The 144179-nt window shown below is 40.3% G+C and overlaps 7 protein-coding genes across 11 annotated transcripts; 4 read left to right on the top strand and 3 right to left on the bottom strand.

Moving 5' to 3' along the window:
- Positions 1 to 371: 371 nt before the first annotated feature.
- Positions 372 to 7541, bottom strand: phyh (phytanoyl-CoA 2-hydroxylase). Its single transcript, XM_087830770.1, has 9 exons — positions 7385 to 7541; positions 6627 to 6682; positions 6300 to 6410; positions 4646 to 4814; positions 3339 to 3420; positions 2718 to 2899; positions 2484 to 2633; positions 2210 to 2344; positions 372 to 1063 (listed from the first exon to the last, which is right to left on the bottom strand). The coding sequence occupies exons 1-9, from the start codon at positions 7448 to 7450 to the stop codon at positions 1010 to 1012; spliced, it is 1005 nt and encodes a 334-aa protein (XP_087686896.1). The 5' UTR covers positions 7451 to 7541; the 3' UTR covers positions 372 to 1009.
- Positions 7542 to 8501: 960 nt separating this feature from the next.
- On the top strand, positions 8502 to 56293 carry cdk17 (cyclin dependent kinase 17). The gene is made up of 17 exons (XM_006806488.3): positions 8502 to 8810; positions 32461 to 32605; positions 35736 to 35900; positions 42106 to 42239; positions 45582 to 45707; positions 47080 to 47136; positions 47227 to 47341; positions 47630 to 47724; positions 47863 to 47925; positions 48201 to 48324; positions 48415 to 48535; positions 50622 to 50719; positions 50829 to 50934; positions 51142 to 51184; positions 52352 to 52442; positions 52561 to 52638; positions 53287 to 56293. Exons 2-17 carry the CDS (start codon positions 32479 to 32481, stop codon positions 53325 to 53327), a joined length of 1584 nt encoding a protein of 527 aa, XP_006806551.1. The 5' UTR covers positions 8502 to 8810; positions 32461 to 32478; the 3' UTR covers positions 53328 to 56293.
- A 221-nt stretch (positions 56294 to 56514) lies between these two features.
- elk3 (ETS transcription factor ELK3) lies at positions 56515 to 66542 on the bottom strand. Its single transcript, XM_006806489.3, has 6 exons — positions 66439 to 66542; positions 66083 to 66292; positions 62165 to 62412; positions 61343 to 62071; positions 60047 to 60169; positions 56515 to 58489 (listed from the first exon to the last, which is right to left on the bottom strand). Exons 3-6 carry the CDS (start codon positions 62369 to 62371, stop codon positions 58394 to 58396), a joined length of 1155 nt encoding a protein of 384 aa, XP_006806552.1. The 5' UTR covers positions 62372 to 62412; positions 66083 to 66292; positions 66439 to 66542; the 3' UTR covers positions 56515 to 58393.
- Positions 66543 to 69709: 3167 nt separating this feature from the next.
- Positions 69710 to 82390, top strand: hcfc2 (host cell factor C2). Of its 3 annotated transcripts, none has more exons than XM_087830637.1 (17): positions 69710 to 69922; positions 70612 to 70760; positions 70849 to 71009; positions 71095 to 71297; positions 75433 to 75517; positions 77945 to 78048; positions 78212 to 78445; positions 78534 to 78737; positions 78969 to 79003; positions 79577 to 79682; positions 80359 to 80415; positions 80498 to 80553; positions 80635 to 80778; positions 80862 to 81047; positions 81136 to 81433; positions 81521 to 81593; positions 81680 to 82390. In XM_087830637.1, exons 1-17 carry the CDS (start codon positions 69757 to 69759, stop codon positions 81687 to 81689), a joined length of 2271 nt encoding a protein of 756 aa, XP_087686763.1. In that variant the 5' UTR covers positions 69710 to 69756; the 3' UTR covers positions 81690 to 82390. The 3 variants fall into 3 exon arrangements, with proteins under 3 accessions (XP_087686763.1, XP_087686765.1, XP_087686764.1); XM_087830639.1 differs by having other exon boundaries at positions 80865 to 81047; XM_087830638.1 differs by having other exon boundaries at positions 79580 to 79682.
- Positions 82391 to 86105: 3715 nt separating this feature from the next.
- On the top strand, positions 86106 to 97190 carry cep83 (centrosomal protein 83). 3 transcript variants are annotated; one of them, XM_035914666.2, is made up of 16 exons: positions 86106 to 86528; positions 87515 to 87721; positions 87899 to 88049; positions 88225 to 88317; positions 89128 to 89259; positions 89364 to 89615; positions 89734 to 89865; positions 91169 to 91283; positions 91526 to 91670; positions 92661 to 92810; positions 93098 to 93173; positions 93295 to 93452; positions 93895 to 94054; positions 95331 to 95434; positions 95897 to 96086; positions 96743 to 97190. In XM_035914666.2, exons 2-16 carry the CDS (start codon positions 87522 to 87524, stop codon positions 96875 to 96877), a joined length of 2193 nt encoding a protein of 730 aa, XP_035770559.2. In that variant the 5' UTR covers positions 86106 to 86528; positions 87515 to 87521; the 3' UTR covers positions 96878 to 97190. The 3 variants fall into 3 exon arrangements, with proteins under 3 accessions (XP_035770559.2, XP_035770560.2, XP_087686561.1); XM_035914667.2 differs by having other exon boundaries at positions 86107 to 86528; positions 93895 to 94024; XM_087830435.1 differs by lacking the exon at positions 86106 to 86528 and adding an exon at positions 86574 to 87047.
- On the bottom strand, positions 96958 to 127239 carry plxnc1 (plexin C1). Its single transcript, XM_087830434.1, has 31 exons — positions 126153 to 127239; positions 121161 to 121283; positions 120249 to 120383; positions 120074 to 120174; positions 119891 to 119996; positions 119647 to 119812; positions 119292 to 119394; positions 119040 to 119115; positions 118510 to 118551; positions 118256 to 118389; positions 116445 to 116624; positions 115172 to 115280; positions 114873 to 115043; positions 114493 to 114657; positions 113509 to 113617; positions 113294 to 113392; positions 111249 to 111352; positions 111095 to 111136; positions 110876 to 111000; positions 110201 to 110399; positions 107851 to 107997; positions 104963 to 105131; positions 104450 to 104550; positions 100964 to 101039; positions 100697 to 100731; positions 100474 to 100569; positions 99460 to 99623; positions 99229 to 99376; positions 98936 to 99076; positions 98780 to 98854; positions 96958 to 97498 (listed from the first exon to the last, which is right to left on the bottom strand). The coding sequence occupies exons 1-31, from the start codon at positions 127158 to 127160 to the stop codon at positions 97394 to 97396; spliced, it is 4554 nt and encodes a 1517-aa protein (XP_087686560.1). The 5' UTR covers positions 127161 to 127239; the 3' UTR covers positions 96958 to 97393.
- Positions 127240 to 136497: 9258 nt separating this feature from the next.
- On the top strand, positions 136498 to 137639 carry LOC148098005 (uncharacterized). Its single transcript, XM_087830799.1, has one exon. The coding sequence runs from the start codon at positions 136634 to 136636 to the stop codon at positions 137468 to 137470; it is 837 nt and encodes a 278-aa protein (XP_087686925.1). The 5' UTR covers positions 136498 to 136633; the 3' UTR covers positions 137471 to 137639.
- Positions 137640 to 144179: the final 6540 nt, after the last annotated feature.

Genomic DNA, 144179 nt, shown 5'->3' on the forward strand with positions numbered 1-144179 from the left:
TGCTGCTCTGGGAATGTTGTATTCAAATAAATTATATTCGTTCTTCAGATGCCTCTCAGCAATAGAAACATGTCTCACATTGTGCCACGCCAACACACCCTCTGTGCCACATTTAGGTTTGCTGGATCTGGTCACCTTGCTCGGAGCAAACAAGTTAGGGACTATCAGATCAAAACAAACCACCTCAAATGACTCTCCTCTTGAATTCGAGTTAAGTTTCTTGTGTGCTCAACAGAGAAAGTTCTATTTTGTAGGAGTGACTGGATGATTACCGTTCGGTTTAATCCAGTCACTGGAACTTAAATTATTACAAACCCCCAACTTTCTGTGTATGAAACTCAAAATGTAACTGAGAATCCAACCACAGTCTGTTTATATAGCAGTCAATTCTGAGTTTTATTGCTAATATTAGCAAAATACACTACATTTATTACATGAAGATCAAAAACTCCTGTTGAAAGATTAAAAATACCATTAAAGATGCAAAAATAAACATTCTCATTAATTTACAAGGCAGAATGCCGCAAGATTAAGGCACCTGTTAGTGTCAATTCACAAGTGCAACATCACTTAAACACTTTCATTAATCTTTCTTTCCACTTTATCCCTTTTTGAACTTCACACTCTGTCACTCGTAACACACTCGGTTTTCTTTATCAACATGCAAGAATCAATTATTATTTAGAATCCTCATTTGTGTAATTAATGTCTTCTTTTTCTTCCACTTGGCTAAACAACTTTACAGATGGATTTTAGAAGGATCTCTGTGCAGTAAAACCCTGTTAAATGTTGAATTATATGCAGACTAATCCAGTGCATTTAGGTGAAAGAAAATCAGTGACTGTTTTCTCATAAATTAGATAAGAGTGGTTTGAAGCCCTTGCAGAGCCCTCAGCAGAAAACCCCCAAAAACTTTGCTGCAGTGATCCAAAGCCTGTTGCTTCTCATTCAGCCGCTGTGCTGAGATGGTGAAGTTTCAGCTCAGTTTCATCACCCCGCAGCAGCGTCTTCACATCGAAATCTTCTCTCCCTGCACCAGACGACCCCGAATTTCCCAGGTGTCCTGTGAGAGAGGCGGATTTGAAGGAGAGGTTAGCCACAAAAACAAACCCCTTTTATTTTCCTCTGTTTTCATGTTATTCTAATAGCAAATTTTGGAGTTTACAGGAACAGAAATTCCTTTAGCTTTTCATCAGACATCAGCTGCTCATTATGAGCCAGCTCATAATAATAGCAATCTTATTTAAGCCGTGTTTGAAAGGTTTAGCAGATGGTGGTTCCATGTAAGCCAGGTTTGATGTTTTTTATCTTTGTGTTTACATACAGTAAAACCAGTGTGTTGTATTCTGTCTGACTCTGTTGCCCACTTCCTGAAATGTCTGTCAGGTGTTTTGTTCATATAATGGGAAGAATGTGACTTTAATTTCAGCAGGAAAGTTTCTACACAGTCTTTATTCTCAGGTTGTTTTCTCGTTTAGGGCAATTACATCCACCAAGCCACACTTAATTCTAAAGATGCATTAACTGAGTATCTTGCTGCGCTCAGTTTCTGTTTTATATATATATAATGGCATTCCAGGTTGCACGCTTCCTGGCACACATGCTTGCTGCTAAGCAGAGGCTGACCTCGAGGTAAATGTAGCCCATAACAGGATCTTATAACGGGGGCTTGTAAACGATAACGAGACATAGACCAGGGATGTTGTTACCTAACGATGCCACTGTAATTTTAACTTTTTTATAAATTGATTAAAATCATTAAGTTAAGACGTTTGAATAAAGCTCAGGCGATCATTACGTGCATATGTACAAACATTGATGATATGTGGCAGACTACAAAAAGGCTGATTACAAATGTGAAACGTTGATTTCAAAAGATTTTGTTTTGAAGGAGCCTTGCATGGACTACATGACCACAGCACCTGCTTCCTGCTCTGGGCGTCACATGTAATTGACAACCTGTGTCTGACTTTGTTTCCAGTTCCTTGTTATGGTTTAACTTTGTTATTATTCCCTCTTTCATTGCCCAGAGCTTTAACGTGGACACTTTCTGGGATTGTGAGCTATCAGTGCTTAAAGCTAGTGATAAATCAATTGTAAACGTATTTATGTGATTAAAAATATAAGGAAAAGCATAAGAGGCTCCTTTTAATCAAAAAGCAATAATGGAAAGAATAAGATAAATGAAGCTTGGATGTACGTGTCTGACCTTGAAAGTGACTTCATCACCAACACCGTGCCTCCTCGCTACGATCTCCTTCACCTCTTTCTCTATGTTTTCCTGTGTGGTTCCTTTCACGTCAATGTAATAGCAATCACCGCTGGCATAGTGGCAGGAGATGGCCTGTGAAAACACACACACAGATATCACACCTCATTACTCGTATGCAAAAAGAAATACCACAAATAATCATGTGGTTGTATGGAGCTATTTTGCATTAGAAAATATCAGGATCTCAGGTGGACTCTGGGTAATGCAGTACCTTGCGGAAGCCCGGTGTCTGGTTCATGCCAGATCCGTGGATGAGCAGTGGGTGGAAGAAGACTGTGTCACCCTTTTCCATTTCTAGGTGCACCCTAGGGTGCTCTGGGTCATAGTCTCGGACTCCATGGTACATCTTGTTCACCCCGCCCTAAGTACACATGCAATTATTTAAACACTCTGTGTGTGTACATCCTAGCAGGCATGACTGTAGCTGTTACAGTGTTGTGTGTACCTCCCACTCAGGATAGTCATGTTCCTGCAGCGTGCCCTTGTGTGATCCTGGCAGGACGACCAGGCAGCCGTTCTGCCTGTTCACAGTCTCCATAGCTGTCCACGCACAGACGATCCGATCGACTGGTCGAAAGGGAAAGTAATGCAGATCCTGATGCATCGGGTGACGGGACGTCTTCTTACCTGGAATGACAGAAGACACGTTAGACATTACGATACCAAACTCGTTTTCATTTTATTTTCTTCTCACAAATCACACCTTAAAGATACTCTATGTTATGTTTGAGCTTAAGAAATGTATTTGATGCTTCAGATAGATAAAGAACCGGCCATTCAGAGGGAAGATTACTAACACAGTCTAAAAAGAAAAGCGAATAACAATCAAGCACACATCAAGAGTGTTGATGTAATTATGATCACTGCCACAAGAGGGAGCCAAAACTAAGGGACACGTCCAGTTATTACATTGGTTATTATTTATCTGCACAATACTTGTCCTAAAAAGAGTCGGGTACCTAAAAATACTGAATTTAAGAGTAAACCCAAGAAGTACGCAGCATCCAAATAAGTATTAAGTATTTGTGACTTTGTCGGCCAAACATTTTAGTGAGAATTGAAATACCTGCATCAGGAGGTTTGTTGATCAGCATTGTGTGCATTGCCATGATGTTCGGTCCAATGAAACACTCAACATACTTCAGGATCTGATAAAGAAAAGCAAACATTTTTGTTCTGATAGTCTTCAAGCTTGACTTATTTCATTGTTTATCAAAAGAAACAAATTCAATGCCTATACATTTTTTTGTTTGTGAAAAACATTTAGACATTCCAGATTAATGATTGAAGTCCATGTAATGTTTTCTGCCTTATCACCTGTGTGATTACTGATAGCACCTCTGTGAGGCACCAAACCCTTTTTATCAGAATTAATTTGGCAATTAACACAGATAAAACAACCATCCTTTGACAAAACAGTCAGATAAGTCAAACTTTATCCAACTTCTTGCTTCCCCCAATTCCGTACCATTGATTCATTAATGTTGAACTCTCTGGCAGCTGCTCTATTCCCATGTTGTTGCAGTATATTAATGACTAACCTCGTATTGTGGATGGATTATCTCAGTTGTTTTCCTGACTGAAGTTTGGTTCATTTAGAGCAGGGGTGGGCAATTCCAGGCCCTGAGGGCCGGTGTCCCTGCAGGTTTTAGATGTGTCCTTAAACCAACACAGCTGATTTAAATGGCTAAATTAGCTCCTCAACATGTCCTGAAGTTCTCCAGAGGCCTGGTAATGAACTAATCATGTGATTCAGGTGTGTTGACCCAAGGTGAGATCTAAAACCTGCAGGACATCGGCCCTCGGGGCCTGGAATTGCACACCCCTGATTTAGAGCATCCTGCCATGCGATTGCATTTGTCCCTAACCATCAGGAACCTTCACATTAACTTTTATTGAGTGGAAAAAAACTTAGCGTTCATCCTCCAGTTTCACTGTTTATGTTATGCTAACATAGCTACAAATGTCACTGCTGTTTAGTTTTCTGTCCTCATTTATGTTGGAAGTGATACGTGATAGTGTACGTTTTAATTTTTTCAGAAATCTCTCAGTCAGAAGATGCTATATCATGTTTAGGTAACTAGCGAAACTAGCGAGCTAACTTCCGCTAAATTCTAACTCTGTTAAATTCAATAAATTCTGCTTTCATGGATGCCTCATTCTCCGTTGCCGCCATGCTTTTTCGGCCATGTGCATATGAAAACAAAGGCACTGCGCATGCGCGTTTTACCCATATTCTATCACAATATTTTATTTTCTTATTGTTGCATAACATTGTACCGGTATTACTGTAAACGGTATAATATGGCCCAGCCCTACGAAAAACCCTAGTGCTGTGTGTATTGTCTTTGTTTGTATGTGGCGTTCCAGTACCTTTGGTAGAGAGCAGTACCGGAACAGCTCAGGATCCTCCTGAAAGTCCTGCACTTTTGAGACAGCTCTCTGATCTGGGACAAACTCGGACTTTGCTATAGCCACGTCCCTCATCACCACCAGACCGGGAACCTTTATTTGCTGTCGACAGATCCGTTCAAACTCCTTCCTGAAGGAGGCACCAAAACACACACACACACAACAGTCAGGACGGAAACATGTCTCACAGATGTTCTATTGGGTTTAGTAAAGGTGAGTATGGGGGTCAGTCAATGGCATCAACTACTACATCCTCCAGGAACTGACTGTGCATTCTCACCACATGAAGCTGTGCACTGTCGTTCACCAGGACAAACCCAGGACTTGCTGCACCAATGTAGGGTCTGAGACTGAGTCCAAGGATTTCAAGGATGCTGTTGCCAAGCCTGTAGGTCTGTGTCCCTTCATGGATTTGCCTCCCAAGACTAATACTGACTCACCACCAAACCGGTCATGCTAAACAATGTTACAGGCAGCGTAATGTTCTTCACGGATTCGCCAGAGCCTTTCACGTCGGTCATATGTGCTCAGAGCGAACCTGCTCTCCTCTGTGAAAAAAAAGGGTGCCAGTGGTGGACCTGACAATTCTGGTATCTTATGACAAATGCCAAGCAGTGAGCAGTGAGTGCAGGGTCCACTAGAGGACATTGGTCCACCCTCATAAAGTCACATTTCTGATGCTTTAGTCAGAGACATTCACACCAGTAAACAGCTGGAGGTCATTTTGTGGTTCTGAGAGTGCTCAAACTGTTCTTCCTTGCAGACAATGAGCAGATACTGGTCCTGCTGATGGGTTAAGGACCTTCTACAGCCCTGTCCAGCTCTCCTAGAGTAACTGTCTGTCTGTTAAAATCTCTACCATGATCTTGAGACTGTACTGGACTGCTAAACTTCAGGCAATGGCATGTATTGATGTTCCATCTTGGAGGAGTTAAACTACCTATGCAAGATCTGTAGGGTCTCCCCTCATGCTACCAGTAGTGACACTGACCCTAGCCAAATGCAAAACTAGTGTAATAAAAACAGTCAGATGAGCAGGTAAAATGTCACTGTCCTCCAGCTGTAAAACTGTGCCTGTTTTGGGGGTTGTCTCACTGTTGCTCATCTAGTACACCTGTTGTTAATTTCATTAACACCAAAACAGCTGAAATGGAATAACAACCCCTCTGCTAATTAAATGACCAGATCAATATCCCATAAGTTTAACTGACTTGATTCTACACTCTGATTAAAGTGTTCCTTAAACAGTCACTGTAAAATTGGTAGATTTTCCTATGGCCAAACTTTCACATACTGAGTACAGTGCATGTATGAATAATCTCTAAGAGATAAAACGATCGGCCTTTGGACTGCTGTAAATATTTAGTTTTTCTGCTTATGAAAGATCAGATATCCTTGTCTACCTTCTGTGCAAGGGTCAGCCAATCAGAAGAAAGCTAGCTCAAAGGGGATGAAAGCTAAAACTGATTGAAATGATGGGGGATCTGCTGGCATAAAATAAATAATCAATATTTTGAACTGTAACCTATTCAAGTAAAATAATTATTTTATGTGTTTGTGCTTTTTAAAAAGTACTTATTTCATTTATTATTTATTGCCAAGTGTCTGATGTTACCTGAACCTGTCGATGTCCTGCGTGGACACCAGATTTCTGATGAGAAGGAAGCCATTTTCCTCATAGAAGAGCCGCTGTTCCGGGGTCAGCAGGTCATTATCCAAAGTATACCTGCCAAATTGAAAAATAAAAATAAAAAAGCTTGCCTTGCCTTTTGAGCCAATGGCACTGTAGTTACCACTTGCTATTACACATGGAGAGCAGAAAAGTGGGACACTGTGGACCTGATCAATAGAAGAAACTGTGGGAAAGATGAACGATAAACACGAATGATTGCTGAGTGCATAAAAACCTTTAGCCCGAGGCAGAGCTTAGGTGTGTCCTTACCTCAGTCTCTGTGGGTGACCATAGCTGACGGTTTGAGCAGACGTGGGTGCAGCTCTCTTCAGCAAATCAGTCAAGGATAACAAAAAAAAAAAACAAAACCCAAACAAACAAAAACCCAAACAAACCAAAAACACGGGGAAAATGTCTGCTACAGCAGCGAGAGATTATCATTTATAGATTTCAGATCATTTCCAAGATTTTACAGTGAAACATTCTGCCTTTCTGCCAAAATATGTGAAAATGTCTTTTATGTGAAAATCTGCATTGCTGCTGCATATTAAAACCAGGGAAACCGACAACACTTTTTAAAAAAACAAATCACATGTATAAATGTGTAACTAGCTTATCTTTAAGTTGACCTATCTACAGATAGACCTAACCGATTACACCTGTTATTTAACAGGTTGATATAGAAAACAATCCAATAACAGTAGTTTCCGAGCCCTAAGTAACAGTTATGAATGTCTCCAGCTCGCTAGCATTAAAAACGTTTATTGCAAATGATATGCAGTCCAAACAAACACACTTGTAGAGAAACAACGGCGAACACGAAAATAACTAGCGGTGTTAACAGTGCAAGAATAGTTACAGGCATTCAGCTCCTGTCCTGTCCTTGTGTCAGTATTTTCCGGGAGGCCTGCAGTCCACCGCGGGTTCCCAGTAGCGGAGTATCAGTGTTAACGGGCGCTCACTGCTTCGCTATAGGCTAAGAGCCTCCAACAAGCCGATTTATCGCAAATACGAATTAAAAAAGATACAATCCCCGCAGAATGTCTGTCAAGATGGTTGATAATGACTCGGAGTCTCGCCGAAGGACGAGACATTTTCTGTCAAGTAGCAGTGCTTCGTGTCCTCTGTAAAAGTAGTGGAGAAGTGGGTTGTTGTCTCCGCTGACTAGGGCAAAGGCTAGCATGATGACACGCTCTGTGAATGTGCTGTTATGCAAAACACCTACAGTCATTTATGGACCCGTTCAAACACAGCCCAGTTATTATCACAACGCCGTAACAAGTTTAATAGAATCAAAAAATACTTCAATGATTTGTAAGGAAAATTATATTTCCCCTCCTGTGACTAGATGAACGGATCCTTTAAAAATAGCAGGAATATCGCAAAAATGCTAATGGTGTAAACGGGTAAAGAAAAATGAAAACTCTATTTTAGAGTTCAAGCATTTTTATTTCTTTAGCAAACCTTTTCAGCTGTTAGTGAACGTTATTTATTGCAAACAACGGGATTTCATAAGGATTATTTCCAGCATCACTAGTAATGAAAGTTTTATCCAGCAGGGAGCGCCACACAACAATAATTATTCCCATCATCTTTATAATTTATGCTAATTTCGAAGCTGTTGAAACCCTGAGCGCTATTTAACCATTCCATCATTTTTGACATCTTCAACAAACACAGACTATTTTGTAATAGAAGTTGAATCGATGAAATAATCGATCTACTCGTTTAAAGACTGAAATGGACAGTGTCGCATTGTTATAGTGATGAGTTACAAATGAAAAGGAACGGTATGCTAACAAAGCCTCCAGCTGTTTCTTATTTTATCCATTTCCCAACTTTGACAAACTATACTGTACTTAACTTCTAGTTTTACCTACAAGCTAACAAACAAAAAGGCACACAAAATAGCACTTAGAATGTATAATATGCAGTATGTATGTATGTATAGTTGTTGGTGTATGCGTCTATCTAGACGTTTTTCTTTACGTTTTTCAAGTCTATGATGTGGAAGTTGTCTGTACAAAAAAACCCAGCTTTTAGTTTACACACTGACCAGATAGACGTCACAGTGGCTTTTATTTTGGAAATTGCAATAGAACAGACCTTTGTTTTGAAATGTCAGCGGAAGTGCCATTATCGTAATCTACCTTACATGCTCGCACCCCTCCCGTCTCCGCACTCGACATCCTCCAGCCTCTTTAAACTGTCTCCGCTGCCGAAACAGACGACTTTTTCGGGTTTCGGTCTGTGTCTGTTCGCCCGCACACTCGCACACCTTTCTGCTTGTTTCGGAGGATATTTCTTTCTCTGGCGGAGCGTGTGGAGCACAAACCGAGCACAGACGGAGCTGTGTTTCAGGCTACTTCAGTGGGCGGGTAAAGCGGAGGAGGGCATCCGGGCCTGGCAGCTCCGGAGGGTCGGCTTGAAAACGACGGAATTCACCATTTTCAGGTAAATTCGTTGATGGGTCACTTTCAGGTAACGCTTAATGAACAAGCAGGAGGCTAGGCTTCGCCCGGCGACAAAAGACGAAGTCTGAATGGTGGCCAGTGGAAATGGCAAAACAGAGGAAACGGCAGCTGGAGAATAATACAGCCAGACTCTTACTGTAATTCATATATTACTGTTTACCCAGCGCCTTTATCCAGCGCGGTTATACGTGTTGTTTTTGCGCCTCAAACACTGTCCAAGCGTAAAATATCTTATTTCACGGTATGTTTGTTTACATAACGTAGCTCAGGCATCGGCAGCCAGAATGTCACCAGCGATAGAAAGCGAACTGTAGATTAAAGGCTGAAATAATGCATCCTCGAAATCGCCCTAAATCCCAATGAAAGCAGTATGGATCATTGCAGGTATAATGCAAGACCTGTTCACAACATATTCATGTCACCCCAAACCTGCTCACAATACACTGTAGCTATACAATGAGACTTCCCTTTGAAGGAGCAGAGGTGCATTTACCATCAACCGGCCTTCGACTTCATATAAGTGTGAAAGAAATGGCTTTACTTCAGCTTGTGCCACGTTTTTGCTGATGTGAAAGCACTGTGCAGCAAAGTTGGAATACAAACATTATGAAACTGAGTTAAATCCCTTAAAATAACCTCCAAAGAACTCCTGACTTTTACCAAACTGTGGTTGTTCCTGTCAAGTTATTTGAATACGGTTGAGACACGTTGCTGAAAGTGGAAGATAAGAGACATGCCCTTGAAAATAAGTATTATGGACTGATTGTGTTTAAGCAGACACAAGCTCAAGGGTATTTTAATCTAATGCACCAGGAACACACTGCCCTGCTGTTACCCTGAAAACAGTGACCTGATCTTAGGTACACTATTGTCCTTTTTTCTCTCCCAAATCGAATACAAAAGCATAAAAAACAAGCAATTACACAACTAGAAATCCAGCATAAATCATTTCAGTTATTATCACCATTTAATAACATTAGAGCTCTGCCTATATGAAAGTTTAAAATTTCTGATTATGAAATTAGAAAGAAAGTTTGCATTGTTGAAAGGGAAATAGCTGTGCAGTATTGAGCGCTTCTCACCCATCTTTGCCGGGAAATGCCTGTGATGCTTTTAGGCTCTTTTCTATTTCCCGTTTGACCTGCATTCAATTCCAGTGTCCTTCATCTGGAACAACTAGCTGTTCAATTATGTGTATTTGCGAATCTGCATGTGTGCGTTTTGACCCACATTCAGATCTGGGCTGCTGGCTGTGGGAACGATACACCCTGAGAGAACGACATTAATTACCCCGACAGCTCCCGCTCCATGCCCGTAGGCCCGTATAGCAGTGCACATATCGATCAGTCTCTGCATTGTGCCACGATTGTGGGAGGTGTGTGTGCGTATGTGTGTGCACACCCACTCTATGTTTCTCTCTTTTGCTCCTGAGTATGACACATGAGGATGTATATTATAATGATCTGTCTTCTAGAAGAATGTGGGATGTGTCAGTGGTTTCGGTCTGAGAAATCAAAGTGTCTTGTGAAGGACTCACAGCAGGTGTCAGCGATTAGTTTGGAACTTCCTGTCTGAGCGAGTAAGTGACAAATTGGATCAGAGTACTAACTTTGGTGTAGAAGCAAGTATGAGGTTGTTTTTGTTTTGTTTTTTTCTTTTACCATTCAGGGTGACACTGGGCTGTGATTTAAATTTTTCTGTGTCATATTAAAATCAGACAATGTGACTTTGCAGGTTGTTTCCCACATCTCAGAAAAAAATGCTAATGAGATCATCGGGGGATATCCAGCTTAGCTTAGACAAAAAACTGAAAGGACAGAAAAAGACATGTTTGTGTCATTGAAAACATTACCTTAGTATGGGGTGAACAGCTGTCTCCTTGGTGAACAGCTGTACAGCTATCTGTATCTGCTATCTGCAATTTTAACTTGAATCAGTTAGTTTTTGCCTGCATCACTGCCTTAAGGTGGCTTATGTTATGGAGCTCTATATTTTTATTCTACCAGGGTAGCTTTGAGTGATTTACAGGTCAGGGCGGTCCTTACTTTTCTTATACTGTGCCTTGATGCAGCACTTAGGATACATCCTTTCTGAACCAAAACATTTTTTTTAAATTCTCCATTGCGTTAAGCCAGCTTGTTTTTCTGATTGGCTGCCACATTTAAACAGAAGGTTTGAACAGTAGGTGAGTGGGGCTTCTGTCCTTACGGCTAGATGTGACCATATTAGGGACCTGCTGACCATTAACATAGAGCAGGGGTCCCCAATCCCAGTCCATGAGGGCCGGTGTCTCTGCAGGTTTTAGATCTCACCCTGGGTCAACACACCTGAATCACATGATTAGTTCATTACCAGGCCTCTGGAGAACTTCAAGACATGTTGAGAAGGTAATTTATCCATTTAAATCAGCTGTGTTGGATCAAGGACACATCTAAAACCTGAAGGGACACCGGCCCTCGTGGACTGGGTTTGGGGACCCCTGACATAGAGTTAAAAATCTGAATGTCTGAAACACAGCAGTGGGAGCAGTCTGTAGCCGTACAGGGATAAATTATACATCCACTGACCTTAATATTTTAGATTTCTGAAATCTGTAATCTGAGCAGGAACTGCTGTAAGAGTATAAACATAACAGGAAATAAGGAAAAGCTCAGTAGATCCACTGTAACTGCCACAAAGTATTTGGGAAAATATGTTATATTCCATCACATTTTAACTTAGCTGCTGCAGTGATGTAGATGATAATGGCAAGAAAATCATCAGAAAAGTGTTTTGTTTGTTTTTTTCTTCTTTTTACTCGTTAGTTTTTCACAAAACACCTAAATGTTGTGTAGGAAGAAGTGAATTAGCGAATGGTGGCTTATAATAATGGTGGCAATATCCCAACATGCTTTGTAGCCAAGCAGACTGCACTTCCAAAACACTGTTGCTATTGACAACCAGTCGAATAGCTTTCTCTCTCCCTCGTCAAAGGAGCTCGTAAAGAAAAGCGTCTGGACTTCTTTAAGTTGCTTGAAGACGTTTCACCTCTCATCCGAGAAGCTTCTTCAGTTCTAAGGTCAAATGGTGGAGAGTCCCAGATATAAACGTAGTGGGAGTTTCCCCCCACAGAGGGACAAAAGGACCCCCTGATGATCCTCTAATCACCTGAGCCAAGGTGTGAAAGCGGGTGTGGGTCCCAATCAGCCAGGGTTTCGGATGAGCTCATTGTGAAACCTGGCCCCACCTTATCATGTGATTTCCTGAGGTCAGATGGCCCAGGATGTGAGTGGGCGTTAAGGCGTCTGGGAAGGGATCTCAAAACTGGATTATAGATGGCAGACAGTTGGTGTCGTAAACCACCGCCTCTGTTCAAAGATGGTCGCTCACAGTGGACATAGATGCTTCTTTCACTCCTCTTTCAAACCATCTGTCCTCTCTGTCCAAAATGTGAACATTGGCATCCTCGAAAGAGTGACCTTTATCCTTAAGATGCAGATGGACTGCTGAGTCTTGTCCTGTGGAGGTGGCTCTTCTGTGTTGTGCCATGCGCTTGTGAAGTGGCTGTTTGGTCTCTCCAATGTAGAGGTCTGTGCATTTCCCCCTGCACTGTACAGCGTACACCACATTAAGTCTGTGTTTTGGAGTTTTGTCTTTCGGGTGAACCAGTTTTTGTCTGAGTGTGTTGCTGGGTCTGAAGTACACCGGGATGTCATGCTTGGAGAAAACCCTCCTGAGTTTTTCTGATACACCGGCTACAATGTTGTTGCGTCTGTCTTTCTTATCCTCCCTCGCTGGTGTCTGATCTTCTTTTCTGTGCCTCTTTGCTGACTTTAAGAATGCCCATTTAGGATAACCGCATGTTTTGAGTGCTTCCTTTACATGTGTGTGTTCCTTCTTTTTCCCTTCACGCTTAGAGGGAACATGTTCTGCCCGGTGGTGTAGGGTCCTAATTACTCCAAGTTTGTGTTCCAGAGGGTGATGGGAGTCAAAGAGAAGGTACTGGTCCGTGTGTGTGGGCTTTTGGTAAACTTCGATGTTGAGGTTGCCGTTCTCTTCAATGTGCACCGCGCAGGTGATTAGAGGATCATCAGGGGGTCCTTTTGTCCCTTTTTGGGGGGGATACCCCCACTGGTTTTAAATCTGGGACTCTCCACCATCTGACCTTAGAACTGAAGAAGCTTCTCGGATGAGAGGTGAAACGTCTTCAAGCAACTTAAAGAAGTCCAGACGCTTTTCTTTGCAAGCTCCTTTGACTACGATGACCTGGATGACTGAGAACCTTCACAGACATCTTCTCTCTCCCTCCTTCTACCTCTTGTTTATATAACTCCAACTTGTGCCATATTTTCCAATCAGATAGGTGTTTTTGTGTGTGTGTGTTTCTGTTTCCACACCTCTTTCTTGACTCTTTGTGCTTTTTAGAATGTTTCTCCCTGTGAAAAATGTTTGGTGTGTGTGTGCGCGTGCATGCTGTTTCTGTTTAATTCATGATTTTTCAACTCTGGTGTTTGCTTGTGCTTTTTCATCCTTGTTCTGTGTGTGCGCTGAATTTATTAACCCAATAAGCTTTTCTCCAGCACTGCGCAGCTTATTGTTGTGCAGAATTTGACAAAAACTAAGAGGTGGACTTGCTAACAGCCAGGGGGAATGAAAGGCAGGCTGTTACTGTGCTGCTACAGGGTGGGCATGATGTAGGTGAAGTGGTAATTTCTGGGTTCTTTGGGGGACTGACAAAATTGTAGGGCTTTCAAATGAATACAGTTAGTGTGGGCTGGGTGCAGCGCAACTACACACACACACACACACACTCATTCACGCACTCACTCGTAGCCACATGAACACACACAGATGAGAAAGTTATGTGAGCCATGCAAGGAATGTGAATTGGGAGTCGACTGTCTCTTTTACACACACACAGCTTCTTTCAAGCTTCAAAAAGTGAAAAATTTAGGTCATATCATCAAGCATTTCTGTCAGCCCTACTGCTGTGTGTGGGTGTGTGTGCTGTCATCTTGTATGAATGTATTTGGCTGTTAGAGGTCTTGTAGGATGCATGTGTGTTGGTGTTAAATGGATTGAGCAGGTGTGTTACTTCTCTTTATTCTCTTCTGAATAACAATTTTCATACATTGTCTTTTCACATAAACACATTTAGTCTTCTATTATTGCTGTATTCTGTAGCATTATGGAGCCCTGTCCAGTTTCCCCCCCTGGAAGTCTTTTAATTACACTTTCTGATTACACTTTTAATTACACGCACACACTCTCTAGTTGAGCACTCAAAACACTATCTCCTCATTCAACCATTCACACACTGCTTTTTTTCTATGCCTTTAGGTATTATTTCATATTCACACACACAAACTACAATGGGTGCAATCAGGGACAACTTGGGGTTCAGTATTTTATCAAAGGATACGTTGGCATGCAGAATAGAAGAGTCTGGGATTCAACTATCTGACTTCTGATCATTCGATGACCTGGTCTACCTCCTGAACCACTGTCAAGCCAGAACATGGTTCAAAATAAGCTTTTAGCACATTATTATTATTAGTGTATTAGTGGCTTGGTAGTACTTAAAAAAGATTACAAGTGTTGGGATCCACTGATTGAGAACAAGTGTTGTAGTCAGTGTTCATTTTTTTTCTTTCTTTTTTTGGTCACTTAATTTTTCAGAAGAAACAAACTTTTCTTCTTAGTTTGTTTATCACATTACATGTAGCCAGTATAACATTTATGCTGCCATCTGTAAATGTTATTGTTGTAATTATTACAAATTATTCACCATATTTTTCTGAAATGCTGATAGCAATCAGCGAGCTAGAGATCAGTCAGTGCAGCTGTTTGATTTGCCGCTTCCCTACCGAAATGGTGTCCAGGCTAGCAGTTGACATCTGCTATTTTGAGCTTTAAGCTTGATTTAGACTTCTGCGGGACGTTTACATGCTACCTTATGCAGTAACCGGAAACTCCTTTTCGGTTCAAATGGGGGTCCGGTAGAGCAGGGCGATATGACCAAAAATATTTATTATTTAATATACATTTGAAAATTTGCGATAACAATATAACTGATGATATAATTGACACTAGACAAAATACTTTACAACTCCACAACTTTATTAGTGCAAAAAAACATCAATGTATTTTCACTTAAACAAGCAGCTGTTTTTATGTGCATTAAAATTATGTAACAGTGTGAATGCAAATTCCTTGCTGACAGTTTAACCAAAAGGCATTTCCAGTGGAAATTGGCCGACATATCCTCAGCATAACCATGTATAATATCCACAAAACTTAAAAAGAGGTTATACACACACAATACGGTAATATTATGTTGAAGCACAGTACGTATCACTCCGTGAGGCTCCTGCCTACGATAGCCGTAATGCTCCGACAATCCACCAAGCGGTGCGGCTTCGTAGCTTAGCAAAGTCGTACTGAAACATTTGACAGATTTTCGAGCGCCATGCACATAAAATCGTTTCGAGGTCAGTAAACACAACCAGAGTTCATACATAAGGCACGAGGGATTATAAGGGGAACTGTAGATTTTCAGAAAAATCAAAGGATTGATTTGAAGTGTGCCATATTTTCCAAAAAACACGGTAATAACGACGGCCCGCTAGCATGCTCTACCAAAAATAGTGCTTTGTTGTGTATCTGACGGACGAAAGCCAAACCAGTTCCACACCACTGAAGTTGCAGCATTTTTACAAACCAATTCTGGTTCATCCGTTTCATTCAACGATCCGCTTTCACCCTTCTCATTCTCCGCCATGCTTTTCCGCCATGTGCGTATGAAAACAAAGGCGATGTGCATCCGCATTTTTACCCATATTCTATCGCGATATTTCATTTTCTTATCATTGCCCAACATTATACCGGTATTACCGTAAACAACAACAGCTGCTCCAACAACAACAACAGCTGCTCCAACAACAACCAATGGTCCGGTTATGGCGTAAGTTACGGCATAGATCTGAAGCACAAGTATAATTCACATGTTACGCCTTACCTGACAACCCTTTGTCCCCCACTAACTCTTTTTCTCATTGATTGTTTTTTCATTAGAATTATAATGTCATCTAAAAGATCTCTATCCATCCATTTTCACTGCTTCGTCACAGGGACAGGCCCCAGAGCACTGCACTCAGGTGATGACCTAAAAATGGTAAATGGACTGGTTCTTATATAGCGCTTTTCTACTCTTCTGAGCACTCAAAGCGCTTTACACAACTTGTGCATTCACCCATTCACACCCATTCGTACAAGCACATTTCTCTAAGTGCTTTCTAGATAACATTCACACACATTCATACTCCGATGGATGCATCGGAGAGCAATTTGGGGTTAGTATCTTGACCAAGGATATTTGGCATGCAGACTAGGGGAAGCCAGGGATCGAACCACCAACCTTCCGATCAGTAGATGACCTGCTCTACCACCTGAGCTACAGCCACCCAAAAAGGCTACAAGATGAAGAAGTGGGATTCAGACTACTTCCAACGTCTCCCAGTTGCTCTCTGTTGATATAATGGCGCTGTAGCTCAGTAGTCATATTGTATACCATCAGTAAAGCAGAGGTTGAAACATAAAGACATTTAGCTGTTCCGCTTGTCAAGTTGAAATTGGATTTTTGGATGCAACGTTGTACGAGTAGCATATTTGTGCCCAGAGAAAAGTGGCACAGTGTTGATGCCAATTAGTCAGCTGGAGTTGATGTTCTGCTGTTTAGTACATCCCGTCCTACACAACTCTCACCATCTGCCTACTTTTCACAAACAATTTTTCCAACATTTCACATAATCACAACAATGACACGACAGTCGACATTATTCACCATCGGTAACGATTCTCCTTCTTGAGCATCAAACCCGTGAGCTCTTTGAATTTCAAGGTTGTGTAACTGTGTTCTCATTGCCCTCTTTTTAGCCGGCTGCCTACTTTAACTTTAAATTCCACACTCATTCTAAAATTGAGTTTCCCTTTTAATCGTGAGCAGGAATCTCTAATTATCCCGCTTTCCTCTCCTCGGGTTAATCATTGCCTCCCAGATAGGCGTTATCTGCAATCAATGCCAGCAAAGTGCGCCGAAAGTTCACAGGAAACAGACACAGAAATTGGACCGTAGTTGCTTATGAAACCTAGAGCGTAAATACTCAGGCCTTGATGCTTATTAATTTAGCCACTTTTAACGATTCTTCTGTGACATGTTGCTGAAAGGAGTCAAGTTTCGCCGTACTCCTCTTCCTATTTCTGGAGCTGTTCTCTGCATTAGCATGAGCAAGTGTCCCCTTCATCTTTATTTGAGAGGTCAGATGGCTGTGGATGCTGATAATCTTATGTCATCACACTAAAGAAACACTCCACGATGAGTAGTGATACACACTACAGAGTAGTAAAACACAGAAGCTTTTACTGACAGCAGTGGTGTGTACTACAAAAGAAGTTTGACATAGCTTGGCTTTCTTTGTATTATCTAGCCTGAAGAAACCTAAAATCCCAGTCTGAGATAACGGGTACAACTTTCCACAATCGAGCTGTGTGTGGGCTCAATAAAAGGGGCTGTTTTAATGCTTCATTAGATGTGCTTCTCTGTAGAAAATGGACCATCTGCAGAATAACTACTGAAATGTGGCACTTAAGGGCAATTCACACTCTGACACTAAAAACTGGTTTTAGGCTCAACAAACCCATTGATCTTGCTTTGCAGTGCAACCTTCAGGTCTCAGAGAAGTACATCACAGCTGTGAGCACCGGGTATTAAGGGCACAAGATAAAGTCAGAAAACAGTCATCCACCATGAATTTGGCAGAGTTGCATCGAGGCAAGAAATAGAAAATTTGTTCCATCATGTTTCCTGATTGCTGGCAGCAGGGAAAGAAAATGAGGAGTAGCAGGTCTTCAACATTATGTGTTAGGGTAGAAGACATGCAGAGTTATTTTCTGAAAACTGAAGCAGTTATTAGGTACAGAAGGGTGGCAGAAAGAAACGAAAAGCGCATGTGGTTTCTGCAAATGAGTGCATGTCCAAATCTAATCACTGCAGTAGACTCGGATGTGGAGTCTGAAATCTTTAGGAAACGCCGACATAAATTAGTTTCCTTACCATCTCTAGGTACAGTAAATACAGAGCTATCTTCTGCATATAATGTTGGTAAGAGGCTATAGGGGCTTTACAGCAAGGCACAGTAACATGCTTGACTCTTATAACAGAGTGCCACAGAACCTGTGGGAAACCACAGTGCTGTTTTTACAGTTCTTATATGTTAGCTTTTGGCAGAGATGTATGTACCATCCAGCTGTAACATATGACAAGTTTCTAAAAATGTCAGGATGTAGGCATTAAAGATATTGCATATAAAAGTCACACACAAAAAAGATGATTTAATGATGTATTGTCTAGCTTTGATCTCCAGCAATCACAAATTTCAACCATGCTTGGGGCACTGCTGCGACAGAAGTTGACATAAAAAATTCTTTAGCCTGCAAATGTGCATTTTAATCAATTTATGGAGAGTTTTGCATCTCTGGCTGCCTGGTAAATTTTGTAAGTAACATGGACCTCAGGCAGGGAACACCTGTTTCCAAAGGCCTTGGGGTAATGAAGGTGGCTCCAGAAACTGTGTGGGGGGGGATGCGTGACAGAAACCCATACAAAAGACAGAGGAGGAAGAGGAGGAGCAGATGGAAGTAGGAAGGATTAGAGTTCTGTTTTACACATATGAAACGCAACCTCAAAGCTGTCAGCAGTTAAGCAGTGTTTTTGTATTTTGTCATCAGATGTGGGTCACTCTAGCTGCTGTTGCATTTATGCAACTGTGAAATGAATTTAAAAGCTTTAAAATGTGCCTATATTTTGCTTGTTTTAAAACTCTGTGGGACACCGACTGACAGTGCCTAACACTGGTCTGCGACTCATTGGTCAGATAAAGCACTGTTGTTGCATTATTATTACTATGTGCAAATATGTAGCACATATATTTATTTTTGTGGCAGAATAAATCATCATTGGGAAGAATTTTTTTTGTGTGTGTGTTTGTGTGTTGTATTTTTTTTTTTTTTTGTATTTTTTTGTAGTTCTGTTTTTGTTTTGTGTGAGTGCATGTAATCTTAACATCGCATAATTCCCTGTCTTCTCTCTGCTGGAATGTGCCAACCAAACATCCACACAGGAAAATACACATTCTTGAGTGTTGCGTTCATCCAGCTGTGTGCGTGCGTGCGTGCGTGCATGCATGCATGCATGCCAGTTAGACCGGAAGCTTCTTGTTAACCCTGGTTAATCTGGTGAACGTTGAGACGGATGAGCATCACATAGCAGGAGGAATAACAGTAGGACAGAGAAGAAGGAAGGTGTTGTTTTCAAACACATTGTTATTGTGTAGTTTGAAGTGTCAGCATAGTAGCTGGAGGAGCAAATTGAAAAAGAGAATTGACAGCAGGGGATTAGTGTCTTTTTATTTTTTGGAAATACAAACTGATACATTTTTTTGCTGCCTTAAAAAGATCTCCAAGAGTTGAGAGTGAAAGACATGGGGCAAAGCAGGACGGACTCAAACCCGGACCCGCCGCGTCCGGGTTTGAGTCCGTCCAGGTCGCCTGCTCATCCTATTGAGCTAAACCAGTTTTCTCAACAGTACATCAATACATAAGTGAGCTTAAAATGTCTGTTTATGGCTTCCTGTTATACTGTGTAGCAGGCCATAGAAAGCAGAGTTTAAACAAAATTTAAAGCTGTGGTTGGCTTTGGTGCACACTTCTACAAGTCAGTAGTAACAAGTAGAGCAGGGCGATATGACCAAAAATATTTATCACGATATACATTTGAAAATTTGCGATAACGATATAACTGACGATATAATTGACACTAGACAAAATACTTTACAACTCCACAACTTTATTAGTGCAAAAAACCCCATCAATGTATTTTCACTTAAACAAGCAGCTGTTTTTTTTATGTGCATTAAAGTTATATAAAAATTTAACAGTGCAAATTCCTCGCTGACAGTTTAACCAAAAGGCATTTCCAGTGGAAATTAACCAACATATCCTCAGCATAACCATGTATAATATCCACAAAACTTAAAAAGAGGTTATACACACACAATACGGTAATTAATTATGTTGAAGCACAGTACGTATCACTCCGTGAGGCTCCTGCCTACGATAGCTGTAATGCTCCGACAATCCATCAAGCGGTGCGGCTTCGTAGCTTAGCAAAGTCGTACTAAAACATTTGACAGATTTTCGAGCGCCGTGCACATAAAATCGTTTCGAGGTCAGTAAACACAACCAGAATTCATACATAAGGCACACGGGATTAAAGGGGCACTGTAGATTTTCAGAATTGGATTGATTTTAAGTATTTTCCAAACAACACGGTAATAACGACGGCCCGCTAGCATGCTCTACCAAAAATAGTGCTTTGTTGTGTATCTGACGGACAAAAGCTAAACCAGTTCCACACCACTGATGTTGCAGCATTTTTACAAACCAATTCTGGTTCATGTGTTTCATTTAACGATCCGCTTTCGCTCTTCTCATTCTGCGTCGCCGCCATGTGCTTATGTAAACAAAGGCACTGCACATGCGTGTTTTACCCATATTCTATCGCGATATTTCATTTTCCTATCGTTGCCCAAAATTACACCGGTATTACCGTGAACGGTATGATATAGCCCAGCTCTAGTAACAAGTTACCTATTTATGCAAGTACATGCAACAATGAGCTAAACGAGGCCACACAAACATCATTCATGGGAAATAAAACTACTAGTTTCAGATTGCACTAGATGACAATCACGCTCACTACACAAACAAAACAGAGATTGTGTGTGTGAGTGGAAGAGGACACAGCAGCAACACTTACTGAGACAGCACCAGGTGCCTGTTTGGTTTTTTTGTGAACTCAGGAGCAATGTGGGAAACCAGTAGCTGTATTAGGCACCAGCTAATTCTCTGTCATGTAAAGTCGTGTAATAACAGTTGAAAAAATGTGGGTTGGTAGTCATAGAATCCACCCATGAGACGAATGGTTTTTTTGGGAATCCTGACATTTTTGTTGATTGTCCATGAAGATAATGAAAACACAGATCGCATTTGTGGTGGAAGCGGAGCTACAGGGGAGTTTGCATCTGACTTCATTTTGCTTTGCTATTTGAAGAAGTGCCGCCCAAACTTCTGAAACCCGTAGTGATCTCTGGCTTTTCATAATTCTTCTGTTTGTACATTCCCGCTGATCTCAGGATTTCTCACACATTTATCTGTATGATGCTGTGAGGCAGCATCAGAAAATAGCTTCTAGGTGCAAGGCACTATACACACTATAAAAAAAAAAATCACAAAACTGACACACAGTTTTCGTGACCTTCTTTATGCAAGGCTGTAAACATTTTTAATGCCCTTTTGTTGGACATTTTAACATCTAAGTGCACACTGACAAATTCTTTGGAGTCAGCCTCAAGTAGCTGTTAGGGGAACTTTAGAAAGAGACTCTCCCTGTGAAAAATAGTTGTTTAATACAGTAACAAAAAGAGCTGAGTAATTAAATTCATGTTCATTACTATGATGTACATCATCATAGTACATCTGGTAATTGCATTCCTTTTATATGAAAACATTGATGAGTCCAACTTTAAACAAAAAAAAAATACTCTAGAAAATGTGGTTCATTTTCAAGCCGTGCTCCACTCTGCTTACGTCAGTGTTCGTGTTTGTGTTGAATTGTATACAGTTACCTAGATTGCACCAGAGCAGTCTACGTGCTGCTGATGGCTCTGCCACCTACTGAGAGAGAGAGTATGTGTGTGTGTTTGTGGACTGATTACAGTGCTGGTGTGAACAACTGATAAGAGGATAATCTATCCTGCACGCGATCGCCGCTTTGTAATTGGAAGACGGATAAGGTGTATTGCCTTTGGTGTGACCTCAGGCTTACCGGCCTCCCTGCACAGACGTACATACACATGCAGTGTGTTTGTTTCTTTGAAGCTCACCCTCCTCTTGTTGCAAACAGATGACACTGGAGTGTCTGGGCGTGCAGTCAAATCGTGAGTGTGTGCGTCTGTGCATGGATGTGTGTGTCTCTGTCAGCTGAGTTCCTTGTATGTTTTGTGGCCTGTGGGCTTTGTGTTGTTTTGTTTTTTTTGTGTCATGCGGCAAAAAGAGCTACGGGGTAATGGCGCTCTATGTGCTGTGTTAACATATGTTTGTTTGTGTGTGTATTCAGCTGACAGACCCTGCAGCATTTTTTTTTTCACCTAAAATTAACTCCAATGCACTCTTCCTCTCAATCTTTATCTTCATTCTTTCCATCTCCCCCATTATGCCTCAAGATCTGCGTTCTTCTTCTTCCTCTCTTCCTTGTTCTTTCTCTCTCCTTTCAGGATCACATTTTGTTTATGTCTCTCTGTCATAGATTATCACTTAGTTGTTTTTAATGGAAGCAATTAAGCGTGGACTGTTTTGATACAGTAGGTAGACACTAGAAGCATAAACCAAACTGAGATATTTGTCAGGTACACTTTCACATCCATTTAACTGATATGATCACATTTGATCATTTTGTATGAACTGTTTTACTCTTCTTGGGCGAAAAAACAATACAGTATTTTTTTTGTTTCTACACTTAAAATTTTAAATTTGTTAATGTAAATCTTAGTGGCCTACATGTAACTCTTTCTCGAGGATAGCCCATGCCAGAAGGGATATGTAATCACACCTGTTAGTAGGATTGTCACGATGCTAGAATTTCAAACTTGATACCGATACCCAGGAAAATACTTTATCACTGTTGATACCGTGGGAAAAATTTTGACCCCATCAAAGTTCATCGTCTTGTCTACATCTCCCAACAGCCTCTCTTACTCTCTCATCCAATCCTCACACTGCTCCGCCTTAGTCTGCAGCTCTTCAGCCTTGAAATCAATCTAATTCTGCTGCCCTGCTCCAGATTTCACTCTTTATATGCTCAGATTAGTTCTCCACACTCTGGACTCTCTGCTCTGTTCAGGTTAGGCTGTAGCTGAAGGTCATAATGAAGATCACTTAGTAAATTGAAGCTTCATCTTCGGGCTTAATCCTGTCTCACTTGGATTACTGATGATGTCAAAGCTATGTGAATGCCATGCTTCATCCTATGCTGCACTATACACAAGACCTTGATAAACACAGTGTTTAAATTGAGGGCTGGGCAGTGGGGAACAGAAATTATAGCTCAGTATTTTTAGATTGAATGGCCTTACACAATACAAAAATGACACGTGAGATACGAAAATCACTTTGTTTAAACATGCTGGTCAAAAGCAGTTGGTGTGTCAGTCAGGAGCAGCTGCACTGTCAGGAAAATCTGTAAAAACCATCTGATGTTTAAAATATCCTGTTTTTGCTCATTTGGGGGTAGTTTTATATCTTTGCAGTACGATTCTGAGCGGTAAGTTACTTACAGTACAGGGCTGCAGGTAAGACCCCAAGCAGACAGGAGCAAAATAGATTAGAGCCACCTGAAAGAATCAATACTGGTTTAAGTGTACACTATATTTAGAACATCTATCACTTTACGTAGCGTCAGACAGCTCTTTCCAACAAAGAAGTAAAGCTGTTAGATACCTCCAGACCCCAGTGACAAACAAGTCACTTTATCTCATAAAACACAGCAGTTTTCTGCTACTGCTTCCTCTGTTATTAGTTAGGTGGTGTTATTGTGTGGCTTTGGTATTTTAATTGGTTAGTTGACTAACCAAAGCCACACAACTGTGCAAAAGTGAAAACCTACAATTTCTTCAAGGTCTCCTATTTTTTATTAACAACGTCTGGTGGATTTGAAAAGAGCAACACTTACAATTTTAACATTAATTTAGCTTATAACTCCAAACTTCCTCATTGTTGCCCCAGAGCTGCGTCTCCCAGGTTGCTGCAGGAAATCTGTAAAAGCAAATTTAAGTTTAAGGAAAATGTGGATCTGTCTGTGCCAGTTGAGGCCTGCAAAACACGAGAAGACTTTATTGCAACATCAAACTTCCGTTTATATGTGCAAACTTTTCTAATTATCAATTGAGAAACGGTGCTAAGGTGGACCTGAGAGGTCAAATACACTGTAACTTAAGAAAACATCTGCACATCGAAAAAGTGTTGCAAAAGCACCCAAAAAGTTGAATACAACAAAATGGAAGTAGAAAAAAAAGCAAATCTCAAAACACAAATAAGGTTTTATTGGGGAGACGATAACGTGACGGGACAGCTGTGAAAGTGGAGGAAACTGGTTTCAAAAAAGGAGAGGGTTGGTCAGTGTATGATGCAGGTAATGGGTTTTAATCACACACGTCACATAATACTATAGATCAGGGGTAGGAAACTTGAGGCCTCGACTGCCGGTGTCCTGGGATTTTAGATGTGTCCTTGATACAACGCAGCTGATTTAAATTGCTAAATGACCTCCTCAACATGTCTTGAAGTTCTCCAGAGGCCTGGTAATGAACTAATTTGATTCAGGTGTGTTGACACAGGGAGATATCTAAAACCTGCAGGACACCAGAACTCGAGGCCTGGAGTTGCCTGCCGCTGCTATAGATACATATTTACTGTTAGCTTCACACATTTTTTTTTTTGTTTTGTTCTATTGAGAAAACTCCTTATGAGAAAGCACTTGGTGACAGTGGGAAGAAAAAACTCCCTTTTAACAGGAAGAAACCTTTGACAGAACTTGACTCAAAGAGGAGCAGCCATCTGCCCCAACCTCATTTGTTCATGTTATTGTGCTGAACTGAAATTGTACACAGCATCCTCTTAGCATATACATTTTCCGACTCAGAGCCTGTGAACATGCTTCTGTTCCTCTGTATATTATTTTAGAGATGGAAGCAGAAACATGGTTATAGACTCTCGTTACATCACATTTTATCTAAATTGGAGCATTTTCAGTCACAATGTACAGTACAACTCACTCAACACATGGCACAACAGATTACAGATCGTTTCGATTTGCTGCTGCAAGAAGTTCTTTCTTCTTTTTCCGATCATACTACATTCTTCCTGTTACTCAGCACTCTGAAGTGCTGTGATGGTGCATTAAATTTAGCATTGCAAATGACCATGTGGGTGATTCTGGTGTCAACTAGAAAAGCTAACTTCAATCTCACTTCACTTTTTATCCCCACCGAAACCGTTCTCACTTGTTCCTGTTTTCCTCCTACATCTCTTCATCACCCAAAGGCATGCTTTCACTCATGCTCATTGGTCATTTCCCATTCATATTAACATTGCAAGCTTTTGTGCACTTGCAGACACACACATACAGGGTTATTTCAGCTCAGCCCTCTGGGTCAGTCATGCTGAAGCTCCTTTTTTCAGTTTTTAGACAAACAAAACAAAGGGTCTTTCAGTGAAAAGCGCCCACTGCGCTGGGCAATAGCACTGATGTCCTGTGTGTGTGTGTCTTCTTATAGGCTCACAAACACATACTTGTGACTGTACTCAGTAGGCTTTAGATAAAATGTGTGCTTGAAAGCTGATGACAGTGCTAATAGTTTTGCAGTGACACTATGCTTGCAGGTCAGTACAATTTTTCTTTAATTAATTTTCTTTGGTGTTTAAAAGCCTCCAAAACAAAGATTGGCAGATTTCAAAGTGGTTTTAGTGAGATGTAGGGATTCATCCACCCTGTTGGCTTTAGGGAAGGGACATCCTTTCATCTGTTTGAAGTCTTTGTCCTCGTGCACATCGTGTAAGACAGATGGTGGTACTTTGATTGTAACGTATACCAGCAGTGTGAGGGGAAACTCCCTGGTGTCTGTGTGCGCCCTGCTGTGATCTGATGATATGAGTGGTGTAAGGAAGCCCGAGGCAGACATACGCATCTTTTATCCTAAAGTGGTAAATGAAGGAAAATGAAAAGTCAGCACCTGCGCGAGGTTGGATTTCGCCTTCGAGCTTTGTTTTGGGCGATTTGTATTTTGTTTTCCATATAAACTTGTCCGACTATGGCGCTTGTCACCATCTCATTCAAAGAGCTGTGACTTCCACCGTCTGTAGGCAGCGAGCAGCCTGCAAATGTGGGAGAAATGGAGCAGAGAGCCAGATAGATGTCACTCGACAATTGAATTATTACACAATCTGCAAATAAAGGAAATGTTGTGAAACAGATGCGGTGTTAGATAATGTGGAAGGTTTGGATGACGGCAACGTTAAGCTTACGTGTCACATCAAAGATTACAGGCCACTTTGATCAACGCTATACATAAAAGGAGAAAAGCAAAGCCTGACTAAATGTGTAATACTTGGGCTTCTCTGTGTTCCTAGCTTTAAAACCTAAGCTACAAGACACCTTTTTTACATGTAGAAAACTAAAGAAATCTTCCAAAATTGATATGTACTGTATTTTCTATCAAATGTCATTCACTGTGAGCACAAAGCTTTGTGGTGCCTTGCCTGTGCCTGCTTTTGGCAACGACTCTAAGCCTGTTTTCTGTGGAAATGCAGGAAACTGGTTCTAATTTAGGCACCAGCATCGACACCACAGTAGTGGAGGTAAAAGAGGAGTATTTGTATTTGTTAGGGATAATTTTTAGTAAGTGTGTACACCAAAAAATTCAGGCTACATATTTGACCTTCAAAAGCTATAATTATTATTGTAACAGCTAAAGTTCATATGAAGCTAAATTAAACAGAAACATGTATAATTATCCAGCCAGCCAAATTTTAGTGGTTAACATAATCCCAAATTTTTACAAATATATAAAAATAAACATCCCGTCCTCTAAAATGTCCCAAATAGATGGCATCATCTGGACAATGGATTAAATATGAATAGTTTGCTTACTGACTGCTTTGTCTGGTTCTGTCTGGCAAGTGTAGGAATGTTTAATCATTTAGTTTATTCACCATATGCATTTCTAATTTTGAACACATGCATTTTTGGGATTTAAAAAACAGAAATAAAAGATAAAATCTGAACGTTTTGGTTTTGTAATGGGAGATTTTGCTGTTTTAGACCATTTACATCAGTACCAAGTTATTACTGTGTCCCATTGAGACTTTCTGTTTTGTAAGAATGGCCTAGTCAAAAGGCAGTTCGTCACACAAACCCAAAAGCTCACACAATGACTCGATAATCCTTGAGGGATGAACCACAAATAAAACTTAATCATTAATAAGCAGATCAGTGTGGCATGTGACATCACTTTCCCGTTTGGGTCCCGTTCAGTCCTGGCTCCTTTATGTCCGCTCTCCAAAAAGAAACTGATGATTTTATCTATTTTAAAAGCAGTTGTGATTCTCATATGAGAGGCTCTATTTTGAGAAACTGCTTCAACAATATTAGCTGTTGTTTTTCCCTTTGAGAAGAAGCGGTGCTGGTGACTATTTAACCTTCTGTTCAACTCTCCCTCTGTTCATTGTTCCTGCTCCGATTCTGTCACGTCTGTAAACATTTATAGAACGGAGAGGAGTGTTAAAGGACAGCTTGTTTTTGACATAAGCTGATAAGAATAGCATCTGATGGTGTTTGTACAACAGCTTAGGCTCTGAAACGTATGCACAGACTTCAAAAAATTGACATAAGTATAGTTAATGTTTTTAGTAGGATCAGAATTCACTTTGACAGTAAATGATAAGCTGAAACTAAATAATTCCTCTTAAATAATGGCTTTGAGAACAGGGCTTCAATTTGGGGAAATGCAGTCAGTGACTGCGTGAATTAGGGAACAAACAATATTAATAACAGGAACGGCAATGTCACTGAATAAATCCTGATTAAATCCTCCATTTGGTTGTGCTGTAAATACCAGCTGCTAGTCTGTTGTGCTTGATGTGTTACCTGCCCCCAGTGGTTGATCCACGCATTACCAAGTGGGACTGGAAGCAAATGGATTGAGTGGACTTGAAAATGTATGTGTCTGATTTAGAGCAGATAGCAAGAAAACAGTGGTCCATTCTAGGGTACTGAGGGAGGATTCACACAGAAGGCTTTCAGCTTTCAATGCTCTCGCTTCTCACCCACTTTGAATGGAGTGACATCATGTGTTGCCAAACTGAATGTTGGATCCCATGCTTTGTTTTGCTCCCTCTGATTGAAATTCAACATAAACAAATGCTCCAGCATGGCAAGTAGCCAGTAAGATCACATCATACAGACATCCTTTTTTTCTGCTGTTAATTGCATTAGAAAGTTTAATTGCTGGATAGAGCTACACGGTGACCTTTTCTTGATGTGTTGAGCTTATATGCAGACATGCAGGAAATGTCTTCTGTATTAGTTAGCCGAATTTTATTTTAAAAAACTAATTTTCAAGGTTTTTGTTATACTTATAGAGAGAGCTGCAAAATTATCACATAATTAAACTGGAGGGGTGGCAAGATGCATACAATTTTAAGTATAATAGTTGGGATTGTGCTGCAGTTGCCTGCTATTGGACTAGGAGCAAAATGGAAATGGACTGATTCTTATATATTGCTTTTCTCCTTTCCCAGAGGACTCAAAGCGCTCTATACAACATGCCACATTTACCTATTCACACGTGGATTGTTTCGAGTGCTTTCTAACTACCATTAACAGTCCGATGGAGAGATGCATTGGAGAGCAACTTTTATATCCTTGGGTTTAATATCCTTCCCAAGGATATTTGGCATGCAGACTAGGGAGAGCCAGGGATCGAACCACCAACCTTCCGATCAGTAGATGACCTGTTCTACCTTCTGAGCTACAGACACCTCAGTTATACTTTTCCTTATTTCCTTATTGTGAAACACATGTAGAATTACTCTGTGGGTTAAAAGTAGCTTATATTAAACATGGACAGAGTTTTAAATACTCAGGTGACCACATGTAGAAGGAAATCCCTGTGCAGCAAAAACTGAAGGCTCAGTTTCAGAAAGTATTTTCTGCTCTTACTGTGATGTCAAACAGAGTGGATATTCCTAATATGGTCATTGCAGGTTGTACCCACCGACTGTTTAAACCTTTTATTTGCGAGTGGCAGTCAATCAGAAGGAAGGTGGAGCTAAAACAGCTTGAAGGCCCTTCATAGGATTGTTTTATACTTTGAACCATGCAACAGTGTTGTAATAGAATTAACAATAAACATATAGGCTATGTAAAATGCCCCCTTTAGTATTGCCGGACACCCTAGTATGCCATAAAAACACAGTTAAAAGGAAAAACATACACTCATCATGTAAGCTTAACTGGGTAGGCTCTAAAGAGCACTTGTTTTTAGTGAATAAATATTGTGTAATTACAATGAGAACATGGACTAGCAGGATTTGGGAATCACACTTCAGTGGTCACCGGGAGTGCTATCAGTTTCAATTCCCAAGCCTGTGATATGCTAAATTGTAGCTACTGAAACCAAACCTAATTTCAGGCTGGACACGCCCACCCCGACCAGCGAATCTTTCTCGACAGTACTGTACACGCTTGCAGTCACTTGGGTGATTTCATGGCTCTTAACCAAACACAAAGGCTCCATTATGGCTCCGCTCACTGAAATAAACTCACTTTCTCTCCCCTATTCCTTCTCGCCCATTTTGTCCTCTTCCATCTCCTCCCACTCTTCCGCCTCCTTTAAATTCACACTTTCTTTCACCCACTTCTCTCTGAAATTAAATCTAAAGCCACATTTTCCATTTTGTTACCTCATTCTCGTGTGGAAGTGGGGGAAGACAGAAAGAGGGGGAAATAAGGCAAGGAAGACGAGGAATCGAGGAGAATGCGAGTATAATAATTAGCCCAGTAATTAGGTCTCGTCCCTTGTTCCCCCTCCCACCTTCCTGTCCTTTGAAGTTCCTCCTCCAGACTACCTTGGATGCACTTGGAAGGCATCCAAGAGGAATGGGGGATCACAGGTGTGTGTGTGTGTGAGACAGAGAGAGAGTGGGTTTTTTTGCAATGCTGATGATGAAAAAGAGAGAAAGTTGTGGTGCACTCCCTCAGTGTCTTTCTGTCATAGGCAGATTCTTGCTTTTTATGTTGAAACCCCCCAACCCCGTCACACACAAACATCACTCATATGTGCCAGATGCTGTATTTTCAACACACAGAGATTCAGGCACACACACACACAGATTCAGACACACACACACGTCACATGAGGCTCTTTGTTTTGGTTTGCTGCAGAGATAAAACCCGGCTCTGTTACACTTCTCTGTAAGGGAGACAAAGAGCGCTTATCTCATAACACTGAATGTGTGTGTCTGAGGGAGAGAATGCGTTTGTGTGAGTGTTTTCCAATGCAGTCATTTTATTTATGCATTGAAAAAATATTTTTTCTTTAACTAGCTGGATTTTCAGTGTACTTAAGTCTGCTTTTTTTTTGTTTGTTTGTTTTGTGGGGGTTTTCCCTTGTGGATCTGTGTCTGTAGTCATGAGATCTACATGCTGATTTAGCCACCAGGACTAGCATGACACACTTCCTCTTGAAAAGGAGGCTAATCACATGTTAAAAGATTTAAGTCTAAAGTTCAACACAAACACACTATAGACGGATTGGATGGGAAATTATTCTAAAAAAAGCAATAAATAAAAGAAGTTGGCAAAATAAAAATTGTATATCTCTGTGAGCAGTACCTTAGCATGTTTGCAATAGCTCAACTATTTTTTTCTAATACAGCCAGAGCTGGGTGGCAACAGTGGGGGTGGCAAAAACTGTCCAATAGTAGGAACAAATGCTAAAAAATAGAAAATATACTTTGGTGACTCACATGAGTAAAGTCTTTTTAAGAAACAACATCCATGCACGCACCAATCAGTCCATCCTTTTTATCTGTTTATCTGAGCCTGGGTCGCAGGGAGCAGCAGCCTAAGCAGAGAAGAGGGGACGTCCCTCTCCTCAGCCGAGGCATCCCCAGTCCAGCCGAGAGATATAACCTCAACTGGCTCCTTTCTGTGTGGCGTAGCGGTTCTACTTTGAGGACCTCTCAATTAGAGCAGGGCGATATGATCAAAAATATTTATACTTTATTATATTATAATTTTATACATTTGAAAGTTTGCAATAATGATATAACTGACGATATAATTGACACTAGACAAAATACTTTACAACTCCACAACTTTATTAGTGCAACAAAAAAAAAAATCAATGTATTTTCACTGTTTTTATGTGCATTAAAGTTATATAAAAATTTAACAGTGCAAATGCAAATTCCTTGCTGACAGTTTAACCAAAAGGCATTTCCAGTGGAAATTAGCCGACATATCCTCAGCATAACCATGTTTAATATCCGCAAAACTTAAAAAGAGGTTATACACACACAATACGGTAATATTATGATGAAGCACAGTACGTATCACTCCACGAGGCTCCTGCCTACGATAGCCGTAATGTTCAAACAATCCATCAAGCTGTGCAGGTAGTAGCTTAGCAAAGTCGTACTAAAACATTTGACAGATTTTCGAGCGCCGTGTACATAAAATCATTTCAAGGTCAGTAAACACAACCAGAATTCATACATTAGCTTATTTTTGTTAAATATTTAATTATTATTATTTTATTTTTGTATTATTTTGCATAATTATATTGTCAGTAATATTGTAATTTGACACAGACAGTGGTACTCCAGTCAGACCTTCAGCCTTTAACCTGTTCTGTTTTGTAGCAAAACGTCTGTGTGATGTTGATGTGCGAACGGCATCACAAAATGTTGGTTAGCGTTTACTGATAGCAAAGGGGACGAGATCGGTGTTATAGCCAAGATTAAATAGTTTTTAATCTTCAGCATTTATTGATCACACATCACTGCAGTCTGGGATGATGCTGCAATATATATTTTTCTCAGGCCTAGTTAACACACAAAACAAACATATTATGGTTTTGTGTTGGCGTGAGGTTACAGTCACATGTGCTGATATTGGCTGAAGCCATTTTCGCTGTGCGGTGTCATGGATGATGTATTGGTGAAGGTGTGTGTGTGTGTGTGTGTACAGGCAGATGGGGTCTCCTGAGTATGAAGGGAGCTAACGACCTTGAGAGAGAAATGAAAAGAGAGGCATGGTGACGGCAGGGGTTAGCGTGTTTTGTGCCGAGGGTCAGGCAGCATGGGCGGGGCATTTCTGCTGCCGCTGCTTCCTCACTGCATTTCCTCCACTCAGCCTGCCTCATAAGTGCACGCACACATACTCACACTCATGCACACGCACACATTGACGAGGCGATACCGCAGCAACACAATGAACACGGTCTGGCTTCAGGCAGATTGAGCAAGGTGTTTCCTGTGACCTGAACAACTGCTGCGTCAACACAAATACATTCGTCTGGAACAACACTGGCAGGCGCTCGCAGCCGTGCACAGCGTGTACGTGTGTCTCGGCAAACTGATTTGACTCTGTCAATTAGCGCTCATTAATTTCTCCTCGTTTGAATGCGTGAGCGTGTGTGTAAGTGAAAACAGCTGTGTTCAAGTGCGTGATGGTCATCCTTTATTCATGCTTCGTTCATGGTTTATTCATGTACTGTTGAAGCATTTGCAGAGTGAATGAATATTGGATTAAAAGGAGCTTTGAGTTATTCATGAGCGGAGATATTTTGGACTGTACGGGTGCTCACAAAATCTTCAACATCGCACAAGAATGCACAAAATAACAGCACAGATGAAAGCAGTCTTCTAAATGTTGCATTCTTTTGTAGCCGACTCTGTTTTTGTGTGTCCTGCAGGCCGCGCATTGCCCTGTTATGGAGAAGATGAAGAGGATCAAGAAGCGTCTGTCATTAACACTCCGCCCCAGTCAGACCATCGACGAGTCTCTGTCAGAACTGGCTGAGCAAATGACCATTGAAGATGGTGGCACCAAGGACAACGGTATTCACCTTTTCTTTTTACAAATCCTGTTCTAAAAAAGATATGAACATATAGAAATGTTGAAATACAAAAGAACAAAATGGTAAAAACATATTTTAGTTGCAGTGAATAAAATGAGGATGATTCATTTTAAAAGGGTTACAATTCCATTAAAAAATCTCTGATTTGAGTCCCTGCCTGATCTGCACCAGTGTAGAAAATTCTACCAGTCGGATTTTTCTAAGTGTTTTCTTGTGCATGCCCTTCAGCTGATGTGTAAAAGCTAGAAGGACACGGGGGTTTTGTATCTCGACATCTCTCAGGGACTTCTAAATTATAAATCTCTGAAGCTGATGAAGACAAAGTTCAGCATGTGTGTCAGTAACAGTTGTAAAGGCCTTCCTCCAAGTACCTCTCTACCGAGTTATGTAAGAGGAGTAAGAGCAGAGCACTTAAAGACACACAGACACACACAGACACACAGACACACACAGACACACACACACACACACACACACACACACAGAGAGCTTCTCAGACGATCAGAAAGTAGTCCATAGTGAATGATCATTCACAGACATCCAATCTTTTTCTGCTTTTCCCTCATATGTGCTACACCACGTCTCCAGTGAACCTTTGGGTTGATAGACACATGACCATAAGTGGCTGCTGCTTTCGATTGACAGCTGTCAGGATAAATGAACATTAATCACTTCATTAATGTATACTTAGTTTGTAACTTTTTTTTTGGTGTGACAGCATCATGATTGAAACGTTAGCAACTTTGTTGGATCTTTCTGTTCCCATCAATCTAATCAAGTGCAGAATGAAACCGTGTCTGATGTTTTTGTATGTATGTTAAAGGTCCATATGGGGAAAAGTGTTTTGTAATGTTTTCTTAGAGGACAGGAAACTTAATTGTTGTGAGAGAGCCCCACATTATGCTTTCAAATATTTGTATACTTGGCCATTTTTCCCTTAGTATTACAATCCTTTTTTTTCCGGTTTGCTGTTGTTTCTTTTTTTTAAATTATGTCCACTTAGAAAATTATTTTAGATGCCTTTTTTTTCTAATTTTGGGGTTAGAGAAAGTCTATTCTCGTGGTTGCAGAGGCATTCCCAGAGAGTAATTCCCAAAGGGAATAGTTGGACATTGAGCAGAAAACTTAAAAACAAAACTGCTTTTACTTTGTTTGTATTTTGACTTCGCTGTTTTATTCTAATTGCTAATCAAGCAATGAAAGGTGAATCATTTCTCAGTACTGACGTCTATCATTTAGGAGTAGACTGCAAACCTCCACATACTTTTTTTTTTTTTTAATCTTATTTTGAAAGCCTCTAGCCCTTCCCTTCTCTTGTTTCCCCACTGGCTGACTCACCGGTCATGTTCTTATCATGGCGATTGTCATTATCATTCAGTTGCTTTCCCAGAGGCAATCTAGTCCCGTCCTGCAGTGGGGCATACTCTTGACTCCTCCATTTTTGACAGCAGCAGAAAGGGTACACTGCAAATACAGTTCACAGCCAAACTTTCTTTGCATTAGCTGGCTTGACAAAGCCTAAAAACCCAGGAAAGCACAACAGTGTTGTAAATAAGACAAAAGATGAATGCTGCAGAAAACGGTTAATCTCACACAGAGCGCTAACATAAATGTTTTAATTCCAGTTAAATTGCTGCTGTTGAATTGTAAGGTGACAGCTGGACATTAGATTTCTAAAACTTTAAACTGGATTCATTCAGACATTATTACTGTCCCACAGCCTAATAAAGGCCATGTGGAAATCCCTTTATTATGTCAGCAGATCAAGTTGAAATCAAACTCACTGATTGAACATCTATTCTTGTGTGTTTTTATCTGTTTTAGTTGCTACAATTCCAGCAATGTAAAAGAGACTTTTACAGCAGATTAGAGTTCAACAACATATAGATATTCCTGTGTCAATGTGGTGCTTCATTCAGGTTTCAGCAAGGAGCAGCTTGCACATATAAGACTTATTGGCCCAAAACATGATCTATATGGCACTTAGAACATGCTGTAAATTAAAGCAGCGGTCCCCAACCTTTTTTGCGCCATGGACCGGTTTATGCCCGACAATATTTTCATGGACCGGCCTTTAAGGTGTCGCGGATAAATACAACAAAATAAAACTAGTACCGGTACCAAAAAAAAGAAAATTTATTCATAACACACGTGAAAAGACCCAGGAAAACCGAGTAAACGATAAAAGCGATAACAAAATAACGCTGAAAACCGATAAAAACCCTGAAAACTATACATTTCACACCTGAGCCTCAACTCTCGCGGCCCGGTACCAAACGACTCACGGACCGGTACCGGTCCGAGGCCCGAGGGTTGGGGACCGCTGAATTAAAGAACTTGAAAAGATGTGGCGCTTCCAGCTGAATTTAAACCACAAGAGCCACTTTCATGACACAGAAAACTCTGACTTTAAGCTCAACATAGCCCGCTAAGCCTTAAACTAGCTGTGTAGCACACCTCTCTGAACAAGAAGTACCCTCGCAACTGCAGTCTTAAGACCTAGTTGGATTAGAAGTAATAAGCAAGCTAATTATGTCAGTTGATCACTTCATTTCTTAAGAAGGACCAAAATGCTCAGAGCGTTCGCTCTCTATATCAACCTTTGTAGTCAAGGTTTGCACAGTATGTAGGTAGGACTTCTGTGAGCATGAGGGGATCATGTTAGGTATCCCTTTGACATCATACAGAACCAAGAGCACAAAAATCTGTATAAAACAACCTGAAGTCTCAGTCTTTGACTCACGGAGTATTTGTGGTATTATTCTCCTCTTAGCATAGGTTTGTCACTCTGGGCATTACATAACTCTGGAGAATATTTGATGTCGTCTCATGTTTATTTCTACCCATCTCCCTGTAATTGAGGCTGAAGGTTGGTATTTTTTAACATTTGTGGATCTCAACTTAAATGTTAAATAAAATTCTGTTGGTTCAAACAAACCTCCGCTGCACAGTATGCATGTCACATAACCAACACATTTAAAAGGTTGAAGGAGATGGGACGTGATATTCTTTGGGGCTCCGTGCGTGCACCCGAGGATTTGTGATTCCACTGTGGAGCATCTGGGTGTCATGAAATCAGACATCCTGACACTAGCTTTGTTGTGTTTCAGAGCCCTTCATGAGGAATGGCCGCCCACCCACCTCCCACAGCATGCACTCCTTTCTGCACCAGTACACCGGTTCCTTCAAGAAGCCGCCCCTGCGCCGGCCACACAGCGTCATCGGAGGCACTCTGGGGTCTTTCATGGTGATGCCGCGCCATGGCAGCCGCCTGGGTGAGAACACAACACACACACACACGGATGGAAGTGAGCGATAGAAAAGCAGATGCCATCCAAGAGCAAACAGGAAACGTTTCACGATCCTGAGATTTCACATTTGCAGACAGATTCTGGGCATTAATCCCATGAACCCTTAGCAGGCCTGCTTTTTACCCAAGAGGCAGCTGGATGGGGGAACTCAGTCAAACGTTACGCAGTTTCCTGCGCAAACTGACTCATCACAGTCAAGCCTAGTGACGAGTCTCATCCTGACTGGTGGAAGTGAGATGATGTCCAGATGATTCAGAGCAGTAGCAGATTTCAAGGTCGGGGTTGAACAACCCACATGGTGGCAAAATGATTCACAGGATGTAGAAACATGGTCTGAGATGCTAATTCTAAATGTCGGTGAATACATCTTGATATTGGTGCGTTATGGTTCAAGTTCAAATATAAGTGATGCTAAAATGTGGTATACATCATGGGACTTCCACACAGGACGTGCTGGCTTCAATGGGAGTTCAATTGAGCCACATCAACTGCGCGTCTGTCAAACTTTGTCCTCATCATCTACCAGAGCTCCCAATTTCTGTGCTTTGCTTGGTGCATCACTGTATGACACCATCCACTGAGAATAACTGGTTTCAGAGCGATGTGCTATGTGATAGCACCTTTAGACCAACTATGTGACTAAACAGTTTTTGTATTCATGCTTGTAGGAAGTCAGAAGACCAGCTTTATGTTCTGTAGCTGGCAATCATTGAAGTTTTAACGTGTTCTCTCCTTTTGTTGTGAGTCTGTTTGTAGCATGTTGAATGAGCTGCTGATTGTTGGGCTTAAAAGATGACTGAGGACCACTAAAACATTACCAGTTAACATTAGGATTCTACATGTTTACACGAGCATTTAGCTTAAAGCCTGTCAGAGTGGTCACAACCTGTTAATTGTATTATATTCGTCAGTTTCTAATTTTTCAGATGGTGCCATAAACATTAAGCAAACTTTAGAATATTTTTCTTTTCAAAGTGACCCAACAGCAATAACCAGCATCTGTGCGAACCATGTGTTCCACATAATGTTAGACATTTTACAGCTCAGGCTTTCTGCTGGTGCTTTTTCTCAGCCAGTGGAACACCAAAGGACCTGTTGAGCCTCACACTGGACCCTGGCCTAGATAGAAGGACTTGGATCTAAAAGCAGGCCAGTTAAGTAGGACATTGATGTACTGCATATTGCTGCTACACTCTGTTTGCCTTTTGGCAAAGCTGCTAATGACCACAGAGAGAAGGAAGACAAGTAGTGAGAGAGAGAGAAATGTGGCGATGTGTCAAAAGCTCTGTAGAGACAGGGAAATAAAAGAAGGATCCGTGAAAATGTTCAGCAAAGAAAGCTCAATTATGGGTGGAGAACAAAATCATTCAAGGTTTTTGAGAAAGAAAGAGGTGAAGCAAGAGAACCTAAAGGAAAACAATGTGGGAGGAAGATAAGAAATCAGCATAGGGGGATTTGTAAGAAAAAAAGACTGGGTTTGTTTTGGTTTAATGAGAGAAAGTCAAAATATTATTGAGAGAGGAAAAAAATGTGAGAGTTGTTGGAGAGGATGAGGGAAGACGTAAAATAGCAGGAGATGATGCAGAGGTATGTGAAAGTGAAAGGAGGTTAACGGAAAAGAAAGTAGGACAGATTAGATCATTTGAAAGGAGAAGAAGAGGCACAACAAGGGCAGGTGGGGGGGATTCTGCTGAAGCAGTAGAGGGAATCAAATGAGCTAAAGTCTTTAAAAACTTCACACACAACAGAAAATAAGCTGGAAGAGTGAGAAATGCATAGAATAAAAACACATGAAAGGCAGAAGTGGTAGCTGAAAAATGCTGAAGTTTCTGAGAAAGAAGTAAGTGTGCAAGTCAGAGGATCTGAAAAAGGGGAAAGTGGAATATTTGGAAGTTTTTCGAAGAGGAGGCGAGTTGAAAATTGGGACAAAGATGAGAGTTTGTGGAAAGACAGTAAGTAGGTTAGGTTGAGATGAGTACGAGCATTACAGGCATGAAAAATGGAGTGAAAGCTTTGTGGAATAAAGCACACACACACACACACACACACACACACACACACACACACACACATATATATATATATATTTTTTTTTTAGGGGTGCAACGATACACAAAATTCACGGTTCGGTATTTTTTCGATACAAAAAAAAGTTCATGCCTTTTTAATTTGTCATTTATTAAAATTATAAATATATATTTTAACTCAAAAGTACAGCTTTTAAATTTAATGTTGCTGAAACAACAAAGTAATAAAAAAAATAAATCTATCTGATCGAGAAATCACTCATCTTTGGAAAAGAGAGTTTATTACAGAGAAATGGCTCTTTCCAAAATAAAAGCTATACTATACGCTTCTTCTGGGCTATATTCTCAGCAGCATATTAAACATATCAGGTCCCCATAAGGAGAATCATGTGCTAACGGCTGTCTAAATGACTCGGCTAAAGTTTGTAGCATGCGTGCTTGTTGTTTTTGTCTGCTTCCACTTGTCTTTGCACTAGGATGATGTCGGAGTAAATGTGCAGTCATATTCGTTGTGTTCCCACTAGTGCTGTCAGCGTTAATCTCGTTGAAATGACGTTAAAGCCACAACACGGCAAATCTCCGTTAACGAGCTACCGCGGATCGCCACGTGCGTGGGGCTGGACGGCCAACACGCTAACTGCGCTAACGGACTAGTTCCCACCAATGTAATTGAGCATTGCATGGCACATCCAACATACTGTTTCACTTTAGTCTATGACGCGCTTACCTTCAGGGTCATACGTCACATGAAAACCAAAATAGTTCCAAACGCCAGATCTGAATGAGGGTGGGGGAGGTTCAATTTGCCATGTTGCAACGAGCTTAGCTTCTGTCTGCTAGCTTGCCCTGCGCTCAGTGAATCTGTGTTCGACTACTCCGCCTAGGCTGCACTGTCGAGCCCAGATCCACTGAGCGCTCAACACAGACAGCATCGTCAGAAGGAAAGTTGATAAAATAAATGTAAAACTTTGTTTGTATTCTGTTCTGTTTGTATTTTGTATTGTTAGATACATATGCGTACTGAACCGAAAGCACTGTATCGAACGGTTCAATATCGACACGAGTATTGTTGCACCCCTAATATATATATATATATATATATATATGTATATATATATATATATGTATATATATATATATATATATAAAATAAAATATATAAAAATAAAATTACTCATATGTCATCAACTTAAAACAGAAGCTTCTCCTTTTAAGTAAAAGTAACTACCCATGACAGTTGATAATAAAATTCAAATAATTTGATTCATGGTTGGCCTGACAAAACTTTAGGACACTGTTTGAAACAAGCGTACTTTGATACTTCGTGTAATTCTGGGAGCCCCTGCTTTAAAAACAAGAGTGACTTATGCACTGTTTACAGCACAGCCAAACAAGGTCATAAAGCAGGAGTCGTTTACTTTGTGGAGGAGTTTTCAGTCCGCAGTCCCATAACTTGCAAATCTTTATTTAACTACTCATCATGCCTGTCCCTGATCAATGTTTGATCAATAAATCCAGAAGTGCAGTTAGGATTGACGTATGTGACCAATTCTTTTCATTTTTCCATCATTTCTTCACAGTAAAAATCACTTTATTTCCCATTATAATGTTTTTTTGTGAAACAGCAGCAGTACACGTTAGAAGAGAGAGTGTGAATAGTTCAAGCTGAAATCCATGCAGTGTGAACCAACTTGAGAATTCTGGTCATGTGACAAAACGACTTAACAAGCAGACTTGGACCCATTAAAAATCCAGATAATTTTAACTGCAGTGGTATATGATTGCATGTCTACGCTAAAGAAATCGTTTTCTCAATTATGCCCATGTTGTTGACTGAGGTTTGAGTTTTTCTGTCTGTAATTTAGACCTTACTTTACCTGCTGACAGATTTGTAGATACACGCCATCCTCAAAAGTCAGTGATGAATGGATAAATACATCTATGTACATAATTAGTCAGTGAGATTGGTATACTGGGAATAACTTTGGTTGTTAAAGCACATGAAAGAGCTGATCAACAAGTGTAATGTTTGAAATATGCAAAGTTAAATCTTCTTAAGAGAAACTTTGCAGTGATTTCTTTTTTTTTTTTTCCCTCCCGTTTCTCCACGCTGTGCCATTTGATGATAGTCTGCATGGTTGGAGGTGCTAACACATTGATGACAGAGAACTACTCAAAACTGTGGCTACTCATTAACTCTGTGAGTGTTTTTGTGTATGCGGAGGAGAGGGTGGGCATGTGGTTTGTACTTGAGTGTGTTTGCCTCTTTTGTGTTAGTGGTAGTTTTATTGTGGAGAAGGTAGCGATGTTTTGGCGTGACAATTTTGGGCCTCTGGGGTTATAAGGGTCTGAGAGGAGATGAATGGGAGAAGGTGGGCTCTGTGAAATAAAGCTGTACATTTTTACTTTCATTAAGTTTGCTTTGGAGACAGACTAGTGATGATCCCCAGGCTTTACTATTTAATCATCACCCTGTGGTCACTGATGGATAGTGTTTCTGTCATATATTCTTTCTGTAAGTTTCTTGTCATGTCTTACTTTTTGTAAGACACTCGATTGATCAAACTTAATCAAACTAAATGTTTAATGGGGTGCTTGTAGCTCAGGAAGTACAGAATGGATCCGCTAAAGGGAAAGCTTGGTTTATCAATCGCTGGCTGCTCCACTCTGCAAGCCAAAGTAGGTGGGGGCAAGATACTGAGCCCCAATTTGCTCTCCAATGCATCTATTGGAGTGTGCATATATGTGAATGTTACTGGAAATTACTTGGATAGAAAAAGCATAGAAAAAAGTGCTTGTAGATCTGCACGGTGCTGGAATGGGCTGCAAGATTATGAGCATGAACCTTTGTAATAAGGTGATCATCAATCGCCCTTGAATCATGGGGTGAATGATTATCACAAAAAAGGTGGTGTCCCATGTTTGGGAGTCCCATGTAGTCCCAAAACTACATGGGAGAAGCTTGTTACACAGGGGACCACAGTCACAAAGAACATCATTTAAAACATACAATGCTGTAATGGATTGAAATCTTGCAGCGCCTTAACCTGCTCAAGAAGGCACACGTACAGGCCAATCACAAGTTTGTCAGTGAACATCTAAGTCAGGGGTCCCCAATCGCAGTCCTCGAGGGCCGGTGTCCCTGCAGGTTTTAGATCTCACCCTGGGTCAGCACACCTGAATCACAGGATTAGTTCTTTACCAGGCCTCTGGAGAACTTCAAGACATGTTGAGAAGGTAATTTATCCATTTAAATCAGCTGTGATGGATCAAGGACACATTTAAAACCTGTAGGGACACCGGCCCTCATGGACTGGGATTGGGGACCCCTAATCTGAGTGTTTCAGCGAAGGCTTGGGAGAAAGTGCTGTGGTCAGATGAAACCTGTGTTGTGGATGAGCTTCACTTTTTCACCTGCCTGAACTAACTCTATTTTTGGGTAATAATGTGATAACACTGCCAGCTGTTGTTGTTCTTTTTGTTCTTCTTCTCCTGCTTCATTTTCTTCCTGCTTCATTTTCTTGCTCACCCAACACAAGATCAGTTCACAAGTACATTTCTCACTGATTATTGTACTTGAGATGGCCAAAAATCTCATCAGCTGCATTATGTTTAGCAGATGTGTTTATGGTGATTTATCAAATGTCACGATTTAAAAATCTGAACAAGATTATCCCATCGCCCACCAGGCAACGCTTTGAATATTTGCTGTTGGTTACTTCTGAATGAAGCTACAGAGCCATAAAAAATAAATGTCTAAAATATGGTAATATGTGCTTCTAAATGACACATCTTATGCATGAACACAAAGCAACTGGAACATACTACCTCAGGCTTTATAAGATAGATTTGCAACTCAACTTTTTATCCCTTCTTACTTATAGTAGAAACTGCGCTCTTTTTAATTTATTGACTTATCCTTTAAGAAATTTAGCTTCGGGTGTTTTCTTCTTTGTTTTTCCCTTTTTTTAACCAACAGATAATGAAAGTTATTGATTCTTGTAAGTTTAGGTCTGTTCTACAAACAGCATTAATCATTAGCCGGACTGGATCACTCCTAAACCGTCTCAATCTGGCAGTTCCAGTGTGATTTTTATCCAAAGCCCTCTTGTGCCCTATCCTTGATTTTTTTTTTTCTTCAGATATTGTCCACGAAAATCTGAAGATGGGATCTGACGGGGAGAGCGATCAGGCATCAGGAACGTCTTCAGACGAGGTCCAGTCTCCGACGGGCGTCTGTCTGAGGAACAGGGTCCACCGGCGAATCTCCATGGAGGTGAGACGTGCAGAATCCCGACACACATGCACACACTGTAAATCATGTAAAAACGGCTTACGCTGCAAGTCCACATACCACGCTTCACCTCCTCTCATCTCCTTCTGCTCGTCTTCTCCACTGCCTCAAGTGATTTGGGAGGGGGTTGGGACAGATTGGTTGTCGGCTAATGGGTTCTAAGAGTCGGGGCGTCATGATACTGATAGCAGCCCTGCTCCCTGAGGACAAAAGAAGAGGCTGGTAAAGAGACGAGATAATCTGTGCTGGTTACCACAGTGATTTTCTTCATGTCAGCTGTCTCCACTTGAGAGCATGCTCCCCTTTATTCTTCTTGTAAAGAAGAATACAGCTATGTTGTGCTATTTTAAACAACTGTGTGACATGTATAAGTGAGTAGTACTTGTAGCATTTCAAATACAGGGGTGAATTATAATACAATATAAAATGTATTAAAAACAAGCATTAGGCCAATTTTGTTGCATAATCATTTTAAATGACTCCTGTTAGTAATCTCCTTATTTTCTCATTCATGTTGTCAGCTTTTGCCGCTTTTTGTTTTCCTAATACCCCAAAGAAAGTTATTTATACATGAAAAACTGGCATTGGTGTCACCCAGGGTAGATTAGAATTAGTCCCTTACACAAGCTCAGATAAGAAAAAAACAGAAAAGAGGAAGAGAGCTGAATTAAAACAGATCTCATGATTATCAGGGGATTTTTATGCCTTCTAGTTGTTTAATTTTCCAGTGGTTTTGTAATCATTTGAACCCTTTTACTCCAAGAAAATCTGCACCTGTTATGGTGTTACTCACTAGTAAGTTACAGAAAATCTCTTCTCTCCTAATAGAATAAATTTACCATAGATTATGTGCACTATAAAACATATTTGATATTTTTACTTGTTTGGGGTTTTTTTTAATCTGGGGGAAGATTGATTTTGAAAGGAAGACTGAATTCACCTGGAGACCCCCTGCCCCCTGCTGGTCAATGGTAAAATATGCCAGAACCCACCTTATCACCTTCCCTGACGTATGCTACCTCTCACAGAGACACACATGCACACTGACCTGCTTTTCACCCCTTTTAAATGTTAGTTTCATTTGTGCATGAAATAAGTGGAAATCGAGGATGTGGTCAAAGACAGCAGATACGCGTTACATGAGGGTAAGCGCACTGCTCTTCTTGTGGTTGTTTGCTGGCGGAGGTTTTCATAAAGTTGTCTCAGCAAAGAGGTTAAGAGCACAGCGAAAGCTCGGTCACCTGGTCTTAGTAAAAGATAAACAGGCTTCTGGTTTCTCACTTGTGAGCCAGCTCTATGCCTGGGTAAAATCTGTTTCCTATATTATAAAAGCAGTATGGGTATTTTCTTAACCCATTAAACTGATGCTTCAGAAGTCTACAAAGTCTTTGAGTTGATTCCTTCTTAAAGAAGATGCGCAGCGTAGCTTAAATAGGAAGCTACCTAAAAATCGCACTAGCCAATGAGATATCTCGCAGTTTGAAAATGAGTGTTGTAGATCTCAGAATGAATGAATTGGTTCCCTTTGTCCACACTCCACCGCCTCTCCACCAAGTTTCATTAAGTTTGACCTGATCAATTTTGTATAACTCTGCTGACAGACAAATGGTTAGAATATTGGCTTTTGGAGAGTGCAGTCCTCCCCCAGGGTGAGTGCCCTATCTTACACTCATTAAGAAAGCAATTCACATCTTCACCACAGTTTAATAGGGTCTTCCTTGGCTAGGCTGCCAGGCTTCAAGCAATTGGCTCACAGTGTTGCTGAGAAAGGTACATGTTTACCACTTCCATAAGAGTGTAGGTAGCAGGCAGGTGCTGCTAATTAGGTCAACTAAAAAAAAGGGATCATTTTCAATTGTGAGCACCTCTGGAGACATTTTGGTAGTTTGTGCCTTTGTGTTCATACCACCAGTCTTCCCATAGTAGTTGTGTGGTTAGATCTTGTGAATCGAAATGTGAGGCCATCTTTCTGACAGCTAAACCTCGGCCCACGTGAAATCACGCAGCAGAACGATGATTCCGAGCATGACAGCAAATCTACAACAGACTGAAAAAGTAAAGAATCGAGGCGCTGTGATGTATCACACCCAGACTTCAACCTGATTGAAATGCTGTGGCGGGATTTGTGTGAACAAATGCCCACATAACTCGGTTCACTGAAGCAGCGTTGTAAATGAGTGGACCAAAATTCCTCCACAGGGATGTGAGAGACTGATAAAGTCATAGAGATAATCATTTGAGGGTCGGAGGGTAAGATGGCGCTGCCATTGCGTGCAATAGGTCGGCAGCCTTAACATGAAATTTCCCCTTGTGGGACTAATAAAGATATCTTATCTTATCTTATCTTATCTTATCTTATCTTATCTTATCTTATCTTATCTTATCTTATCTTATCTTATCTTATCTTATCTTATCTTATCTTATCTTATCTTATCTTATCTTATCTTATCTTATCGCTCCTAAAGATGGTTCTAAAAGCTACTGTATTATAGTGTGTACCTAGTTTTTCACAGAACTGCAGTCCTGTGAAAAACTTTCTTTTTCATGACTCTATCATATATTGACACCATCTTCATGGAGGACAAATTTTCCTTTTAAAAGATGCATATGTTGACTATGATCAGACTTTTGTGGGAACTCATAATACTAACTTATTCTCCGAGCAGTCTCAGAAGACAAAAAGCTGTTGTCATGAGAGGGAATAATTTATTTGCGGTGAGGCCAAACTTTAAAGATAAGTACAAAGATGGAGAGTTTATGCACGCTGTATTTTTAATCCACTAAATGTTTTTTTTCTTCCTTTTTTTCCCATTACATCCATCAGCGTTATGTAAGCTCGTCAGTGTCAGATGTGGTGTTCTTGACTTTGATCCTGGAATAGATATGATCTGACATCCAGAACACTTTAGATGTGAGTTGTGCAGTATGAGTGCAGATTGGCTGTACGAGCTTAACGCAGGTACAGTTTTATATTCATGGTGTTGTTGTTTTTTACCAGCAGTCACACTTCAACAGGCCGCCTCTTATTTTCACCTTCCATAAGATGGTGATCGACCTGATTTTTGTCGTCTCTGGGAGTAGGAGGAGAAGAGGACGAGTTATTTTAGAAGCAGCAGGGATGTGGGTGGATTCTGCAGGGTACATTGTCTTGTGCTGCTCACTGCTGAAACATGCCCTACACAACATACAGACGACACGTAACAAGTGTCAGCAGCACATGTGTGATCTTGTTACACAGGCTAACTTTACGGTTTCTTCAGGAACGTTAGATAAAGACTTCTTTATATATATATATATATGTGTGTGTGTGTGTGTGTGTTTTAGGACCTCAACAAGCGCCTGTCTCTGCCTGCTGACATCCGAATCCCTGACGGCTACCTGGAGAAGTTGCAGCTTAGCAGCCCACCCTTCGACCAACCGCTCAGCCGACGTTCGCGCCGAGCCTCGCTGGTCAGTGTGTGCGCGTCTGTTTGTCTCTGTTCTTTTACTGCTTTGTGGCACAAGCAGTCCTGTTACCAGACACCCTCTGTGCCGGGTTTCCATGGTGATTTTCCTGGTACAAGCCCAAGATGGATTAATCTGTAGTCACATGCGCTCACACTTGGAGCCTATAAAATTAGATCATAATGCTCTGCTGCGGTGTGGTTATCATCACTGATTTGTGGTCATCGTGAATTTGCCTTTGAAAGTTGTTTGAAAGATTAAATGTAAATAAAAAGGTTTAAAGATGGTAAACACTCATAATTAATCGCCTTTCATTCTTCTTGATATCGATTCTTCTTGTTTTTTGGGTTTTTTGGTCAATCCCTGAAGACATGCTGTCAGAAACCAGATATGATAGAAAATGTTTGATTCATGCTGCTCTGTGGGCACACATACATGAAATATTCATATGTATCATTATTCATTCTTAGTTTCTTAGGGGATTATCTTGTTCTTGTGCTTTGGAACTACACTTGTTGGTGAGACTGGGTTTTGCTACTGAGTTTGTGAGAGATCTGTGGGCTGCTTTGATTTATTTCTTCTGAAGGTCCTGTAATATTAAATATCAGTCCAATTTTTGAGAAAAAGATTTGACTCTATTCTTTTTTTTTCTGTTGCACCAGCCAAGTGTAAGGGTCTTTACTAAATATATAAATATTACTAAATATTTATATGTAATACGGACAGATTTATTTTTTTAGCGAGTGATCAATGTGAGTTCTTTACTTCAGGCTTGAGGCTCCAGGTGTTTTTTTTTCTCTCTTCTGGGCTCTTTTGTTTAGCAGTTATATACCTAATATGGTCATGTTCAAACATGTTGTTGTCTTAAAGTGATAGGAGCTAAAACAGCCCATTTCAGACTGGATGAACTGCATCAGTATAAGATAAACACAGAGTATTTTTAACTGCGCTTCATGCACTGGTACTCTGTAAGGGTCTAGAATAAAACTGGAATAGGACGTGATCCTAATGGGCCCTTAATTGCTTGACAGTTTGAAAACCTTTGATCTAAATCATATCCTGCACATGTGAACTTTGGGTCTTTCCCTCTGAAAGAAAAAGTATGATGTGGGTTTTGTTGCAACATTATTAAAAAAAAAAAAAATGCTACAAATAACTAAAGTTTGAGTACATGATGGGTTATGTAAAGATTTGAGACACCTTCGGTTTTCTGAAGGGGGCGGGGACACAGTAAGATGGTGCTACAGGTGCAGCAGGAAAACACCTGCAAAGCCTGCTCAAATGTGAATGGTCAACAGAACGCAGACTGCATTTGTTTGCAAGTGTCTGTTTGCAGAAATGAGTGCAATTAATATGCTTAAATTCTTCTCTTCCTTAGTCAGAGATTGGTTTTGGAAAGTTGGAGACGTACATTAAACTGGACAAGCTGGGAGAGGTGAGGAAGGCTCAAGTTTCCACATGCACTTCACAGTGTAATTTTGCTATACAGTATTACCATTAAATTAATGCTATGTGTTGCTTTCAGGGAACTTACGCCACAGTGTTTAAAGGACGCAGTAAACTGACTGACAACCTGGTGGCGCTGAAGGAGATCCGGCTGGAGCACGAGGAAGGAGCCCCGTGCACAGCCATCAGAGAAGGTTAGCAGGTTTTATGTCCTCTGATACATCAAAGTTCTGGTGTTTCATCTGGAGTCTAGTGTTGAATCCAAGTGTTTAGTTTAGTTGACTACAACAAGACGTGACACCCTGAGAGAGACGGCTCGAATGTGTGAATGTTACATTTTGAACCTTCTTATCTCTAAAATAAATTCTGATTTAAAATCCTTTGTTTTATCAACTGTCCTTTTAATTGGTGTTTCATTTTCCTGAGTCAGGTTTTATTATATAAATGTTAAATGTTTTGTAAACATCTTTGTGCGTCTGTAGTGTCATTATTGAAGGACCTGAAACACGCCAACATTGTGACGCTACATGACATCGTTCACACTGACAAGAGCCTCACACTCGTCTTTGAGTACCTGGTAAGACTCAGAGTGGATTTGTTGAATGACAGAGAAACAAAAAAAGAAAAAATGGGTGAAATCTGTGTGAATGGTCTATCCGTTTATAGACTTTTTGTACATGTACGTCCTGTCTAATGGTGCCACCTCTTCTTGAAGGACAAAGACCTGAAGCAGTACATGGACGACTGTGGAAACATAATGAGTATGCATAATGTGAAGGTGAGGATGATGTTTTTTTCCCCATGCTATGTAAAATAAACTTTTTTCAACCCTTCCAGCTTTGTTATATTTTCTGTGTGTCTAACAGAGATTAAACTCTTGTGTCAATTTTTCCATATAAATTCTCCCAAGAGTCTAAAAGCATCTTTTGGTCTTTTCTTCTGTTTGTATTTCCATCACATCAGGCAAATTAGATCAGAAAAGCATACACATAAGTAATGAAAACATGAGCTGACTTATTAATAACATCAAGCCATTTAAAAATACCTTTCCAGATCTTCCTGTTCCAGATATTGCGAGGGCTGTCATACTGTCACAAAAGGAAAGTTCTCCACAGGGACCTGAAGCCACAGAACCTCCTCATCAATGAGAGAGGAGAACTTAAACTGGCTGATTTTGGTAAGAGGAAGGCCAGCAGGACAGGATCTTCACAGACATAATGCTGATTTGTTGTGTAAAAATCCTTATGAGTCTGTGGTGGCTTTGCAGGTTTGGCCAGGGCCAAGTCTGTTCCAACTAAAACCTATTCCAACGAGGTGGTGACTCTTTGGTACCGACCTCCTGATGTTCTGCTGGGATCCTCTGAGTACTCAACCCAGATCGATATGTGGTATGTAGCTTACAATAACTACAAATAATGCTTTTTATGGTTTTAAACTGCTATCATCACTAATTAAATGCTGAATCAAATGGCTGCTGGTAATGCGACACATGTCCCTTGTTGTTACAAACCCACAGGGAATTATGACCTAACTAAACAGCACTCTCTACTGTACTGCACTTCTTATTTCATTCTTTTTACTGCAGCTGCTAATGATAACAGCTTTTCATTTGCTTTGGATTGTGTATAGGGCTGCACGATTTTGCATAAAATGAGAATCACGATTTTTTGGCTTAGAATTGCGATCACAATCACAATTTTCTTTTCCAATATAAATATTTATTGCACTTATTAACTGCACATCAACTTCGTAACAGTTGAGACTGAACATAAAAACAATAAATAAACATAAAAACAACAAATGTCTCACGTTTTGTCGTTGCCGCAAAATGTTGCACTGCTTGAAATTCCGTCTCCACCGTTGCTCGACACTGCGTATATAGAGCAGGTAGTGCAACAACAGAAAAATAGTTGCGGGACGGCACTGTGTAGCGTTTGTCTACGGTGTTGATCATTTTCCTAAATCCCTCGTTTTGCACAGTGTTGATGGAGCCATATCTTTGGTCAGGTGATAAGTGATAGCCTCCGTAATTTCTTTGTGCCTGCGGGAGTTCGACGGGTATAGGTAAGCGCTGTATAAGGTTCCCGTTATTGATGTTTGGGTGGTTGACCGGGACGGATTTTCTCCTGTCACTTGCTCGTCATCCCTGACGCGCTCTCCGTTGTTTTTTCCTGCTAATTTTAGCATCACACGGCACAGCTTCTGTATCACGTGGTATAAGGCTCCGCCCTCGTCATTTGTTGAGCAGGAAGAGTGAGCGCTTGTTTTCATGCAGATTACGTCCCGGATCAAAATGCGGTACAATCGTCGTCTCTCTTTTTTTTTTTAAATCGTTGTCATTTGGAAATGAGATCGCACATAAGTATGAATCGAGATCGCGATTTTCTGACGATTAATCGTGCAGCCCTAATTGTGTATGAATAAATAAATAATGTATGTCTGAAGCCAGAACTAAGTTTCTATCAACTTCTGATTTGAAAAACTAAACTTTAAAGGAGAAGCACGGTTATACAGGCAAGGTGCCATAAGTAGGAAGAAGGTGAATACTGTAGGCTCCGACGTTACAGTAACTACTAGTTATTCTTTCAATTTCATGGTGAGAAAAAAAAAAAACTTTAAGAAGGTAAATGACAGTCAACAAAACACCAGTCAGGTATGAATTGAGGATGATAATGTGGTTCACAGTTGGTGCCTTAAACTAGTTATTTAGTTAGTTGTAGATCTTTTGTTGTTGTAGTTGTGTGGTTGTATTTTCAGTTAGCTGTGGACTTATAAAGTGAGGGAATGAAATGAAGCTAATGTCCCATTTACACAGGCCTAGACACCAGTTGGTCATGAATTACTCTGGTTGCTAGGGAAAAACGTGTATTCTGCAACTGGTTGGCTGGTGGTTACTAGAGATTGCTTGTAGTTGCTAGGTGAAATTGGTCCCAAAGAGGCATGTTACTGCAACACATACCCCCCTGCAAAGGCTTTGATCGTTAGCAGATCGCTGTGGTCACCCATACTTTGTATGGAAAACGATGACTCGTCTGCAGACGCTTGTCAACTACTTGCTAAGCAGCAGTAAATCTGTGAAAAGTGCGAGAGAAATCGGAAATGAACACCTGGGCACCTTTAGAATAAAAGATTTTAAAGGAAACGGTACAGGTTTTGCTTGTGGTTTTTGTTGCACTCTTACAGTTTCACTACTTCTTTGCAACCCTCAGATCTTGGCTAACAAACCAGTAGTATGCCTACAGTTAGCCAAAGTCATGTTTTCCATGATCACCACATACTCCTCTTTTGTCTGTTTAAATGAATGCGTGAAGTGCTTAACTTTAATAACATTTTTGTGTCATATAAAACTGTTAGCCTCATCATGAGCATAATCTTCAGCATTTTTAATTCAAATTATTCTCAGCTTGAAAACTGTTAACCCCACCTCCCACTCACTCATTTATTGTGTGAAATTGCATGTTTGTGTGTCTCCAGGGGTGTTGGATGCATATTCTATGAGATGGCTGCAGGTCGGCCTCTGTTCCCCGGCTCCACCGTTGAAGACGAGCTCCACCTCATCTTCAGGCTACTGGGTGAGCATTTTCTGCAAGATCTGATCTCTTTAACAACTCAGACGTTTCACCACATGTTGTTACCTGCTTAATTGAACATGGCAACCTATATGTGACTATGTGACTTCAGGAACACCTAAAGAGGAGAACTGGCCAGGAATCTCTTCTATCGAAGAGTTTAAATCCTACAACTTCCCCAAATACAAACCCCAGCCAATCATCAATCATGCCCCCAGGTACCGCTCGCACGTGGGATCTGTTTTTCCTTATCTGCCCCTTTGCATTTATATAATTGATATATATTCTTGTGTCTGTGTGTGTGTGTATGCCTGCTGCAGGCAGGAAATCCTGTAAAACATTTAGAGGTCTGTCCACTTCCTTCCTCCCATGAGCGCCTAGATTCCCATCAGCCCAAACTGTTCTCTTCTTTTTGTCTTCTTTAGGTTAGACAGTGAAGGCATCGAGCTGCTGCTGTCATTCCTCAGAGTGAGTCTTTACTGTCACAGTAATCACAATACTGTATAAGTAGTTGTATATATATTGCACTGATATTCCTAGTTTTCTTTGTCTTATGCAAGCCTTTGGTTAAATAGTAACAGCTGGTCAAAACTGAGTTCTGTTAAATGCTCCTGTTAAACCAGGGGTGTCGAACTCCAGGCCTCGAGGGCCGGTGTCCTGCAGGTTTTAGATCTCACCCTGAATCAAATGATTATTTCATTACCAGCCTCTGGAGAACTTCAAGACATGTTGAGGAGGTCATTTAGCCATTTAAATCAGCTGTGTTGGTTCAAGGACACATCTAAAACCTGCAGGACACCGGCCCTCGAGGCCTGGAGTTCAACACCTGTGTATTAAACCATTCACACCCAGCTTTTTAAAAACTGATTTAGTTACTCCAAAAATAGTGAGATGTACATGAATATCATCAGTGGTTTGGTGTAACTTAAGCCCCAGTCACACAGAGCGACACCCCACCCCAACACCCGGCAACCACAAGTTGCCAGGTAAAAAAAAAGAAGAAAAGAAGTGTATTGCTCAATGGGTTAGTGAATGGTTACTAGTGGTTGCAGAGAGTCCCAGGGTATTGTTGCAAATAGGTGTACGGTGCTAATCTATATCTCTGTGAATTCCCTGATTGCTGCACTGATGCATTTTTTGGTGCTGCATTAAATGCATCTTTATGTTTGCTGTGGGTGCTGGCAGGTTTCCCATAGGTTGCATGGAAGAACCAGCTTGCCTGTATATGTTTGACTTTTAGTCTGGTAGTAGTTTTCAGAGTCTAAGTCTACTAGCAAACAAAGGACTTTAAACTAATGAAAAATAATCTAACTAGTTTAAGGCACCAACCGTGAACCACAGTATCACCAGTTCATATCTGACTTCCGATGTTTGTTACCTGTCATTTCTCTTCTCATCTGCTGGATATGAAAAAAGGCTGATGTGTTTACGTTTGTGTGTTTCTGTCACTAGATTCTAGTCTCTAGATTTATTTTAGTAATGAATTCCTTTATGATGACAGCAGGAGGCACAGTAACGAACTTCTTCTTGTTCGCTTTTCTAATGTATATCTCTGTGAATTCCCTGATTGCTGCACTGATGCGTTTTTTGATAAAGTCACAGGATCCTTATCGTTTCCTGTTTCTGTCTCCGCAGTACGAATCCAAGAAGAGAATTTCAGCTGACGAGGCAATGAAGCATTCCTATTTCAGGCAGCTTGGGATGAGAGTCCACACACTGCCTGAGAGTGAGCACACACACCTTTGATAATAAAGCTGCTGTCTGTCGTTCAGAGGCTTTGGTTCTCGATTCTTTTATCTTTTCTGTTACTCGTCGGAGTAACTGAACCTCTCCCTGTGTTTCAGGTGTATCGATATTCACATTGAAAGAAGTGCAGCTGCAGAGAGACCCAGGCTACAGGAACTCCTCGTATCCAGAGTCAGGTAGGTGGAGAATCCAAATGTTTAACCAACTCGGCTTTTTTAGATCGTTTAATGAAGAAATGAAATCATGGTCTCGATTACATTTTCAAGTGCTTTTTAATTAACATGATGCTGATTTATTTATTTTAATTATGGTCCATGAATTCTAAAGAACTCATCCTCTGTTCAGCATGCAGTTGTACCAACAGCCGCTCTAAAGAGTCAACCACCTTTGTCCTTACATTTTGTCCTGTCCAAAAATAGCTAAATAATATATCGAAGATCAAATGCAGCAAGAGCTAAGCTGATCAGCTCCACTCTCTCTCAAACATGTTCGAATCTGGTTTCAAAAGACGAAGAAGGCATCAGCATTGATCTCAACCTCGAGACTTCAGAAAAGTAGTTCATAAACTGTTCGGTGACCTCACTGTGGAGTCAACCATCCTTAAAATTTAAATGTGAACTTTAAAATGCTTTATTGCTATCAGTTATTTATGATGAAAAGGCATCTGTTAACTAAGACGGTTCTAGCATCCTTGAATTGCCTAAATGCATGCGTGCACACACACACACACACACACAGTGTGCAGTTCTGAATGAGGAACACCTGCGGTCTATGGCGTAAACCAAAGGCATTATGGGTGATGTATTTTACATGTTGTCTTTTAGGAAACAGCAAGATCAACAGGAGGCAAAGCATGCTGTTCTAGTGTTTCATGAAGAAGACGCCCCACTTCATCTACACCTCCCAGCAGCCTCTTGCATGAGCCCACCACCCCTCGGAGTGACACCCACACCACCCATTTAACTACACACACGCGCACGCAAACACTCAATCTGAGCGAGTGACTCTGAGTTGAATCTATTTGGTGACTGTTTATTTATTGGGGGCGGGGGGGGGATGGGTGAGGTTGAACTTTTTTTTGCTGCTAAACTACTACTGTCTGTATTTAACACAGTGTGTGTCTGCGCGAAGGCGTGTGTGTGTTTGCACAATGTGAACTCGGGATGCCATGCACAGTTGAGCAGTCAGTAAGGTTACTATTGTTCTCCTGACAACGATCCTCCGGCTTCTCATGAGTCAACTGATGTTGATGTCGATGCTGTGACCCAAGTTGTTGTTCTTGTTGTCGTCGTCCTTGGAGATCGAAAGCTTCTTTTTTAAAAATATGTATATCTCGATATACATATATATTTGGAGATTATGTTTTGTTTTTCTTCGAGCTTCCGTGACTGAACTCTACAACATTTCCAGAAACACTAGATGGTGTTGGTTGTCATTTTTCCAAAAACATTTAGGATGGACTTGCAGAAGACCCGCTGCCCTCTGGGGTTAAACTGAAAGTCAGAGAGTGTGACTATGAGTGGACTGACAGCTGGGGGGTGAAAGAAGCACACGCAGAGCTACATGGTCTACATGGGAACATCCACCCCTTGCTCCTTTTTGACCACTGTTGCTCACCAACGGGACCAAAACTGAGGTGTGACGGGAGGGGAGGCGAGCAGATGAAAGAAGAGGAATACTGGAGCTGAAAAGGAAGTCATGTGACTCCCACAGGAAGCCAGCAAGCCTTCCCTAAAACCTCTCATAGAGCTGCCAGGATTTCAATGCTTTGTTTCCTTTGTTTTCTTTGTTTTCTTTTGTGTGTGTTTTGTTTTTTGTTTTTTTTTTAAGATAAATGCAAACTACACTTTCTTGCTTTGTGTACATTCGGAGATGTCACTGCAGTAATTCTTTGTGTTTAACTTGCACTTCATGTGTGTGCGTGTATTTTGTTTTTGTTCTGTTTCAGTTTGTTATTTTGTTTTATGTTTTTTCTTTTGGAATCAGGGACAGGAGCCTCGCTTGGCTAAGTTTACCCAACAGTATTAGGATGTGTTCTCTGTGTCTGTGACCTCTCCTTGTGAAACAGCAGTGTCAGTGTGGCATGTTCTCAGAGCTGGGGGTGGGATAGTGGGGGTGGGGAGGGCTGTTCAAAGGCAATGAGGGTTGCCTTTGAACAGCCACTGCTCTTTCAGTATTTGTACAAAAAAAAGACATTTCAAATTGAAATTTTTAGATTTGCCCGCTATGTTGTTTGCAACCAACAGTGATGCTACAGATGATAAAGCCTGTTGAGAAGTCTTGCTTTTGATTATATGTTTACTGAAACAAAGGGAAGACCTCCTCAAATCACCCTCTTATAAATGTTCACTGGTGTGCTTTGCATCCCTGGCTTATTTTAGTTGTGTATGCACTTTTCTTTTTGCCATGGACCAGTGTAGGTGTAATCACTCGTGGTCCAGACTTTGGCTGATCTTCATTGGAAATGGTTACATGAGAAGATTGATGTCATGCTAAATGTGAAGCTTTAGCTTTGGTTGGGTTAGCAAAAAGACTAAAAAGAGTTTGAAATGGCGAGCTTAACTCTGTAACATTTGTCCACCCCTACAAAGCTGACAAATCAACGCATTCTGCTTTATTTTACCGTTTAAGTGAAAAACATGATCACCTGTAAAAACCAAAATGTTTTTTACAGGTGTTAGCTCAGCGTGCAAGCCCAAGAGTGCTGTCAGCTTTGTCATCTTACTTGGGGCACACAAGCATGTTTCTCGAAATGTCAAACCATTTCCTTAAAGGATTAATAGTAAACATTACATTTTTGTGGCAGCAAAAAAGTCACACGCAGAAGAATTACGTAAAACGTCAGCGAACACCTGCACTCACAGTAGCAAAACAGACCTGACTGCAGTGGTTAATCTTGTGCAACTAAATACTAGGGTGCTTTGAACATCACGTGTGAGATGATCTGATGGAGGTTTTCCTGTTACTGCAGTTCTTTTGGTCGACATCTTAATGAAAGTTTTGTATTTACGCTCTTTTTTTTCTTTTTTAAATGTCTACAGTAGAGATTTCTCTTTCAGATACTGATTGGGTAGAAAAATGCTATAGAAGTGCTCGAGGCACAACTAATTCTTGATAAATTAATATATGAAAGCATTAATGGAGTAAACTAAACTAACACAGTTTGCAGCTAACAGTTTAATAATCCTGTAGATAACTCTTAGGTAGCTTTCCTTATAAGGGGGACATTATCATGTTCAAGAGCTCAACAAAAACTGTGACAACACAAATACTGTAAAGAAAATATACTGTAACCAGTTTATATTTAGAATAATGTATAAATTATTGTGTTCCCAGGAAAATGTCATTATATTAATGGTAGATTTCCTGTATTACATCGACCCAAAACATGTCTCTTTAAAATAAAGTAGCTTTCTTATACTGCATGCTTGGATGCTTCACTAGAATAGTTTTTGTTTTTCAGAAGTTATTGATTTCCATTTTCCTTTGATCAGACTGAAAGATGCAGGATTATTTCTCCGTGAACTGCAAACTGTTCCTGTCAATAGGACATTTGTGTACACGAACAGCAGTAACATGCACAAAAGGAGATTTCGATAACAGCTAAAATATTTATCATTGTAAAACTGTACTTATTCAAAATGTGTGACTGATGTATTTTTCCGTGAACACGTCTGAACGTGTGTGTGTATGTGAGCCTGATGCATGGAAGGCCTGCTGTGTTGTGAACTCGACCTCTCTGAAACACTGAGCTGCCGGTGAACAGTTGGTGTGTGACTCTTTTTACTGGAACTATTTATTTCTCATAACCATGGAAAGTAAATTTAAACAGTTTCTTAAAAGCTCTGTGTAGCAGTCATTCTTTGTTTTCCATCCATCCATTCATCCATCCCAGGACCTTCTTGTTGCTACAGCGCTAATCACCGCACCACCACGCTACCCGATAGTTAATTGTGACTTTTAAAAAAAGTACTATAATAATTCTATTTCAAAAAAATGTAACATTTATTTAAAGAATGCAGAAAACAAGCAAATCACTGAGAATACACTTCTATTCATTTCTCTAAAACAAAAAAAAAAACCATTAAAACAAAAAAACAAATTCTTTGTGCAATTTTGACTTTGAATGTCAAACTTAAGCTAAACACATTTACATAAATCTTACATATTGAGAAAGGCACAGCTGGTAGAAGGTTAAAAAAATTACAGTGCATTTGAAAAAATACAAGATATTATACAGGAAATAATGACTTCCACAGCGTTGTAGCACTCTGGCTAGCAGGAGTTCTGCTAGGAGTCAGTGAAGGTCCCTTGTCATGTGGTCACATGTCCGGCTCAAAGACTTTTTTATTGTTTAATAAAAAAAATAAAAATCCTGAGACCTGCAACATCGAAAAAATGTGAACATTTGGAGATTTGGTATATTAAAAGGAAGGTTTAGCAGGAAAGGAAAGGGGGAAAAAAAAGCTGTATCATCCTCATTCACGACTTGCTCGCTGTTGTAGCAAGTTTTCTTTACTGGCCTATGTAGCCTGTAGTGTCAAATTCTCGAGTTATGGTCCCCTTTTGATCAAATTTGGTGAATTCAAAGACTGATCCTTTCATATATGTGCAGTAAACATTAAGCTAGAACAGTTCATTGACTGTTTCAAAGGTTACGAAATCCATTACTAAAGCTTACTAGTGATTAAATCACTAAGTTTTTAATCCACACACACAAAAAGTGTTTTGAAGCTTTAAGTTGTGATTTTAGGGTTTAGGCTGTGACTCTTCTCTTGGTATTAATAAGATTTTGCCTGAAGGTGCTTTATGTTGTAAGGTAGAGACCCTACAATAATACAAATCTGTCCACAATTCACAAGGATTGCTACTCCTCCTGGAGTGTTGGTCAGAGCTGACTCGAACCTGCACACAATATTCACTTAATGGGTCGTCACCCAAACTGTGCTCAAGGTCAAGACTATGTTTGAGATTTCATGGATGCCTTGTCCAATTTTCAGAAGAGCCACTCCTCCTAGAACACTGGTCAGATTTTAATCTATTGGGATTCATTAACAATTAACATGATAGGACTGTAAACGTCCTTGACTTTTTAGTGAATTTCAGTTCTTGTTTACACAGTTCAGCCAAGTAAGTACTTACTTTGCGTACTTTACACATTAAAATAACTTGTGAATTGTGATGAATCATGAGCCAGATGAGCTTCTATGTCAGTGATTTTCTGGGTTACAGGTCAGTTTATTTACAGATAAATCTTTCATTTTTCAGTAAAGTACTGCCTTACTTAGTACTTGGATTTTATTACCTTGTGAATAAGCAGAGTTAAACATTTAACTGTCTGGCTCTAGCTTCATTTTCTGCACACATACGCGGGTGTGCCAACAATCCTGGCACGTAACACTAACCCTCAATAGGAAAGTATATTTCTGTGCTTTCTTTAAGCTGCTGGTGTGAATCTATTAAGACTAGCCTCTGACACTGTGGTGTACACTAATTAGGAATGTGGATACTGAGTTTAGTTAATGCAAGGGGGGGAAAGCAGTATTATATTTCAGCTGGTCTGCATCACTGAAGCTTAGACAAAGTGGAATGAGACTGATTTAAAAAAATGACATGAAGTGTGATGAGGTCTGGCCTTCACTCAGATTCTTTGCTTGAAAAAAGTTCAAAGATTTCTGTCCTGAAGGAATGAAAACGCCAAACACATGTTAAAGCAAGTAAACATGAAAAAGGGGCCAATGCAGATGCTCTTCTCAGAGAGCAAAGTTTCAGATAAGCTCCTGTTTCTTCTATAATCAATACAAAGCAACAGGTGTTGGATTTAAAGTGTAACAGAGCGAGTCCAAATCCTCGGCGGTTCATCTGTGTTTAATGGGCGCCGGTTCGGTGTTAATGTGGTCCGGCCCATTTCCCTGTTATCTTAGGCTGGCATCAAGACTTGTGGGAGCTGGAGGACAGCAGCAGAGGAGAGGAGGTGTCCATGGCGGGCAAAGGTACAGGGATGGGTCCGTTCAGCAGTGTGGGGAACTGCAGAAGGAGAAGAAAAAGCTGGATTTTTGTATTTGTTGTGTTGTTTGTGTGAATGACAAAATAGTCTCCTGACCCAACGGGCCCTTCAGTGTTTTCCATGGATATAAATTAAAATAAAAACACATACTCTATTAACAGTCACTAAAAGTGAAGAAGAAAGATAAACTCAATAGTTTTAGAGCCATTTGTTACTTTTTCTTCAGTCATTTCTTTTTGTTCTTCTGCATGCTTTTACGAGCAAATCACAAAAAAATCAAATCACCTTTAAAGCATGTCGCTTTTATTTGTGGCTTTACGCTGACTCATACATTAGTCTGTTATATACTAACATTACTATGTAAGTATATAACAGACTAATGTATAAGTCAGCGTAAAAATTGTTTCATGCCAATGTCTAAACAATCTGCTGGAGGAAGTGCTTCAGGTTTCGAGACATTGTGAGGACGACACTGGGACCAAATCCTGTTCTGAGGACTAAAACTGTGTATTTGATGCTTGGTTTAAAAGTTTATTTGTTGTAGTGTGTGTGAGAGCTGACTCCTGATCAACCAACACTCTCTTTTCCCCCTAGACAACAGGAAGTTCTTGTCCACACCAAAACGGAAACATCTGCAGCTTATTTTGAAACCCTTGGCATAAAGTGAATCACACACACACACCTCACACACATTAATGTGAGAAAACAACTGCAACTGCTTGTCTCAATGCCATATGAAATGACTATAAAGAGCAGTTTGTGTAAACTGAGATAGTTTATGGGCGCATCACTACACTTAAAGATGAAGACGTTTATCTTTTCATGTCCTCATCAAGTAGAAACTACCAAAAATTTTCTATGTTGGTTTTAGGTGAAGACATAGACTGTATATAAAAGATGAGTTCATCATGGTTAGAAGTCCCATCTTGAAGCTTCCAGCTGAGCATTTTAACAGGTCTCAACATGATGAGTGAGGCAACCTGAGGAATTGTGCAGTGTCATTTAATTTCACACTTTGTGGCCATACAGTCATAACCTGCTTTGTGTCTGTTTGACCACAATTTACAAAATGAACATCATTCTGTAACAATCATTATCTTGATATCTTCTGCAGAGATAAATACTTGTTTTTCTAGCCAATGCAGTCCCCCTGGGAAGTACATCCGTCGTAGTCTATGTAGAAAGAGTCTAGTTCAGTGACAAAACCAATGTAATCAATGTAAGTGTAAGAATGCAGCAGACAAGCTCTCCCTCCTTGGTTCTGCTGGCAACCACTTCCTCTTGGAGGTGGGTTCTTTATCCCCACTGTTGCCAAATGTTGCTCATAGAGGATCATTCGGGGTTTTCTGTCTAATATTTTGATGTTTGCTTTCCAATACCTTGAGTTGTTTTGTAACCTGGTGCTAAACAAAACTGAATCAAGTTAAAATCAAATCAACTTTTAACAATATAGCTCGAGCCTGTGGTCCGTTCCTGAAGTTAAGATATTTTTAGATTTAACAGAGGCTTGGCAAATATCTGCAGCTGCTGAAGACAGCCCGTGCACATGCATGGAAATAAAAATAAATGACTGTTACCTGGAAGAGGGGCGCGTGGCTCTGCAGTTGGGCAGGGCTCAGGGGTCCCACTGGACTGAGGCTGGACCAGAATTGGATATTGGAGAGCAGAGGGCTGGGAGTGAGCAGCAGACCAGACGGAGTCTACATAGACAAAACCCCAAATGAAATGTCAGGGAATAAATACACCAAGAAATAGATGATGGTGTTTATTCTGGCAGCACATCAGCGGCGAGGCTGTCGTGTCACTCAGTCTCACCCAGAGCTCAAAGCCAAGTGTGCCCTCTAGTGATCTCAAACCGACTTGGCAGACTGTCTCCATGCAGACCAGGAAGCCCCACTCATGCAAAATTCATGACATCTACTTTCTGTCTTGGCTTTCTGAGATATATAAGAGCAGTTTGGTTTTCTTTTCTTCAACAGTCTGTAAAAGGTAAAGGAATGCTTTTGTGTTCCTACTGTCAGTACAGTTACACTTTTAGCAATGCTAGACTGCAGACGGCTGTATACTTATGGTTTTTAGCTGATGACCTTTACTTGTTTGCCTGCCATTGATCTGTCTGGTAATTCCAGGACCTCAAATGTCTTTTGTTTTACCACTCAAAGCTGTCTTATGAACCTTGTTATAAACCATTTATTGATGTCCGGTCCACTGAACTAGATTAAGATTGTTTGTGGTGCACGATTTAATAGATTTTTGCTTCTTTACCAACCACAACCTACGAAATTTGAAAAAGAAAAAAAAAAGCAAACACCATAAACTTGTTTCTCACAGTTCTATTCTGGTTGTGATCCAGGAAGTGAAAAAGGGGGGAACAAGGTCTTTAAAAAGTTCCAGACTTTTTATTAAAATTCCCATGTGTTCCCGTGGGTGAAAGTGGGTTATACATACTAATATTAAATAAGTGTGCACATGAACGCAGCTCAACTTTTGAAATAATGAGTGAACAGGTCAGCCTATACTTTTATTTTCCATCAGTGATGTATGCACAGCAGTGTATGATTAGTCAGTCTGGATAAGAGCGTTTGCTGAATGTCTGAATGTAGTCAGACTGTCCTGGTTTGGTCAGTGTGTTGTTGCCAGTGAATCGGAAGCTGCATGAACATATGGCTTCACTTATGAACCTCCTCCCTCCCTCCCTTCCTCCTTTTCTTTCCGCTCACCTCTTTCCATCTCCTCCCTGTCTGACTTTCCTCATCCAAAAATCTCTTCTTTCGCTCGTCTGACCCTCATCTCCTCATTCCTCACCTATTACCTGCTGCATTTCTGGAAGCATGAATGTGTGTATAACAAGTGTGTAATGTGTCACGTTGTACCTGTGCTGTGAAGAAGGCTGAGGTCAGGGACCCAGATGGCAGAGCTGGGCTGTTGAGGGCAAGTGAGACAAGGTCACTTCCTGTCAAGAGATGTGAAGGGGCGGAGATTTCCAAGCCTTTCGGTTTTCTTCCTTTTAGAGGCGTACTATTGGCCAGTCCCCTCCTTTCTGGTGTTGTCCTGCTCTGTAGCCTCTCCCTGTCTCTCTGACCAGATGACAGGTTTAGAGGTTGTGCGCTGGGCTCCAATTCATCTGCATCTGTGCTCTGGACTCCCACTCTCACTAGCATATGGGTGGGGCTTTGCGGAGGGGAGGAGGATGAGGAGGAGGAAGAGCGGGCCAGCTGAGGAGACGGCCTGGAGGAATGGGAGTTCTCGGTTGAGGATGGGGGTGGGGTGGAGGGGAGCGAGGAGTGGCCACGGTGGGTCATGAATCGGATGACAGAGGAGCCGTCATCCGGACGATCGGATCTAGGCTCTGTCTTGATTGGCCGGTGCTGCTCTAAGGAGTGGTGCAGGGAGCTGATCTTGAAGGAGGAATACAGGCCGGAGTGGAGGTACTGGTTCCTCTCACCCCCATCCTCATCTTCAGCCTCGGGTTCTGATGCGGTGCCCCCGCTTTCCTCACTGCTGCGACCCGACTCCACCAATGCAGGGTCCATCTTCAGAATCTCAGGGAACGACACAAACTTGTAGACAAACTTCTGACCGATCACCTTCTTGATGATGTTCTGCAGGAGAATCACGATGAGACGTGCAGTTCATTACAACTGAGGAGACAAACCACTTCAATGTTGTGTAGCTTGGATATATAAGTTGTGTACCTTGTCATAGTAGTAGCGCAGTGCTCTGCTCAGCTTGTCATAGTTCATGTTGGTCTTGTTCTTGCGCAGGCCCCACAGCTTGGCCACTTCCTCTGACTTGAGCAGCTTGAACTCGCCATCATTGGATGTCCAGCAGATAAGATGTTTGTGGCTTTGGTCGAGCAGCAGCTGCAGCAAGAACTGCCAGAGTGTGATGGAGCTCTCCATGATGATGGGGAGGGAACGGGGACACCAAAGACACAGGTGATCTGCAGTAAAAAAATCAGATCAGGAGAAACAGTCAATCTGGAATGGCCTATATTCCTTTGCAGGGGTTGCTTCTGTATCTTTTTGTACATCTGTAGAGTGACAATAAATTCTTTACTGCACAAAGAGTGCAGTAAGGAAGAGCGCATCTCTTCTATAGTTGAATCTGTACCAGAACATTCACATGTCAACTGTTGGAGTAAAATCATGTCACATATGAATCTCTGGAAGTTATGATGCTGACAGGAAGTGTTCTCCTTGCTGGTGCATTACAAGTCTACAACTTACAGCGGCTTCTGTTATAATAGCTAACAACTCTATGTTCTTTTACTCCATGAATTCACAGTTAAACTTAAGATCTGATATGACTTGGGCCCAAGTCTTGTCATCTTCATCTCCCCCTTTCTTGTCTCTCTTGCCTCATTCTGGACCTTTTTCTTTTATGTTTTTTTACTGGATGAGTTGGTTCTTTATTGTAGTTTTTAATAATACCGATTACATGTTTATGTTTGTCTAAAGACAATAAACATTTGATTACAAAAAAAGCCCATCTAGCTCTTAGTCCCTTTAGAATGAAATATCTAGTTCTTTAGCTTCAACATGCTACAATGAGCTCAAACTATGGTGGCCCTGAGAGGTCAAATGCACTGCAACTCAAGAAATAAACTCACAAACAAAAAACAATAAAAAAAAATACTGCAGGATTTTTCTATTTGCTGGTGTTTCCTAAAGTTGCACTGCATTTGACTTCCAGGGCTGCCATATAAAAGACATTAAAAGGTCTTCTTATAAACTGCACAGTTGGCTGATAGAATTTGTGACACTCTGTGCATTACAAATATTAATTTTATATTAATAATGTTAATTTGGTGTCATAAAAATATTGATTAATGCAGCTTTAAAGCTCACTTTTATGAGAAATACAATACACCATTCCCAGTGAACTTAAATAAATGAGAACTTTGAACTTGGAAAAACAATCTAATTGAAGAATGGGATGCTGTGTAAAATGTAAATAAAAATATTTGCAAGTCAGCTGATCCCTTTTACTGATAAATGTTGCTGTGCTTCAAAGCATCACATTCAAAGTTCGCATTTGCATTTCACGCAGCGGGTTAACTTTTGTGGAAAAACATACTTAAAGTACATCACAATACATGCAAGTCATCCAGTGTCCTTAAAAGATTATAGATTTTAATCTTTCCAAGACTCAATTGTGAAAGAGGACATCATAAAAAGAAAGGAAAAGGGTAGTTGGTGGGTGGAGAAGAGAAAGACTGTTGGCATCAAAACAAAAGTGTATGCTGATCCTTCTTCTGGTTCAAACATGTTTAACACATGTTCAAATAACTCAACCTTTGAATAACAGAGTAATAAAAGAGCTTTTAGAACAGACATGCAACGGTCATCTGTGAATATGGATGTTTATCAAGGCATACGGGTAACTTTCAAGGGGAACACGTCATCCCCCCCATTGCGTTGGTCCTCCTCAAAAAGCAAAATAACACACTTGGGGAAACTGTCAGTGTATGTTGAATTATTACCCGGTGCTTTGCATTACAAAAATAAAACATTTCCATTCTATATTGATGCACAAAAGCTGGCGGTCACCCATGCATTTCCATTTGAAATGAAAATCAGCCCATTATTTGGTTATTTATGCTTTAATGACACACCCAGAAGATTTATACAGGGGGTATGAAAAATGATTTGCTGCATTAAAGGTCATTTTCTTGCCAAAATCTTCTATTATTGTCAATCTTACACGATCAGAAAGCCAACAGTTGTTAGCTCTGTTCGTATTTACTTGGATTACTTTTGCTTCGTTCAGTTGATTAGTGTGAGATATGTAAACCATGTGTCTGTGGGTACTGGTTTGTGTTCTTTGCTACTTCCTCCCGCTACTTGTGTGTGTGTGGAAGTGTGTGTGTTACAGTACATGTTGGGGTGGATCACTAGTGTTACAATTTCTGAAAAGAGCTCTTTGATCATTTTTCAGTTTTGTTTTAAGATGCAAAACAATTTTCAAAAACAAACAAAAATAAAATCTCTCTGGGATTTCCTCAAACTCCGACACTGCTCTTTGTGCTTCTTGTTATTTCGCATGTGTGCATGAGCCCTAGTATCACGTGTGTGACACAGAGAGAACGAGAGAGAGAGGTTCATACATTTGGTTGGTTGGTTTTTGGATGTTCCCATGGTGATAAAACAGGATGTGGTCAGTGATCTTCTGCCAAGGCAAGCCTGGGTTTTTAACTGACATGTTTACCTGTGGGTGTCTGCCTGTTGCTCCCTGCCTCCTTTGTCAAATATATTAAATTACAGTGCCTGAGCTGCACACTGCGAAATGAAAAATAACAAATAACCGCTAATATTCGGAATAATCAACTACTGATTCAATCTAAAAATACAACGTACACCTTTCCCTTTGTGTCTTTCTGAAAGGAAACCAACCAGCAAAAGGGGGGTAGGGGGTGAAAGTGCATTTCGTGCAAACAATGACCCATCATCGTGAACACACACACACAACCAAGTGTGTTCTCACTTCCTATTTCCTGAATGTGTGTGTGTGAAGTGATGGAAGAACTGTACTGATGTCCGTCTGTCTAAACGAGGACTTCCTGTCATTCAGTTTCAGGGGCGTCATTCCCGGTGAGAGACCTTTCCTATCCAGGACTTCCTGTCACAGAGACCCACTGGGAACGAACACACACACACACACACACACACACACACACACACGGTCTATACTTCTATATAGATCTGTTATATGGGGTATACATGTATGCCCCGATGTCAAACTTTCTGATCTATACTCTGCAAGTCTGTTGAGGAGATGAACAAAGCCACAAAAACTGCTGATTTATTTGGAATTTCAGAATAAAAGCAGTCTGGAGCACTGGTCTGCTGTTCCAGTGCTTAAAATTTGCTTGTCCATAAACTCCCTCTTCTTGTGCAAGCTCACAAGTCATGGAAGATCTGTACATAAAAAAAATTCTCCTACTGCAAATGTTTATCCATGGGATTTTCTCCCAGTGTCTTCTGGGGGCTCTTCAGTCCAGCAGAAACAAACCAAAAGCCACATATGAGTCTATCCATTTTCTTTAGGCTGTGTATTTCTTATTTTTGGAAGTATGTCTGTGTGTGAGAGTGTATGTCTGTGGAAAGAGAGCAGGGGTTTCTGCTGGAACTCAAACGGTTCTTTGTTTTTGCACCAGTGACTCATTTTCAAGATGTTGTCTGCTGCCAGCTTCTATCCGGAAGCGCATGGCAATTAGTCTGCGAGGTCCAGACAAACCAGAAATTCTACTACTAGATTTTTAAAGGAGCCACGGCTGATTTTTTTCCACAGCAGCCACCATTCTAACCTCTTTAAATCCCTTTCTTTACCCCCAAATGTAGCTCCCATCAGCGGGGTCAGTTTTGATTCCAAAGCAGAGTGCTAAAACCGCAGCTTTAACACATTTTTACGCACAGCTTTACCTCGTTACGCACAACTTTACGCGCGACTTTAGTCGGATTTCAAGTTGACAGTGACTGTCTGACCGTTACAGGACTTCAGCAGATACACCAACAGCTAACGCGAGCTCGTTTCTGTCTTTCTATTACGCCCAAATGTGCTCAGACACATAACTTCAGAAAGTTGCCCATAGCAGGAAATATGGCACCTACCTAGCTGTGGCTGCTCCTCTGTCCGTGTGCGATGTGTGGGTTTGTGTCTTTAAAGCGGTGTGTGCGAGGTGTGTTGGGGCTCCATGCTGCTGCTGTTGCTGCCCCGCTGTCTGAAAGCGGATCCGCAGCTTTTCTCTCTCCTGCTCAGAGCAGGAAGTCGGGACGCGCAGACGGAGAACGGGCGCACTTCCTCTGGCGCAGTATTCCAGTCTGTGTAAACACATACACACAGGCGCGTGCACACGTTCACACAAAATTTCTACTTCCCATAAACACACCTCCTCTTTTAGAATACTCTCTCTCTGTGTGTCAGACACACACACACACACACACAGAAATATTGTAATCCTGACTACCCTCAGCGCTGAGCCAAGTGACAACTGACGTCACCTTCTTCCTGCTCACCGGGAGGGGTTCCTGTTTTTACACACACACACACACACACACACACACACACACACACACACACACACACACACACACACAGTATGTTAAGTAAATCTGGACCTTTGGGTAACTTTATTGTCCAAACTTTAGTTTCCTTATGCAAAAATCATCACCTTCTGGAGGTGGGTACAATGCATACACTTACAAAGCAAAAACTTTATTAAGTTTAATGAATAAATATATATGTAATATTTAAACGATTTAATATAAAACCGTCAACTTAAATACTTATTATGGGGGCTGAGGACTTTGTTAGATGACGCATCAGCTGAAACCCTTGAAAGGTGCCTTTCAATCTGGAGAGGTCAACCGCAGACTGTTGGAAGAGAAAGGGAAAGATCGTTTATGTCTGCAAAGATGAACCACGCCTCAGCATAAGCGCAGCCCACTCTCTGCTCTCCCTGAAATTTCCATTTCCAAACCCACACCAGAGAGCAACATCAAACGACCTCACACACTCTAGTCACATACTGGTCAACAGACAGAATTTAGCATAAAATATTAATCAGATTTTGCTTTTTTTAATCACTGAGAAACCTGTTGTGTCTAAGTCAGACAGTGCTGTATGGTTCAATTCTACATTAAACATTTTTTTTAGTGAGTGTATGTGTGTCACGGTGGCCTCCAATGCCATGCCAACAGCTGTTGCATCATTTATATCATGCAGCCTTCATGACATAATTCTGTAATCGTTTATTATTGCAACTGTATGCCGATAGGGGTCGCATGTGAGACAGTTTAGAGTCCTCAAGCAGTCAGAAGCTAATTTAACCCAACAGGAAAAACACAATGTAATGGGCAGACACTGACAGGTAATGCTTACCCAACAGCTGGTGGAGCTGGATTGTCTGTGCACCATGTCAGGTTACTTTCCATAACGCAACACAGATCAATTTGAAATTGTTATGTAAATGCGCCTGGGTGGAGGTTTGAATGCTGGGTTTCCTATGAAATTCCTCTTGTGATAAAGTTACGTTCAGATGCCGTCTGACTGTGTGAGGCAAACGCATGAGAAAACATTTTGTTGTCTTTTCTGCTTTGACCTGTGCTTCATTTGTGTGCAAAATAATAGCAAACTATTGTGCAGGTCTTTTCTCACCTAATAAAAGATTAGTCTGTGTGAGTGCAACTTTACATGTGTCATCTTGTTGCACTTCCTCTCATTTGACTGTGTGGTTTCGTCCTTATGTCATTTGACTGTTTAGCTTGTGACATGCAGTGCAATCGAGCAACATTCTACACTACGTGCAGCACACACTGCTGCGCTTTTTTGAATACCTGTCTTTTAAAGTAGTTGATAACATTAGAAAAAACTAAGACTACCAAGAGAATCCGGAGGACTGAATTTAACAAGGCAAGTTATTTTTGGTGGCCTACAAAGTAGTGATGGGATTTCCGGCTCTTTTTAGAGAACCGGCTCTTTCAGCTCCAAACCGGCTCTTCAGGTTGTTTTGTTGCTTTAATTAATTTATTATTAACAATAATAGAAAATTAAGCACAAAAGGAATTACTAATGTAAAAAAAAGTGGTTTTGTTTATATATAAATATATGCGGTGGCCCCTAAAGAAAAAGCATGCACAAAGTCCAAAGCACATTTCTAGCGTTAACTGAACTTCCTTAACAGAGCTACCTAGATCACTTAAATTACACAATTGAAAGCATATGTGTATTGTTTGTGTATTTATACACAAGCACTCATATATATTAAAATAATTTTAAAAAAATGTTAATTTACCTGTTACTACCACACTACCACACATTGATACTTGCTGGCTTGTGTAGCCACTAGGTAACAAAAGCTCAACACCGCCCCTAGCATCCTGGAGCACTTTTGTCGTCTTTTGTACGTGTTTTGGAGTTTTTACGTGTTTTGGAGTTTGTACGTGCTTTGTCTCTAGGGGCCACCATAAATATACTTTTATTTATTCACTCCACATAAAATGTAATAAATAAATCATACATACATATATATATATATATATATATATATATATATATATAATACTAAAACCAACTATTCACATTTCAATTTTTAACTATTTAAATTTCCAGCTTTTTCCTTTTAAACAAATTTAGTGAAACAACACAAAACACTGCAAACCACAACACAATTAAATATAAATTAAAATATGAAAACAAAAAGAAGATGCATATTCTCTGTCATATAGGCCTGCATGACTAAACTTTCTGAATCCTTTATCATCCGCAAATGAAAATAGTTGTGGATGATTACTATACCTTTCTAATGTGACCTTGTTGTCCCTGGCTCTCTCTTTCCCTCTCGCTCTGTTACTGTACTATTGCGAGTGTAACTACCGCCCCTTCCCCCTCATCCCAGCGTAAAGCACAAGGCTCGCGTGGGAAAAGGTGCGAGAGAAAGGAAAAGAAAACCCAACGGCTTGCATCGTTCACATCAAAGATCCGGCTCTAAGAGCCATTTCGTTGGCGACCGACACATCACTATTACAAAGAGGTAAAAGGCTCTTGGCGAGATGGTGGGTATGGCTACATCAAAAATGAAAGCGCAGCTATGCACATTTGAAACCATTTTAAGACACTTACTTGCCAAACACTGCCCTTTGGTGGTGAATGTTTTATTTACTTCTTGCCTAGGGTAATTACAAAATACACCTTTAAATGTTAAGTCAGTAAGAAAATCATAACAATACAGCCATATAGCATGCATCAGGACATGCAAAACAGCACAGACAAATGAGAGAAAGGATGACAGAAGCCAAGTTGCACTGACGGACAATTAATCTGTCTGGTAACCAATCAACACACACAATCTGATCAATAACAAGTTAAAACTTCATAAGACAAACAAATGCTTTATGATGTATTTACTCCACACAGACTGTGCACATGAGAACATATTTTGGCGCAAATGGAAATCAAAACTTTGTGTTTTTCCCCTTCCACCCAAAAAATAAAAATAAATAATGAGAAATATTTTTTCAGATGAAAAGACTACAAATAGTCAATTGTCACAGGCATCAAGAATATGTGCTTCCACCGAATAGTTCTCCATCTCTTCACGTTAATCTAACGAACTGCTCTGCAGCTCCTAAAAACTCATATACAGAAAAATTAAGACAAACCAAAGATCAGAGTGAGACTTCCTATTTGTTTGTTCCTCTTTGGTTGAAGTTCCTGATGCCCTCTCCGGTCCGCCCCCATCTTTAAAACGTCTACAGCGCCAAACTTTGGGCTCCCCAACGGGAAAATGACGAGCAGCGAAGAGGAGCCGCAGTGGAGGAAAGTGCATTCCGTTACAGGAGTGATACCTCGGTCCAGGCATGGACACCGTGCAGTCGCAATCCGGGAGCTCATCGTCGTTTTCGGTGGTGGAAACGAAGGGATAGCGGAGGATCTCCATGTTTACAACACTGGTGAGCTACCGTTAGCATTCACGCTAACTAGCAGGTTAGCGGCTAATGTTTTTAGCATGCTCGAGAGGGAAACGACCCCTTAAGCTAACGAGCCCTCCACCACGGGCTTTTGTATACTGTATATGTGTTACATATATCTTTATAAAACAACCGCAAAATTATAAAATTGCGTGTGTACGATATTATTTGGTTGGGTTCTTTTTGATGTTTGTAAACTATCCACTTACTTGACCAGGAGAGTTTTATAGTTCCGAAATATAGTGAACTGTAAAGTGAATTTGAGCAAGAGCCAAAAAAGTAAGAACGTCACATCCTTTGTTTAATTAGCGATAGCAGTTAGCTTGAAAACATAAAGTTTCACAAAGAAGCATGGCAAAAATTAAACAAAGCTTACTGTGTGCGACAAAGTGCCAGCGGAACTCGAGACTACTCCGGTACCGAGTGTTTGAACCTGACTCATAACGGACTTTTGTGTAATAGTGAAAACATGCACAAAGAAAGCACTGAACTATATAGCATATTAAATATATGAAGTTCTTTTGTTACTTAAGGTGCAGTTTGGGTTATGTATGTAAAAATATATTTAACGTGAATGCGTGAATTGTCTCCAGGCCAACTTTGGCCAGTGCATTAAACATTATTAAGACATTATGTATAATACATTGGCTAACAGCTACCCTTTTTCCCAGTCTCAAAGCAGTGGTTTCTACCTGCGGTTAGGGGTGACATCCCTTCTGGCTGTGCAGCCCATGGCTTTGTTTGTGAAGGTACTCGAATACTGGTCTTTGGTGGCATGGTTGAGTTTGGGAAATACACCAACAGCCTCTATGAACTCCAGGTAACACTGTCTCTTTTTTCCACTGCAGCTTCTTCTAACTCTGCTGCTGTTATGGGGAAGATGTTAAAAGATATTTTTTGTTTCTCAGGCGAGTCGCTGGCTGTGGAAGAAGCTGAAGCCAAGGGCACCCAGAAATGGCTCACTGCCGTGCCCTCGGATCGGACACAGCCTCACTCTTGTGGGTAATAAATGCTACCTGTTTGGAGGGCTGGCCAATGATAGTGAGGATCCCAATGGCAACGTGCCAAGGTACTGTGCAGATACATCTTTACTCTCAAGAATGGTGTAAAAACCTGTAAGTTCTCTGTGGTTTATTGGGTTTTTCCCATTTTAGGTATTTGGGAGACTTGTATGAATTGGAGCTCCAGTCAGTGTCAGGGGCCAGAGGCTGGAACATTCCAGACACAAAGGGCCGTGGTCCCTCTGCACGGGAGTCCCATACATCAGTTGCCTACGCTGGCCTTGGTTCCCCGAAGCTCTACATCTTTGGAGGGATGCAAGGAAGTCGGCTAGATGACCTCTGGCAGCTTGATCTTGGTAGGAGTGATCTTGGTTTTATAGGTCATATTGACTAGCTGCAGAAAGAAAGCTTTATTTTGATGTTCACTTGGATTAAAATTTAAATTGCACTAGTGATACTTATGCTTGGGATTGTTGCCAACTGTCATTCTCTCATCCTGCCCAATAAATTGCAAACCAAAAAAGAACAATAGTATAACAACAACAAAAAAGCCCAACCTAAATGCAAGTGTGGAGTCGATGGAAGACCAGAGTCGTGGAGGATTTGGGACAGAAGGATAGCAGCAAGAGTGCAAGGAAAGGTTTACAAAAAGGAAGTGCGATCTGCTATGATGTATGGTTTTGATACACTGGCACTAACAGAAAGCCAAGAGACAGAGCTGGAGGTGGAATAATTTAAGATGCGAAGTTTGAACAGGATTAGAAATGAGTATATCATAGGCAGTGTTGGGGAGTAACGGAATACATGTACCGCTGTTACGTATTTAAAATACAAAATATGAGTAACTGTATTCCGTTACAGTTACCGTTTAAAAAGGTGGTATTTAGAATACAGTTACTTTGTTGAAATAAATGGATTACACGGCGGTACTTCTCTGTTTCATATTGTGGCGGGTCAAGACTGTTTGGGTTTTGTTTGACAGCTACGGTCTGTAGTTCCAGGCGGCAGCGTTACGGTTGCCATGGTTACAGGGTGACGCTCTCTCTCTCTCTCTCTGCGTGTTTCCTGGGTGAGAGAGGCCTTTTTGTTGTTGTTGTGCTAAGCTAACAGGCAGAATGCTACAGGTATAGCTCTAAAGAATGTAGCATCATAGGCAGTGTAGTCCGTGCTGCAGGGAGAATGGACTGCCATACACGTTATGTGTCTGTGAGCGAGGGAGGGAGAAAAAGGAAAAGTACGAGCTGTCACCGAGCAAAAACAGGAGCTGGAAGCATGTAAATATAATAATAACCACTGCAGCCAAGAAGAGTGCCTGATGAGCCCAGTTGTAAGTAAGCTATTAAGACTCGACTGTACACCGTGTTCGTGTTTTCCTCCAAAAACAATAAGTTCTGTTGGAGCAGCCTTTCAACCCTCTCTCTGTCTCTGCTAGCAAAGTTGACCCAGACAACAAAGTAAAGCTAGTTTTCAGCTACGAGCCGACACAGAACCCACCGTATTAGCCAGAGGTCCCTTTACTACGGTTCGGAGCCGCGGACCTTCAGTAACAGTAATAAATCACAGCAATAGTACATTCATGTAGTTGTAAACAGCATGATAATATATTAAGTAATCCAAAGTATTCCGTTACGTTACTCTCATTGAGTAACGTAACGGAATACGTTACAGAATACATTTTGGGACATGTATTCTGTAGTGGAATACATTTTAAAAGTAACCTTCCCAACACTGATCATAGGGACAGCTCAGGTTAAATGGTTTGGAGGCAACGCTAGGCAGCACAGAGGAGGGATCGTGGCTGTATCGTACAAAGAATCATGAAGATTGCAGCTGCCAGGCAGGAGGAAAAGAGGAAGACCACAGAATGTGATTCATGGATGTAGTGGAGAAGGACATGCACAGGGTTTGTGTGATAGAGGAGGATTCTAGGTATAGTGTGAGATGGAGGCAATCCCTAAACGGACCAGCCAGAAGAAGAAGGACAAAAAAAAAGGTTTAAGCATGAATTTTTAATAAAACTGCCATGTGCAACATGGCTATATATATATATATATATATATATATATATATATATATATATATATATATTAGGGGTGCAACGATACTCGTATAGATATTGAACCGTTCGATACAGTGCTTTCGGTTCAGTACGCATATGTATCTAACAATACAAAATTTTAGTTGATAAAATAAATTTTTACTTTATTTTATCAACTTTCCTTCTGACGGTGCTGTCTGTGTCGAGCGCTCAGTGGATCTGCGCTCGACAGTGCAGCCTAGGCGGAGCAGTCGAACGCAGATTCACTGAGTGCAGGGCAAGCTAGCGAGACTGAAGTTAAGCTCTCCTTGCAACATGGCAAATTGAACCTCCCCCACCCTCATTCAGATCTGGCGTTTGGAACTATTTTGGTTTTCATGTGAAGTATGACCCTGAAGGTAAGCGTGTCATGGACTAAAGTAAAACAGTATGTTGGATGTGCCAGCAATGCTCAATTACATTGGTGGGAACAAGTGCGTTAGCGCAGTTAGCTCGTTAACGTGCTGGCCGTCCAGCCCCACGCACGGGGCGATCCGGTAGCTCGTTAATGGAGATTTGCCGTGTTGTGGCGTTAACGTCATTTCAACGAGATTTACGCTGACAGCACTAGTGGGAACACAACGAATATGACTGTACATTTACTCCGACATCATCCTAGTGCAAAGACAAGTGGAAGCAGACAAAAACAACAAGCACGCATGCTACAAACTTTAGCCGAGTCATTTAGACAGCCGTTAGCACATGATTCTCCTTATGGGGACCTGATATGTTTAATATGCTGCTGAGAATATAGCCCAGAAGAAGCGTATAGTATAGCTTTTATTTTGGAAAGAGCCATTTCTCTGTAATAAACTCTCTTTTCCAAAGATGAGTGATTTCTCAATCAGATACAGGGCTCGCAAAATCGCTAGCCCGACGTCCGGGGCTTTTTTCCAGTCGGGCTACCAAAATCTATCTCTGCCCTGCCCGTCGGCCTATCGTAGGAAGGAAAAATATATGTCAATGCTTTTGCATTCTTTCGGAAATGTAGCTGGGTAATTATGTCATTGGCATCGGTGAGCCACTGTCAATATGTAACATATTGAAATCGGGTTTGAATCTGCGGTTGTTTTTTGCTTTCACTTTGCAATCGTGCGAACTGTGTATAGAGAGCAACAGCACTGATTGGTGAGTGATGATAATTTGCGCACCAATTCCTCTGACATCGTCTTATCAATCGTTAGCTTACTATGCAAACACGACAAGTGAAATCTCCCGCAGCTTAAACATGTGAGAGGTTGATCGCGCAGAGAATCGCTGAGTGTTATGTGAGTGCGTGTGTAAAAGCAGCAGGATATATATTTTAGTTCTGCTGAGCCAAATAAGACAGGTCAGGGTGAAGAAGTGACAGCCAAAGAAAAGCTTACCACAAAACGGAAAAGTTGTGACAAATCAGACTATAAGGCAAAAAGAAAGTGCAGCTTTATGGTTTCATGGACAAAAGAATTTCTGTGGTTGCAATATGACGAGCTAAATAACCAGGGCTGCACATAAGTGGTCCGCAGGTGCGCATTCGCTGTCAAAATAAAAAACGCGCACAAGATAAGAAGTTGCAACGCGTGTTTGCATACATAAGATTTTCAGGAGGAGGACAGACATTTGTTTAGAACTCTTAAAGATGTTGAAGAAGCTCCTTTAAGCAATTACTGTGATGTTCCTCCACCTCCAAATAAATGTCAGGAGTCCGAACCACAAAAGAAGCGCGTATTCTCGGAAAAGTGGTTGCAGGAGGTGAGCTGGCTTCAAACAAATGATGAACGCACAGAGATGTGGTGCAGACTGTGCCGTGAAAATTGGCAGTAACTATAAAATGAAAACTGTAATGGTGAAAATACCTTTGGTTGTGCCAGAAGTTGGTGGAGTTACATATGATCAAAATTTTCAGTGTTCCGTCTTCCTCCAAAGTTGGCAACCCTGAGAAAATAAACCAGCGTTATGAATTCAAACCTCTGTTTGCATTGCTCCTCAGTTAGGTGTCAGCTGTGTCATTCCCTGCAGGCTTCATTTTGTTATTTTGACCTTTTAAGCTAATTTAGCAATCATTCATCACAGAAAGGTAACGTTATATAACTTTGCTCAGCCATGTCTCTACCACATGTGAGTCCACTGAGATCCTCATAATTAGAAAACGGTCATCCCCAATTAGATGTGAGATTTTCTTTTTTAATGTGCATAAGCTTATTAAGTTCAAGGGTTGATGAATTAACTGAAATAACATAAGAAATTAATTCTGAGTTTTTAAACTCAAATTGCTAAATAGAAAATCATCAAAATGCAAGAAGTGACATGTTTAACACCCTGATTTTTCTCTTTGATGTTTTAAGCCCTGTTTGCATGTCTCCATTTCTAATTGGTAACGAGGAACAGGAGTTTGGAATATTTAAACATACCTATATTTTCTTTGTCGTCGTTAGACACAATGGTTTGGTCAATGCCGGAAACAAAAGGTTCCACACCATTTCCCAGAAGTCTTCATTCGGCCAGTGTCATCGGAAACAAGTAAGCTTCTTATGTATTAACACCAGAGAGCTTTTTGTGTTCCTCTCTGGCAACAAAAAGCTACTTTATATTAGGGCTGCCACAATTAGTCGACTAGTCACGATTACGTCGACGATTTATTTAATAGTAGACGCGTCCTTTAAAGCTTTGTAAGATCCTGAAAGACACAGGAATAAGCATTAGGGTTTAAGAGTGTAATAACGGACTGAAACAGAAGGTGGCAGCACTGCATGTACAAGGATGCCAGCTGCCGTTAAACCCCAAAGAGGAAGAAGCAGTGTCCACCATCATAGCTGTGTCCAAATTCAGGGACAGCATCCTTCGGAAGCCGCATTTGTAGGCCTATTACGTTACAGCGACGCGATGAAGGCTGTCCAAATTCGAAGACTCCGACAAATGTGTCCTTCAGTTTTTATATTAGTCTTATTATTCTTTCTTGGTCACAAAATAAACTTTTAACATATTTTCAGGCGAGAATGTAGCTGTGTAAACTTCAAATATCTGCTCTGTTTATCAAGACATCACATATTTGCAAAAGTAATCTGACGTTTTCGAGAGACGTCTGTTACCCACCAGCTCGACAGCTAGCCGGGGTTCAAGGCTCACTAGAGCCGGCGAGAGCAGCAGACTCCCGGAACATCGTTTTCAGATCCCCGCGGTCTTTCGCTACTCGGGTTAAACACGATATATAAGTCATTTAGATAGTTTAAAAATGTAATTGTTTGGCTTTTTTCTGTGTTTTATTTGTTCCTGAGTAAATCAGTTTGGCTGAGATTAAAGTTATAGTTTTCACAAACTGAATAATCAGTTTTCTGTTTATTCAGAAAACTGAATAAACAGAAGTGTGAGATGGTCGAGAATTTCCTCCAATGTCCTGTTATATTTTAGATAGCAAGGAGCAGATGGCTGAGTTTATTAAACTCCACTGAGACCATCTGCAAATTTCATTAAAAGTTTAATAAACTATCATCTTGTCTTTATTTTTAGTTAGCACATATTCAAGCTGTAAACAGTGTTGCCAACTTAGCGACTTTGTCGCTATATTTAGCGAGTTTTCAGACCCCCTAGCGACTTTTTTTTCTAAAAAAAGTCGCTAAAAAAGACGTGAAAGCGCATATCGCTTTTACTCTCAACAAGCAGCGGGTGCTGTAACGCAGTCAGTTCTTCTTTTACTCTTTTACTCTTATGCTGTTTTGTGGATCACAAGGTTTAAAACTACTTATAAACACACACACACAAAGTAACTCCACCAGAGTGCCTATTTCGGGTCACTTTTGCCGGTCCAAGCCCGGGTAAAGGAACAGGGTTGGAATTGTGACATTAAAAAAACAATAATTGCTAAAATAAATTTAATTTGTAGTTCTAAATAAACTCTAAATGCATTTAGGATGTTTTATACTCACTGTATGTCTTGTCCACGATGTTATTTCTCTCTCCAACAACATAGATTACAATTACATTAACATGACCAATTATGCAAATTAGGTGATGACGTCATTTAATGACTTCTAGCGACTTTTAGGACAGCCAATAGCGATTTTCCTTACTGAGGAGTTGGCAACACTGGCTATAAACTAATGATAGGTATATAAGAGCAGATGCATGCTGTTAAAATAAGCTGTACGCTTTACCTCCAATAGATGCATGATGTGATTAGTCAACTAATCACAAAAATAATCAATCAGTCGACTATCAAAATAATCATTTGTGGCAGCCCTACTTTATACTCTGCCATGTGGCTAAATCTGATAATGCAGCTTAACTTTATTAAATGATTATCTACGTTGATAAAACATCATATTTCAGTTCGGCCTGACCATAATGCTACACTATACTGCCAAAAGTATTCACCCATCCAAGTCATTGAGTTCAGGTGTTTCAGGCTCTTCCATGGCCACAGGTGGATCAAATAAAGCTCCTAGGCATTCAGACTGCTTCTACAAATATTTGTGAAAGAATTAGTTGCTCTCAGGAGCTTGGTGAATTCCAGTGTGGCACTGTGATAGGATGGCAGCTGTGCAACAAGTCTAGTCATGAAATTTCTTCACTAATAAATATTCCACAGCCAGCTGTTAGTGGTATTATAACAATGTGAAAGCCATTGGGGATGACAGCAACTCCAACATACATGAAGTGGTAGGCGATGTAAAATTACAAAAGCAGGGTCATCTGCTGTTGATGCACATAATGTGCAGAGGTCACCAACTTTTGGCAGATTCCGTTGCTCCAGACCTCCACACTTAGTTTGGCCTTGAGCTAATTGGTCAAGAACAGTGCATAGAGAGCTTTGTGTAATGGGTTTCCATGGATGAGCAGCTGCATCCAAGTCTTACATCACCCAATGTTTGTGTGTTATTGTTTTATAGTTCTTGTGTATATATGAAACCAGAATGTCCTTCGACATAGTCTGGTGTGTTCTGTGTGCAGGATGTATGTTTTTGGCGGCTGGATTCCTGCTCCGGAGTCAGAGACACACATTGCTTTAGGAACTGAATGGATCTGCACTAGTTCCCTGAGCGTTCTCAACTTAGGTGAGTTCTTCTCATTATAGCCCCTTAAAATAACTTATGAGTGGTTTTGTAAATGAGATCTGGAGCCTGTGAGCCTTTTCTTTTTGTTTAATCTCATCCATGGAATTCCTACATCCTTCATGGAGGCCAGCAAGCTCACTGTTACCTGGTTTTCCTATCACAGACACTATGACTTGGCAGAACCTTGGCCCAGAGCAGCACGATGATGATATAGAGTCCCAGCTTCAGAGCCAGGGACCACAGACCGATGATCCATATGCCTGCAGGCCAAGAGCCAGGGCTGGCCACTGCGCCGCTAGCGTTGGCTCCAGGCTTTACGTTTGGAGCGGTCGTGATGGATACCGCAAGAGCTGGAACTACCAAGTGTGCTGCAAGGACCTGTGGTACCTGGAAACAGGTGAGAAACGGGGGAACGAGTTAGGGCAATGGGGTCGGTGCTGTGGGGGCAAAAAGCACAAATCTGTTTAAAAATCCTTTGGTCTCAGATCGACCAGCGACCCCAGAGGCAGTGCTGCTCATCAAATCTACTGTCAGCATGCTCCATGTGGCATGGCGCCCCCTGGCTGCGGCAGACTGCTATATCCTCCAGATCCAGCCTGCAAGTTCCCCGAGGACTACAGTGAGTGGTCCCAAACCAGCGGATCCAACAGGAATAGATGGTCAGAATGGAAAGGAAAAACAATCTGCTGGTAAGGAAAGCACAGCCTTCAGTGACTTCATCAGTTTATATTAAAATCTTTATTGGATTTAGATGGAAAGGTTTCTGTGTAGAGCTAATTGTCACTGCAAACAGAATACAATAAGCAGCAAAAAGGGAACAATTTCAATGCTTTCAGACCCATAAAATACACTATTGACACTATCAGTCTTTCTTTACTTTCTTTGTAAAATGGTTTGATCCCATCATTGTCAAAATGAAGAAACCGCAAACCGAGAAGAGAAAGGAGCAGCACAGGTAAGTGTCTTTCTTATATCAATAATAAGGGCTGGGCAATATGGGGGAAGAACAGTGATCATTGTCAATCAAATCACTTCTTGTGGGTGTTGTGTTGTCAGTGGGAGAAACAATTCATCGTCCAAGTGACTTCAGTCTTTGAAGAAGTCACTTTTTTCCCCTTTGTTTTCTCTCTTGTTATTGTTTCTGATTTAATCGTGTACAAAGCTTCAGTCGCCCAAATATCATGTGTGCTATTGCCGGCTGCCAGTCCTACACGGTGCTTCAGTTTAAAATTATGTGGCTATAGCTCAGATCCAGCCACATCATTAGTTCAGTTCAGTACTAATCTTATTAGCTTTTTGGGTTATCTGTCAAAATGTGAATGGAATGAGCTCTACTGGCTTTATCTTAACACTGAGGAAAAGTTATTTCACAATAACTGTATTTATCATTTTATCACCCAGAACTATCTATAAATAAGATTTAATACACAAACACTAACATACAGCCACACTAACACGCCAGCAGTCCAGACGTAGTGCTTAAATTTTCTCCCTGATGTTTTTTTTTTCTTTCTTTTTTTTGCTGCAGCAGGATACTTCAGCAAAATCTTCAAATGGCTCAGCAGACAGTCAAGCACGGGGTGGGAGGATCGATGGGAGAGACTTGAAAGAGGACTCTAACCTAAAACTTTGCAGTAAGTCTCTTATCAGGTGGTTCTTGCTTAAATGCTGTTTTATACAGTTCATTTCAGTTTTGTTTATATAACCCCAAATCACCATAACAGTCACCAAGCCACTTTTATATTGTAAGATAAAGACTCTACAGTAATACAGAAATAAACCCCAACAATCAGATGTCCTCCTATAAGCAAGCGATTGACAACAGTGGGAAGGAAAAACTCCCTTTTAATAGGAAGAAGCCTCCAGCTGACGCAAGGTCAGGGAGGGGAAGCTATCTGTTGTTACCAATTGGGGTTTAAGAATTTAAGCTCCTGCACAGTAATAGTCAGATATGTTTGCAGAAACATGGCTGCACAAATAAACACTTACTCCAGTTTATGACTTCTAATCTTAGACTCAACTTGAAAAAAATACAAAAGCAGTGCATTCTTTGACGTGGCTAGAGTAGCTTTGTATGAGTCACAGTTCAAATTATCCTTATTTATCATATACTCAGCCTTGGTGCAGGCACAGCACTGTTTATGACAGAATGTAAATGCTGAATAGGTCCACTTTAATATTTGCAGGCCACATCAGATTGTGTTACTGAACCGGATGTGACCTATAATGTAATTTAATTTTTCTCCAAAGCAGGATTTTGTTATTTTGACATTTTTAGATTGTTTGTGTTTCTGTGTGTTCTGTTTGTAGCTGCTGGGCAGGAGACGGCAGCAGCAGATCTCAGCAGCTCAGCTCAGCTCCAGTCAGGTAATGGCTCTTGCACTCTAACATCAGTGATATTTGACTGGTGAGGATTTTAAAACGTGTTGATTGTTTTACCTTTTTACAGGCAAAAAGCCGGTTTCTGCAGACAAGACAGCAGATTTTTATACCCACACAGATCAGGTCGGATTTTCTTCTGATAGTGAATTTTTAACTCTGCCTCTCAGCTTGGTTCATACTAACACCACAAACCATCACCTTCAGGTTCGGCAGAATCCAGACAACGCTGTGTGGTTTGATGTCGGCGTGTTCAAAGCACTATTCTCTGAGGTCAGCCACTACTACCTACCTGCTGATGGTGACCAGGTGACGTCTGCCATCAACAGTCGGGGAACGAACACTAAAGAGGTAAAAACCAGAAGTGAATGGTGTTTATGAAGAAACCACTTATGGACTACATCTTACCCTCACATGCTCGCTCTCTCCTTCAGAAGAAGCTGCCAGGGCCTCAGGACTACCAGGGCAGAGAGAAGCAGGAGCTGGCTACCGGTCAGACATACAGGTTCAGAGTTGCAGGCATCAACTACTTTGGCCAGGGAGATTTCAGCCCGGTCAGCGAGTTCAAAACCTGCCAGCCTGGCTTCCCTGGAGCACCCTCTGCTGTTAAGATTACCAAGGTGACACACAGTATCAAGAAATATTGGTGCAAAGATCAGGAAAACTGGAAAATGTATTTGATGTGCTTTTCGGTATCGTTTGCATTAGGCCACTGATTCAGTCCACATCACCTGGGAGGCTCCTTCATCTCCATCGGGCCGGATCCTGGAGTATTCCATGTACATGGCAGTGAGGAAGAGCCGCTCATCCACTTCGGATCGGCCGGGTCAGATGGCGTTCATCCGGATATACCGTGGCACCAAGACCTCCTGCTCGGTCAGTTCCAGCCACCTGGACAACGCGCACATCGACAGCTCTGCCTCCAACCGACCAGCAGTCGTCTTCCGGATCGCTGCAAAGAATGAGCAAGGCTACGGCCCAGCCACGCAGATCCGCTGGATTCAAGGTGGAGCAGCTTCAGATATTATTTATTTAAACTTCCTCTCACATTAAAATGATGGATGTACCAACCTCCTCTTTCTGTGTTTTATAGATCCCAGTACACTGCGAACATCGCTATCCAAAGCTGACAGCAGTGCTGAGGCTGACAACGACGCTGCTGACAGGTGATCGGAGTTTTTAACTTTTCTGCTTCGTTTATTTTTCAAAGTGGACACTTGTAATTGGTTCTTTATTTTCTTTCTTCTTGCAGCTCCAGCTGAAAATGTTTTAGGGAAAGGACTTTTCACTCAAGATGCTGGCAAATCTATTTCCCAATAGTTTTGTTAATTTATTTTTAATCTATTTAATTTTTACTTTGTAAATAGATTTACATTTTCACAGGCTGTTTGGCCACTGGTCTGTTTTAGTTAAAGTGTTTTGTTAAGTAATTATTATAGTATTATAAGATGTAGAAAACACTGCAAGTATTGTTTGAAATGCATTCAGGAAGACGTGAAGACGCCTCAGTGTTTACTGAACAAGCCACTGACGGGTTATGAGATGGAAACACGAGTGGTCCTTTTACAGGCCCCACCGGTCCCACGAGGTTATGAAATATCAGCAATGTTACTCATGTTTTTGTGTCTTCCTCAGCCACACTCAGTTACTGCAAACATGTTTCCGTTATACGTCTATATAATTTCAGTTTGATTTTTCTTTGTCTTTGCATTTATCTCACTGTAATGTATGTGTAATACATCAGTGCTTTTATTAGCATGTTCAAAAGCCATGTACTCTTAACCTATTTCTGACATAAAATATTATTTCAGTATACTCATAGCCACAGAAAACAGTCACGTACTGGGTGAAAGGTGTTACAGCTTTGCCATCTTCTCCATCGTGTTACCGTCTTTACCAGGTGCAGTAAAGATGCCACACTTTTTACCTGTTTCATTTTCCTCTTATAAAAGACTCGCACTCATCCATATATAGTGTCATCAGTTAGCCACTGGAATTTACACTGAGTAAATTGTTGTTTTTATAATTCAGATTATATCAATCTGGACCTGTTTTCTTGAAGATTTATAAATATAAATGTCATGATAGTATCAGCAAACATCAGCCTGTAATTGTCCTATTGAGGACACTTGCAGCTTTGCTTGGACCTCTATAATGTACAGACCACAGGCAGTTATTACAGAGGCTGGGTGAAATACTGTTGCAATATAATAGAAAACAAAAAAAGGGGTGAATTTACATTTTTCACTTTTAAAGCGGTGACCAGAGAGTGCACAAAGTTTCTAATGACAATCATTAGTGGCACTGTATAGGATGTAAAAGAAAGGTGCTCGAGATACGACTACCTGCTGGATGCTGGTGTAACACCTGTGTGTGGGCCAGAGATGTGCTTCAGCATCTTTGGTCGGTTTGTTGCTCTGGATCAGCAGCAGCTTCTTCTGCTATCTAATTGCAGATGTGTGCAAGCTGCTCTGGTCTCACAGGTGATGAAGTCTAATGTGTGTATAACTAATCAATGTGACCTGCAATAATAATAATAAAAAAAAAACATCCATCCATCCATTCATCAGTTTTCTTCCACTTATCTGGGGCTGGGTCACTCGGGTAGCAGCCCAAGGATAGAAGTCCAGACTTCCCTCTCCCCAGCCACCACCTCCAGCTTGTCTGGGGGAACACCAAGGCGTTCCCAGGCCAGCCGAGAGATAAAATCTCTCCAGCGTGTCCTGGGTCTGCCTTGGGGTCTCCTCCCTGTGGGACATGCCCAGGAGGCATCCTTGTCAGATGCCCGAACCACCTCAACTGACTCCTTTTGATGTGGAGGAGCAGCGGCTCTACTCTGAGCCCCTCCCGAATAGCTGAACTTCTCACCCTATCTGTAAGGGCGAGGCCAGCCACCCTTCAAAGGAAGCCCTTTTCCGCCGCTTGTATTCGCAATCTCGTTCTTTCCGTCACTACCCACAGCTCGTGACCATAGGTGAGGGTAGGGGCGTAGAAAGAAATATGTTGTTCTCAAATATATATTTAGCATTTCAGTTAAAATATGAAGAGTCGCTGCAACACATTTTGTTGAATGTCGTAAATGTGTGAAACAGCTGTGGTAATGTATGGGTTAGTATGAACTATAATGTGGAAATACCAGACTATATATGAAGGTTTGATACAGTAGCAAATATCATAATTATTACTGTAACAGATATAGCACATGCTTACAGGATGAACACTTTTTAGTAAAAATGTCAGTAATTTTCCACTGTACAACCTGTTTATTTGCTCATTAAAAATTATCTAATCAATAATAAGACAGCAGGCATGTAGACGTGAACGAGATGACCTGCCGCAGTTTAAACTGAGCATCAGAATGGGAGAAAATGGATGATTTATTTGACTCCGGGCATGTCATGGTTGTTGGTGCTAGATGAGCTGGTGCAGCTTCCTTTTCCCTGAAAAGTAAACTTTATTCAGATTGGCTGTCCCTCAAAAACAAAATCACACCAAAAAAGTCAATGTTAAACACTGAGATCACAGGCTGATCCGGCTCGTTTCATGTGGCTCGGGAGAGGTTCTTAATTTATTTCATGTCTAGGGAATGTGAAGGCCAGTCATCAGCGTCAGTGCCTTCCTCATTTATGAGTTGCCTTCACACTCTGACCACATGAATGACCTTCACAAGGAACCAGAAGTAAGCCTCATAGTAAAGTCTGAAGGGTTCAATAACAGGAGTCAGTACTGTTGGTCTGTGTGGTGCTCCTTGGATAACCATTGCCAAACTATCACTAACTTACTGCCAAACCAGCAATACTGGAAGATGTTATGCAGGTAGCACAACATCTGTCATGTTCTTTCCACATTTTTTCCAGATCTGTCACATGTACTCAGTGTAAAGCTGCTCTTATCTGAAAAAGAATGAGGTGCCAATGGTGGACCTACCATTTCTGGTGTTCCCCATTGAACACCAATCAGTCTACATGGTGCTGATCTACGAACACAGGTCCTTTCAGGCCCTCATGTCATGCTCATGGAGACTTCTTGACCATTTGTTTAGAAAAATGCACATGAGCACCCTGATAGAGGTTATCTTGTGGGGCTCTGGCAGTGCTCCTCCCGTTCTTCCTAAAACTGGAGCAGATGCCAGTCCTACTGAGAGATTGACCGCCCAGCCCAGGTCTCCTCATGTAATGGCCCATCTCCTGGTAGCTCCTCCACACTCTTGAAACTACTGGTAGACACAGCGAACACTCTTGCAATAGCACACATAGATCTTCTAGAAATTGAACTACCTGATTAATCTGAATGGGCTTCAGGTCATGCTGCAAGTAATGACACTTGCAAAAAAAGCTAAATTAGAAACAAAATAGCCAAGGGGCTTAAGGAAAAAGCAGTAGTCTTCAGACCAATGTTCTTTCTAGGAAACGCTGACACTTGAAGTATTGGTGTTGACCATTCTGGAGGTGGTCAAAGTGGCCAGAAGACAGAGGAAAATGCCCCAGGGAAGCTAGCAGTGAGTGAATGTCCCCTGCGTGGGTAAATGCGCACATTCGCTTCGGAGACTATCATGGATCCTGCTGTATAATAACCTCAGCTGGAAGAAGCGACAAACCAAACATAGGAGAATGCTTTAAATACGGGTTTGGGGTTGTTTACCTGAGAATAGGGAAAGGCACTATCCTGTGAACCAAAGTGCATAAGCTCAGAAGGACGTAATGGACATTACAATCGGCGATTGTAATTTAAAACTTAGCACCTGCACACTCAACACTGATATAGAATAAAAACGACTCAACTGAATAAGTTTCTAAGATCTTCATTAAGGAGTCTTTATTCTCCAAATTTACTTAGACGTAATTACATATTAAAAGATTTCCAAAGGGAAGAAATTGAAAAAATAAGAACTGATTATATCACCTTCCCTATCCCTCCTAAAGGGAAAGAAGTCAAATTTAAAATTTTGAATAAAATTTACCCGACAAATAGACTCCTTGGTGATAGATTCAGAATAGAAACTGGTAATTGTGTATTTTGTGAAACAGAAGAGGAGGATTTGGACCATCTATTCTTTTTGTGCATTTATATACAAATATTTTGGTTGGATTTTCATACCTGGCTTTATTCCAGTGGGATTCAAATTACCCCATTTACCTTAAATATGATAATGTTTGGAGTGTTTTTGAAAGAAAAGAAAGCTAATTATGGTGTTAATGTGTTATTAATCTTGTGCAAGCAATTTATACATAAATGTCGTTTTTTTAAGACCAAACCAACATTAGCTTACTGGAAAAACGACTTAAACCTGTTGGTTAAATCTTTGACCTTAGTTAAAAAGAAAAAGACTGCTTTTTTGTTTCCTTTGTGGGAGATTTTGATGTAGTGAGTTAATAATCTGTTAAATTATGTGACCCCATCTTTATATTTTCTTTTTCCTATGTATGAAAGTTGCTAATATGTAAGGAATGGTTATTCTCTGAATGTGTAATATATGGTGCATTTTGTTTGTATGTTAATATTACTAATAAAAAAACAAAAACAAACGTGTGTTAAATTTGAAAAAAACAAACAAACACGACTCAACTACACAATCCTTGGTTACGGTGGCATAAAGGGGAAGGTAGTGGAGAAGGGTGGTCTCGAACCCCGGAATACCGGTTGATAGTCCTTCGACCTAAGTGCTATGCCACTGCCACCCCACAACAACCCCGCAACAGTCCTTTACTTAAAGGCAGAGAGAGGCGTGGAGAACGATGGGGACGTGACGCGGGGACGTGACGTCTTGAAACTCGAGTTTGCTTCTCCTTTATCACCAGCTTTGTTTCTAAATCTAAAATTAAGATACAGATATATATTGGTGCCTCAGAATGTATATAAAAGACGGATACATTAAAAGGCAGAGATTTCCGATGCTATGTTTATGTGTAATATGTTTGCTTATGTCGGTAAATAGACGGTAGGAAACATGATTAATGATAATTCCGCAAGTTGGACTCAACCTCGCGAGAAATACGTTGGAAAACACTACCCATGACCCCACAGTTTGTAGTTTACAGATTAGCTAGCTAGCAAAACAAATAGCTAATAAGGAAGTAAGAAAAAAGTCTCAAACTCGGGAGGTAAGTGCTGTTCGGCAACCACCTTCTCACATCTGGGGAAAATACTGTAACGGTACTTTTATGGGTTTCTATTCCGTCGCTAGAACTACAAATGTGCAAGAACGTCTACTTAATATTACCCATGTTAATAAGTTAGAGCTAGCATTGTCCATTGGTACATGGCCAACCAAAGATAGCTTGTAGACAACAGCTTAAAGAACCGCGTTAGATTGATTTCAGTGATGCCTGTTTTCGTTAGAAATGTAGCTAGAATGCCAGTGTTAATCATGGGCAGTGAAGCACAGTATTTTCACAGAAGATAAAAAGAAAACGGCGGAAGTAGTGAGTGTCCGATAACGGACCCACTGGAGCGGCTAGGCGGCTAGTTAGCATGTTTTGCGGCGCGATATTTAAAATAAACGCTGGACAATGTCAGGGGAACATGTTTTGAAATATAATACAATAACAATAGAATTTGTAATATTAGCTGTAGCTGTTTTGTACAGAGCTAATTTCGAAGACCTTTCACCAACTACCAGAGTGAGCATGAATATTGTTTGTGTTATTCTTTACTGAAGTGAGCGAAGTTCATGGTTCTGCTATTTTCATTTCTTTAATTTCTGACCAACTGGCAATAGTCTGAAATTATTTTAGGATTAGTCGGGGTGCTTGAGGCTGAAGTGATGTAGCAGTGGCAATCACGGCCCACTGGTATCTTCAGCAGCCAGCTAATCACTTGAGACAGATGCAGAGCTTTCGATGCTAAGAGGCTGTGATTTTAATAAGTAGCTGGGGAGGTTCTTCTTAAAGCCACCATGGTTACTAACTGACAACAAAGCCACCAAGTCAGCTCTGGCTTTACTACACTGCAGGCAGTTTTATTACCATTACAAAGGAAGAGATTTTTTGAAAACCTCTGTTCCTTTGCTTGGTTTACCCAGCCTTTTTTTTAAATGTATTTATTTATTTAATTTTTGTCTCTTCTTGTTTTGGGATCTTTCCTGTAGAGGTGAGATGACCTCCTCCACCCTTGGTCAGTCGGCTCCTCATCTGCCAAACTTGGAACCGGGGATGGGGAAGCCCGCAGCCATGCTGGGGTTGTCAACTGGATTGGGGGGAGCAGAGATGGAGCTGCAGAAGATGCTGATCGACGAGAGGATGAAGAGTGAGAACCACAGGAAAAATTACCAGACATTAAAGGCGGAACATACCAGGTGAAAACAAATTTTATTTGATACTCAATGACACTATATGTCTGTGTAGGGATCACTTGGAAACAAAATGCTATCTTCAACACTGCTAAAAATGGGGAAACTTTAGAGAGGACAGAAGATTGTAATAAATGTGTCTGGGGCAAATTTTAGTTATTCTCTTCTTTGTCTGTTGTGCAGCCTGCAGGATGAGTACACACGGGCACAGGCTGAGCTGAAGCGCCTGCTGAGTGACAAACAGTCTGAGCAGGAGAAACTGCAACTGCTGTTGGCCGAGCTGCGTGGAGAGCTGCTGGACAAAGCCAGGGAGCTGGAAGAGCTTCGTCTGCAGGTACACCACCCCCAAGATCAGGGGAAGTCTTAGATAGTGAAGATTAACGTTCTTCCTTTTGTTCCCTGTAAGATTTGCACATTCCTAAATATTAAAGACACCCGAATAAAGTGACATTTATTTCTCATCGTAATCTTTCTGGATGAAAACGTGTGTGTGCTTATGTGTTTAAAAGGTGATGACCCCTCAGCGGCTGGAGTTGCTCAGAGCTCAGGTGCAGCAGGAGATGGAGGCTCCAGTCAGAGACAGATTCAACAAGCTGGAGGAGGTCAGGCACTCTGATTAGTTTTTTGTAAATGAAAGAGAAACAACTTTGCAAAATCCCCAGATGTTCAGAAGAGAAAACAAGAAAGGCATAAAAATATATTTATTTTATAGCTTGAAAAATGTCATTCAAAGGTCTGAGCTGCCATTATTATAATTAATATATCTGTTAAGGCACTCAAAAGCGTCACGTTAGTAAAAAATGAATAAATGATCCAAGCTAAACTGAAAGTAACAGCCATTTCATTTCCAGTCCAGCATCTGCAATAAAGTCATAATCATACACTGGGGTTGGATTTATATACAGCATGCATGAAGCAAGACATTAAAACTGCACAAGGCAGTATGTCTCTGCTTGTAGTCCATATTCAGGATGTTGTAGTTTAACAACAGCATCCAGTGTTGCTTTAAGCGGCCCGGTGTAAATGCATTGGGATTTTCTTTTCCGAAGTCCTGATGATGACATTATCACATTTTGTTTTATTTCACAATGTCCACCCACAACCCTGAATACTAATGTATTTCTTCACTTGGGAGATTTTGCATTCGGGGGGGGGGGGAATCCGTATAATTGGAAGTACTGGAACAAGATGCTATTTCATGTAAACTGTTACATCATTTTTCTTAGTTTGTTGATGATAATGCATGTGACTAAATGGCCATAAATGGGTTATAGTGAAAAATGAAATTGCTGGGCTATTTAACACTTCTACTGAATCTGTGCTTATAAAGTCCATAGCAACAAGAGTTTTAAAGGTCCTTTTAAAGCCCTAGTAAAGGAAAGAGCAGCTAATTTCCATGTTCTTTCTTCTAGGAGACGGAGAAGTACAGGTCTGAGTACAACAAGCTGCGGTATGAGTACACATTTCTCAAGTCCCAGTTTGACCATCAGAGAGAGGAACACGCTCGTGTGCTGGAGGAAAGGAAGATCCGCTATGAGGCAGAGGTGGGCTGGTTTGTGTGCAGTAAGCGGTGGCGTGATTTTAATTTGTTGTGACTCACCCACGTCTAAATAAATAAGTTCTTAAACTTGTATTATTGTACTATCAGGTCTCCCGTCTGGAGAAGGACAGAGAGGAGCTGGTGGCTCAGTATCAAGGTTCAGATGCGCTGCGTGATGGGAAACGAGTAGAGGCCCTTCTGAGAGAGAAAGCTCAGCTCCACCTACGGCTGAAGGGGTTGGAGGCAGAGGTGGCCGAGCTTAGAGCCCAGAAGGAAAATTCGGGTCAGCAGGCTGAGAATGTCCAGCGCATCCAGATCAGACAGCTGACAGAGTCTCAGGCTGCACTGAAGTCACTGGAGGTGGCTCATTTCATGTCATTATAATAAACATAGCTGCAGAGTGATCAGATTTCCTTTTTTGGGAGTATTTGTGTTCATCATAACTGATGGATCTGATTGGTTGATGCTGGTGTGACAGGCGGAGCGCCAGTCGTTGCGTCTGCAGCTGGAGCGCATGGAGAGCGAGCTTCACCAGAGCCATGAGCAGAACAGCCAGCTCACCGGGAGACTGCACAAAGCTGAGAGAGAGGTCAGCTCTCTCACCTCTCAGGTACACTGTTCTTTGATCGCTGACCCTGAACTCTGACAATGGACAGTGTTGGGGAGCACCGCCGTTACGTATTTAAAATATGAGTAACTGTATCCCGTTACAATTACTTTATTACTGTTTAAAGGGGTGGTATTCAGAATACAGTTACTTTATTTTAAAAAAAATGGATTACTTGGTGGTCTTTTCCTGTTTTATATATTAGGCTATGCCCTCTCTATTTTTGGTAATTCCACGCCGGTGGAAACCCAAACAAAACACGCATTAAGAGGCTCTAATGCCTGTGTCTCAATCTCGCGGCCCATGTCACCCCTACTTACGGCCCGCATAATGACCTGAAGAAATATTTTAAAAAATTATTCAAAAAATTATTTAATTTGAAGGCAATAGGCAGAGTGTTACAGGAATAGCCCTAAAGAATGTAGCCTCATGGGCAGTGTAGTCCGTGCTGCAGGGACTGCTGCAGTTGTAAGTAAGCTATTAAGACTCGACTGTACACTGTGTTCGTGTTTTCCTCCAAAACAATAAGTTCCGTTGGAGCAGCCTTTCAACGCCTCTCTCTGTCTCTCGCTAGCAAAGTTGACCCAGACAACAAAGTAAAGCTAGTTTTCAGCTACGAGCCCGACATGAGCCCGACATGAACCCGACGTATTAGCCAGAGGTCCCTTTACTACGGTTCAGAGCCGCGGACTTGTTTTATATACGCACTGAATAGTTTTCTATAGGAGATCGCTGCAAAAAGTGCAGCCTTAGCTAATGTTGTTAGCTACTGTTACTCATTTTATGTTAAGATTTAAAAACTAGTTGGTATTGGTATGGCAAATAACCTTCAGAAATAGTACAAAATCACACAACAATAGTAAATTCATGTAGCTGTAAAAAGCATGATAATATATCAAGTAATCCAAAGTATTCATAATACGTTATTCTAATTGAGTAACGTAACGGAATACGTGACCAAATACATTTTGGGGCATGAATTCTGTAATCGGTAGTGGAATACATTTTAAAAGTAACCTTCCCAACACTGACAATGGAAAAGTGAAAGAGACTAGACTGTTTTCCAAAATATTACTTCATACTTGTTATCTGGGCATGAAAAGTTCATGACCATAATCCCAAAGAGCCTTTTTTGACTGTTTAGTCAAATTATGGGAGAGAACACCCAAATCCTCTCCATTAATGTGTCATTATATGCTCACAATTTATAGCAGAAGAATGTTGTGATATCTCGCTATTTACATTTGTGTTAAGAAGTTTTTTGGGGGAAAATAAAGGGCTATCTGACATGTTTTTTGTGCATCAGATTGAAAGCCTGAGGCATTCGCATAAGCTGGAAATAGCCAGCGTCAAACTGGAGTGTTCACGTTCTAAAGGGGAGGTGGAGAGAGAGAGAGACACCCTGCAGGGACAGATTGATGGTATGGGTCTCTTCTCTTTTCACATTCATCCAGCTCTCTCACGTAAAAGAGCATGCCAGAAATATGCAAGAAAACTGTCTTCATACCCCACTTTAACCTGACTTTGTATTGTAAATGTCTGAAAACCATATGGATAGTTTCTTTTTCCTGAGATAAAGAAGAGCTCTGATGGAAAATAAATCTACTCATTCTCTAAGACTGGAAAGCCTTTATCACCCTCAAACCCAGTAACTCTGTCTCAGGTCTGCAGGCAGACGTGGAGGTGCTAAATGCAGCGGTAGAACGACACAAGGAAGTCCTGGTGGAAAAGGAGAGGGAGATGGTCAGAAGGGTGCAGTCTGCTCGAGAGGAAGAGTTCCGTAAGATGGCAGCCCTGCATGAGGAAAAGTGAGAGTCGCCTTCATATGTCCGATGTGTGATTTGGATGTATTCTTGCAGTTTGAATCCACCTGTTAACAATGTTCCACCATCAGTTATTGAAGCTTCCTTGTTTGTTGATCTCTGTGCACGAGAAAATGCTAACTTCCTATTTTAAGACCGGATGTAGGGTTGTACATTTCCGGTAGCTTTATTTTGCGGTCAATTGCTACTGGGAAGATGGACTCCAAAATCATGTCCAAAACACGAAAACGGAAAGATTACGTTAAGTTACAAAGAGCAGAAGGTGGGAACACTCACCATTGCTGTGTCATAAAAAAAATCAAATGATCAATTTTGATGTTTGAAGAGAGTAGATTGATTGGTTGTTTACATCACTCAACACAAGCAGAACTGCATTACAAAATCAGAAGACACATTGTTCACATACAGAAGCACATCTCTGTGTAGTGACAGTTCTTATGATTTAAACAAGCAAATGCTCAGCATTCAAACTACAGGTGAACAATAGTCAAAGGTTTCCCCCGTTATGTATATATCAGCTAGTCAAGTACAGACCTACACAGCATGTCAACAAACCGTGAAAAAAAGCCACAGAAAAAAAAAAATGAATGATTGCTGGTAAGGGTCTCTATATATATTAGTATTCACAAAAGTTATGTTGTGACTTACCTTCAAAATTGCAAGTAAACAAATACTGAGAAATATAACCTTTTAATCTTTTCTCTCTTTTCCTCTGAGGCGCGGGGGGAAAATATCGACAAGTCGATGTACATCATCTACAGATATATTCAGTAAATGCCCAAGACATGTTGTGAAATGTAAATCGCCGCTTGATTCATCCATTTGGTTGACTTGTTTTGGAAAACCAGACCATAAACAAGGAGCGAATATCACACTGGAAACAAGGCGCTATACAGGAGTTTCCCCAACGAAAGTAGCATATGCTAAGGTGCACAGAGTCTATCTCACCCCTTTTCTTCAATTTGATGTTGCTAGGTTAGAGATGGAGAACCGTCTTGCAGCACTAGAACAGCAGAGGGCGCTGCATGATGCCTCAGATCAAGCCCAGAAGGAGGAGTGGGAGGAGCGACTCCGCAGCACCCAGCAGATTGAAGAGACAGCACGCAGAGAGCTGCAAAACCTGAGGTCAGGTTTGTGCTGCAAAACAACCACAGTTACATTAGTAAGAGGGCAAAACTGGGGCATGAGGAGTAGCTGTATGATATCTGAAACTTGCATAAAAGTAGAACTGGGGTTGTGACATGTTGAACTTTCTATGATTGATCTTGATTTTCTTTTTATCATCTTTCACTTTCTGTTCCTATTTTGTGGTCAGCTACTAAAATATGTGTCAGGCGTAGAACCTGGGGACTTTTTTCTTGCTTTTTTTTTAATGTTGTTTTTGTCTGATACCTTTTTATTTGATCTCATAGGACTAAGTTACAGCAGCAGAGCTCACAGCTTGAGGAGCTGGAGAGGCAGAAAGCAGAAATTGCTGATCTGCATCAAGTAAGACACAACCAACCAACCATAAAGTCTTATTTGGACACTAAACAAACAAAAACAAAACAAAACAAACAATGGTAGTTTTTACGCCTGCAGTAATAATTACTGTTGTTTGACACAACAGCAAAACCAGGAACTTGGTGTGCAGATGGAGGCGCTGTCTCACTCTGAAAGTGACATGATGGAGACGAACCGACGACTGAGAGAAACACTGGACAGAGTGAGGGAGGAGCTGAGGACAGCCCGGGCACAGGCAGAGAGGAGCCAGCACGAGGCAGAGAGGTACACCCGCACAGTTGCCCAGTCTAACACAGGGATGTCAAGCTCATTTTACATGGTAGGCCACATATAGCCCACTTTGAAGAGGACCGACCAGTGAAACACCCCGTTCTGTCAGTGTAAAGAATTCTTTACTACACATTTGATCCTTGAGGTAGTTTGTTATAATGTATGCAACAATACATTTCAGTTTTTCTACACGATAAAGAAAAGTCTTACAGCGCGACTATCTGCTCTCAAATTGTAAGAAAGAACTAAGACGACTAATGGGAGTCTTTGGCGGGCTTAGTGTGGCTCCCAGACCGTATGTTTGACAACCTAGTTTAACATGTACTCACTCTCATATGGCACTTTTCAAGTCTGAGTGACCACTCAAAACATTTTAACATGAATTTAGTGGCTTTTTGCTCCTTTCACATCCTCCTTCTGTCTCTTCCTTCCACAGGTTGGTGGAGGAGCGTCGTATCGAGTGGTTGGAGGAGAAGCACAAGCTGCAGGAGCGAGAGGCTGAGCTGCAGCAGAAATATTCTCAGGTCAAAGACAAACTGCAGAGGGCAGCGGTGGCTCAAAAGAAGGTACCGCTTCTTCATTCCCTGCCTTTTACAGTAAACCCTGGCAAAAACAGTAAAATCACCACATGTGGATTATAATCATTCAAGATTTTTCCTAATCTTGAGACTCACAACACATCACAGATATGACACAGTTTTTTTGTTTATCAGCTGAAAATTCTGGCTTTATGAAGCATTATTCAAAAAGTAAAAAAAAAATTCATTTATGCTCCGTTTTTCCCCCTGATCAAGTGAAGCACAAAATGATGTAATTGTCCTTTAATTTTCAGTACTAAAACTGAATAAGCAACACAGTCTACAGTTAACAGAGTTTGCCGTTTTTAACAGGCTTCTGCACCTGGCTGTGTTAAAGGAAGCATGGGCCGAGCTAGAAAACTGTCTGTCGCAACATGAAAAATGCTCATATAGTTCCTGCAAGAAGGGAATCGGTTGGCCGTTCAGTTTGCTGTGTCTGAAATTTTGAGCATGTGTCAGCAAAACTATAAGGAAGGAAAACTTTTAGTTAACTGGTAGATGTCAAAGCATCAGAACAGAAAAGTGAAAGAAGTGTGCCTTTTGGAAACAGAAAATGTGCAACAAAAGAAGTGAAAAACAAATGTGAAAAAAAAGGAATTGATGTTTGTGACAGAACTGATTTAAAAAAAAAAAAAAAAGCAGAATTACGTGATGTAATTCATGGATGACTGGACGAAAGCAGTGAATCTGTGTTAGCCAAGGAGGTGAGGCTGATGAAATTTTTTTTCCCCCCGGTGTTATTCAGATGAAACTTGTAAACCACATTTCCCCACTCATGTGCTATAAGTGAACATGTGGGCGTCATTAAATGTACAGGAGGTTTTTCTCATTTAACAGATAGGAAGTAGGTTTGCTGCACAAGTTGTATTGATGCATGAACAAAGATAGTTGTAAAGCTTCTGTTGATGCAGGCAGACCAACTTAATCCAATAGAAAAATTATGCCTTAAGTTAGGAAAGAAAAAAAATCATTATTCCATTTTTTTTGTATCTGTGTTCTTTAAAAGGAAAAACACAAAAAGCTGTCATTAATGACATAATTTTCCTCCCTGAGACGTGAGTCCATAGTGATTTCCAGGGGTTGCATGTGCATAGGTCCATATGCTTTTAACTGTTTTTTTTTTTGTTTGTTTTTTTCAGACATTTCTTTGTGCTGTTTTTCAGTCATAAATAAACATTTTTAACACACGTTGACAAGAAGACTTGAGGACCTTTTAATGTTTGTTTGCACTTTAACATTGTTAGGAGTTTTAACAGAGAAAGCAGCTAATCTATCTGTGTCTTTGTGTGTTTAGAGAAAAACGCTGACAGAGAACAAAGAGAAGAGACTGCAGGATAAAATCCAGTTGCTGGAGGCCAAGATTGAGGAGCTGGAACTGGAAGCTGCTGCAGTTAAAAAGTAAATGTGATCGCCTTTTTTAAAAACTGTGCAGCCTGGAGAGTGTAACTCGGGTTGCTTTGTTTTTATTTTTGACAAGATGATTTCTGTAACGGTGGCCCTATTAGATTGTAGTTTTATTGAACACTGCTCCTCGAAACACAAAAAGCCAGTGTATAACACCAGAGGAGTCACTTGCTTTTAGCCGAAACCGCATTTGCTCAGTTCGCCAGCAATGCATCTGCCGAGTTTGAAGTCGGATGGTTCAGTGTTTGCCAATTTGGAGAAGAACACGGAGTCATTTCAGATTTCTTATTAGTGCAAGATGATGTGTTCAAATCGACTTTTGAGACACCGCACTCTACTGTTTCATTAGGAAATGGCTCACAATATGGATGTTTTAAATTTTTTGGCCTTGAATGATGAAGCCACACAGACTTTACGGGGGCTCGATGTCAACATGCTCTTTTCTCTCGTGTCCAGGCGTTCATTGTTCTCACAGGAGCAAGCTCAAGTGAACAAACGGCTGAAGGAGCTGCAGAGGCGTCACAATGAGTTTCGGCGTCTCCTGCTTGGCGGTCAGGGCCCCTTCAGTGCAGGCCCTGCGTTCCTGACCTCTTCACAGGCCCCCTTCGTCTTCCTCGGGTCTGAGGGACAGTTTGGTAACAACCCAGTAAGCGTCTTGTACACTTCATCTCTTTGGTTAGATTCCTTTTTTTGCTTGAATGATTCAAAGCTCAGTATTAAACGGCTTAGCCAACATTTCTTTGAAAGTTTGAAAGAGCTTCAGAAAGCCTGTGGAACTGTTGCTGTGGCTTCACACTGTTGCCCAGTACTACCGATTATTATAATGGCCTGTTTATCTGCTCTTTCTGAGGCAGCTGTGGCTCGGGAGGTTGTCCGTGTCCACTATAGGTATATAAGGGTTGATGAACATATATGTGATTTGATGAAAAGTGCTATGAGTGGTCAGCGCAGTAAAGCACTATGTCAATTTACACTGACAGGCCATAGAGAGTGCACTGGCAGGCTACTAACACACTGTGATGAGAACGCTCATATTAACTCGACTTTATGCTTTTCTGGCTCATGGTGGATTTTAGGATTCGCTTTAAAACTGCAGACAGAGCACCTAATGAAGAGTCTAGTGCTTGTTCTCCTGAAACACACTGCTGCTTGCACTCTGCAAACACACAGGATCGGAATTGTTGGTGCTTCAGCTGTGTTCAGTTGACTCTATGTTGCAGAGTTCATTTAGCAGTCTCTATAATGTTATAACTTCTCCTTGCATCTCTTTCTTTGCCTCCCCGCATCCTTCTCTCCTCTCAGGAGGATCATGGTTCTGAATTCTCTCTGTTGCGTCAGAGGCTGGAGAATCTGGAAAGTGCCCAGCAGCAGCAGTTGGAGGAACTGGGCTCTCTGGTACAAAGAGATCGGAGCACCACACCCCAGCCTGAACTCTGACACTGTTTCTACTTCCCATGGGGCTTCAAGTACGAGCATAGTTTGAGATGACATCCTGCTTTCAAATCAAGCGGACTGTGTTTTTATAAAAATAAAACATTTATTGGAAGAATTTCACATTTTATATGTCTAAAATGTGATACCTTGGCACTTTTTCACATGATATCCTCAGGGCTGGATTTTGTAATAAGAAACTTGTTTACATTTGTTATAAAGCCATTGTGTTGGGGAAAAAAATACAGAGGAGTCATACAGATGACACTACGGACTACGTTGCACAATGATGATACAGACTTGAACTGTATTAAAATATTTGTACATTAACCTTGTGTCTGACATGTCTTTGGAATCATTGTGCATTTGGGTTCATGAGTTTTAACAACAATTACTCCGCTGGTGAAGAAAGTGAAAGTCCATCAGATACAAAAAGCTTTCGGTAAACGAAACATCCTCTGTGAGGTTCACTTCCTTGCTTGATATTCACAGCTTATTCCTATTAGAGAAAAGACAGATGGTTCAACTCCAGGAGCAGCTTTTCAGTCCATCAAATGATTGCTTTACATGTTGTAGCTGCTCCTTCAGCTCAGCAGGGACTCCGTTCTCGTCCAGTTTCTGCTTGATCTGTAAAAAAGAAAGAAGAAAGGGGACAAAGACACCTTAGAAAATGCAGTGTTTAAAGTGTCATTTAAACCTCAGTATAAAAAGCTGGTGTACAAAAAACTTGTCTTAATAAGCCTTTAACTGTAAAATATTTCAGGGCACAAAATTAGGAACAATTTAGCTTGTTAGTCCCGTGTCTCTGGAATGTTTTTTCAAGAAGGCTTTGAGGTCTCTTAAAATAGCCTGAAGCTTTAACAGTAAACAAAATCTGTTTTTAAAAAGTGCTGCTCTGCACCCGAGAACAGGAAATAACCCGATCAAGTCAGGTCTGAACACATTTCCTCTGCAGGCGCAGCCTCGTGTGTCACCAGGTTTCACAAGTGAAGTCACTAATGTCAACATCTTAGTCCAAGGGAAAGCAAATAAGATGTGAGTTATGGAGGACCGGTTCTGTTATTTCTAACATTTTGCAGTGATCAGAGTATTTTGATAACATATTGCCATTTATTCCCCCCCCCTCCCCCCCTCCTTTTTTTTTTTTTTTTTTTTTTTTTGTTAAATTTAAGCTGTGACCAATTTTTGTTGCAACCACTGTTTTCTGTAGTGTGACCCTAGCCTTAGTGGGAACTGTGCTCCTATCTAGCTCTGTGCAGTTTGACATTTGCCAGAGAACACCAGAACGGCCACTGGTTCCCCTCTGACTGATGGGGCAAATGGCAAACCTGAATGGGCTGCAGGTACGCTGTGAAGCTACCAATAGTGACACAAGCAAAAAGCAGAACTAGAGAAAAATCAGTCAGGAGGGATAAGAAGAGAGAAACGGTCTGAGGCCACCACCTAGAAAACTCTTCCTTTTTAGTGGTCGTTGGGTTGCATCACAAGTACACCTCACTTTGATTTACACGAAAGCTGGTAAAATAGATATACAGTTGTTTATATCGCTGGAGTTTAACTAACTGGGTTATATAGTGATAACCGAGTGCTCCCTTCATTTTTCTGACCAATGAATATCATAATCTCCTCTCCTCCTTCTATTCTTTATAAATGTGAGAAGAGTTTGGGTTTTCTCATCTGTCTGTATGTACCACTCATTTGTTGACTCCGGTCTAGTGATTTGTATCCACCGAGCACTCATCTGGGTTGTGTTTCCTCGAAATTAAGTGTGGTTCATGTCTGTTGTTTTCTTTTTGAAGGGCATAGACTTCTCAACCAAGGCCAAACTGAAATCTGTTACTTTAATCTGTTCACCTCCTAAAACTGGCAGTTGAAGCTGTTTTAGAGATGGAAAAGAAAAGAACTGACCTCTGTGAAGTATCGCTCTATGAATTTGTAGAGTTCTTTGAGCGCTGCTGCTTCATTGAATTCATTTTCGTGTTTCTGAAAAGAAAACAGTTTTTAGTTCACTGCTGGGATTTCCAAAACCCTTGATTTTACTGCATCAGCGCTAAATGGATTCACCTTTGACTCTTCGTGCAGGAAATCCTTGAATTCTGCGGGCGTGACTGGTGACTGGTCTCTTATCAGTTTGTAGTACATCTTCACTTCCTGTTTAAACTTGGGAATGTCTTTGGCATAGAGGAGCTTGTTGGTAGGCGCGTACTGAAATGGAGCAAAAATCAAGCATTATATGTGGCAAGATGCAAAACTCAAATAATAAACTGCAGATGTGTGACTGCTTTCTCCATAACGAAATGAAACCCACCCTTTTGTTTAGCAATAGTAATTAGGGATAAGCTGGGCGCTGTACTTACCTTCCCCAGCTGCATCTCACTCAGAGAAAAGGAGTCCATGAAGGCCTGAGCAATGACGGACAGGCAGCCGTCCATATGTGGCGTCTTCTCCATGTCAAAAACAAACTGAGGGTTTTTCAGAATGTTGATCCAGAAGCGCAGCGGCAAACTGGTGATAAGGGCATGAGAACATGAAACATCTTAAGACATTTGCTTATGGCCAGTGCTCTTTGATGTTTATATTTTGTGTACCTGTTGGTCTTCCAGATGTGCAGGACATCTGGGTCAGTGATCTTCATGTTTTCCGCCTGAGTGTCCAAGAAGTCAAAGAAGTACTTGACAGCGAACGGAGATCTGCTGAGTGTCAGGCCCCAGATGGACCTGAAGAGTTTCTCCACAAATGAATGCACTGCCACCTAAGAGAGAGAATCTAGTGTCATTCTCAGCTTCTTCACAAGCAGCATGCAATGAGCTGGTTTCTGTTAATTCATCTCAGTTAGTTTTACTACATTTTAAGATAGAAAACCAATGAGACAAAGTCCCCAAGCTGTGTTGGATCAAGGACACATCTAAAACCTGCAGGGATTTAGGCCTTTGAGCCCTGGAGTTGGACACCCCCGTCCTAGAGGAAGAAGGAATTGATACCATTAACTACCTCCCCATGCTCACCTGACCTAAACCCAATAGTTTACCACCAGGTTGCACCTCAGAGCTCAGGAGATCCCACGGGACACCACTGATCATCTAATCAGGAGCATGTTGTCAGTCATGCATGTGGGGGCTGTGCAAACTACAGAGTACCATTTAGAGTTGCTCCAAGTAAATTCTGTATTTGGGCTTTTGAACATCCAAATGAAAAGTCCACAAACATGACTGTTAGATCTCCCTGAAGAACTAAGTAGTAGAGAAAACAACCCTCCTTTGAAGAAAGGTTATTTGTTTTTTCCCTTTTCAGACTTCAGGTTTTTTAAACGAGTTCTTCAAATCTGCACATCTTATGGTAGTTGGAGACTTTGGACGTTTGGTTTTGGCACAAGCAAGTTTTGCTAGTCTCATGTTTAGTTTGTGTTTCATTTGTGTACCTTCTCTCATCAGAACCATTTTTCCTGACAGTTAAAAGGGAAGGTTACTAAAAGTAGCCAGGTTAACCATGTAACCATGTCTCACATGGTTATGAACAACCTTGTGAGAGAGATTCTGGTATCAGTTCTGTATTAGTGGCTGTTTGTTTAAGCATACTGTAGAGCTGTAACTAGTTCCTCTTGCCTTGGTAGAGAGCAGCTTGGTGAGGTGTACTTCCTTTAGCTTTAACTTCTTCCTCTCTGGGTTCTTTGTTTGATCTTCATCTACATCAGGATCGATCTGGATGAAGACACCAGCCGACAGATTAGACAACATGTGTTCTATAATCTGAATCCAAGCATTAGTGATCCAAATTATTATTTTTTATGAATCAGTATTGGAAAAAATAACACAAGTTGTCTCTTACCAAATGGAAGTATTTTCCCGAGAAGTTCTCGTCATCTGGATGAAAAAATATAAATATCAGAGAGCGATCAACAGCAATTATTTAGTCCAAAAAATAAATAAATAAATAAAAAAAAAAAAAAAAAAAAAAAAAATATATATATATATATATATATATATATATATATATATATATATACACACAAATTTTATGGATTTAATTAAATGCTCTTGTTTGAAATATGAAGACATGTGGAATTCTTAGTTTGATGCATTCAGTATTTCTTACCTTTCAAACTTCCTTGTGGGCTCAGAGGAGGATGAGTTTTCTTAGAGAGCACTTTGATTGTCCCGCCATCATTAGCCTACAGGAAGACAAACTGGTTCATTTTTATACAGTATTTTTTCTAAAATTTAAATGGAACAACTGCTATGGAATAAGAAGCCTTGCATTTTGTATATTTTGGGGTCTTTACCCCACAATATAAATGATCTTTACGAGATTGTTTTGCATTATATAAACAAAATGGAATTTCTAAAACTGCCCTGCAGAGGTCATAGAATCTATGTGTTTAATGTGTTTTCAGTTTTTATTTTCTTCATTACCTGCGTGCAAAACCACAACCACCCACCAGATATCTGGGTCTGTACTGGTTGCTTGTTACCCCACACTTGAAAATTGTGTCTTTCTTTCTTTCTTTCTTTCTTTCTTCATTATATGTGTGAGAGAGTTATTTAAGTTGTATTATTGCTTTGTAAATTGTCCAGCACCAGACTCCAAATCCAGCTTCTGGATCAATCTCTCTTTCCACACAGTGATGGTACTGATAATTGATAGAGACGTCACACAAACAGACTCCATGATCCATTAAAAACATTATGAAGCCATCAAAAACCACTCTTCCTCTGCTAGACTTCTTCCCTTTATGTTAAAAAAAAAACCCTCTACTGATCTTATTAGCTGTAATGAGAAAGTGAGATAGAATTTCCCATTTTCTTTGTTTCTCTGCCTCTCTTGGCTCAAATTAAGCTCGTCTTTTCTGGTGTTGTCAAAATAAAAGTCCAACTTAACAGCAAATGTGAATGGAAAGTTAGTAAATTTGGGATAAAGCCTCAAAACAAGAGAGTGCCAGGTTTCAGCACAGAAGCAGTGGCACTGAAATCTGTCATCTTAAAAAAAGAAACCCCCCAAAAAACTGCACCTGTGATGAGGTTTCAGTACCAGTGTGTGCAGCCCTATAGCCACTTCCTGGATGATGTTAAAAATGATGTCCATATATGAAATATGAAATATATTGCAATGATAGTTATAATTATATAATATGACATTATATTATTATTATTATATTATTATATTATAATAATTATTCCAATTATAGTGATACAATGGACATCGACATCGTGTGTAGACTCTCAGCTTTGATTTGAGGGTATCCACTTTCAAATTGGATGAAGAGTTTAGGAGTTTCAGCTAATTAACACGTGCCACCCTCTTTTTAAAAGGATCAAAAGTAATTGGACAAATGATTCAAAGCCTATTTTGTGGGCAGATGTGGGCAATTCCTTCATCGTGTCATTATAAATTAAGCAGATAAAAGGCCTGGAGTTGATTTGAGGAGTGGTGCTTGCATTTGGAAGATTTTGTTGTGAACAGACAACATGTGGTCAAAGGAGCTCTGAAAGTAAATACAGATGGTTCACTGCAAGGTGCAAGGCACTCATAAGCCTCAAGAAGAGAAAGAATAAATTGGACTTTGCTAAAAAAAACAACAAAAAACAAACAAACATCTAAAAAAGCCAGCACAGGTGTGGAAAAACATTCATTAGACAGATGAAACCAAGATCAACCTCAACCAGAATCATAGCAAGAAAATGTATGGAGAAGGCATGGAACAGCTCATGATTCAAGCATACCACATCATCTGTAAAACATGGCGGAGGCAGTGGGTGGTTTGAGTGTGGATGGCTGCCAGTGGGACTGGGACACTAGTGTTTATTGATGATCTGACGCAGGACAGAAGCAGCTGAATGAATTCTGAGGTGTTCAGTGACATACTGTCTGCTCAAATCCAGCTAAATGCAGTCATATTGAGGGTGTTTCATAATACAGATGGACAATGACCCAAAACGGACAGCCAAAGCAACCCAAAAGTCAGGGTTGGTTAAGTTACTTGAAAAAAGTAATTAGTTACTGATTACTTCCTGATTACTTCCCCCCAAAAGTAATCCTGTTACTTTACTGATTACTTATTCCATCCATCCTCTTCCGCTTTATCCGGGGCCGGGTCGCAGGGGCAGCAGCCTAAGCAGAGAAGCCCAGACCTCCCTCTCCCCAGCCACCTCCTCTAGCTTATCTGGGGGAACACCAAGGCGTTCCCAGGCCAGCTGAGAGATATAATCTCTCCAGCGTGTCCTGGGTCTGCCCCGGGGCCTCATCCCGGTGGGACATGCCCGGAACGCCTCACTCAGGAGGCGCCCAGGAGGCATCCTTGTCAGATGCCCGAACCACCTCAGCTGGCTCCTTTCGATGCGGAGGAGCAGTGGCTCTACTCTGAGCCCCTCCCGGATACCAAGACTGATAACTTATTTTCAAAAGTAATTAGTTACTTTTTAAAAACATGATTTACATCCTGAATAGGTAATAAAGCGATTGATCTTTCAGCTCAATTCTACTTTTTCTGCATAATCTATCATATAAAATGTAATCAAATGGAAAAAGTCTCTTTTTAAAATTAGTTTTATTAGTTTTAATCTTTTAACTTTACGCACCAACCAAAAATTAAATTATATGCACCATTCTCTGACTGGAAGAAATTTGTTTAACATTTAAACCTATTTTCTGCACATTCCAGCACATAAAATAAAATAGTTTTTTGTGTTTACACTCAGTCTTTCAAATAGATGCAAGTAAAACACAACAGAAAATAAATAAAATCAAACACTCAGCGGTCCTGTTGCTCTATTTTCACCTGTATAGCAGGAGTGGGGCAGGCGGAGGTTTGCCCTGGTGTAGGTGTGCCGCAGCTTTACTGCCCATCTCTCCCAAAAGTGTATTAAAGCAAAGACATTGAACATTTTTGATTGTCCAAGTCAGTCACCTAATCTTAACCTAACTGAAGGCTAAACTTCAGACAAAAGGCACATAAACAAAAAAAAGGCCTGACATTAAAGAGGGGGGAAACCCAGAGTCTGGTGTTGTTCATGAGTTACCAGCAAAGGGTTTTCAACCAAGTTTGGAGACAAACTTTTTCAGTTATCGAATTTCTCAAGTTACTTTTGAGCCCCTGAAATGAAGGGACTGTGTTAAAAATGCTTTAGTTCTTCACATTTTTATGCAATCTTTTTGTTCAGCCCACTGAATTGAAGTTTAAAATCTGCACTTCAACTACATCTTCGTTTAAAATTCATACTGGTAATGTAGAGAACCAAAATTAGCAAAAAGTTTTCTCTGCCTAAATATTTATGGACCTAACTGTACCTGCAACTGCCATTGAAAACATGAATGCATGGTAGTTTGGAACAAACAACTGAAAGTGAGAGAAGGAGACCTGTTAGCTAACTTAATTCTGCTGTCTGACACAGTGTAACACACCCTTCTCTGCAGCCACACCCTCCTGCTAGCATATTGTACCCTAACGTTTAACACAAACACTGGGTGTGTTTCGCAAAGCGACTTCCTGTGTAAAAGTGATTTATTTAAATAAAATAACATTTTCAATCTCTCTCTCTCATATGTATATAGATAGATAGATAGAGATACATAATATTTCCTCACCTTGTAGTGTTTGAGTGTGTTGAGCATTGTCACCTCCCCAATAACCTCTGAGCTTGCATCAACTTCCTGAAGAGGAAGGAATAATCCATTCTTCTCATACTCTGGTGGGAATAATAACAGAAGGTGTTGATAGTTTGTAAAACAAGGAACAGTGACAACATAAGCAGTAAATATTATAATCTAACTGTTCATTTTGATGCAAAAGCATAAAAACAAAAGGTCAAACCATCTTCAACAGTGCAACATGCTTAAGATGTAAGCTACATTTATTCTATAGCTTTTTGTCAGCAGCTCTTAAGCCCTAAATTTGGACATAATATGCAGATTTTTAATGTACGTTACAAATATACAGGGCAAGTTAAAAAGATTCAATAAATAAAGGAATCTCTGTATGTGTATCTCTTCCTTGCCTCTTTATACCACTTCAAACCTGGTTGGTGGATGCAAATCACTTATCACTTAAGACATGCTAAAGACATGCTATTATCACTTCTTGCAGGATCTGATACCTACCTATGCAGACATCCCTCAGGGGAATGTTGTAGGGGAAACCAAACTTGGCCTTGAAGCTGGACAGAATTTTCTCTTTGACCTGCTCCACTGTATCACAGTCGAGGGCGTTGACCTCCAGAGGCTCACTCACCTCCCCGTCAGTGCCTACAGCAAACAGCACTTTGAGCTTCTGTAAGCAGAAAAAATAGTAATCGTTAGCATTTCCGTATTGCCAGATTACCAGCAATATTTCACCATTTAATAAATGGAAAGGTGGGAATTTAACAGGAAAGGGAAAACACACAGTAAAGGGCCCTAGGTTCGACTAGAACCCATTGAACTTTGTATAGTTGCCATTTCAAACCAATGAGCTAAACTGGTGCCCATATGGAGTTGATTCTAAGTGTTGCAATTGATAGCTATTCAGTCAAACCCTCCATATGATTTCCAAAGAGATGTTGATACAAAGTGGGCTAACTTTGAAACATCTAAGCAAGTCAACAATCAAGAGATGCTCTCGTGAATGGAAATACAGAGGGTTTACAGCAAGGTGCAAATCACCGGTTACACTCAAGGACAACCTCAAGCCAAAGCACACCACATCATCTGTCAAAAATGGTGGAGGTATGTTGTGAGCATGTATGGCTGCCAGTGGAACCATATGACCAGTGTTTATCAATAATGTGACTGCTGACAGAAGAAACAGGATGCTACAAAACTGATTACATCAGCTCCACAGTGCAAATGGATAATCACCCGAAGAATTCAGCAAACGCAACCCAAGAGTTTCTCAAGGCAAAAAAAAAAGAAGTAATGAAATATTCTTTAGTGGCCACAATCTTAACACAACAGATAAACTTACTCTGAGCACAAAACCAAAACTAGATAAACTCACAAATAAGCAACATTTGGAAGTAATGCCACCAGCATGCACACAACTGAATTCATGCTCATCAACAAACCACAAAAAAACGTATTGACACTAACCTCATTTTCCTATTGTGCAAAATTTTGGTAACTGGTTAAGAGTTTAAAAAAAGGGGAAAAAAAGGAAAAGCTGTTTCACACCGCAATATTTTAAGCAGCATCTTTGGTTCTTTGCAGAGATAATGAGGAAAGCTTTAAACTGGTGGCTAATGCACGTGTCATCTAATATACAGAAATTAGCTCTAAAGTGAGACAGTGGTTTGTCAGATTAGATTAAAGTCTAAGAGTCTGAAGAATGATGCAGCTCTGTTATAATGCACTGTCAATAGACTGCAAATTGTACAGAAAATTATCATCCATCAGAATCTCGTCAAAGTAAGAACGTGTGAAGCTACTGCAGTTACTTTCGAACACGGGATTAAAAACAAGACAGCTGGCAGGTTGTGCTAACCGTTAGAACATTAAAGCCCCTGAAACTTTAAAAAAAGATTTGTCACCAAATAACAACCAAAGCTGAGGTTAGGAAAATGCCATCCTTGGGTTTTATTCACTAAATGACTGTATGAAACCACAGCTTCACCAAATCTGGCTCATTCCAAGACTGTGGGTGCAACTTCAGATTTGACTCAGATGCAACTTTCTTCAGTACTTCAAGCTAAACAACAGAAACAACAATTCAGTTCTGTTCATCTAGAAAAAGTTTACAGATAGGAAGATTGTTTAAGTACAGTTAAGGGCAAATATTCTTATTACGTTTTATGTTATTGCCAAATCAGGCACTGACTCCCTTACATTTAAAATGGTACATGGTAGTACTTAAAAAGTTCCTAAGATGAAGAATAGTTCATCTCAGATGCATGAATCGGGGCGATTAGGTTTTCAGCACCTTGCACAAGGTTATTATAACACACACACAAGGGGAGCCGTGGTTCTAACCACCAACCAATCAATTAGTAGGCGATGTGCTCTACTGAATGAACCACATGTATTATTTACCTGTCCAGGTTTCCTTTTATAGTCATTATTTTATGCTATGTTAATTTTAAAAACTGAAACATACCTGGTATTTTAATCTGGGTGTTAAACCAGGTCTGAGTTCATTTTACTGCCCATAACAACCAAATTAAAAAAATTAGGTCCGACCAAACAAGTACTGGTGTCTTCTCTACATTATGAGGTAGGGTGTGTCCCACAAAGCATGTTGTACCAGAATGCGGGTTTATTGGTGTGTTTGATCTATGTTTCGCAGAGATCTTCCACTTCCTAGAATTCAATGTTTTAATCAGAAGTGTAAGTGCCTGCTTCCTTAAACAGCACCTCGAGTGTGTTGTTTGGCAATGTGCAACGTCTCATTTGTTAGAGTTGCAGGTTGGGCCTACGTTCAGTGGGGCACTCGTCAAGGGATTATATTTAGTTTCTTGTCACCATAGCAAACATATCACACTTGCGTGCATGCTGAAAGGGTGCTGTTTTTCAGTTTCACGTTGTTCACAAGTTCACAAGTCTTAAAGAAAATATAAAAACAAAAGCAGTAGATTTATTAGTGTGATTGACTCGCCCTGTTTTAAGATTTGTCTCTTGCACAACACCCAAGAAATTTAGAAAGATACCCTGAAAACAAAGTAAAGACATGACAGTGTCCCACGCCATATTAGAAAAGGACACTTGGGGTGTTGGTCTAGAACTGCTGTGTGCTGTTGTGCTTTTATTTGCCATCACTGTCCCCAACACATGCACAAGAGAATATTTAAATGACTTCTGGGTTACCGTATGTCAGCAACAAGTTAAAGCAAGGTTTGAACTTACCAAACTAAGGGAGCAAAAACAGAACTAGTATAAGGAAGTATTAAATATTGCTTCCACATGTATAAGCACAACTGCCAAACTTGTGATGGGCTGTCAGACGATTGCTTTCATGCACGGTGCGACTCAGTTGTGCATGCACTTTGTTATGCAGAAAGTATGAGTGTGTGTTTGTGTACCACCGAGCTGAAGTCCTGAGCCTGCCAGAGCAGCCAGTCCTCGTTGAGCGTGTACAGCGCTTTCTCTGTGACACAATCCACTGGGCCTTTTGCAGTCTGCTGCGTGAGGGCGCTAACCATCAGGAACAGGTGCTGGCCAACAGTTTCCTGTGGAAAATCAGAAACAGGAACTCAGTCTGTCAAGAGAGAAGCTGAGGCAACGTTATAAAGCAACTTTTGTTGGTCAGTGCAGAGAGGTTTAGCTAGAAGCATTGGTGGCTTCTTCTGGCCCACTCTGATTAGTTGATGTAACTAAACGTGTGTCACATATTGTCACAGAGAAATAAAACATACTCAGCAGTTATAATTTTTTTTTTTTACAAAACTGACAGAATAATGCAGATCTAATGTCTGTAACCACCAGTGTTGGGGAGTAACGGAATACATGTACCTCCGTTACGTATTTAAAATACAAAATATGAGTAACTGTATTCCGTTACAGTTACCGTTTAAAAAGGTGGTATTTAGAATACAGTTACTTTGTTGAAATAAATGGATTACACGGCGGTACTTCCCTGTTTCATATTGTGGCGGGTCAGGACTGTTTGGGTTTTGTTTGACAGCTACGTTCTGTTGTTCCAGGCGGCAGCGTTATGGTTGCCATGGTTACACGGTGACGCTCTCTCTCTCTCTGCCTGTGTGTTTCCTGGGTGAGAGAGCGCCTTTTTGTTGTTGTTGTTGTGCTAAGCTAATAGGCAGAATGATACCGGCATCGCCCTAAAGAATGTAGCCTCATGGTCAGTGTAGTCCGTGCTGCAGGGAGAATGGACTACCATACACGTTATGTGTCTGTGAGTGCGAGGAACGAGAAAAAGGAGACTCGAAAAGTACGAGCTGTCATCGAGCAAAAACGGGAGCTGGAAGCATGTAAATATAATAATAACCACTGCAGCCAAAAAGAGTGCCTGACGAGCCCAGTTGTAAGTAAGCTATTAAGACTCGACTGTACACCGTGTTCGTGTTTTCCTCCAAAAACAATAAGTTCCGTTGCAGCAGCCTTTCAACGCCTCTCTCTGTCTCTCGCTAGCAAACTTGACCCACACAACAAAGTAAAGCTAGTTTTCGGCTACGAGCCGACACGAACCCACCGTATTAGCCAGAGGTCCCTTTACTACCGTTCGGAGCCGCGGACCTTCAGTAACAGTAATAAATCACAGCAATAGTACATTCACGTAGTTGTAAAAAGCATGATAATGTATTAAGTAATCCAAAGTATTCAGAATACGTTACTCTCATTGAGTAACGTAACGGAATACTTTACAAAATACATTTTGGGGCATGTATTCTGTATTCTGTAGTGGAATACATTTTAAAAGTAACCTTCCCAACACTGGTAACCACGGCGATGTTTCCCTTAGCGATGGCTAAAGTAAGTGAACGGAGGATGTGGAAACTGAACATGATGTTTGTCAAGTGTTGCTTCAGACCTATACATAGCATGAATGTGACTTTGCAGCCCATAAGATTTACTTTCATTGTTTCAATGCTCTAATATTTTACATAATAGGTATAGAGTTTTTCTGTAGTTTGTATTATAGCCAAAAAAGTTTCAAAAATATTTGAATGAGAAAAAATGTGAATCAAAAGTAAGAAGAACTGAAACAATGAAGCTGTTCTTTAAGATAAACGCTATTGTTAGCATGCGAACAATCATACAGCCACATGCTGACGCAAGCATTAATGTTACAGGCATTATGTTGAGCTCTTCTTCTTCTTCTTTCTCTTCTTTGAGTGTCTTCTTCAGTTTTCACAGTACAGTTTGGATAACTGAACAACGTGCTGCTTTGCTATGTTGACCTGTAGTGCACGTCTTAATTTAGTAAACAACATTAAATGATACAACTTACTGGAGATAATTTAACTGTTTTTCTGGAACCAGACCACACCCTAAACACTTCCCTTGCAGCCTTTGGTCATACCACTATAAATAACTACTTGCACCACTTGTGCTGATCTCAGTTTGTCAGCCTCTCTCAAAATGATCACGGGGATCTGCCAGGCCTGGGGTCAGTCACGGGTCACCAATTCTTAATGCAGCCTTCCCAAAACTAGCCTGTTGCGTCTTTATCACTAAATGTTTGTCATTTGCATGGAGGTTGGGGTCTGTGGCTGTAGCACATCCATAATAATAACTACAATAATTTCTTGGAGTGTTTAGGCAGCAGCAGCTAATGCAGCAACAGGCTCACACATAATATACACTAATCGACAAAAGTAAGACAATAAGGGCATTAAAAAACATGATAAGTCAGAAGCTGAATTTTCAATTTAGGCAAAACAGCGAAGACATAAAACACTGAGAGCAACAAACCCGAAGGAAGCCATAGAGGCAGATGGACATCCAGTTGGTGAGCAGCTTCTCCACTATAGACTCAGTGCGTCGGAGTAACAGCTTGGGCTGAGCGTTGCTGCTCTTCTGCATCAGATCCTTGAGCAGAACCTCCATCACCTCCGTCAGGTATGACAAGTTGCTGTGGAGTGCTACAGTGAGCAGAGATGCTACTGCACATCTGAAACAAAAAATTAAAAAGGAACAAGTTAGAGATGAATAATTGACAGAGCTTCACATCATGAGTTTGAGCTGTTTCTTTTCCAGCCATCTTGGTTAACCAAGATTATCCTCGATTAATTTAGGTAATCTTGGTTAAAACTGTGCAGGCTCCTTTACGTGTTTTCTGGTCTAATCTGTGTGTAACCAGTGGTTTGCACCATTTGTATTTCCATCAAAAAAGGCACCTCTTCATTTTACACTTTGACAACGGTAAACTTTTCTCTTTGAGGGAGCTCTTTACATGGCTACATGTTTTGAATAATGTTGTCTTAATCTTGGAAAGAATTAACGCTGCTATCATCCACTTTGGTTGTTTCCTGTAGTCTTGAGTTCTACATCATCAGTGCGACACCCCCCCGCCCCCCATCAAAACAAAACAAAATAAAATATATCGCCGATCAGACAGTTACATAAAATACAGAGTGCCAAACTGACTTGTCTTTGATGGTGAAACTCTTCTCTTCCTCGAGAGCATGCACCATGGAGGTGAGGAAGAGCTGGTCCTGGATCAGCCTGGACAAGCCCTGGCAACACTCATCAAGCTGAATCTTCACCACATCCTGATCATAACATAACATAACATAACATGACATAACATAACATAACATAACATAACATAACATAACATAACAAACAACAGATGTCAAAACTTACCTGACTGATGTCTTTGATACAGGATTCCATCAAAGATTCATTCTGAAAAACAACAACACAGCTCTACTAAACTGACACCAATTGGTAATTTTTCACAGTTCACAGAATAAGCTTGTCACGTATCAGCAATTGGTTTCTTTTGAGCTTCGTTCACCTCAGGAAAAAAGATTCTGGAGGCAAAGTGCTTGAAATCCAGGAAAGGAATTGTTCCAACATTTTCCAGTAGATCAGCGTTTTCTGTCTGCAACTCCACAAAACCTGTGGAAGACACCCCAGTGAAGCTGACTTGATAAACCGCAGGCTACGTGCACAAAGTACAAAGCACAAATGTCTATGTTATCAGGTGAAAAGTGAACTTGTGAAGCAGGCAAGTTCTTGCAGGTCACAGAAAAGAGGTAGTGAAAATGTCTAAGTCAGTGCAGTGTTGCAATTCACTGAGCATCCTATAATGTCATTCTGTTTTACCATCAGCCTTATTAGTGTTATATGACAAAAACCATAAACAGGAACTCTATGTATGCGACACTAAGCAACTTGAAGATAGTGAAGCTGTAAAACACAGGCCAATATGTGATAAAGTTGAGGCACTTATCACATATGATCAAACGCAGTTCCGATAATTTGGTACTTGCAGAGAACAAGATGCAAATGTCTCCTGGAAGATAACGTTGAAAGATTACAATAGGAAAACTTTACAGTATAAAACTAAAAATAAATAATGCAAACTTTTTAACAGCTGCTACTTAATTTCTTAGAAGTATTTTAAATGCCAATACTGGCAGGTAAAGCACAAATCCTATAGCATTATGGACTGCAGGGCAGATGAATACTGAAGCAACCAGGTATACATTTTAAGATTACATGCAAAGGAATTGTAAAAATCATGAAAACGTTGGTGGTGTACGTGGTGTAGTGAGCTCATGGGGTGGTGCTGGATGTCAGAGGGGACACGTGATTATGATGGGACTAATGACTCCCTTTCCTTTTATAGTGACAGAGGAGACTGGCGGGAAGGGAGCATGTAGTGGAGGAAGCCATGGACAGAGTTGGTTCCGGGCTACAAGACTGTGCCGGAAATAGAAAGAGTGCTTTTGGTTAAAAATAAAGCTGAAACCACGAGAACTGTACAGTGTGTGGGTATGGTCATTTCACAGCTTCCAAACTACAAACGCATATCCAAAATAAAAACCTGTTTAAAATGTAAATAAAAACAGAATGCAATTATATGCATATTTCAAATGCCCACATTTTATTCAACAGAAAAGATGCACAGTTTGTTAGAGAAATATTAGCTAATTTTTCCCTTTTTTCTGAGTTGACATCAATAATTACTTCCTCCAAACTGTCAGTGTGTCTATTAGATCCCATGTGTAGGAGTCCTAACAATAAATTAACATTTTGATCTTAGATATAATCAATCAATCCAAAAAGAGGAATGGTTTATTTTTTTTAGTCTGAATTCTGAACTCACAGGACAGAAACAACATTAATGAAGATTACAAATGATCTTGTTGTCGAGTCATATCTATGTTTGCCCGGCTAGACCTCAGTGGAGTGTTTAATATTCTTGATCAAAATATTTTGTAACATCTGTCCACGGCGGTTATTTCTAAAACTGCCCCAAGTAGTTTGAATGTGGCTTTGCAAATGTAACTTTTCTGGTAACTTGACTCTTCACATAGACCTCACTTCCTTTTAATGTTGCACAACTGTGGAAAATTTATTTCCTCTGTCAGATAAACCTTTCTGAAGCGGACAGTGCAAAATATTTCTTATGTGCTTGTGAGGCACATCCACAGAGGGGCACACAGACCTCTACCAGCTAGGTAACGGCACCCTGACTAAAATTTGGTACTAGGAAGAAATCATTGGACTCATTGTCAACCTGTGCTGGGGCAGTGGGTCCTAGGTTCCTCGTGGTGCATGACAATGTCTGGCCTCATGTGCCCAGGGTAAGCAGGCAGCTCACAGAGGATGAAGGAATTGATACCATTGACTAACCCCTATACACGCCTGCCCGAAATCCAACAGAACACCTCTGGGACATTATGTTTCAGTTGATCAAACAATGTCCATATCATTATAGATATCCAGCATGATTTTTTTCCTCGCATTGACATGCATTTTAAAAGCTTTTCTTTAATTTTCGAGCAGTATAAATTGTACATCAAAGTGATGCTGTGAGATTTTGTGACTGACCTTGTCTGATGTCATTCCTGATGTTGAGCTCAAGGTCTTCCACAAACTTGTTCATCTTATCAGCGAGCCTCTGCTGTTTTCTTTGGTAGAATAACGCCACTGCAACAAGATTATAGCGCAATGCAAAAGAATGGTATGGTTGTTAAAGAGCTGACCTGCACATCCTTTTTTAGGGTGGTTAGGGACTAAAATTCACTTCTAAATTGTGTTCTTACCAATAATAATGGCTGGTATCAGCAGCAGGACAAGGATCAGCATCAGAAAATAATAAACTGGAGATTTATCTTTATTTTCCAGTTCGACAGATTTGTCTCCGTATTTTATCTATGAAAAAAAACAAAACAAAAACAAATCACACACAGCATACTATACTGGGAAAAAGGCCTTGCATGTTTACATACTGGATTTTTCTTTGTTTTTTGCCACACTGTTCATTGCATTAGTTGTAGCTTGCAAGTTTCATATTGGGTTCCAGTTTGTTGTCAGAACTACATGATTTTTTTTATTGCATATAAACAAGGTGCTGGAAACATTCCCCACAGAGTCAATATTGAGCTGATATTATCACCCAGTTGCTGCAAAATCCACCACAATAGTCTGTGCAAACTGTTGCCTCAGTTTCCTGTAGTGGTAGCCAGTGGGGTGCTCTGCTGCTGTAGTCCAACTGCTTCAAGGTTCAACATATTGCGCATTCGGAGATGCTCGACATCATACTTCATTGTAATGAGTGTTTGTTTGAGCTACTGTTGTCTTCCTAACAACACTCTGGCCATTCCCCTCTGATATCTAACATCAACATGGCATTTTCCACCAAGCAACCTTCAGCTCACTGCATATTTTCTCTTTGCCCGTCCATTTTCTCTAAACCCTAAAAGTAATGTTGGAAAATCCTAGTAGATCAGCAGTTTCTGAAATACTCAGACCAGCCTGTCTAGCCTGAACAACCATGTCACATTCAGAGTTACACTGAGCTTGAATTTCAGCTGTTCAGCTTTACCATGATATTATTGGTAGGAGGGTTGCATTTATGAGCAGGTTAACAAGTATACCTAATGAATTCTATGTGAAAACATTCTCAGTACAATTTTAATTCCTATTTTACTGTACTAAAATACTGAAATGTTTCTACTGCCAGAATGAAACTGACATTACATCTCCACACAACTATTTGGTTTGGTTAACATGAAAGAAATATTTACCAATAATTGTTGAAATTCAGGGTTGGTTGAGCTTTTAATCTCACAGGTGAAAGAGTCAATGTTGTCACTGGTTTCTTTGGCTTCCATGGTGCAATTTTTTGGCTTGTCTTGAACTCCCCACACTGATAACTCATCTATCGTCATCTCCAGCTTGTCTGTTTTTTTCTAAATGAAGAAAAACAAAGGCTACATTTCTTTTTTTCTTTTTTTTTTTTTTTTCATGCTGATTTTTTTTTTTTTTTTTTTGCTTGTCCCGTTTGGCTCTTTTGCCATCAGAATTATTGTCTAAAGGCGAAGAAAGATGCACAAAGGCTACATTTCAATGAACTGATGCCACATTTTTGTATATGTATGATAAAAAAAAGTATATTTAAAAATACCTGAATGGTGATGCGCACATCTTTCCCTGTCCTTGTGGCTGTGAAGCTGGTAAACTCAGGGTCTGGATAGTACGAGAGTTTTCTGGAGCAGGTCAAGGTTTCATTGGCTACTTTCAAATACACAGTACTGCTAGAAATGCTCAGAGCTGCAGGTGAATCATAGGTGAGATTCTGCAATGAAATTAAATGTACACAAAAGACAACACAACGTGACCAAAACAGCACACAACATCACATATTCATAATTTTTGATATAACATGGCTGGTTAACTTAAACAGTAATAGAAGGTGTAATGTACCTGAGAGCTGATGTATCTGGGAAGTCTGACCTCCTGCATTGTGGGGCTGTGCATGACCCCTTCAACAAAGTTAAGATGGGACCCAGTGAGTGTGATCTTCCTCTTCCCACTGCAGGACACAGAGCACCAGAGAACATTTAAAATGTCTGTGTTTGTCTTTAACTGTATCAATCTTAAAAAAATCTCTCAGTTTTAGTTAACTTATGTTGACATAAAGCTGAATACATACCATTAAGAAACCAATGCCTAGGTAAAGATTGGTGCTTTAAACAAACTCTTAAATAAAATGGGGTTCCTTTTTAAGGTGAATAAAGAAACTGAGATGACAGAATTTCCTTTTTCAGTTGCAACTAAAAGTGGAAGTAGCGTTATAGCAAAAGACATTTTTTTGGGAAGTGGCTCTCTTTCCCCATCAGATGACCCAAAACGGTTTCTCTGCTGCTTCCTAGAACAAATCTCAAAAATACGATTTAAGTTACTGTCAAAGCAGCGAGGCTTGACTCAAAAATAGTTCTGCTGAAATTTTGTCACGATTCACTACTGTTGCTTTAGCTAATTTATTGATGACAACACATTACATGTGTCACTTTAACTGTGTTGTAGCATCAGTGGAGTACTCAGTACCTCTGTACCTCTGAGCTGCATCGACAAACGCTTGTAAAGGAGTAGGCTAAAATGATAAACAGATAGAAAGCTTTCTTCATCACTGTGTCATGTTTATTTAATGGTACCTTTGGTTCATTGGTGGATTTGGAGACAGTGTGACATCCGCCAAAGTCTTAGTATTTAAAAATAAAGCCTATGTTCAATAAGGAAGATCTGTAATTACTCATGTGCCTGCTTTCCTGGCTGCTCTGCTGTGAGTCGATTTCTTTACATTGCCTTCACTTTCACATGCTGTTATTTTCTTGCCTACCTGCTCCGAGCCATTCAGCCTCCCCCTCTCTATCATTTCAGCCTTATAGGTTCTTATTTGTGGATCCTGCCACCTCCTCATCTCCACCTCATTGTGTACAATCAGAGCCCCATCTAAACCACCAATTTCATCTTCACCACTACTAACACCTGGACTCCAGAGAGTCCTGTCCTAACTCGTAACTGGGATTCTCTTCTACCATGATGGGTATTAGAGTTCCAATTATATCTCAATATATCATGTTCAGTTTCACATCTCTGCTTATTGAACATTATAAGTTGCTTTAAAGTGTATATCTAAAAGAGATCCGTCATAACTTTAATGTGTTATTTGGAGGTTTCAGTAGAAAAAATGCACCTGATCCAGCTGCTGCTTGGAGTAATATTGGTGCATGATGGTAATGAGCTGTAGGTGATTTTAGCTTTGCCATGGCAACGACCATCTGGGAGAAGAAGACATACGTTGACCACACCTTTGATATTTGAACTGGGAATGTGGAACGTCAGACTGAAACCAGTGTTGTCCCAAACAGGAGATCTGACCAGAACACACACAGACACAGAAAAAAATCATTGACATTATCATGATACTCATAAACTGAAAACAGACAAAAGCTGAGTATCAAAATTTTCCACAACATAACTAAATGCCAGTCTAAACTACCAAAGTATGTGTTTTGTAGTTTTTTCAAAGTTACTTTTATTGTGATAAAAGAAAAAACCCTCAAAAGCCCAAAGAAGAAGATCATTAATTAAAACAGAAGAAACCCCAAAACAAAACAGTGAAAATAATTTACGTTAAATTCCTTAAATCCTAAAATAGGACAGTGAGCTTTAGTTTCAGGGTTTACTCTCAGTTGGTCTGTCTGAGAACAATGCTGAGAAAACATTTGTGCTGTTTTTACTTCAAACATTTAATCTATATTTCAGTATGAGTGGTGTTTCCCTGGAATAATCTCTAGATTTTACTGTGTGCTTTGTATCCAAAGCACAAACTATCAGTTGTGCATTAGTTGTGTGTAAAGTAGTGATGGGATTTCCGGCTCTTTTTAGAGAACCGGCTCTTTCGGCTCCGAACCGGCTCTTCAGGTTGTTTTGTTGCTTTAATTAATTTATTATTAACAACAATAAAAAAATTAAGCACAAAAGGAATTACTAATGTAAAAAAAAATGGTTTTATTTATATATGTTTACATATAAATATATACGGTGGCCCCTAGAGACAAAGCACGTACAAACTCCAAAACACATTTCTAGCGTTAACTGAACTGAACCAAAAATGAGCTACCTAGATCACTTAAATTATACAATTGAAAGCATATGTGTATTGTTTGTGTATTTATACACAAGCACTCATATATATTCAAATAATTAAAAAAAATGTTTATTTACCTGTTACTACCACACACCAAATCCGGTCGTTGCTAATTGCTGGCTTGTGTAGCCTCTAGGTAACAAAAGCTCAACACTGCGCCCTAGCATCCTGGAGCACTTCTGTTGTCTTTTGTTTTGGAGTTTTTACGTGCTTCAGAGTTCGTACGTGTTTTGAAGTTTGTACGTGCTTTGTCTGTAGGGGCCACCGTAAATATGCTTTTATTTATTCACTCCACATAAAATGTAATAAATAAATCATGTAATACAAAAAACAACTATTTACATTTCAACTTTTAACTATTTAAATTTTCAGCTTTTTCCTTTTAAACAAATTTAAAGTGAAACAACACAAAACACTGCAAACCACAACACAATTAAATATAAATTATAATATTAAAAAGAAGATGCATATTCTCTGTCATATGGACCTGCATGAATAAACTTTCTGAATCCTTTATCATCCGCAACTGAAAATAGTTGTGGATGATTACTATACCTTTCTAATGTGACCTTGTCCCTGGCTCTCTTTCTCTCTCTCTCCCTCCCGCTCTGTTCCTGTGATACTGCGAGTGTAACTACCGCCCCTCCCCCCTCTTCCCAGCGTAAAGCACACGGCTAGCGTGCGGAGTGAAGCGGAAAAAAAGTGCGTGAGAGAGAGAGAGAGAGAGGGTGAGAGAAGGGAAGAAAAAAACACGGCTTGCGACAAGGCGCCGGCTCGCGTCGTTCACGTCAAAGATCGGGCTCTAAGAGCCATTTCGTTCGCGACCGACACATCACTAGTGTAAAGTGACTCACTCTTTTGGAGTACAGTCAGTATCGGCCTGCATCCTCACTGCAGTCACATCATCGAGGTTACGACCTGACAGCACTGCGTGGTTTCTACCGTAGAAAGACACCACACTGGGAGTGATGGAGGAGATCTCTGGGATCTGACAGTAAGACAAAAAATGATCAGCTTTAATCCACGGCCACCAGCTGATGTTAGAAGCTTCGAACACAAATAAGGTGTCAGAGGAACAATGAGTTTGAGGACTGAGGTTCAGACTTACAGAGAAGTTCTTCCCAGACGTCACATTTTGGCAAACGCTGTCCTGCAGGAGGAAGCAGAGGGAATCAATATGGCAGGTTTACTGTCATTGTCTAAAGAAACTATGTAGGACTGATGAGAATGGAAGTTCTGTCTTATTTACAAGGAAAAAATTTAATCATGATTTTTGTCAAGCAACTGAATTGGTATTTGTGAGTTGTCATAATCACTTAACATATTATTGCATATAATATTGCTGCTTTTGAGAAGCAATAGATATTTGAACATTAGACCAACCCACCCTTAATAATGATTGAAAAATCTCAATATAAAGTAAGTTATATAAACTTAAATATAAGTAATATAAACTTAAAGTGGAAGACTTAATTATATGATAAGATAAGATAAACTTTCTTATTCCCAAAAGTAGATTTAAAAAAGATACATCAAAATAGCCTAAACATGTAGAATGGTATCAGCGAAATAAAATTAAAACAAATATGTTAATGAGGAAAAACCTGAACTAGGTAAACTAAAGGCATGAATTATTACATTGATCTCTGTTTGATCAGCCCAGGAACATCTGTTTATGTTCCATCCACAACCAGCTTTGATGCACTGCTGACACCTGAAGGGAAACAATCACATATTAGTGTTGAAATCATCAAGAAAAAGATAATGTCCAAAAATACAACATACAACAAAGAGACTCCTCAGTAGTAATACATTTTACTTGGTGATGACACATAATGTTGTGTTATTAGTGATCCATCTTCATAATCTTTATAATCTGATTGGACTTACAAGACTGAACTTGGTGGTCCACTGATGTCAGAGCAGTTGATCAACCTCAGCTGTTCTGACAGTCGTGTTGAACCAAGTCTAAATTTCACTGTGACATGCAGACCTGTTAAATAAAAAAATAACATGATCAGTGTCATAGCCTTCAATTGCAAATTTTTAGACATATATGTTTAATGAGTTGCAACAGTTTGTAATAACGAACAGCTCAGATTTGTCAACTAGTAAAGAATATTTCATCTGTCAGAGTCAGCTCTGTAATGTTTCTATTTTGCTTTTTGGGAAGTGTTGCAGATCAGTAAGCATGTCTGACTGCAAAGTATTTCATTTGTTGGATTATTTATGAAAACTCACTGACCATCAGCAGGAAGTGTACGATCAGACAGGATGCAGGTGCATTGTGGGAACTGTGGAGGAGGGTTATTCGGAGCACAAATCGAGCTGGACCTTGCAACGAACTGACAGGCAAAGTTGGACGACACTTCCTGGCCCACAGTCAGGTGTGTGTGGATTTTTAGTAAAATCTGAAAATGAAGAATATGTGTGAGAAATACCTGAAAGCCACAAATGATCACAGTCCCGAGTGTGTTTGTAAGCTGTACCTGTCCGTTTGTGTCCTTTTCAACTTTGTGGGAAATCATTTTGTGTTGGGACTCATCAGGAATGGACAGCCAGTCTGAATCTGTGCAGTCATCTTCAAATGTGCAGCTAGGAGAAGAAGAAGGAGAAATGATCACCAAGTTCAGAATAGTTTGGAGACATCAGCTGCATGTTGTTTCTCTCACCTGCTTTTAGAGCCACACCAACCACAGTATGGATCCTGTGCAGACCAACACTCCTGCACATTTGTGTACATGCTGCACTTTGACACAGGAACTCGCCTTATCTAGAACAACAAACACTTTAAAATGCAGCACAGCTACATGTGACATTAAGATAATCAGTAAATAATTTAAGTACCTGGTTTCTAAATGGCACATACACATGTTTATGACCCACTGGATCCAGATGTAATTTGGGAAACACTTTGCGATCATCACTGGTCCTATGGAGCACCGTGGGACAGGCAGCGTGATAGTTCCTGTCCACAGACAGCTGACAACAAGAATTTGTGAAAATAAGAATTCATGTTTTTATGTTTAATGAACATTTCAATTGCTTATTTTTCTCTGACCACTATCTTCCAAATGAAAGGCTGTTTATTTTAAGTTTTCCCTCGTTCATAAGAAGCTCTTATGTGTTTGTGCTGCTTGGATTCAGTGTCGTGCTGATATCTGCTGTACATGTTGTCAAACAGTCGGTATTTCTTATCTGTAAAACCAACTTTCCGACTTAATCACAAACTGTGATCAAAGAGTCGATATGACCGAAAAACTCAAACCATGACAACATCCCTCTCAGCTTGGTTCTCTATCTCTTGCTCTCGTCATATTCAATAAAATACTTGTTGAAGCTTTTTGAGCTTTCAGGGTCACAGCTCTCGTCTCTCCACTCCACAAACAAAACCTTGCAGTGTGTGAGCAGATGAACTCACAGTGAGACTGAGAGCACACAAAGAAGCTACAGAGACCACAAGTGACTGCAGTTTGCAGCAGACTTCAACAATTAAATAAAATGAGACTAGTTCAAATAAGCAAGCTAAAGAATCATGAATAATTTGCCTCTTAAAAAGTTTTGCTTTTTATTTATCTTGGGTCAGCGGTTGTTTGTGATTTTATGAATAGATGCTAATTCAACAAATATATTTTGGTGACAGAACTATTTTTCATGTTTGTTTCATGTGAGGAAGCCAGTGCATTTCAGGATGATGAAATGGCATCTTAAAATCAGGCTGGTAAACTAAGTACTTTAGATGTTTCATTTCATACACACCTTAATGAGCTGGCCGTCTCCTGTCCCAATGAAGAAAACCATCCAGCCTCTCTGCCTCACTGCCAGCACAGAGGTCATGTAGCTGTGCCTGAAGAGGACTGCCTTAGGTTTTAGGATCTTTGGCTGAGAAACAAACACACTGATCATCAAATATGATATTGTAGATATGTTAAGATTAGAACTCAAGATGGTTAAAATAGAAATAAGTTGTATTCCCTCCAAACCTAATGAAGTGCTTTAAATCTATGAACCCAAACAGCATATTCATTAATTGTGTTTACACCTTGAGAAATCACATACTCAGCTTGAAAATCATTCAAATGTGATTTAATGGTGAATAAACTGAATCAACTATGATGCAATTTTCTCATATATAATTAAAGAATGTGCTATTTCAAGGGTTCACAGCATTTCATGAAGTATGGGAGTAACTATTATACAGATAATGAATCTTTATGAAGTCACATGAGAGCAATGACCACAACTGACATCTGTCACCACAGCAGCACCTCTGCTAGTGACTAATTAACTGACCTCTCACTAGGAGCATGATAGTGTGGGGACAGTGGCACTGAGAATTTAGAGGCCCATTGATATGAGGAACCGTGGTAATGTAGGGATGTGAAAGTGTCTTTTTGTTTGCATTTTTAAAAATTATTTCCAAGTAATCACTGTTATGGTTAGAACGGCGTGGTTGAGTGACTGAACTATAATTCCAAAAAGGTAACGGCTCTTTCATACCGCCTTCGCCCTTTACAAATGATAAACAGTGGTTTAGTCCATTTTGTAGTGGGATGTGCCTCTACATCACAGAAACAAAGCAACATCTGGGTATCAAAGAAAAAAAAAGTAGAAGACAAAGCAAACTGATCAGCAGCCGTTACGATGGCACTTCTTCTGGGGTATATTCTTGTAACCCAGTGTTAATTTGGTTATCTGATATTGTGTGATATTCAGTATATATGTATATATCTATATTGGGTGTTCAGTTATAAAATGTTCTTCAATGATTTTGAGTTTTTTTTTTATTGCTATTGGTTTGCGGCTGCTTTACGACAGTCAACTGTGGTAGTACATCCTAGCGGGAAGGGCTATGAGCTCACGTGGCTTGTAGCTGTGCCAGAGAGCAAGCTTGGGTGAGCTAGCGGGGAATATCGCCTTCTGCAGTAGCCTTAAAAAAAAGACTATTGTTCGTTCTCCTGCCAGACGCTTCGCTGCTGTGCTGCCTTACTACTGTGCTGCCTTACTACTGTGCTGCCTTACTACTGTGCTGCCTTGCTGGTGCCATTAAAGGACTGGCGGCTGCCATCCATTCATCCATCCGGACCTCGATTATTTGGACCGAAGTACTCACACACACGCCCGCACTCAGTGCCATACACTCTCTTTATTTTGCTAGCCAGCTAACACCATTGTTTTTTTTTTCTTTTTGCATTCACAAAGACTATCCAAAGACATTTTGGTTATTGTCAAATAGACACTCTCTGATTACGGACTGAGGAGGTTGTGGTGTTACAACTCCAGGACTGAGAAAAAAAGACTCTTTACATAATATATTCACTTGTCTCCTGGTTAGGAGAAGTGACAATTGATGGAAATATTTTTTCTTCTTCTTGTCTTTGTTTACATTGTATCCCAGAGAAGTTTTAAGTTGTTCAGGTTGAAACATTTGCACTTAAAGTCTGTTAAGTTTCCTTTAATGTATCAGTGTCAAGCTGATGTTTAAGAGGGTATGTTAAGGACAGATGTGCTCCAGTCCATCAATCCTTTAAAGTGCTGGACACCGATGGTAAACTGCCATCAGACCCTAAATAAATTGTCCTCTGCTGTTATCTATATTGCTTCACTCATTCTTTTGTGAGTAGACGTATTGGTTACATTCTCAGCATCTCAGCACCCCCTCTTAAGCCCCAAGGGGGTTTCTGAGCTTCCTGCTCGAAAATGTAATGTCCAAATTTAATTGATTATTTCTCTGCAATTACAAACTCTGTCCTTACAATCTTGGCATCAAAATAAAGCTAACACTTGGGAAATTTCATCAGAGGTGTAAATATTGAATCAGATATTACTGTGTCAAAGTTACTGAGACTGGAACACAGAAAAAATAAGTAGATTTTATCCTCGCCTAATTATTATTATTTTTTTAATTTTTAGCATATAACCCTTTGAAAAATATGCCTCAGATCACATTTGGTTCCAGAAATCCAGTAACCAACATATAAACATCATCTGTGCAAAGATTTTTGTTTCTAAAATGAAACAGTGAAAAATTACAGCACTGTCAATACATGAATATCCAGACGTTGTACAAAAATGTCCAATTTTGGCACACAATTGGACACCATGCCAGTTGATTTTTTTAGGTATTAAAGAGCAGAAATTAATAAATTTTATTAACAGGCCTAAACATGCTTTTTTAAAAAATATATTTTTGAAGAATTAACCACACATTTACATGGCAATGGCCCTTTTCTGCAGCGCGCATAGAGCGTTTGATTGGCCTCTGGCCCTTTAAACTCCGAGGGGCTGCAACTTTGGTTTCTTTTGGTCAATTTGCTTGATTGACACCTCTTTTTAATCGTTTGAGCCAATAGATTCACAGTGACAATGCCATGTTCACGTCACTTCAACCAATCAGACGTTGTGATGCTAAAACCCACATGGGCCCAAATTTACTGCATGTGACGTCTGTTCAGTCACGTGTCTGTAGGTAGGTCTAAAATGGAGGTTGTTGACAGAAAACTGCTCTGATGCGCTAGGTAGGCATGGCAACTACTGTTAATCACGTGGCTACCGGCTACCGGTGAAAATAACGGAGGAAATGGGGACGGTAAGCTAATTTCTGTCTTAGCGCATTTGCGCCGCTGTGTGTTTTTGTGGTCTTCTTTTGTGGCTCATTCAGTGAATTTTGGTTTGATCGTGGTGAAACTTGGTGTGTGGAAATTGCTGCATAAGTCAGTCGAGACAGACCTTCTGCTTTTGAGAGCAATACCCTTCCTCTTAAACTTAAATCTTTCTGCAACCATTGATTTAATTTGGTTTGAGATTTTTTAATAATTGGGGGAAATTTTAGTAAAATTCTGTCTTTTGGATCTTTGCAGATAATCAGACCTAAATATGTTGCTTCATTTTTAACTGTTATATTACAAATACTCTGAACATTACACTCTTTGACAGGTAATAATTGACATTTATTTAAGTTTAGGACCAATCCAGACCCTTTTGAGAAATCCTCTATTACACGTAAAGCGATTGGCACTTGGCTGGCATTTCTAAGAAAAATTGTGGTATCATCTGCCAATTGACTGATGACAATCTCTCTGTCTGCTATGTTTATACCCTTCACAGGGCTATTCGAAATATGAGAGGCAAGAATTTGGGTGCAAAGTAAAAAAAGATAAGGGCTAATCGGGCAACCCTGGCGTACCCCTCGATTAAGACTAAAACGAGAAGTGGTGCCATTTTTCATTCTAATTAGCTAAGTAGCATTGGAATACAGAGTTTTGATAGCTCTGCAGAAGATATCACCAAAACCAAATTTCTGAAGTGTAAGAAATATAAATTCATGCTCAATTGAGTCAAAGGCTTTATAGAAGTCCAAGAGAAGGATAAATGAGTCATCAGATATTAATGCTGAGTAGTCCAGAATATCCAAGACAAGTCTAACATTATTGGAGATGTGCCTGTTTGTCATAAAACCAGACTGTGTCTCATCTACAATATCATCCAAAATATATTTAATTCTTCTAGCTAGCAATAGAGCTAATATTTTATAATCATTATTTAGGAGGCTTATTGGTCTCCAGTTGTCTATAAAAAGTAGGTCCTTCTTAGGTTTGGGAATTAAAGTAATAAGTCCTTGAGTAAGGCTGGGAGGAAGAGTGCCCCTTTCAATACTTTCATTATAAACCTGCAACAAAAAGGGTGCAAGCTGAGAAGAGAATGATTTATAGAAATCAGCCACCAGCCCATCTGTGCCTGGAGATTTGTTGTTTTTAAGAAATTCAATAGATGTCAATATCTCTTTTTCAGTAATTGGACTGTCACAAAAAAGCCTATCAGCACTTTTAATCATTTCAACATTGTTTACAGAGTCAATAAATTGGGTAGCGACCTTTGCGTTATAATTGGATTCATACAACTTTGAGTAGAAATTACAACAAAATTGAGAAATAATTTTTGCATCACCACTGACCGTATCATTTATATACGGTCAGTGATGACCGTATATAAATGTATATATATATATATATATATATATATATATATATATATATATATATATATATATATATATATATATATATACACACACACACATATATATATATATATATATATATATATATATATATATACATATATATACATATACATATATATACATATACATATATATATACATATATATACATATACATATATACACACACACACATATATATATATATATATATATATATATATATGTATGTATGTGTATATATGTATGTATGTATGTGTATATGTATATATATGTATATATATGTATATATATATATATATGTGTATATATATGTATATGTATATGTATATATATGTATATATATATATATATATATATATATACATATATATACACACACATATATATATACATATGTATACATATACATATATACACACACACATATATATATATATATATATATATATATATATATATATATATATATATGTATGTGTACATATATATGTATGTATGTGTATATGTATATATAAGTGTTTTTTACGGGAAAGTTTGAGCCTAACATTAACTGTTTATGTGAAGTAGCAGACTGAGTCTGAATTGATTGATGTTTCTAGTTTTGTGACCACACTGTGTGATAAAGTAATCTGCCTCACTGTGAACATTTTGCTTTCATGATTGTCCACATGAAAATGTGGAGGCACAGGTGGAAACTACATTCAGGAACCATTCAGAACATGTTTAGAAGTTATACATCGACCCACCGTCACTTCTGATGTCATAGAGGTGTAGACAAAGTCTGGATCTCTGTCGGTGTTCCTGCTGTAATCAGGGCTGATGTCAAACACCATCAGCTTGGTGTCAGTATCTCCTCCATCCACACTGAACACGCCGCTCCAAAGCACCGGCTGCTCCCCCGGGATGACCGAGGAGGCCACAAGTCTGCTGCTGTCACCGTCAGAGACACTGAGAATCGCGCCCCGCAGAGACTTGAGTGTATCAATTTTGCTTTTTTTGCCTTCGAGCCAAATGAGACGGACTCTATTTGTTTGAGCTGAGAGCACGTTGGAGAACAGATAGATGGTTGAATTAAGCTGAAACCCGTCAACAAACTCCACATCACCTTTACTTTTGATCCCAGGTGTGTCTGAAGCTCCATCAGTTAGAGAAAATATACCTCCACCTTGTTTGTTATCTGTATTTTGAAGGTTGATAGTCTTCTGATTAATACCACACTTGTTGTTTTCGGGCTTTTCTCTGTTTTGTTGGATCGCGGTCAGAATGTAAGTGTCAGTCTGAGTTCTCTTCTTCACATCCACCAGAAAGCTGACTGACCTGCTGCTGCTTTTCACAGGTCCCACCTGGATGTGTTCTCTGTACAGAAGGTTGGAGGTGTTTTTCAGGTCCAGAACCTCGCAGTAACTGCAGCTATCGTCAGTCACACCGCAGCTGATCAGAGAGTCATTGCTTGTGAAAGGCAACAACACGTTGATGCTGAAAGTTGCGTTCCCCTCAGCTGTGTCAGAAACCCGGTAAAACTGCACATCATCCTGCTGGTTTCCGGTCTTTATTATTCCCCTCTGGGTCAGACTGTTGATCAGAGTCAGGTCGTGGCTCAGCTGGTAGAGCCTCTCCTCTGTGGCGATGTAAACCGTGTTGGAGGTCATGGCGAATTGGCGGATGTTTCCATCAAAGGTAAAGCCTCCATCCTCCTCCTGGCACAGACCCAGTTTTCCCCAGAGAACAGAAAGCAGAGCGAGCAGCAGGATCATCTTGTAGCAGCAGTGATACTTGTGCCTGAGACACCGTCATGCACTGAAGGTCTGCATGGCACTCTGCTCTGTGACACAGTGTCTCTAAACTCGTGCGTAAAAGCGCAGTGCGCCTCTGCTGAAAAGAGAAGTGTTGAAAGTGGAAGGAAGCACGCCCAGTTAATAGAAAAATCCAATTTTAATTTTAGGATTTAACATCATTAATATTTTCCCTCAGCTGTTTTCTTCACTTTCTGCCATCTTCTCAAGTCTGTACAGTTTAGTGTGACAGCAGAACCTGAACAAAATCAAAACAGTGACAGCACTCAGCGAACGAGAAAGCATTTGTTTAACCTTCAGTAAGTTGTTACACACTGAAGGACGACAATGTTCATCCAGGTGCACACTGAGGTTTATTAATCTGAAACATACCTGAATAATTGTTCTGCGTTACTGTCGACTTCCATTACCACAACAGACCTGTGTTACTTTTATAAGGGATGACTTTGCCAGTCTTTTATTTGTGTGATCTGCCACCTACTGGAGAAACTCAATATCGCCTTAGAGCCACATCAGGTGAGAGCAAATGAGCTTTTTCATCTGTACTATGATGTCAAAGGATACACATTGTATGACTTTAATAAAGATAGAATATTTTAATTCGATGTGTTTCTATCTAATTTGAACTTTGCATCAGCTGAGCACAGGTCCGCTGATCCCTGCAAAACACACACAACTTCCTACAAGTCCTAATGACAGAACAACAAAGGCGACATCTAGTGTCAGCTCTGGGAAGTTACTTTCTCATGTTTCTGGCATCCGTTAAATTATCACCCACCAAAATATGAAAATATGACTTCTTCTACTCTAACAAAAACCACCAGACTGTTATATAATAACAAAAATTTGATTCATTCTCATTTCTGATGCTAGTCTGAACAAAGTGATGGTCATAATACAACTGTGAAAATGTCCCACTCTGTGCTACCACTGTGGAAACAATATGAGTTTAATGTTGACAGTGTTGCTGTAAGACAGGTCTGTTCTATAGTACTTTGGATAAGTTGGAGAGATCTTCTCAAATTTGAGCTCTAATCACTAGACCACAATCACATGTTTCCAAATCTGTTAACAGAAACTCCAAACTACCACATCACTCTGAGACTGAGATACGGGAGCAGCTTTAATGTACGGAACAAGCAGAATGTAAGAACTATTAAGACTTTTAATTTGTTCATAGTTCATAGTGTAAATGATTCAAAGAGTCAAAGAAAGACTCTGCAAACAAAGATTAACAGTAGTGATCCAGTTTAAAATATTGACCCACAATAAACATATTCAACTGTCTTTCCTAACCCCAACCCTCACTCTGAGCATCATCTAGCTCAGCTCACTGCTCAAGACAATAATTTAAATTGTTGACTACTTGTAGTATCAGGGATTTCCCAGACAGCGGTGATGAAAGCAACACATCTGGCATTATGAAAAGGGAAAATTAAATGCAGGCAGTAATGACGTCGGCAGTAATGACACCCGGTTACGCCAATCGGAGGTCACTAAAATCAATATTGAATCTGTGTGTAACTTTGCCAAAGCAGTGTCGGACTCTGTAGTTTTCTCTGGTCCCCTCCCCAATCAGACCAGGAGTGACATGTTTAGCCGCATGTTCTCCTTAAATTGTTGGCTTTCTGAGTGGTGTCCAAGAAACGATGTGGGCTTCATAGATAATTGGCAAACCGTGGAGGAAACCTGGTCTTTTTAGGACAGACGGCATCCATCCCACTTTGGATGGAGCAGCTCTCATTGCTAGAAATATGGAAAGATTTATGAAACTCCCCAAAATATGACTATCCAGAGTTGGGACCAGGAAGCAGAGTTGCGGTCTTACATGCCTCTCTGCAGCTTCTCTCCTCCTGTTACCCCCCCCCCCCCCCCCCAAAAAAAACCCCCCATCTCCATAGAGACTGTGTCAGCTCCCAAACAGACAAAAAACAAACTAAAAACCAGCAATAAACAACTTAAACATAACAAAATCACAAAGAAAGAACAATACAGTATCCACATCTGAACCAAAGAGTAAAACAGTGAAATGTAGATTATTAAATATTAGGTCTCTCTCCTCCAAGTCTCTGTTAGTACATGACATAAAAATTGATCAACAAATCGATTTACTCTGCCTTACAATTTTTCGCACCAGTCTATTAATTAACGAAAGACCAAGACAGACTTTTAATTCATTTGAAAGCCTGATGCTTAGCATTGTCCACCCCAGCTGTAAAACTCAGAAACCAGTCTTACTTGTTATCATATATCGTCCACCTGAGCCTTACACAGAGTTTCTGTCTGATTTCTCAGACTTTATATCTAATTTAGTGCTCAGCTCAGATAAAATAATTATTGTGGGTGATTTTAACATCCATGTCAAAAATGACAGCCTCAACATGGCATTTGATCTGTTATTAGACTCAGTTGGCTTCTCTCAAAATGTAAAAGAACCCACCCACCACTTTAATCACACTCTAGGTCTTGTTTTAACATATGGCATAGAAACTGAACATTTAACAGTGTTTCCTGAAAACCCTCTCCTGTCTGATTATTTCCTGATAACATTTACATTTACAATAATTGATTACACAGCAGTGGAGAGTAGACTTTATCACAGTAGATGTCTTTCTGAAAGCGCTGTAACTAAGTTTAAGAATATAATCCACCCACTGTTATCATCTTCCATGCCCTGTACCAACATAGAGTAGAGCAGCTACCTGAACACTACCCCAACAGAGGTCGATTATCTTGTTAATAATTTTACATCCTCACTGCGTACGACTCTGGATGCTGTAGCTCCTGTGAAAACTAAGGCCTCAAATCAGAAGTACCTGACTCTGGTATCCCATATGGAAAAGAAATAGTAAAAACTTATTTACTCATGAAAGTGGCCACTTTCTCATTACTTTCATATATTGTTTTAGTAAGTATCCAAAACATACAAGTTTCATTTATATAATTTTTCAAGGGATCTTATATCTGTTTTCACTCTTGTATGCTTTTCATACAAGTTTCACACAAGGCAGATACAAACTTTATAAGATTTATATATATATTTTCCATTTCTCCAACACGTACCCTAAAGCAGATAACTCGTAAGCTGGAGAGGAAATGGTGTGTCACAAATTTAGAGGATAATCATTTAGCCTGGAGAAATAGTTTGTTGCTTTATAGGAAAGCCCTCCGCAAAGCCAAAACATCTTACTATTTGTCACTGATTGAAGAAAATAAGAACAACCCCAGGTTTCTCTTCACCACTGAGGTAAATTATGGTGTTCCACAGGGTTTGGTGCTAGGACTAGTGGTGGTAAATTTGATTATTTTTACTGAATCGAGTTTTAATGAGTCACTCACCAAAGTGAATCGGGTTTTTTGAGTCATTTGATTCACTGAGTCAGTTGACCAGAGAGTGCGAAAAATGTACATTTTCACTCAAACTTAATTTATTTCTCTTTTCATGTAAATTCTACTGCTAAGATGAATGATTCTAAAAGAAAACAACTATTTTATAGAGCAAAAAAGAGCAAAAACATTTCTAAAATTAAGCAATTTCCTATCAAAATTGCTTAATAAACATTTATTTTGTTTATTTTTATTTTATTAGTATTTTCCTTAAATGTGTTAAATAAATATTTTCTCATCTAAATGTCCACTGAAATGTGAGCCAGGGGGCGGTAAAGCACCTTAACATTGGTTGCCAACCAAGAAGAATAGAATAGAATAGAATTCAACTTTATTGTCATTGCACATGCACAGGTACAGGGCAACGAAATGCAGTTTGCATCCATCCAGAAGTGCTTTAGTGATATAGATATATTACAATATATATTAGCAATAATATAGATATGTAAGTATATTACAGAAATGGGTCTATTATGGTATGTTATAATGTACACGGTATGAAGTATGTTGTGAATATTCTATAACTATAAGCATGTACAGGCTGTAGTGAGTACAAGCTATGTACAGGCTATGAACAGGATATAAATATGAAATAAAAATAAAAAACTATACAGAAATCTGAGATATACAGTTATACAGAAATGTGAACTATGCAAGTTATAAACAGTTGTAGGATTAAAAATTATCGTATGTACAGAATGATTATTTACACAGAGCTATACAGTAGTACAGTTAAGATAAGTGAGATATGTGGATAATTTCTACAGAGGCTATATAAAGTGCTAGTGGTTGTGAGTGGTGGTTCAGTCCATGTTATCATTGTGAGTTTGAGGGTACGGTTGTCCATTGTGTGTGTGTGTAGGTGGTTGTGGGTGTGTGTATGTCCAGTCCATGAGTTTAGTGTGGGTCAGATGTCAGGAGGCAGAGTTCAGGAGTCTGACAGCTGGAGGGCAGGAGGGTGAATAGTCCATGTGATGGGAGACTGGGGTCTTTGATGATGAAGAAGAAGAAACTGTGAGCCAGGAGGGAGGGGGTGAGTGATTCGTTCGCTCTATGATTCAGCACAGGAGGGAGGGGGTTAGTGAGTCCTGAGTGAGTCCTGAGAATTTTTTTTGTTAAGATACTGGATGTTGTTTTTCTCCACAATTTTAATTATAAGCTAGATACATTGCTGCTAACAGCAACAGGGATGAGTCAGTGAGTCGGTTGGGCTTGTGAATCATGATTCATGTCAGTCAGTAAAGTGATTCTCGAGTATTGAATGATTCGTTCATGATTCGCGTATCACTAGCTAGGACCAATTCTGTTTGCATTATACATGCTTCCCCTAGGCAGTATCATTAGAAAACATAGCATACATTTTCACTGCTATGCTGATGACACCCAGCTCTATCTATCCATGAAGCCAGATAACACACACCAATTAGTTAAACTGCAGGAATGTCTTAAAGACATAAAGACCTGGATGGCCACTAACTTTCTGCTTCTTAATTCAGATAAAACTGAGGTTATTGCACTCGGCCCTGAAAATCTTAGAAATATGGTAACTAACCAGATTCTTACTCTGGATGGCATTACCTTGGCCTCCAGTAACACTGTGAGGAACCTTGGAGTCATTTTTGACCAGGAAATGTTCTTCAACGCACATATTACAACAAATACGTAAGACTGATTTCTTCCATTTGTGCAACATCTCTAAAGTTAGAAATATCCTGTCTCAGAGTGACGCTGAAAAACTAGTTCATGCATTTATTACTTCCAGGCTGGACTACTGTAATTCATTATTATCAGGATGTCCAAAGAACCCGCTGAAAAGCTTTCAGCTAATGCAAAATGCTGCAGCAAGAGTACTGACAGGGACTAGAAAGAGAGAGCATATTTCTCCTGTTTTGGCTTCCCTTCATTGGCTTCCTGTTAAATCCAGAATTGAATTCAAAATCCTGCTCCTCACATACAAGGTCTTAAATAATCAGGCCCCATCTGATCTTACTGACCTTGTAGTACCATATCACCCTATTAGAGCACTTCGCTCTTGCACTGCAGGCCTACTTGTTGTTCCTAGAGTATTTAAAAGTAGAAGCCAGAGCCTTCAGTTTTCAGGCCCCTCTTCTGTGGAACCAGCTTCCAGTTTGGATTCGGGAGACAGACACTATCTCTACTTTTAAGATTAGGCTTCAAACTTTCCTTTTTGGTAAAGCATATAGTTAGGGCTGGACCAGGTGACCCTGAATCCTCCCTTAGTTATGCTGCAAAAGACGTAGGCTGCCACGGATTCCCATTATGCATTGAGTTTTTCCTTTCCAGTCACCTTTCTCACTCACTATGTGTTAATAGACCTCTCTGCATTAAATCATATCTGTTATTAATCTCTGTCTCTCTTCCACAGCATGTCTTTATCCTGTTTTCCTTCTCTCACCCCAACCGGTTGCAGCAGATGCCCCCTTCCCTCCCTGAGACTGGTTCTGCCAGAGGTTTCTTCCTGTCAAAAGGGAGTTTTTCCTTGCTCACAGGGGGTCATATGATTGTTGGGTTTTTCTCTGTATGTACTGTACAATATAAAGCGCCTTGATGTCACTTTTCGCTATATAAATAAAATTGAATAAAATTGAATTGAATTGATGCAACAGCATTAATGGTCATCTCTGCCTAGCAATGTGAGCCATTCATATTCAGGTATCATCTTCGCAATGACTCTTAAGTGAATTATGATAATGTGTAGTAAGAGGGGTCCAGGCTGACAACTACACTAATTTAAAGAGTAGAACAAGAGCTGACGGAGGCCACTGAAAGATGGAACCAATAGAATATGTTTTGCAGGTAAGCATGTGAAAGCAGTGACATTTTTTTCTTTCTTTATTGCCAGAAATGTTTGTGGTGATGTACTGATATACCAATAGCCGATCCAAGGACAAGACTGTGCACCCGCCCATCCAGGGCTACATAGCTGTTATAACTGAATTGTGTGACTGTCATGGTCCTGGGTCATTTTGACCCAGTGTTTTGTGTTTCCTTTTGGTATCACCTTGTGTTTTGTGTTAATTCTGATTTTGGTATTAGTTCTTAGGGTTTGGTTCTTGTGTTTAGTGCTTGAGTGTTTTTATCAGCCCTACCTGTGTCTGTCCTCTGTGCTCTGTTTGTATCCCCGAGTTTGTGTTGTAAAACAGTCTGTGAGTTTCCTGTTTTACTTTGTAGGTTTGTGTCTCGTTATGCCCATTAGTTCCAGCTGTGTCCCCTCCTGTGTGCCATTTCCTGATTACCTGGTGCGTGTATTTATAGTGTGTAGCTATGTCCCAATTCAGGGTCTGCACGCTTGAAGTACGCATTTTAAGTGTGATTACGTCACCGCCACGCAACGACGGCTGTCCCAATTCGAAGTGTACTTAAAATGCATACTCCAAATGCGCCGTTGATTTCCCCAAATATCAAGCATGGTCCGGTGCACGCTTCGTGGTCCCATATATCCCAGAATTCATAGCGCGGCGGTGGGTGTGGATAATTTCGTCGCAAAATACAGCAGAAGGGAGCGGCCGAAGAGTGAACTGTCAAAAGTAAGTACTGAATATATATATATATACACACACACAGTGTTGGGAAGGTTACTTTTAAAATGTATTCCAATACAGATTACAGAATACATGTCCCAAAATGTATTCTGTAACGTATTCCGTTACGTTACTCAATGAGAGTAAGGTATTCTGAATACTTTGGATTACTTAATATATTATCATGCTGTTTACAACTACGTGAATGTACTATTGCTGTGATTTATTAAATGTTAAACGTGTTTGTAAGCTAATCCGTAACTACCGTCCTTAGCTAGCTCCTGAGACCTAGCTAGCTAAAATGAGCAGTCGGCTGTCAGGGTTTGTTTAGCTAATCTGTGCAGGTGAATGAATTTACTAAAGAAATCAAGAGAAACGCCCCGGGCTGCTCAGTCACTAATTACTGTTACTGTACTTTTATTACAAGTATTATACTGTAAAAGCAACAAGCTGCACCCTGCTTCAGCTCCTGTGCAGAGCTGAATATTAAATATGTGCAAACTACAGCATGTTTTCAGTCTCTTGCCACATCTGTAAAGACAGTAACAATTTTTTTTTTTTAAAGCTTGTACTTCAATAACTCCTCATTAATCAGAAACTATGGATTAAAGTACTGTAGTGTACTGTAATACTGAAAAAAATGTAAGAGAAGAACTTCAGATCCTGAGTGTGTGAGGACAGAAGAATCGGCTTTATTTCAATTTTGAGGGATAAAATTTATATTTGAGTTTCATGGTTCTGTTGTCTTTGTGATTACAGGAGCTGCCCTCAGATTCAGACCTCAGCACCACCCAGTGACAGCAGACAGATCATCCAACATGTTAACTGCAAAATGAACTGATGAAAACAGTACAAAGGTTAAAGTACCACACGTGCTGTAGTGAAAGCTGCAGTTGTTTTATTGATAAAGTTAAAGACAAAAAAACAAAAGGATTAATCACTCATGTAACTGTGTCACTATATATCAGCATTAACAGGACCTCAGTTTTGTGTTTCACAAAGCTGCTGATCTCAGACCTGCACAGCTTCCAATTTAAACACTTGATGTACTCATCTGCACGAAGAGCATATGAGATTTTCTCTAACACAATTAAATAAAACCTGATGAAGGTCAAAGGTCGTCACTTGTATGTTGAACTACAAACTTGTCATCTGGAATTCTTTCACAGTTTTTTGCAGATAGTGTTATTTACCATAAAGTGATTCAGAGTTATTCATACCAGAGTAACCAGAGAGGATCACATATTTTTAAATATATAACTTTCTACAGGACTGCATATAATATCTTTATGTAAAAGTCCGGAGCCTCTGGGGAATATCCGAGTATTTATAACTTTACACAAACCAAAGGTCTCATCACAGTGTTGATGAAATGCTGGGTTTATCCATCTCCTGGGGCGGGCTTACAGAGGAGTGCTGAAGATTTCCCTGTGAGGGAGCTGCTGGTGAAGATCATGAGTCCTGCTTGATCAATGCCATGAGCTTCAGTCTTCCTGGTGTTTCTTAAATGATGCCTCTTACAGCGGGTCAACAGAACTTATGGCACAGGACAGCTGTGATGAAAGAAAGGGAAGAAGTTTCTCCAAACCTCTGGACCCAGGAAACCCAGCTTGGTCCTGATGGTCTCCCTCACTAGTTTCTCTCCAGGGTGAATGTAGCTGTTGATATAATATGGACTCTATTATTAAATGAAAAGAACAAATTAGACTACACTACTGAAACCTTCTGCTGATGTTTTTAAAGTCTCCATGTTACCAGGCTGTAGAGGGCTCTGAAGATTTAAACAGTTTTAGATCCATTACACTCAGTCTTATGTTAAAATCTCAATGGACAGCATTATATTTTTGATATTAACTCTGGGCCTCTGTAGAATGTGCAGCTGATCTCATCGCTGTCTAAAAATGGATTAAAAAAACATATGTGTTGAAGGCTAAGAGTAGCAGGTGTGTAGCATCGCTAACTAGCTAGCAACAAGTCTCCAACACAGTGCGTATGCTAGCGGCTAATCTAACTAACGAATTAACAACAGAGTGATTTTAGAACTATAAGATGATAAGCTGTGTGTCTTTTTTTTTTTTTTTTATAACAGTGACATGGTTGTATTTACCTTAATTAAACGAGTCATCAGTCGCGGTAAACCAGCAAAAAAACTCGAGCAGCCGGGCTACGTAAAAAGTGTAGGGGGGCGTGTTTGCGGTCACGTCCAGCGGGTGTGTGGGCGGAAGCGTTACACAGTCGCTCCACCTCAAGTCACTACTGCGCAGACTCTGGCTCCAAATTTGCAAGATGGCAGCCTCCACAAGCCTTGCACAATGGTAGGAGGCGGGGGGGTCAAGATGGCGTACAATCTGCAGGTCTGATTAGGAAACGTGATTTTGATGTCCTGAAAAGTACTTTATCGACAAACAGTTACTGCAAAAGGAAGTTGAAGGCAAGCGAAACCCCCTGGAAGTTACTTTGAAAGACCCTCAGACGGACACAAAGATAAACCTAGAGTGATAAAAAATGGCTAACCCCAAGCTAGCAGGTAGCCTTTCCGATCACGATTACAGCCTTGCCGCTATGCAAGAAGCATGTGAGGAGGAAGATATAGAAGAGATGGAACTTCAACAAGAAATTGCAAGACCCATGGGTGACCACACTCCGTTACCAAGTCCCAATCCCAAAAAAATGAAAAGCAAAACCACCGGGAAGCAGGTGAGCAATGAGAATATATATGAAGTTTTACTTGGCTTCACAAAAAGATGCGAGGAAAGGTTTGATTCGCTTGACAAGAAGTTGGAAGCCTTTGAACAACGCATTGAAGTAAACACACAGGCAACCAAAAAAAACAGAGACGAAATTGACAAGCTAAAGACAAAGGTGGAGTCGCTGTTAAAGGAAAACAAAGAATTGAAGGAGAGCTGTCTGGAGAGTGCACGGTACCGCAGAAGATGGGACCTCAGAATACTGGGTCTGACAGAGAAAGAAAACGAGAATACACGCAAAACAGTGATCGGCATTCTCACAAGAGTGGTTCCTGTGTCAGTGGAAAAACTGCAGCTCATGATTGATACAGTACACCGACTGGGGAAGAAAGACAATGCTGTGAGCAACAAGGTACCAAGACCAATCATCATACAGTTCAGCATGAGGATGGCTAGGGATGAAGTATGGATGAAATCCAAAGAGGCCAGGGTCTGCAAAGAACTGAACATAAAATTTAAAGAGGACTTCTCCAAAGAAGACCGTGAAGCTCGGATCAAGCTGTGGCCCAAGGTGCAGGAAGCTCAAAACAATGGCAGAAGAGCATTCCTGAAGGAGGGTTATGCAATAATAGACGGTAAAAGAATTGATCTGTGAGATGCACTGGAAAAAGTCGCTACAATTTAACTAAAAATAAGTAAAAAAAAAATATGAGAGGGTCCTAAAGCAATGTCTTAGTTATATGTGAGCTATAGAGAGCTAGAATTGCTACTTATATAAAGGGGGTAGTACTGTGATAGGGTCTGAGTACTGTTATGATGACATATGTAGGACATAGGCATATATAGGCTTATTCCTGCTTTAAGCACTCTTTTCTTCTAGTAAGTGCCAAAGAAGCCGATACTGTTCTTGTTTTGCATTTTGTTTTTGTTTTGTTTTTTCTTCATCTTATATATGGCTGTTCTATTAAGTTCTTTAAATGTTCGAGGCTTAAAAAACAATGTCAAATGTAAGGCCATGTTTCTATTCTGCAAAGAAATTAAGGCAAACATTCTGTTTTTACAAGAAACACATGCTAGTAAAGAAGAGGAAATGTTTTGGAAACATCAATGGGGAGAAAGTATTCTTTATTCACATGGTACTACTCACTCAGCAGGAGTGATGATTTTATTTAACAAATTTGCGGGGAAGGTTATTGATCATAAAAGCGATGGAATGGGACATTGGATCATGGTGTTGGTAGAAGTCTGTGAACAGAAAATTATTCTTATCAATGTGTATGGATACAATAACAGGTCTCTAAATAGAAACATGATGTTAAACTTAAGTAAATTAATTGCAAATTGGAGTAATACATATGTTTCTACCCAGGTAATAACTGGAGGCGATTTTAACCTGGCACCGAACTCATGGCTTGACAGGCAACCACAGAGAGGGAAACAACCAGAACATGATAGCATCATTTGTGACTTTTGTACAAAAACTAATATGATGGATTATTGGGGGATGACAAACCCAAATACGAAGAAATACACTTGGTTTAGTCCAACAAATAAAAACGTATGTTCAAGACTAGATTATTGGCTTGTCTCCGAAACAGTATCACCGTATGTTACTAAATGTGAAACCCAATCAACCCCACTTACTGATCATTGTCTGATAAGTCTTTCATTATCTCTACGTAAACAACAAAGATCTGAAAACTTATGGAAATTTAACAATAGTTCATTACAAAACAAAGATTTCTGTACACAAGTTAAAAAAATTCAATTTGAAATTAACAATATGATGATGACTAATGTCAGTAAATGGGAATGGTTTAAATATAGTGTCAAACAACTAGCTATAGAAACGGGAAAGAAAGTGTCTGCCATACGAATAAGTAAACAGAAAAATCTAATCGAACAAATACATTTATTATGTGGTAAGCCTTGTATGACTGCAGAAGAGTCAGAATGCTTACAATCTTTACAAAATCAACTAGATGAGGTGTACTTGATTAAGGCTAAAGGAGCATATGTAAGGTCCAAAGCCAAGTGGATTGAACATGGGGAAAAAAATTCATCTTATTTCTATAGTCTTGAGAAGCGTAGACAAAGAAGAAAATAACTAAATTGAGTAAGGATGGCATTATGATAGAGGAACCAAACCACATTAGTGAGGAAATTAACATATTCTATAGTAATCTGTATAAACCAAGAACCGAAAAAGAAAATGCAGACATCTTTTTTTGATATGATTAAAGACCAGGTAAAAAAAATTGGAAGAGGAAGATAAAATATGGTTAGAAGAAGATTTGAATATATCCGAATTAGAAATGGCTCTAAAACAAATGAAAAATGGAAAATTGCCTGGAATTGACGGCCTAACGATTGAATTCTATAAAACTTTTTGGCAAGACATTAAAGATTTATTATTTAATGTCTTTTTGGATTGTTTAAAAATTGAAGAACTATCCCCAACAATGAAAACAGGATTAATAACCTTATTGCCCAAACCAAACAAAAAGTGCTAGACAATAGGAGACCCATAACACTTTTATGTAATGATTACAAATTATTAGCCTTAGCATATGCAAATAGGATTAAGAGTGTCTTAACCAAACTAATTGATGAGTGTCAATCAGCGTTTATTAAAGGAAGGCAGATTCATAATAACATAAGATTAATATTAGATATGATTGACTACCGATCCTTTATCAATTCAGAAAGTTTAATATTATTTATTGACTTTTTTTAAAGCATTTGATTCAATAGACCATAATTTTCTATTTAGATCTTTAGAACTTTTTGGATTTGGAAACAAATTTTGCAAAGTGATCAAACTGTTCTACAAGCAGATTTATAGTTATGTTTCGCTCAATCCAGGCATAACACCTAGGATAGATGTATCTCGTGGAATTCGACAGGGATGCCCAATTTCTCCAAAATTATTTATTCTTTGCACTCAATTAATGGCCTACCTCATTGTGAACCATTCAGACATCGAAGGGATAAATATTTTTGGTACTGAACTGAAAATAAGTCAGTTTGCAGATGACACAGTAATATTTTTAAAGGATAAATTAATACTTGAGAAAGCTTTGAATGTAATTTCAATTTTTTCTAAAGCTTCAGGCTTGTGTCTGAATCTAAAGAAGTGCGAACTTTTGCCACTTTATGATTGTTTGGAAAATAACATGAGGACAATTCCAGTGAAAAATGAAGTCAAATATCTAGGCATTTATTTAAATAAAGACATCAAAACTAGAGAGTCAAAAAACCTAAAAGACAAAATTGATGATAAGTCCAAAACACTAAATCATTGTTTAACGAGAGATATCACAATTTTTGGACGCAATCTATTATCCAAATTAGAGGGTGTCTCAAAGATGGTTTATCCAGCTTACTAATTATACATTACCCCGAAAAGTATTAAAAAGATTAACTCCATAATCGATCAATTCATTTGGCGCAATAAAACACATTACATTAAAAAAAATCACAACTCGTCAAAGATTACACCAAAGGTGGTATAAAGACAATTGATTTTCAATCAATGGTTGGAGTATTTAAAATTAACTGGATAAAAGCCTTCCTCTTGAAACCTGACTCCATATGGTTCCATATCCCTAAAAATATTTTCAAAAAGGTGGGAGGGTTGGATTTTCTCCTGAAATGCGATTTTGATATATTGAAGTTGCCTGCGAAACTGTCAGAATATCATAAGCAGGTCTTGTCTTATTGGAAGATGGTTTTTGCCCATAACTTCACGCCACATTGTGGAATAACAGGACCATTACAATTAATAGAAAGTCATTGTTCATTAAAGAGTGGTATGAAAAAAACATCATCTTTATAACAGATTTACTTGATGAAAGGGGGCAGTTTCTCCCAGTGGGTGTTTTCAATGCAAAGTTTAACATTCAGTGTTCCCTTAGAGAATATGACATGGTCTGTAAGGCGATCCCCTTACCTCTGTTAAGTTTGATACAAGGCTATTTATATTACTCTAAGGGACAAATTAGTTTACCTTCTTTGCAGCTAAATCAGATTCCTTTAACTAATAAAAAGTGTAATAAAATCATAAACAATATATTCAAAAATGAATTATTTCACGATTTTAACAGTAACACAAAATTAAAAGGGAGTAACGTTAAAATAACGAACAAATATACACACATTTTAAAATGGCCTATCCCCCCCAAAGTCAAAGAAATGCAATTTAAAATAATTAATGGATATTACCCAGCAGCTGAAATGCTTAAAAAAAGGTTTGGGTTTGAGGTGGAGCCATGTGGATTTTGTTTGCAAAATGAAGAAAGTATTGATCATTTGTTTTTTTCCTGCTCAGTAACGACTGACTTCTGGCAGGATTTGGTAGACTGGTTGAGTGTAAGAATAGATGGGATGACCCCACTGACTGAATCTCCCCACTGAGATTGAATTAAAGTCTTTTTTGTCATCTTTAGAATTACTGAAGGATTCATGTAAAGATGCTGCTTTGATATGTGAAAATGGGACCCAGTTTCTATCCTTTTAATGAATGTGTTTCGTTTGGTGTACCAAGTAAGCCGGATGTATGTTAAAGTGTTCACAGAAAGGTTATTGTTAAATGTCATAAGAATGACCTTCACGCATATTTATATTGTTTTTTGTTTTTCTGTTAGTCTTCTCATATTTCATTTGTTTTCTTACTTAACATTTCAAGATGTTGTTGCACCCTTGTTGTCTCCCAATGAGCGATTGTAAATGTGTGCAAATTATAAATTAATTAAAAAAAAAAAAAAAGGTTAGCGCCCAGTTAGCTCCTAGCATTTCTCAACAGCTCTGCCTCCTTTTCGACTGCCCGGGACATTTAAACAATGGATAATCCGTATACAAACAAATTCACGCTTTTCTCCTCAACAGAGAGCGTTCCCGATTGAACAAAAGCACCGTAAAATAAGAAGAATGACGCCTAATTACAGACTTAATAATATTGACTTAGCAATGTGTCACGTGAAGATTCAGCAGCCAGATTAAGTGTTTACTGACAATTGACAGTGATAGCGGACAACATCATCACTATTCCAGTCAATCCTCTCCACACAGACGAGCATAAACACACTCGACCATCACTAAATCAAATTTAACACACGTTTGTAATGACGCCAATTCAGTTACAATAGGGTTCATTCACTCGGTCAGCAGGTGGCAGTATCCTCGTACACTGGGGAGTAAACTGCCATTAAACGAACAGAAGAAGAAGAAAACATCTGCACATGCGCGGTACGGATCGGGTAGACCATGGACTGTAGAAAACATGGACGACGCGACAGCTCCCCAAAAATGAAGCCAAAACGTCTCTATTGCCCCCTGGTGTCTGGCTGCAGTATAGGTCATAAACGCCGCCTCCTCCATGTTAGCGGATGGGACTGGGGTCAGACTAAAATAAATTAATTCCCCTGAGATAATTTTTTTCCAAAGATTCTTTCTTTTGTTATCAATAGTTCTCATCATGCTGATTGATGTTCAAGGGGTCTCCTTTCCCATAAGTTTGATTCTAATTCCTACCGCGGTGATGTTAAATTGGGGTGAAACATCATCATAAGAGCTTTGCCTGACAGCTGCAGTCACGGAGAAACTTGCGTATCTCTGTTCGCGAATAGCAGATAGAGCGTAGGCTCTGAGAGGACGCCCGGCGTTTACGCTACGAAAACCTTAACCTGACAGCCTGAGGTGTTCTTCAGAAAACTGGACTACCCGAGAGAAGGACCCGAGGCCCCGCTGCACTTTTTTGGTAAGTTAAATGTGTTTGTAAGCTAATCCGTAACTACCGTCCTTAGCTAGCTCCTGAGACCTAGCTAGCTAAGATGATCACCATGCAGGTGAATGAATTTACCCTGACTAAAGAAATCAAGAGAAAGCCCCGGGCTGCTCAGTCACTAATTACTGTTACTGTACTTTTATTACAAGTATTATACTGTAAAAGCAACAGGCTGCACCCTGCTTCAGCTCCTGTGCAGAGCTGAATATTAAATATGTGCAAACAACAGCATGTTTTCAGTCTCTTGCCACATCTGTAAAGACAGTAACAAGTTGTGTTTCTGGTTTAGGCCAACTACATTTAACCAGGGCCTGTGCTACTCGTTGATGCCATGCACATTACACCAGGGCCTGTGGTTTTGGCCGTTACCATCCACATTTTTACCAGAGCCTGTGTTGCTTGCTGATGACATCCACAATACACAAGGGCCTGTGATACTGGCTGATGCCATCCACATTGCACCAGGGCCAGTGGTGTTGGCTGAGGACCTTCACATTACACCAGGGCCTGTGGTGCTGGCCAATACCCTCCACATTTCAGCAGAACCACTGTTGTTGGCTGGGGCCATACACATTACACCAGGGACAGTGCTTCCTGTGAGGCAATCGTCACCCCACCAGGGCCTCTGCTGCTGGTTGATGCCATCCACATTACACCTGGGCCTGTGGTTCTGACCGATATCATGCACATTTTACCAGGGCCAGTGGTGTTGGCTAAGGCCATTCACATTACACCAGGGTGTGTGGTGCTGACCAATACCATCCATATTGGTCAGCACCACGCACCAGGAACAGTGTTGTTAAATGAGGCCATCCACATTACAACAGGGCCACTGCTCCCTGTGAAGCCATCTTCACCACACCAGGAACTGCGTTGCTTCTGTTGCTGCCTGAGGCCAACTACAATACACAAGGGCCTCTGCTAGTTGCTGATGCCATCCACATTACACCAGGGCCAGTGTTGCTGGCTGAGGCCATCCACAATACACAAGGGAGTGTATTGCTGGCTGAGACCATCTTCACCAGACCAGGGTCTGTGCTACTGGCAGATGCCATCCACATTACACCAGAGCCAGTGCTTCCCGTGAGGACATCTTCCCCACACCAGGGCCTGTGCTCCCTGTGAGGCCATCTTCACCACACCAGGGCCTGTGCTTCTGGCTGAGACCATCTTCACCAGACCAGGGTCTGTGCTACTGGCTGATGCCATCCACATTACACCAGGGCCCGTGGTGCTGGGTGAGGCCATCCACAATACACAAGGGCCATTGTTGTTGGCTAAGGCCATACCACATTACACCAAGGACAGTGCTTCCTGTGAGGCCATCTTCACCACACCAGGGCCTATGGTTTGGCTGAGGCCATCCAAATTACACCAGGGCCTGTGCTGTTGGCTGAAACCATCCACATGTCACCAGGGCCTGTGGTGTTGCTGGCTGATGACATTCCCAATACACAAGGGCCTGTGGTTCTGGCCAATACAATCCACATTTCACCGGGCCAGTGTTGTTGGCTGAGGCCATCCACATTACACCAGGGACAGTGCTCCCTATGAGGCCATCTTCACCACACCAGGAACT

This window comes from Neolamprologus brichardi, chromosome 17 (genome assembly GCF_056152115.1).
Source record: "Neolamprologus brichardi isolate AB-2024 chromosome 17, ASM5615211v1, whole genome shotgun sequence".
NCBI lineage: Eukaryota > Metazoa > Chordata > Actinopteri > Cichliformes > Cichlidae > Neolamprologus > Neolamprologus brichardi.

Bases quoted from the DNA above. Each gene is read 5' to 3' on its own strand.
- LOC148098005 (XM_087830799.1), top strand. From the start codon at position 136,634: ATGGCTAACCCCAAGCTAGCAGGTAGCCTTTCCGATCACGATTACAGC.
- cdk17 (XM_006806488.3), top strand. From the start codon at position 32,479: ATGGAGAAGATGAAGAGGATCAAGAAGCGTCTGTCATTAACACTCCGC. The intron at 47,926-48,200 runs GTGAGGATGATG...ATACCTTTCCAG, and splicing joins TGAGTATGCATAATGTGAAG to ATCTTCCTGTTCCAGATATT. The intron at 50,720-50,828 runs GTGAGCATTTTC...ATGTGACTTCAG, and splicing joins CCTCATCTTCAGGCTACTGG to GAACACCTAAAGAGGAGAAC.
- cep83 (XM_035914666.2), top strand. From the start codon at position 87,522: ATGACCTCCTCCACCCTTGGTCAGTCGGCTCCTCATCTGCCAAACTTG. The intron at 91,284-91,525 runs GTATGGGTCTCT...ACTCTGTCTCAG, and splicing joins CCTGCAGGGACAGATTGATG to GTCTGCAGGCAGACGTGGAG. The intron at 93,174-93,294 runs GTAAGACACAAC...TTGACACAACAG, and splicing joins AAATTGCTGATCTGCATCAA to CAAAACCAGGAACTTGGTGT.
- phyh (XM_087830770.1), bottom strand. From the start codon at position 7,450: ATGTCTCGTCCTTCGGCGAGACTCCGAGTCATTATCAACCATCTTGAC. The intron at 4,815-6,299 runs GTAACATCAGAC...TGCCTCCTTCAG, and splicing joins CAGGACATCGACAGGTTCAG to GAAGGAGTTTGAACGGATCT. The intron at 1,064-2,209 runs GTCAGACACGTA...CCTCTCTCACAG, and splicing joins GTGATGAAGTCACTTTCAAG to GACACCTGGGAAATTCGGGG.
- hcfc2 (XM_087830637.1), top strand. From the start codon at position 69,757: ATGACGAGCAGCGAAGAGGAGCCGCAGTGGAGGAAAGTGCATTCCGTT. The intron at 70,761-70,848 runs GTAACACTGTCT...TTTGTTTCTCAG, and splicing joins ACAGCCTCTATGAACTCCAG to GCGAGTCGCTGGCTGTGGAA. The intron at 78,049-78,211 runs GTGAGTTCTTCT...TTCCTATCACAG, and splicing joins CCTGAGCGTTCTCAACTTAG to ACACTATGACTTGGCAGAAC.
- elk3 (XM_006806489.3), bottom strand. From the start codon at position 62,371: ATGGAGAGCTCCATCACACTCTGGCAGTTCTTGCTGCAGCTGCTGCTC. The intron at 62,072-62,164 runs GTACACAACTTA...ATTCTCCTGCAG, and splicing joins TGCGCTACTACTATGACAAG to AACATCATCAAGAAGGTGAT. The intron at 60,170-61,342 runs GTACAACGTGAC...TTGTCTATGTAG, and splicing joins CAGCCTTCTTCACAGCACAG to ACTCCGTCTGGTCTGCTGCT.
- plxnc1 (XM_087830434.1), bottom strand. From the start codon at position 127,160: ATGATCCTGCTGCTCGCTCTGCTTTCTGTTCTCTGGGGAAAACTGGGT. The intron at 119,997-120,073 runs GTGAGAGAAACA...TTCTTCTCCTAG, and splicing joins TGGTGTGGCTCTAAAAGCAG to CTGCACATTTGAAGATGACT. The intron at 105,132-107,850 runs GTACACAAACAC...TTCTGCTTACAG, and splicing joins CTCAGGACTTCAGCTCGGTG to AAGCTCAAAGTGCTGTTTGC.